The 140,720-nt window shown below is 54.5% G+C and overlaps 1 non-coding gene across 1 annotated transcript; it reads left to right on the top strand.

Moving 5' to 3' along the window:
* Positions 1–30,812: 30,812 nt before the first annotated feature.
* On the top strand, positions 30,813–140,198 carry LOC102949500. The gene is made up of 3 exons (XR_006218483.1): positions 30,813–31,055; positions 127,894–128,068; positions 140,117–140,198. It is a non-coding gene; the product is annotated as an uncharacterized LOC102949500 (transcript).
* The last annotated feature ends 522 nt before the right edge of the window (positions 140,199–140,720 follow it).

The raw sequence follows: 140,720 nt of genomic DNA, 5'->3' as shown, positions 1-140,720 counted from the left end.
AGGTGATGGGAGGGGGCGGGGAGGACACAGAAAATGGCCACTGACTCCACTCATGGCTAAGGCTCCTTTTGTTTTGCTCTTGTGGTCATGTCCAAGAGGGACATCCAGGGGCCCGGCTGCCGAGTCAACATGAAGTGATGTCTGGTTGTCATGAGTTCTCATTAGTGGATTATTCATTCTGTCTGGGAATTTGAACACAGCCTCATCCCCTCACTCCTCCCCTGCAGCTTCTCTGGGACTAGGGTGGGGGTAGGGCCAGGACTTCAAGGGCTTCAGATTCCCTTCTGTCACTATCACAGGGTCTGGCCTGGACTATGATCTCTCTGAGATACCCATCTGAGATACCCATCTGGGCCACAGAGGAGAACTGGCTTCTCAATGTGGCTCTGCTATGGGGAACTCACCTTCGGACTCAGGGCAGGTCTTTGTCCCTCTTTGGACTTCAGTGTCTTCATCTGTAAAATGGGACGATAGGACTGGCTGTTCTCTGAGGCTTTCCCAGCCCTTTCATGCAGTAAATACCACAGAGAATCCCTCTCCCTGCTTTACCTGTCTATTAGAGAATATGTAGAAGGTGGGGACAGAGGACCTGAGGTAGAATAGGATTTGAGGAATGAAGCAGAGGGAGGAGTCTCAGTGGTTCCTAGAACTCCCGGCTTGAGCAATTGGTTGATTGGGGTGTTGTTTATTGAGAGAAGGGAGAAAAAGAGGCAAGAGTGGCTATGGGGAGGGATGATGAATTCATTTTTGGATCCATTGGACTTGAGATATTTAAGGGATGGGCCTAAGCTAAGCCAACATGGAGGCGAGATTGGATTTGAACCAGGGTTATCTGTATCAAGGCCCATGTTCTCTCTAGCACACCACCCCAGGCAGAGTGTGTGGTGCTCACTTGAGCTACTGAGGGCCAAGAAAGGGTCAGAGAGGGCTCATGTTCAGGGCAGGGCCAGCAGCTGGGAATATTAGTGGTAGGGGAAAGCAGAAGGCTTAATCAGGGAGAGCCTCCTGGAGGAAGAAATTGAATATTATGTCCTATAGATATCATGAGGGTGAGGTCCGAAGGGGAACAGGACGGAAGCAGAGTCAGAAGGGTCCTTGAAGGCCACGTCCAAGAAGATGATGTGACTTGCTTGAAGTCACACAGATAGTCGCAGAGCCAAGATTCCAACCAGGTGTGCCTTACTCCATGGTCTCTGTTCTTAATCCACCCCATAGGATAATGCTGTCAGGGCATGAGGCCTGGTCAGGGAAGAGGGGGAGCCAGCAGCTAGACAATGCAATGGACTTAGTCTCTCTCAATTCAGACCTATTTTCCCCAACCCATGTGTGGTCAAATTCCAGATGAATGAAAAGACAACAGAGTTCTGACCCTTGAAGTCAAAGAACACAAGAGCTGGGAATGTCCTAGTTTTAACACAGATCTGACTCTAGGTACGGATTGCTCTTGAATGTAGGTGGCATGTATAACTACTTAGCACCTTTGAGCTCAGGGGCATACAGAATCTCCCTTGGCCCCCAAACTGGTCTGTCACTATGCCCAAAAGTCCATCAGTGCACCCTGACTTTGGAATAGACCTTGCCCAACCGGGCCCCGACCAAATAGGGAGCTCATCTTTGGCACAGAGGGCACTTACCAGACACTTTCCTCCTGGGCAGAAGGGATGGAAGTCCCTGGAGGGGACCGTTCCCCGTGGGTCTGGAGAAGACCAGTCTGCCATTCAAAGGGGCTGGCTTGCCTGACAGAAGGGCAGGGAGCCGCTGGGCACAGCAAGCTGCAGCGGTGGCAGCAATGCTAAGTGCCAGCAACTCGCAGTGAATATGCAGTGTCAAATGGGGTGCATTACTCTCCGTGCAAATTAAAAATTAAAATTAATCAAACACTCAAATTGATTTCCTTCCCGTCTGTTTGCTCTGCTGTGCCAGTCAGATGCCTGCCTGCCTGCCTGGTCCAGTTGAGCCCAACTCCAGGCCAGGCCTGGGCAGCTCAGGCTGTTGCAGAGGTCTCTGGGATGGGCTTAGGAGCTATAGGCACCTCATTCCCACCTTGGGAAATCCGGTGGGGGTCAACCCAACTATGTCCCCAAGCCTGAGACCTGGCGCTGGGCTTGCAATGGGGGGAAGGCAGGAAAAGAACATCACTCTAGTCTAGAGGAAACACTCACATTGGGCTGGGAGGCAGGACCCTAGGGAATATTCATGGGGCCATCATTGACTGATTTCAGTTTCCGCATCTGTGGAATGGGGAGAGAGAGACAGATGGAATAGGTGCCCCCTGGCTTATGGTCTGGACTGGCCTTCCCTAGGGATGGACTCATCTCCAATCCCCAACCAGCCAGGGTCCCTGACCTCTCCACCCAGGCCTTGATCTACCTACCACTTATCATTGGGCAACCATGGGCAAGTCACTTAACATCTCTGAGCCTCCATTTTCTTCTGGGTAAAATGGGAATGATAATACCAGTGTGTGAAAGGAGAGGAGCATGCAAGTTTATTGGGATCAACACCCACGGCGGGGAGGGAGTGAGGAAACAGAGTGGGCAGAGGGAGAAGTTGGACTGTGACACCTTCACAGTGCAGATCCATGGGCATCTCTGGGCCTGAGCTGTCTGAGGGGTTGACCTGAGTTGGGGTGAGAGTGTCGGGCCTTTATCCCCAGCTTTGACCAGATGTTGGATACAGCTGCCTGTGGAAGGGCAAGCCCTGGGTGAGGGGCCTCTCGCTTCAGCCGAGGGGAAGCTACTCATCTGTGGCCTGCCAACCTTGACAGCCTTCCAGCAGCAGGGAGGAGTGTTTCAGCCAGAAAGGGGTCTGGGTAGGGCATTGGGGTGCCTCCCCAACACTGCAGTCGGGGGAGGTTGGGGTGAGGGTCCCCTGGAACAAGGTTGTGAACCCAGCAGGAGTCAGTGTACAATAAGCCGCAGTCATTCTGTTGAAAAGGCTTTGGGAACTCCCTCCTTTCCTTTTGCCTTCACATCCTGACACTCAACCAAGCCCTATCTTGGAGGGCTTGGTGAATGTCAGGATGTGAAGGCGAGGAAACCTTCAAAGTTCCATCATTCTTCCATGACATTCAAGGACCTTGGTGACCAGACCTGATCCCCTGTCCTGGCGCCTCCCAGCATTACACCCCCTTGACAGTGTGGGTGCTTTCTTATTTTTCTGCAGTTCTCCCTCCCTCCCTGCATTCAAACACCATCCGTGTGGCCAGCACATACTCCCTGAACCCCTGCAGTGGCCAGGCCTGGGCTGGTGGGTATGGTGGGTGCCGAGGAATCAGAGGTGACCCAGACCCGGTTGTACCCTTCCACCCCACCCCCACATTTCTCCTTCCCTAGCCCCCACCCCTCTGTGAATTCCTATGCTCCTTTAAGGGCAGCCATTCCATGGCCATCTGGGGAGAGTCAGATCAGGCTGATGCCAGCCCCGGTGAATGCAGTGGGGTCCCCCTCACCTCTGAGGCTCAAGGCCAGACTCCAGGGGCTCCTGACTCTTGGTTCTATGACCCTGCCAGCCTTTAACCCCCCACCCTAACCAGAACTTGGAACCTTGGCCTTCTTCTGTGGATGTGGCTGTTCACGTGCTGGTCTGCCCACAGCCTGCGCACTTCCTGAGGACAGGGCCCCATGGGCCTGTCACAGAGTACACCTTCCGTGAATGGGAGCTGAATGGCAGGTCTGACATCCCCTCCTCCCCGACGCCATAGCTGCGTACACTCCCAGGTCCCTAAACTCTCCCCACTCCACTGGCCTCCCAAACTGCAACTCTAATCCCATCTCTCAGTAACAGGCGGGGTCGCCTGTCTGCCCACCACTCTTGCCGCTTGTGTCTATGTCTCCCAGGGGTGTTGATCTCAGGGTCCCAAGAGGATGCTTGGTAGAGGATCAGTGCCCCTGGTAGACTAGTTGGACCCTCCAGCTTCCTTTGTCCTCTCTCCTACATAGGGAGACATGAGGAATAAAGAATTCTACGCTTTTACAGATGGGAAAACCAAAGGCCCAAGGATCCAGTTCAGCCTGGGGCCTGCTGCTGGCCTAGTGCCCTCTCATCCCTCCTCCATCCCCGAGCCTACCTTCCCCAGACATTCCCAGATGGACATTCCAAGGGGCTTTCCTCTTCCCCCAACTCCCACCTGGGCCCTCACCCACTTCCCCCCATCAGATGTCTGGGAGTCCCTGTTGGCCATAAGAGCTGAATTGGATCCTTGGGCCTGGGGGCTCTAGGACCTAGAATCTGGCTCTGGTGGGGTCATTTTCATTGTTTTATTTTTTCTATTCCCTAGTTACAGGCTGTGGCCAGAATCAACCAGAGATGGCAGAAAGGACCAGTCCTGTCATTGCTTTACAGTTATGGGGGACAGGGAGGGGCAGGCATTGCCCTGAGTTATTTACCTAGAGTCTAAGTGGAGCCTGAGCCAAGGTCTTCTGTTTCCCTCACCATGCCACCAGGTCACTGTCAAGTCTGCGTCCCCAACATGCCCTACCCAGTGCTAGGGTCTGGGCATTAGAAAAAAGGGTTGGAAGGGCATCCGGGTGACTCAGTCGGTTAAGTGTCCAACTTTGGTTCAGGTCATGATCTCACAGTTCATGAGTTCGAGCCCCACGTCGGGCTCTGTGCTGACAGCTCAGAGCCTGAAGCCTGCTTCAGATTCTGTCTCCCTCTCTCTCTCTGCCCCTCCCCTGCTCACACACACACACACACACACACACACTCTCTCTCTCTCTCTCTCAAAAATGAATAAACTTCAAAAAATATTTAAAATAAAGAGAAAAGGGTTAGGAAAGGTCCTTGGGTGTGGGGTGCTGAGTGGCAGGTTGGGAAGCAGCTGGGGGAGCTATAGGATGCTGTCCTCTGCTTCACATCTCCAGGGACAGTCCAGAGCCACCAGGCTAAACTCCCAGCTCCTTACAAGACCTCTAGAACCTGTTGTCCTGACCCCATGCCACCTGCCGCCCCATCTTCAATCCTCTCTCCTTGTGCTCTGACTGCATGGGCTTTCTCTCCTTTCCCTCACTGCAGGGCCTTTGCATGTGCTATTCCTTCTCTCTGGAGCCCCTACTCCTAAAAATTAATGTCTATCCAGCCTTCTGGTTGTAGGTCAAATGTCACATCCTACGGGAAGCCTTCCTGACTCCTAAGACCAGCCTGGGCCTCCACCTACCAGCCCCATGATCCTTCCTAGCACTTGTCCGAGGGGTAATTCCACATTTCTTTGCATGATGGTTTGAATTGTTTCTTCCTCCAGATTCTAAGTTCTCTGATATGTATTTCCCACACCTGGCACAGCACCTGGCGTGGAGGAGGCCCTCAATCAATGTTTGTGGAAAGGATGAAGAACAATGGCTCTCAGTTAAAATCCCGGAAGCTCATGCTAAACCTTGGCTTTATCTTCTCTGAAATAGGAATGGGAACACCAGGATCAGTGTGAGGATCAGCCAGTGAATAAAGACTCCTGACACACAGTTGCTTAATAGTAAAGAGGAGGAAGGAGGTTAGAGTGGGCTTGGGGTAGTTGAGGAAGGCTGTTTAGGGGTGGAAAGACCTGAGAGGTGGATGGGTTGTGTAAGCCAAGTGTGAAGGACCGGTGGGAAGAGAGACAGCAAAGAGACAGCCTGGCTGGGTGGGGCAGTTCTCTGAATCTTTGGTGACCCTATTTATGTTTCGGCCTAACCCAGGAAGCCAGGGGATGGCTGAGAAGGCAGGCAGGAAATGCCTCCTGCCTCCTGGGACTCTGTGTGGGCCGCTCAGCTTCAGGCCGGACCTGGCATGGTGATGGGGTCTGGGATGCTGCCAAGGTCTCCCCCACTGGCCTACGGAGAGAGCTGAAAATAGCAGAGGGGCCCTGGGCAGGCATCTGCAGGGGCACTGACCCAGCCCTTGTGGCAGGAAGCAGCCAGCTCCCAGTTTCTGGTGAAGGAGCTCCTTCCTGGAGCTGCTTGCACTGGCCTGGCCCCCAGCCTCTGGCCCCCAGCCCCCAGCCCCCAGATGCTGCTGCTCTGGCAGTGAAGAGCGATTCCTCTAAGTGGGCTTGTTTATTATTCATGTTTGCCTCTCTGTAAAGTCTGCTGGGAAGCAGAGGTGGCAATAGCTCCTGGCCACTAGCACAAGGGCAGGACACAAGGGGGTCCCAAAGAGATCTCTGTACCTTCCTGCCTCTGTGCAGAACCCTCGGATAAGAGGGCCAAGGCCTGGAGCTGCTGAGGGAAAATAAATGACTTAGAGTTACGTTTTTTTGCAGCCGTAGGGCACACCTGCTTGCCCCCATACTTAGGGAGGAAGCTGAGGCTCAGAGAGGGTGTGCTACTTATCTGAAGTTGCACAGCAAAGCTGGGGGCATAAATTCCCACCCATAGACATAAAGGCTGTGTGGCTCTTAGAACAGGAAAGTGGGAGAAATGAAGGGGGATTAGACTGGAATTGCTGCTCCGCGTGGATGTCAGGCACTCCTGGGAAAGGCTGTTTGTCTCTGTTTGGCTTCCCTGGGGTCTACCTGGAAGCCCTGGGAAGACTCCTCAGGAGGTGTGTTGAGCCAGAGCAGGCAACAGCCGTGAGCTCATCTCCCCTGAGGCCCCCAGGAAGTCTGCTACGGAGGCAGAAGAGAAATGGCTGGGAAGGGAGGCAAAAGGAAGACATGAAGGGCCTTTGGGATAGGCCAGAAAGCCAAGCTCAGGTGTGGGGAAGGAAAAGGACATTTGCTGAAGGCCTACTCTGTGCTGGGTCATTCCTGTGCATTCTTCTCTATGAATCTTCACCAACCTCCTTGGTGGCCAAGTATTTTATTCCCATTGTACAGAGGAGCACTGAGGCTGGCAGTGGCACTGGCTTGACACCAAACCGTGGGGTCTTTGCAGGGCACCTTGATGGGTGAAGGCCAAAGTCAGGCCTTCCCTGGACTCACAGCCACAGCGAAGCCTGGGCTTCTCCTACTTCCAGCTCCTGTCAGCAGGGGGAGGCTGTGCTGCATCTGGTTGCAGGAACTGGGAGCAGAGGTTGGGATTGGGATTACTAGGACAGGAGAGGAGGTCTCTTTCAACAGCTCCTGGTTTGGGAGCCCTTGCCCATGCCTCTGTGATGGCTGAAAGACGGGTAGGGCTTCTGACTGGATTTGCTAAGTGTCAGCCGTGCTGCTGCCCCAGAACCAAGATGAAACTCTCAATTCAAGGCTCTCATAGCTTCTCTTCCCTCAAATACACCCCTCCTTCCTATTTTCCACTGCCATGTTTTGACAAATGCTCTTCTCTTGGCATGGGATGCCCTTTCTGTTCCTTTCAGCCTGGCCAACTCCTACTCATCCTTCAACACCTGGCTTCAATGTCACCTCTTCCAGCTTGCCTGAATTTCCTCCATCCCCCAAAGTTCCCATCATGAATTCTTTCATTTTTTTTAAGGGCAGGATTGTGTCTGAATCATCTGTGTGTCCCCAGTACCTAGCGCAGGATGGGGTTCAGAATAGATGCTTAGTGAACAAGTGGGCAAAACGCATCCCTCTGTGGAGATCAGAGAGCAAGGGTCTAACTGGGGTGGAAGTAGGTGTGGGACACACAGAAGAGGAAATGCTCATGCATCAGGCCTGTTCAGGATCAGCCTGATAGGAAGCCTAGGAGTGAAAGTAAGCTTTATTTCCCAGGGGTATCATGAGGGTCCAAGGAGATCTTGGATGTGAAAGAGTTCTGTAAACTGTAGTGTGCTGTCTCTGTTAGGTCCTTGTACCTCTCAACTTTGCCTTGTTCCCCAGATGAGGCTGGAGAGAAAGGCCACGGAATGAGGGAGGGAGCAGACCAGGCCCCACCTGGGGGTGGGGTCGATGGAAAGGAGTGCAGCCTCAGCCACTTGCCCCAGCTCTCAGAGGCAAGGAGTGGGTGGGATTCTGGGTGGAGAAGGCCTGCCTTGGGACTCCCTCTCTTATGGGATCTAACATCATATCCGAGTTCCGCATGGCCCCAGAGATGATGTAAGCCAGTGTCCTTCCAAAGAGGGGTAAGCTGAAGCCCAGAGAGAGGCAGGCATTTGCCCAAGGTCACACAGCAGGGGTAGGAGGCCATCCTATGAGCCCCATCCTCCCAGCATGACAGGTGTCCTCATCCTGGGCTCAGATCCGGACAGCTGTTTCCCTGATCCCTCCTCTTGGCCCCGCAGTCCCCGGCGCCCAGTCCGCACTACCCCACACCCAGCCTGCCCTTAGGCATAGGCGCTAACAAGCACTGAGCGCTCCGTGGATGGCATGGTCCGGACAGCTCCCGACCGTCCTTCTCCTTGACTCACCTCCAGCCCGGGAGGGCCAGGATCAACGGCGGCGGCCAGGGCGCCGCCCGCACCGCGGGGCTGCGCCACCGCCCCGGACTCTTCCGGCGCGGCGAGGTCGCCCTCCTTGGCGCCCCCGGGTGGGGCAGGTCGAGCCCGGTGCGCTATCCCTTTAAACCCGGGCGAGATGGGAGCTGTCAGCGACAGCCGAGGCTAGCGCGGGACGTCGCCGCCCGCCAGGCCAGAGCAAGGAGCCGCGGAGCGAGCAGAGAGCGGAGGTGGTGGCGGGGCCGGGGCGCGGCAGGTCCCCTCGCCGCCCACTGAGCTCTCGAACCCGGGGCCGGCGAGGCGGGCGGAGCCCAGTGTAATGCGGAGAATGTGAGAGGCAGCGCAGAGCGGTGGGGAGGAGGGCGCGCGCAAGAGGGCGGCGGCAAGATAGACGGAGAGACAGCGGGAGCGACAGAGGACAGGGAACAGGGAGCAGGTGGGAGAAAGGAGAGGAGAAAAAAGGAGTGGCAGGGACAGGAAAGGGGGACAGAAAGGAGCGAGAGAACACTAGGCGCGGGCGGCGGCGCAGGCGAGGAGGAGGAGGCCGGCGCCTCTGGGTGGGAGCGCCGGAAGCCAGAGTTGGGCTCCCCGGCCGGGGTTCGGGTTGCGAGCGCTGCCGCGGCCGGGCCGGGCATGGTGGGGGAGAGGGGACGCCCGAGGGGCCCCCTCTGGGAACGGCGGGGGACCTGAGGCAGGGTCAGCCGGGACAGGGGCGCAGGGCCACACCACAGGCCCCGCGGGCCGTGCTCCGGAGGCTCCAGCTGGCCGGGGCAAGGGGGCCTTTGTGAGCGCCCCAAGAGTGCGCAGCCGGGCGTGCGGCCGCGGGGATGTGTGCGCGCCCGGGGGGTGCGCGGGTGTGCGCGAGTGTGAGCGCCCCGGCGGGTGGGAGCGCGCGTTAGGGATTCTGTTGGCATCGCAGCGTGGAGAACAGGAGGCAGGAGTGGGGCGCGCAGGGGAGCGCGGGGCCCTCCCGCGCACACGCACACGCCGCGCGCGCGCGCACACACACACACACACACACACACACACACACGCACACGCCCTCTCTGCCTCGCTCGCTGCCGCTGCCACCATCTCGGAGCCGAGCCTTGCGGAGCGGGAACCCGAGCCGGAGCGGGAACCGGAGCCGAGCGGAGCCGAATCGGGGAATGCGGTCCCGGAACGAAGCGGCGCGCGAAGTGCGCGCCCGGGACGGTGAGTGTGGCCTGAGTGTGGCCAAGCCGGGAGGCTGCGGCGGGGCTGGGGCCGCGGGGGCGCAGGCCGGGGAGCTGGGGTGTCTGCCCGCCGGCAGCGCCGCGTGCGCGGCCTCTGATTGGGCGGGAGCCTCGGGGGCAGCGGGTGGGGGTGGGGTGTTGGGTGCGCGCCCGTGGGGGGCGTGCACGCGCGGAGATGGATGGGGCGCGCTCGGCACCCCGGTCCGTGACCGCGCTCCCGCCCGCTGCGCGGCCCCGCCTAACCCTCGTCTGGCGCCGGAACCCGGGCGACTTGGAGCAACTTTGTGTGTGGGGGGAGAGGAGATGGAGGCGTTTTAATGGTGGAATTCCGGCCTTGTCTTCCAGAGGAGAGAATGCGAGGGAGGAATGGGATGGGGGTGCGGGCTGTGCCGCCCGGCGGGCAGAGGGGTACATATCCACCACCCCATCGGCGCAGCCGCCGGCTCTCTGGGACACCAGTCAGGCCCCGCGGCGCCGCGCTGGAGCCGCTCCCGGCGCTGGACTCCTGTGCCTCCGGCAGGGTCCGGCGGGACCGCGCGGCGACAGCTACCAGGCCTGGGGGCCGCAAGGTCGTCTTTGCAGCCAGGCTGAGGACAACAGGGCTTGAGGTGGGAGTGGGGAGACGTGCCTAGTGTGTACGTGTGTGTGGTCCCGCACCTTCTGCCTCGTGGGACAGGCCTCTGGAAGAAGGGAACTGCTGGAAAGATTATCACATTAGACCTGGCTCCCTGGAGCTCCAGAAAGGCCAGGGATTGGAAGGGGAACCTCTAAGTCCCTGGCCTGGTGCCCGCCCCACTGCGCGCATGCCTTCTTTGTTTGGAGCCATGCTCCTGTGTGCCTTGCTATGTGTCAAGGTTGTGCCTTGCTGTGTCCCCCACTCCCCTTCTTGAGTCTCCTTCTACACCTCTGTGCTGGTTGCCACAGGGAACTTCCTAGGCCCCCTCCCCAAATGGCAGCCCTGCCCCTTCAGAAGATATGAGGATGACATGTGGTCCCTTGAGAGGGAGGAACCATGTGCTCCGCACCCTCCCCTTCCCCTGCCCCAGCACCCAATGACAGGCCCAAGGAAAGGTCAGAGGTCAGGACCTTCCCCTTTACAAATCCTCCTTGCTTCCAGGGCAGGTTCTTCCTCCTCTAGGAAGTCTTCTCTGATTGCTCCTCAGTCTGTCCTTCCAGCTTGGGTTTCTGGATTGGAGCGGCTGGGTTCCCCAGCAGCCCTCGTTCCTGTGGTCTCTCCAGGCACTCAATGCGTGAGCCTGTAGGGGTCAGAAGTCTTGTTCTCAGCCTACACGTTAGCTGGAGGGGTGTGATGCTGAATAGTATCTGCCTGCCTCTGGGGGATGGTAATATTTTGTTTGACCAGCTTTTGGGCTTAAACCTTAACTTGCACTTTGTTATCCCTCTGGAATCTCTCAGCCACCTTGTGAGAGGCCCATGGACATGCTTCCACTCCATTTCACGGAGGAGGATTTTGAGGCGGAGATGGAGCTAGGAGAAGTCCAGTGTCAGGGCAGCAACTTTCCACTGTGAAAGTATCCTTTAACCCTGGTCTTTGGTGAGGTGTGGAGGGGCAGGGAGGGCACTCAGGACCCCTTCGTTGACTTAGCAGCAGAGCTCTGGTGCCCTGCTGCTAGAGGGTCTCCCAGGACAGCTGTTCTGCTGCCTGTGACCAGCACCCTCCCCAGATGGGCAGGAAGGGGGGCACCTCAGCCTGGCTCTCCATGGCTTGGCTTCTGGTACCTCTTGACCCTGGCTTCATTAACCTTTGCTTCCTAGATTCGGGGCCAGAGTCTACCTGGGCTCTGCTTGATGGTTTGCAAACCTGGTTCCTGTAATCTTCAGCACTGGAATGTCAGTATTATTCTGGGATTCAGAGGGGTTTCTCCACCCCCAGCCTGGACCTGTAGGGTAGACCCTGGCATTGTCTTCCTCCTTGGGCCCTGGAATCCTTCCCAGTCTCCTGAGGTCTCCATCCTGGAGCCCCATGTGTGCCGGGGAGCTCACCCTCAGGGAAATGGGTTCCCCATAAAGGTCCAAATGTGCACTGGGGGGAATGGAGTCTGGTTACTTTTCGCACCACTTCTTCCCCAGGTGGCCCACCTAAGGCAGAGAAGCTAGAACAGCTTTCAGCCCCAGTCATTCTTTTGTGAACCCCCGCCCCCTCCTCCCCTCCACTTGCCCACCTGGTAGCAGCCTGGACTCTTCCCCAGTACTACTTTGGTCCTTAGAGGCCTCCAGGGTGGGGAGAGCTGTTGCCCAGGAGTGACCAAACTCCCCCTGGGGCTGGGGGTGCTACTGGGCCCGGCGATAGCTCCTTCAGCCTTTTTGTTGGCTTCATGCTCAGGTAGTCTCTCCCTGTCTCTCCTAATCCCTTTCTGTCCTGCTCTCACTCAGTGGCCTTTCTTAGCCATTGTTCTCTTGCTGTCTCTCCCTCCCCTTCTCCATCCCCCTATGGTTCCCTGAGCTCTGGACTTTTGCCTTCCTGTGCATTGACACCCAGGTGGGTGGAGCATGGCCAGGTGCCCGCTTGGCCCCACCCCTGCTATCCAGGTCCACTTGAATCCCTGCCCTGGTTCTTCTGGCCCCCTCCCCACCCAAGTACTCCAGCAGGCTGAGCCCTCCATTTGGGGTTGCAAGCCATGGGGAAGGAGAGAGCAGGGCACTTCTTTGACCCCTGGTCTGTGCTATCAGGGGTGCGAATCCCAGTGAGGTGCACCTGGCCCCCACTTGCTGCTCCCTTTAGGAAGACAGCCACTCTCCCTCAAACCTCCTGACTGAGAAGGGGTAGTGCCCAGCGGGCCCCCCTCCCTTTCCCTCTCCAACCAGGCCCTGACCTTGCCATGGGTGTGTTTTAAATTGTAAAGATACTATATTTTAACAAATTCAGTGATAAGTTTTGGGTGGGCTGGGCCTTTGGGTGACTTGAGGGGAAAAAGTTACCCCTGACCACTCAAGCCTCTTTTGGGGGAACTTGGGGCCACTCTGGCCAACCAGAGTCTTTTCCATAGGCTTCTGGGGCCCAGACATGCCTTGGCCTTGCTCCTCATTGCCTAGAAACCTACAATTGGGGCCCAGTCCACATTTGGGTTCATCTCCTGGTTTGAGGCCTGGGCTGAGTACTGGGGATTCTGATGACAAGCCTGAGCCCCTCCCTGGGTGGGCTCTGAAAGGGGACACGGATATCCACCCACACCCCTGGGTGTGAGGCAGAATGGGCTGGGCAGTTGCAGAGGTATGTGAGTCGGGGATTGGCAAGGGGTCATTTCAGGCTTTCAGACTGAAAGCCTGGTGCATTTTGATCTGCTCAAATGTTTCTGGCACTTGGTAGATGATCAGTAAATATGGTGAATAAATGAGTGAATGGAGCATGTGAACAAGCGAGGGCTTTCCAGGCAGATGGCACAGTGTTAGCAAAGGCATGGCAGTGGGAAGCACCGGGCATGGGTGGAACACGTTTGCAACGGAGTAGTTCATGCAGGGGCACAGCAGGCGCAGAGCAGGTTGGCACAAGACAGAGGAGGATCTTGAGTGCCTGACTGAGGAGTGTGGGCTGATTCCGTATTCAGGGGTTGCAGGGTTGAAGTTCTGGAGGGACGCGAGCAGATTTCCAATTTAAACTGCTCCCTCTGGTGGTTTTGGGAGGGTTTGGCCTGGAGAGCCAGAGGCCAGGAGGCGATCCTGAGGCTGCTATGGGAATCCAGGCCGGTGGTGAGGGCAACAGCAGAGACAGGCCTCTTATCTTCTGAGGATGGCCAAGGCAACCTGCCTGGTTTCCCACCCCATGGAGGATGGAGAGATTCGGCCTGGGGGAAGAGCTGGATGGGGCAATGTAGCTAACCAGAGTGGGGCGGGACCTCCGGTATATCACCATTCCCATCACCTGGGCATACCGAAGTGACAGGTGTCCTAGACTCATAAGATGCAGCCTTTAATACTGGCCCTCCTACTGCGTGCACTTGAGCAAATCCCTGAGATCCCTCAGACCTCTGTTTCTATGTCTGTAAAATGGGTAAGTTTGTCTCCTTGGAGACCTGGGGTGAGTTTGGGTGGAAGTTTGTGACCTTAGAGGTGGGATACAAAGAGAAGGGGTAGAGGGCTGGTCACACTGCTGTTTGACAGAGGAAGAGTTTGAAGCCCAGAGAGGGGTGGTGACTTGAATAATGAGGTCATAGAACAACTTGGGGGCAGGGCATTCCAGCTTGGGGTTTTTCTGGCTGCGCCTGTGGCCTGCTGGGCAGGGGTGGGTGGCATGGCCAGGGCCTTGAGGCCTCTGCAGAGGACGTCCTCAGGCAGTTGCTTCGGCAGTCCAGCTGTCAGGGAGCATATGGGGCCATATGGCCACATCAGGGGAGGTGCCAGCCACTGAAGGAGGGTTAGCGGCTGCCATCTTGGCCTTCTGGATCTATATGGGCACTGCCAGCCATCAGGGTCAGGGTGGGAGGAGGCCAGGATGGAACCTCAGTGTCCAGGTTGGTTTGGATGTGGAGGTTGGATCTTGGCAGATGGCCCAGTTCTAGCACCCATCTGCCAGGGCAGCCGGACAGGCGGCTTCGTGCCCAGGACTGATCCAATTAGCTCAAGACCAGCTGTGCCAGGCACCCCCCATGCCCCACCCAACTCTGATGGCCCTGCGGTCCACAGGCCACCGGGTGGTACAGCACATCTGATGTTGGGGTTTCCGGCCACAGCACAGTATATGTGTGTGACACGCAGCCTCACCCTGAGCACTGATTCTATAGCTCTAAGATTTGGGGGTATAGAAATGGGTCCTTTGAATCAGCCTGGTGTGATCAAAAGGACCTGGGCTTGGATGCCATCTGGAGCTGGGTGTGAATCCCGGCTCAACTGCTTCTGAGCTGGGTGAGCTCAGGTGAGTCCCTTCACTTTTCTTTCTTTCTTTAAAAAAATTTTTTTTAATGCTTATTTATTTTTGAGACAGAGAGAGACAGAGCATGAGTGGAGGAGGGTAGAGAGAGAGAGGGAGACACAGAATCTGAAGCAGGCTCCAGGCTCTGAGCTGTCAGCACAGAGCCCCACGCAGGGCTCAAACTCACGAGCCGTGAGATCATGACCTGAGCTGAAGTTGGACACCCAACCGACTGAGCCACCCAGGCGCCCCAAGTCCCTTCACTTTTCTGAGCCTTGGTTTCCTCATCTGTACCACGGGAGACTGATGCCTACCTTGTAGAGGTGTCATTGGCATGCTTTGAAATAATACATGTAAAGCATTCACTAGCCTGATACAGCACATCTCAGAATCTCAGAAAGTATTTGTTCATTTTTGTTCTCTGCTGGGAGAGGGAAGTGAGTCCTGTCAGAGTATCAATATCTAGACTGAAGTAGAGAGAAACCTCATTGTTTTAACTTTCCAGAACAAAATTTGCTTTATAATTCTTCATAAGTTTTTATACTCCTTCCCTCATGGCAGTTCTATAAGGTAGGCAGAGAGCACTGCCTCATTTCACAGATGAGGAAGCTTGCCTCCAGAGTTGCACCGTAAGTTGAGCTTGCCCTGTTTCTGGACTCCTGGTCTAGGACACTTGCTCCATGGGTGTTCTTCCCAAACCTTGGGGGTAGAGGCTGGGGAGAAGTGGATCTGTCTTCAACAAGGCCTGTCTAGACCAAGCTTGGGAGTTCTAGAGATTCCCCACCCAGCCCTGTCTTCATTACAGGTACAGGGACAGGCAGTCATGGGGATAAGCAGTCAGTCCCAGCTGGGGTTGGTACACGTGACCCCAGCATTTATTGCATTTCTCTGTCTGCCCTGCTGGCGGGCTGGGGCAGGGGCTGGGAGTAGGGAGAAGTGGCCCTTCACCTCCTGGGAAGCCCTGGACCACCCCAAGGTCAACAGGGCTCAGGCTTCTGGGGACAGTGAGGAGAGCACTGGACCTCAGGTCACTGTTTGTCTCTCTTTGAGCCTCAGTTTCCCTCTTTATACACTGGAGATAATTATCTCCCTGCCCGCCTCACAAGGCTGTTTTTGGGGCTCAACTATCAATACATGTTTTTATACAAACATGGTATCGCACAGCTGTGGGTCCAGGAGTCCCCAGTCCTGCAGCTGATGATCCTATAATGATTCAGTGATTCACTTGTTGGGCGTGTCTTCTGGGCCTGGCTGTGCTAGCTGCTGTGGGGGCTGAGATGAATAAAACCTGCCCCTGCCCTCTTGGGGTATGCAGCCTGCCAGTAGCTGTGCGCGCTGTAGTTTTTAATGGTCCTCCCAAGCTCATGCTGGCCGTCACACTCCTACTCAGCACCCTTCGAGGGCTCCCTGTTGCCTTCAGGCTGGCATCCGGACCCCTCAGTGCCTTGCACAGTCTGACCCTCTGTTCTAGCCAATCCTCTCGGGTCTCCTCTGTGCACTCAGGCTCCAGCCAGACGCCACTCACTGTCCCCTTCACACATGCTGTGGCTTTCCTTCCTCCATGCTTTGGCCGTGCTGTCCCTTCTGCCTGGTGCCTTCCTCCACCTCTGCCCTTGTGGATCCCACCCGCTTTTCAACCTTCAGCCCATGTGCTGTACTTGAAACCCCCTCCTGATCACCCTAGCTAAAAGTATTTGCTTCTCCGCCAGAACTGTGCACCTACTGTGTGCAAGGTCTACTGTATTGGAGGCCTGTAACATATGGTGGTTTCTCTCTTCATGGCCTGGGAATGCCTTGGTGGCAGGGACCAGATTTATCCATCCTAGGTACCTGGCATGTGCAGGCACCTGGGCCCAGATAGGCTCAGAGGAACGTGGTGCATCCCTCGGGGCCTCTGTGGCTAGTGCCACTTCCTCCTGCCTCTCGGGCCTGGGGATGCGGGCTAGGCCCAGAACATCTACTTGAAAAGCTCCCGAGTTATGGGCGGCTTTTCTGCTGAGGTGCTCACCACAGACATGGCCTTCCCTGCCCCTGGAGGCTCCACCAGGCTGGGGCGGGGGCGCCCAGTCACTGGCCACACATAACTCTCCCCAATGAATTGCACGGCATTCAGCAATTAGTGATTGATTATTTGGGGTACTGGTAGCTCTTCCATTATCGATCGGTGGAGGCGGGCCTAACCAGCATTGGTGTGGGTCATCTGGGCCTGGCTGGGAGATTGTGATCATGGCCATTTATTCCTGACCAGGAAGCTCCATAAACAAGAGTCAGAGAAAAGGAAGTGCAGGCCACCCTCTCTTTGATTTGCTCTCCCAGGGTTGGGATGTAAATTTGGGGAGGAGGGGGGATTGGGGTGAGTGGGGAGCTTTTCCTCACTCCCCCCTCCCTCTGTCCCCACCTTCTGTGTTCTGCTTCCAGTCTCTACTGGCCCTGGGTCTCAGCTTGCCCGTCTGTTAAATGGGGATCTCAGTCTTTTTGTGGGATAACACTGTGCCTTTGAGTGAGATGGTCAGGCCATCACTGACTTGTCCTCACTTGTGCTAATGGGTGGGGGCATGTGAGGCTTGGAGAGGGTGGTGTCCTCCTGAGGATAGAGGTAGCATCACAGTGCCCAGCCCCAGGGCTGCTCTGCAGAAGGGACAGTGAGATGGTGGGTGGGAGCAGGGGGTGGGGTTGGTCGGAAGGCAACACTTGCCCCACTAAAGTGCTATGTCTGGCTTCTGAATGTGCTAAGGCTTCTAAATGTGGAGTTAGGACTCAGTGGAATTCGTGTGAAAGCAATTTCTAGGGAAACCACATAAAGGAGCTGGCAGGGGGGATGTTTAACCTACTTGAGAGACCTAGCTGCCTTTCAGGCTGGCCAGGAGCATGGGGTATTGTTTGTGGGGCTCCTGGCTCACATCACCAAGGTTTTTTTTTTTTTTAAACATTTTCTTAGGAACATTTCCAAATATACAGAAAGGTAGAGGGGAGAGTGTAGGAAACCTCATATACCCTCACCTAGACTTAACAGTTGTTGACATTTTGCCACATTTTGCCTTATCTTTTTCCCCCAGAGTATTTTAGAGTAAATTATAGACATCATGCCATTTCACCCCTAAATATTTCAGTATCCCTCCCCCCCAAATCAGAGAAAATTTCAATCTAACCTTAAGTGGTCATATATTTCTTTTCATTTTATTTTGAGAGATGAAGATGCTGACAGATGAGGAGACTGAGCCCTGAGAGGTGGCCTGGTCTGTCCAAGGTCACAGAGCGGAGAGGGGAGGGGAGGAGAGGTGGGACCTGGGAGGTGGCTACAGGTGTCAGCCCAGGACTGGCAGAGACAAGAGGGGAAAGGAGAGAGCATTGGTGGTCTGGAGTTAGGCAGGTGGCTGGAGCAGGATCCCCCTCTTTCGGGGCGGGGGGATTCCTCTGGCTCAGGCTGGGGGTTCTGCTTGGAAACAGGAAGTGACTGTCTTTTAGGTTAATCTGCTCTCTTCCTTTTGTTTGCTGCGGGGATTAATCAGGAACTGCAGTGTCAGGAAAATCTAAAACAACTTCTTGTTTATTGTTTAATTTAGGAGAATGTTATCAGGCTCTGGCCATGCAGGCAAGGGGAGCTTTTGCTGGCACAAGAAGCAGGGCCACCTTGGTGAGGGGAGGGCTGGCCTGGCAGGAGGGTTTAGGGTCCCAGTCTGGACTCTCAGGGGGATCTGAGGGAACTGGGGTGTGTATGTCAGGGGTTTGGGGCTGAGCCTGAGATCTGGGCTGGGCTGAAGACCTTGTAGCTTCAGAACAGATGGGAAGTGAGGCACGAGAGGGATGAGCTCCTGGGGTGTGTGCTGAAAAGGGGGAGAGTCCTGGCTGCCTGTAGGGGGAGGCCCTGGCTGCCTCTAGCCATACTGAGGAGCTGTCCTTCGCTCTCCTCTCTCCTGCCTGGGCCCAGTCTCTTCCCTGGGGAGGTTTGTACATGACGGGTGTCTTCTGCCAGCCTAGGGCAGGTGCAGGTCTCCTCGGGGTCAGGTGATACTGCCCCCAGCACCCGCACATGCTTGGAACTCCTTATTCTGCTGTTGGTGACTTAGTATTTCTTGATTCTGTGAGGGTCACAGAGGTCTCGGCTGTGGAATTGGAGAAAGTTGGAACTAGAAGGCAGCCTCAGAGGTGATCTCATTTTTGTTATAGGTTTCAGGAGGGGAAACTGAGGCACAGGGAGCGGTTATCCCTGTCTCAGGGCTTACAGTGAAAAGCACTGTAGAGCCCTGGCAGCAAGTCAGGTGTCTGACTGCTCAGTTTCAGGATTCCCTGCTTCTGGGCCCCCTGGGCTTGTGGTTCAGACAGACCAGTACTCCCCAGTGTGCAAAGGGGAGGAGGCGGGCCCAGCTGGGAAAGGGCTGTCCGTCATCCCTAGGATGGGCCCAGCTTCCCCTATTAGGATCTGCTTCCTTGTGTGTGGGCACTCTCATGAGCACAGGCACACGCACACCTAGTTACTTACCAGTGGGGAGAATGGATGTGCAGGCCAGGAAGAAGGCTTTAATGGGGGTGTCCTGAGGCTCAGCCATCCAGGGCTGGGACTGGCCTCCTCTTCTCTTTTCTTTGCCCCCACAATGAGGAGAGCCCTGATTTAGTGCCAGGCTTACTGTTGCTCTTGTTTCTTGAGGACAGGAAGTGGGGCAGAAGAGGCCCCTGGGAGAGAGGTGACCAGGGGGAAAGCGAGAGACAGAGACATCAAAACACTTTCTCATCCCTGGTCTATGGTCCTGTGGAGCTACCAGACCTTCCATCAAGCCTGTGTATTCTCTGCAGTTGGGGAAGGAGAGGAAAACAACTCAACCTTGAACAAGTGGCTGGACCGGTGCTATGTAACCTGGATCATGTCACCACCCCTCATGATACAATGAGGCAGGTAATAGGCCCCCTCTGCTCCAAGAGTGAGGCAGGGAGGACAGGGGATGGGCTGTTAGCCTGTCTGTGGCTGGACCTTCTGCCCCTGCCAGTGGAAAGTGGGCTGGGAAGGGCCATAGGAAGGAGGGCAGGTCCTTGCCACTCCCAACCCCCAGGTCTTTCCTCTGCTCTCTCAGTGCTGTAGGGGTCAGTTGAACACTGTGCTTGGAGTCCAGGGGGTAGGTGTGACAGAACCCACTATATGTTCTCACAGTAACTATATGCTGGAACCTAGGCAGGGCACAGAAGAATGTTACCTTTTGTAGTGCACAGAACTGCCCTGCAAGTTCTGCATATTATGGACTCCATTTTACAGATGAGGAAACTGAGGCTCAGAGGGTCACCTGATTGGTCAGTGATGGGACCAATGGGATGGGATTTGAGGCCAGAACTACCTGGCTTTTTGGACTCAGGTCCCAAAGACACCTGGTTTCTGCTCTTGGCTCTATCACCAAATGGTGTTCCCTGGGCCTTGGTGTTTGCCTTTGTCCAGTGGGGCTGGGAGGATGGTTGAGGGCTGTGCCGCAGCCATAGGCTGGAGGGGAGGCTGAGTCTTCTGTCAACTCAGGGTCTGGTAGGTGCTAAGGGTTCTGGTTGAGGCTTGCCACTGTTCTTGGGGGGGAATCCTTCCTAAGCCAAGCGAAGTGAGAGGCTCCTTGGTGCCGTGGTGAGGGATTGGGCTTCTGGGTATAGGCGAAGCCCTTCAGAGCCTCCCACACCCTTTGCTCTTAGCTAGTGTGTGCCTTCTGTTTATCTATCAGGTGACTGCAAGGTGGCAGGGGAGCCCATGGGCACATATGTGGGCCGTCCTGAGGCCTGGAGAGCCACGTTTGAGGATTGAGCATGAAGTAGGTCAGGTGTGAGTTCATTGAATACCTTCTGTTAGTCAGAGTGCTGGGTGCTTTACATACATTACCTCACTTAAGCCTAAAAATAGCCCCATGAGATATGTACTATTACTATTCCCATTTAACAGATAAGGGAGCTGAGGCTCAGAGAGGTTTAGAGACTTGCAAAGATCACACAGCAATAGAGTGGAGGAGCTGGCATTTGAACCTGGAATGAACCAAGTCTGTATTGCTGCTAGGTGGAGGGTAGTTAGATTTCAGGAAGGGCCTCTGGTGGCTGTTCTATTTGGAGAGAGGAGGCCAAGGGTCAGGTGAAAGGTCCAGGTGAGGAAGGGGTGGTTCAGAGTTGAGGCCCGGTGGGGGAGTCCAGCATCCTGCCTAGAGTTGTATGTCTTTGGCTCCTCAAACCTGCCTTAACTCCCCCTCAGGGGAGTGGTGCCCATTCCTTATGGTTCCTGATCAGGCAAAGGCCTGGAGGTGGGACTGTGCAAGGCTCCTCAGAAACAGGGCAGCGTGCCATGCCTGGAGCATCTGGAGACGAGGCTGGAGCGGGGCCCAGGCTATGCAGGCCTCCAGTGTCGGCCTGGAACAGAGGATGTTCTCTAGAATTTGAGCGGGGCCAGGTCTGAGGCTTGGAGGGATGGCTCTCTGGTGGCTGGGGCTGGTTAGAGGCCATGGGCGGGGAAGGGGTGAGAGAGCAGAGGGCATCTGGAGGCTTCTCCCCTCCTTGCTCAGAGCCCCTGTCAATGTAGGCCCAGGGGGTGGTTCTTCTTTCCCTGTCTCCGTTCTTTGCTTTCCGTTTCTCTGCTTCCCAGAGCGGGGAGTGAGAGTGGGGAGCCGGGGGTCCCTCGCCCCTCCCAGGCCCCTCCCTTGGAGGCTGTAAATATTTTATCTCCACCATCTCTGCTGCGGAAATTGCTGCTTTTAACACCTTTTTTTCCTTTTGCTTGATACAAACGAATGCTGGAAAAATTCTGTGCTGGGCGCTCACTCTGTCGCTTCTGCTTGTGCCCAGAGTCCCCTCCAAAAACTCTAATTGCTTTTAAGCTGCGATAGTTGGCAAAAGCAATTTTCTTTACATTATGGAGAAAGGGGGAAAATCCACCACATTTTCTTCTTCCTTTTTTTTCTAACCTTTCGTTTTGAGTTCCTCCTCACGGCTGCTGAGGTTCTGGGAGAGAAATGGAGCAGAGAGAGATGTGGGCGGGGAAGCAGAAGCACCCTTGGAGAGGGCCTTTGGCCATGCTGGTCCTCAGTTTCCCCATCTAGAAGGTGGCTGTATGTCCATTCATTCGTTCAACAGACACTCCCTGAGTACGTCCCCTGGAAGCGGCTTGAGAGCAGGGGCTACCTCTGTTTTTGCTGCCGCATCCCCCCACCCGGCACAGAGCCTGACACATAGTAGGTGCTCAGTTAAGATCAGTTGACTGGATCCGTGGCTCTACTTTGAGCCAGGCACTTTGCCGAGCCCTGGGAGTGCACGGGGTGAATCAGATGCAGCCCCTGGCCACAAGAGCTCACTGATAGGACAGAATCCCCCAGACGAGCATGTTTACGGTGTTACTGAGTCCTAACACACGTGGGTACTGGGTTCTTAGGAGCACAGCATAGGGCTGGCCAGGGGAGTCTGGAAAAGCTGCCCAGAGGAGGCCCTAGGCTGCATCTTGAAGAGGGGAAAGGTGTTTGATGGGTGAACTGAGGCCAACGAGGATGGGATTCCAGACAGGAAATAGCATGTGCCAAGATGAGGGGTGGTGAGCCTAGAGCTGAGTGTGGGGTCAGGCCAGGGAGACGAGGCTGCCCAGTGGGCCTGAAATGCCTGGAAGAGCTTTCCATGGAGGTGGGGAGTTTGGACATGATCTCAAGGGCACAGGGGAGCCCTGGAAGGGTTCTGAGCAGAGGATATGTGAGGATGATCTCTTTGGCTCCACAGGAGGCGTGGGAGAGGAGGGAGTGCTGGCTGGGAGCCTGGTCCTGGCGAGCCGGTGGGGAAAGGGAGGGTGGCAGTGTGATTTTGAGACAGACAAGACAGAGGACCCAAATCCTAGTGCTGATCTCCTCTGCTTGCGAGAGGCACCCCAGGCCTGGAGCCCGGGGTGAGGGTCCCCCCGTACAGGCGTCCAGTTCATAGTCCTCTGCCACCATAATCTGTCAGGTTGGCTTTGCTCTTGGTTCCTCAAGGCATACAGCCCTTTACAGTGTAGAAAGCCCACTCACCTCTGACCCCTCAGGAGATCTCAGAAACCATTCCCTGAGGTGGCAGGACGGTGGCCATTTCCCACTGCCAGCTATAGGACAGGTTTGCCCCAGCGTCCTGGGGACAGGTGGAGATGGGCTGGGGGTTTGAACTCAGGTCGTGGGGCCCCTGGATGGCTGCCCCACCACCTCTGTGGAGCTCTCCTCTGCCCCCAGCCCTCCACCCCTCCCCTTCTAAGCCCCGTGCTCTTTCCCTGTTTGCAGAGCATGTGGGGCTTTTCAAAAGCATTAATGATAGAAAATAAATTGGAATCGGAGAGGAATCATCGCCGGGCATTCTCGGAGGGCCGCCTCTGCCCTCGCGTCTCTCAGCCATATTGAAGCCGGCAGCCAGACTGGAATATGAATGAGTCCGGGGCCAGCATTGCTCTTAATCTGTCGGGGAGCCCTCCCTGGCCAGACGGCACTCACCAGCAGCAAAGCTGTTTGCAATGAGGCCCCAGCGGCTGTGGGGCATCACCAACCAGGACTGATTTCTCTGGGATGGAGTCACAGTCCATTGCTGCAGCGGAGGGGCAGAGGGGGCCTCTGTTAGAGACGCAGCACTGAGGCCATGCCTGGGGTGGGGTCAGATATCCATGCCTGGGCTGGGGAAGGGGGGTCATATGAAACTGCCAGTAGCTCTTCAGGGTCTGGATGCCTCATCTGGGTATTCAAGGCCCTGTGTGAACTTGACTGGCTTTGTCCTGTCTCCTCCAGGAAGCCTTCCTTAATCACTGCCCAGCCCACCCTGGGTTTTCTATTTTTGAGCCTCTTGTGGCCCCTGGAGCAGTCACAAACCTAGTGCCTAAAGGGGACAGGACAGTAGTGAGGGGAGCATGCTGACTGTGAGACAGTAAGGAGGGGTAGAGACTGGCAGTGTGAAGGCACAGGAGCCACCGGTTTGGGAGCGCCGCAATGGGTGCTTTCCTCCTCGAAGCAGCAGGGAGGGTGAGCCCTGGTCTCCTTACTGACACAGGTGTGGGCTGGGCACCTAGGCAGGCTTCCTGTACAGCATCGGGGGCTCGGGGACCTGGGAAGTAACTCAGGGCAGGCTTCTCACTTAGGGATGGGGAAACTGAGGTCTAGAGATGGGTGGTTAGGAAGGGCCCCCTGTTCTGCTCTAAGCACACTGTACATCCATGCTGTCATAACCCTCACAGCAGGACAAGGAGGGCAGGGTTTTGTACCTTAAGAGGAGGAATCCAAGGCTCAGAGTGGCTGGATCCAGGGGGGACACTTTAGGCCTGTGTTTGAATCAGCTTGTTGGAGCCCCAGTGCCAGCTGCCTCTTTCTGGCAGCGTTATGGGGTGCTGAGGTGTGCACTGAGTTGCCTGAGGGGGCCAAGGCACATTTGTGCCCAGAGTGAGCCTAGCTAGGGGCAGGAAGTCTGGGTTCCTGGCCCAGGTCTGCCACCAGCTTCCTGTGTGACCTAGGTAGAGGGCTTTCTCTGTGCCTCAGTTTCTCCCTGGAGGGGTCAGAGTGGGTTTGGAGGAGGGCAGAGCTAGTGGCCTTGGCCTGGCTGCCAGCTCTTCTCAGTGCTTCCATCCAGCCCCTGGGCTCCTTTGGCCCCAGGCCAGGCTCATGATGAAACCTCTCACTTCTGTCCTTTTTGGGGTCACTGTCATGCAGGAGATGGTGACTGTGGCATACCAAGAAGGGCTTGGGCTCTGCAGGCCCTGTTAGCAGTATGAGGTAGTCAGGGCAGCCTGTTCCCTACCAAAGGTGGGAAGAGAGACTCAGGCCACCACCAGGTGGGAAGACTGCCCCAATTCAGGACTCTACACTCAGCTCTGTAGTCTGGAGCCTCACCCCTGCATGACCTTGGCACTTCCTTTCACATGCTCAGAGGGGACTCACAGGGACATCTTGTATAGTCCTGGGGTGTAAGATAGGATAAGCCAAGGCCCAGAGAGTCTGAGAATGAGACTCAGGGTTGCCATTCACTCACTCTGATGTCTCTGGCTCCAGCCTGTGCTCTTACTCCTCCATAGTGGGGAGCTCACCCCCTTCCAAGGCAGCCCTGCCCTGTACATGAGTGAGGTTTGTTCCCCTCCCCTACCATGTGCATAAATTCACATCTAATTGTATGCAGCTTCAAGGCTCACAGACTCCTAAATCCCCACTCCCTGGGGACCCCAGTTAGAAACTCCTGCTTTAATCACTCCCCATGTGACTTAATGTCATCTGTCATGCTGACCTAGGACAGGAAGCTAGGCCATATTCTTTCTGCTCTACCCTGTGAAGGTGCCACTCTGTGCCTGGGGTTGAGCGCTGTGATAACCCATTCATTCTTTCCGCAAACATTGGTCCTGATGCCTTGTCTGTGGCAAGCCTGGGCTGGGCTCTGGGTGCAGAAAGGAGCAAGACCTACCCCCTGCCCCTGGGAAGTCACAAGTGTCAGCACTCACAGCTTGGGGGGTCAGGGCAGGACAGAGGTGCTCCCACCCCAGCCTGTCGGGGAAGGCTTCTTGGAGGACACTGGGAACTGGTCAGGGAGGGAAGGCATCCCTGCAAAGGAAGCAAGTGCAAAGCCTTGGAGTTCTGTCTCTGTCAGGGTGGCAGACGGCCCAGTCGGCTGAGGGTATGGGAGCATTGGGAGGCACTGGGGCAGGCGTGAGGCTAAGGGCCATCTGGGGATGGGTCTCTGGTTTTTGCCAACTGCTCCTGGCCTGTCTGCAGGCCTGCTGGCTGCCTACGTGCCCTAACACACACGCACGCATGCACGCGCGCACGCACACACACACACACAAGCTCACTGACTCTAAATGCAGACATGACTACACACACGCCCTCCACAGTTCACCTCCATCAGCCACACGAACCTCCCTCTCTCTGAGCACTACACACCTGCACACACCAGGCCCCTCTACGTGTACCTGTGGGCTCATCCATCCTTTCTGTTTGTACAGAACCCTGTAAGAGCCCAGAGCTGAGCCTCAAAGTCCCCTCCCCTGGAGTTTTTTTTGCAAAGGTCTCTTCCATGTTGCCCTCACCCTCTGGGCTCCCCTGAGCCTCAGCCTAGGGTTTCCCAAGACTGTGGTGTCCCCGGGTTTTCTGGTCACCAAGGGAAACCTCCCATGCTAGCTCAGGAGGGCCAGAGCCCTGCTGAGGAGCCAGAGGTGCTGGCTTTAGCCCTGCACCGTCTGGATTGTCTGTGTGGCCTTGGGAAACCTTATCTGTCGGCCTTGGTTTGGGGGAGTGGGGATATGGGCTCCAAGCTCTCCAGCCTAGGTTCTCAAACTGGTCCTGGAGCCTGGTGTCCAGGAAGGTGCCTGGGGGCTTTGGGGGCAGGGGTGGGGCTGGATAGGTCCCTTTGTTTTCAACCACAGCAGGGCTGCTTAGATCTGCATTTTATATTAGGGTCCAGGCAGGATTTAAAGGAAAAACCCATTAACTCTTTATTGATTTTGTTTTTCTGATTACAAAAGAAAATCCAGCAACACGTTTGTGGATAAAAGCCCATGAAAGCCCCTTCATCCCTCTTCTAGGAGATGTTCACTGTAACATCTGGATATTGTCCTCCAGCCTTCTGGGGGCATATACCAACAAATTGCTGTTTATAAAAATGGGCTCATTCTGAAATAGCATTGTACAGCTTGAATTTTTTCATATTGTTATACATAGACATGCCTCTTTCTGTCAAATGGCTGCAGAGTATTCCGTAGTATAGATGTGCTATATTTTATGTGAACATTCCCTTATTGATAAGCATTTAGGTCATTTCCAATTTCTTTTTTACTCTTACCAGCAATACTGCTATGAGCATCCTTGGATATTTATACATAACTGTCTGTGCTATAGTTTCTGTAGGAGAAGCTCCTAGAAGTGGGATTACTAGTTTGTAGGGTGTGTGGGTTTAAAATGTTACTCAATATTGCCAAATTACCCTTCCAAAGGTTGAGCCAATTTCCCCTCCTTCCAGTGGTCTATGAGTGTTCATTTTCCTACATCCTTGCCAGCACTGGTTGTTATCAATCATTTTAATTTTTCCCAATCTGATGGGCAAAAAATGGTATCATGTCATTTTCATTTGCATTTCCCTGATTGCTAGCGAGATAGAACATCTTTTCATACATTTATTGGCCAATTTACTTTTTCCTCTGTGGATTTCTAATTCACTGCCAATTTTCTCTTTTTCTGTCTTTTTTCTTATTGATTTGTAGGGGCTCTTTGTATATTAGTGATATTTTCTTCCAGTGTCTCACTTGCCTCTTAACTTGTTTATAGCGTCTTTTGCTGTACAGATGTTTTACGTGTTTATGTACTTGGGTTTATCAAATTTTCACTTTATGGCTTCTGGATTTAATGTCTGGCATAGAAAGGCTTCCCCCACTGCATAAGATTTCATTTCAAATAAGAATTTTATTGCTGAAAAATCTTTGCAGAGCTCCAGTTTGTAGGCTTCTCCTGGCAGCTGCAGCGCTGGCTCTGGGGGAGGGAGGGACAGCCTGTCTGTCCTTTCTTTTTCATTACTGCTGTTCCTTCTGTCTGTCTGGCTTCGGGGTCACGGTCACTCTGTGTCTCTTTGGACCTCTGTCTCTTATGTGGTCTTCTCCCTGGCCAGTACTTTTTGTGTCTCTACTGCTTTTCTATCCCCAGCTGTTTCCCAATGGACAACGGTAATTAGGGACGTGGGATAGCGGCTGTGGCAGTCCTCAGCGGTTTGGAAGGCAGTCAGGGAATGTACCCTGCCCCTCCCCCCAGCCTAGCCCCAAGTCTGTTGGGCTGGTGGAGCAGACCCTGGCCCAATTCTCTCTTTCAGACACACTCATTTCCTGCTGGGAGCCTTAGGGCAATCTCTGAGCCAATCTAAATCCCTCCTCCACCAGGAAGCCTTCCTGGATGCCTCCTTCTTCTGCTTCCACAGTCCTAGACCTGGCCTCTCTTTGTCCTCACTGGTCTTTCCCCATTCTGCCTTCTAAGCCCTGAGCTACGTGGGGCCACCTCCCAGGATCTCGGTTTCCACTTGGGTAAAATAGGTCCTGGGAGTCTGTACCAGCTGCTGAGAGGCATGGCCCATGTGGGATACAGCCAAGCTCTGGGAAGGTGTCCCCTCTTGCCCTTTCAGTACTAGCCCTCCACCAAAAAACAAAGAAACAAAAAAAACAACCAGACACCACAGGGGAGAATTTTCATGTTGCTGACAGAGAGATGGGGACTTAGTTCCACAAGGGTGATGACTGATGGCTAGGGCTCCCTATTTTCTGCCCAGCGCAGGGCCCTAAGCCCAGTGCGAGGCCTGGCTTGGGGAGGTACCCAGGAAAGCAAGAACAGTGCAGGAAGATGCTGAGCCTGGGGGAGGAGGAGGGCAAGCAGAGCATGGCATTCTGGGAGCTCCTTCTGTGTAGCGAGGCGTTTTCCTCGTGATTCCTTATACTAGGGACTGGAGGTGCTCATGGGAACACCCCCATTACCTCCTGGTGACGAGGGCCCCAGGTGGGCTCAATATTGCCTCACCCTGGAGACCTCTGTATAGGGCTGTAGGGAGGGTCTGGGCGGAGATAGCAGCTGGGAGACAAGTCAGGAAAACCTGGAGTCTCCTTGAAACATGGCTCAGAAGCGTGTCACTGAAATCCGTGAGGTAACCTTCTCTGGGCTCCTGCAGCCTTCTTGACTTCTGTCCCAGCACCTTCCTCAAGCCCATGATGGCCCGCCCTAGAGGGTGGGAGTGGTGTACTTTACGTCTCTTTATCCCAAATCACCAAGCAGAAAATAGGCACTTACCAAAAGTAGAATGAATGAATGAATGAATGAATGAATGAATGAATGAAAAGCTGGGTGTGTTGGGTAGAGGGTTCAAGTCTGGGGAAGAGGAGACCTGGGTTCTGGGCTTGACTTTTCGGCTGACTTGCTGGATGACCCCCCCATCCTCATTGGGCCCCATGTCCTTATCTGTTCAGGGAGTGTGGGTCTCTCAAGCTCTGTGGTCCTGTGGCTGTGTCGGCCAGAGCAGGCACATGCCTCCATGTCTCTCTCTCTCTCTGTCTCTCCCTGGCCAGTGCTGCCCTCTTCGGTGGCAGTTTGCTCAGCACCTGCTGGGTGCTGCCCCGTAGCATGGAGCCCACTGTGGCAGCACCTTGGGATAGTGGTTTCCGTGGAAGTCTCGCGTCCCCAGGGTGTGTGGTAATTCTGTTGAACACACAGACCTCTGGTTCCCATGGCTCCCTGGGCTCCACTGAATGGGCAGGAAGCCAGGAGGGCCGGTGGGAAGCCCCCACCTCTGTGGTGGTCTCCTTTGCTCCCCCTGTTGTGAGGCCTGCAGCCAGGATTTCATGTCCTTTCTGGAAGTTGACGCACAGGCAGGCCCCGGGGCCTGGAGAGCTCGTGGCTCCCACCGCATCTCCCTGCCCCAAATCATTGTCATGCTCTGCCTGTGGTCCCATTTCCATAGCAACTCCTCGTGATGGCACTGAGGAGAGGGGGAGCTTCAGGAAGGTGTGGGGAGAAGGAGCAGGAGGCCTGTTCATCATCGTGGAACATGGCAGCTGGGGCTTGGGGTGGTGCTGTGGGGATGGCTTGCCCCACCAGCTCAGGTGGAACTGGGCTCAGGGCCGCCAGCCAGGTGGTCTGGAGGCCTGCCAGGACCAGGGCTGCCCGAGTTGGCTTGTGCCAGTCTACCTGGAGCCAGCTTGGGCAGCCACCGAGGGCACCCCTGCCTGGCTGGACCCGGCTCAGAGGACCCAGGCCTGGGGAAATGCCTTGGTTCTGGTTACCCGTCTGTCCCAGGCTGACACCACTGAGTCCTGCCTTGTCCTCCAGGAACAGCAGCCTTTGGAAGGCACCGCTGGGGCTTGCTGGCAGCAGGGGGCATGGTTTGGGGCTGCTGAATGTGGGGCTAGGCAGGTCCCCTGTTACCGGCTCTACCTGCCTGTAGCTGTGTTGTCAGGTCAGGAAAGCCAAAGTGGGCCCAGAAGCCAGCTCAGTGCCCATTTCTCCGCCTCATTCTGGAGGAGAAGTTTGCAGCCCATGAAACAAGAAGACTCTTGGCTGCAAAGAGTCCTCCCATCTTCACATGGAGGTGAGAAATTCCACCACTCACATCCTAGACTTGATGGAATGTTGATTTTGGGAGGGACCCAGGGGCCTTTGCCGACTCCTGCCCACATGATGGCAGCCACCTCCCCCCCTCCCCCCACTCCCATCCATCCGGAAGGACTTGTGAGTCCTCCTGGGGACTGAGGCCTATGGTGGACAGCGCCATATGGGAACCAAGAGGGAAAGGAGGAGCCAGCCTGGGAAGAACGGAGCTGCCGCTCCTAGTGAGGGCTTCTGGGAGCCAGGCCACGTTAGATGCCAGCTTTCTGTATTTCCCTTCCACCATCGCGGGGCTGTAGCCACTGCTGGGCACCACTTGCACTTGTGTTTTCCTAATTCTTGTCTTTGTGTTGACTCATGTTTGAAGGTGTGTTTCCCAGTGCTCCCCAAGCCACATATCCATGAAGTCACAGCTGTGATGTGCTGTTATTATTATTATTATTATTATTATTAATACATGGAAGAATAAACAGATAGCTGTGAAAATAAAAACATTTGTCTGTGTACCACCTAGAATCCCTTTGCTCTTGCACTCACGGTGGCAGATGTCCCACACTTTGAGAAGCACCGATCAGATGGAAACCTCTTGGTAGCAGCTCAGAAAGGGATTCGGGGATTCACCTGAGGGGTTGAGGAAACTTGACGCTGGGGCGGAAACTCAGCCAGGGAGAGCTGCCTCCGTGGACTCCCAGCCTGAGTCCTGTGTCTGGGGGCCTTGCCAAGGAGACAGAACCCCCTAGTGCCCTCCCTGACTCGTGGAAGTGGCCCTTGGAGAATGGTGAGGGAATAAAGCAGGAGAGGCTGGGGAAGGAAAGGATGGTGGGAGCTGCAGAGGGTCCTTGGGAACCAGGAGGCTGAGGCTTAGGCTCCAGGAGATGCCCCCTGGTGCTCTACCTGCACCCGTCTGTGGGGCCAGCCTCTAGGCCGGCCTCCTGGGCCAGGCTGGGAAGGCAGGCAGGCTCTGGCACTGGCTGGGCACCACGGTGTGCCAGGCCGTGTGCCCCCATCTCTGTTTGTCTTCCCAGTGGACCAGGTGGGAGGACTGGTGTCCCCATTTTACAGATGAGGGAAGTGAGGCTCAGAGACCTGACTGTCTCAAGGTCCTAGAGCCAGTGGGTGGGAAAGCATATTCAGAGCCCCTCCCCCCACTTGGAGCCAGAAACCCCATCGTTCCCAGAGCCCCACCTGCCCCAGCTGGTGGTATATGAGTGTGTGTGTGTGTGTGTGTGTGTGAGAGAGAGAGAGAGAGAGAGAGAGCACTGTGTAAATTCCAGTGTGTGAGTGATGTATAAATGTGTCGGTAAGTGTATGTATGTATACATGTGAGAGCATGTATGTGTGTAAGCATGAGTACAAATGTGTCAGCGAGTGAGAGCACATGCGCACGCGCACGTGTGTGCGATGGATGTTTATTGCCCAGCCAGGTGTAATCAGACCCATTTGTGTGCATGGCCCCCTACTGCTCCCTAGAATTGTCCCCTGCTGCCTGGCCGTGGCTGACAGCTCATCTCTTTCTCCCACAGCCTCCTGTGCCCACAGGCCCTGAGGCTCCGGTGCCCACAGGCAAAGAGGGCGACTGAGTCAAACCCAGGCTGACCCCAGCCCATTTGCATTCCCCAAACGCCTGCCTGACCTGAGGTAAGAAGCCACTGTGGGCCGCAGGGCAGAGTGGGGGTGGCATGGGCCATGGGGGCAGGTATGGGGTCCCCAAGGGAGAGGCCGTAGGGAGGCTGTGGAAAAGTAGTCTTTCTTGGGGTGTCCCCATCTCTCTGGCCCCACATGAAGTCAGGTCCGGGAGGTTTGATCAGGTAGTGCCACCTTCTGTTAGCCCTTGCTATGGCAGGGCTCTGTCCGCTAGCTCAGAAGCCTGGAATGTTCTTCTGAGTGACGTGGTTTCATGGACGCACTGGCTAATGGGTTCCCGTGTTGTGTGGGAGGTCACTAATGGTGAGCAGAAGGGATTGTCCTTGGTTCTGTCACATTGTTGACCAAATGCATGCATGACTTCAGGTCAGGAGGGAGCAGGAGCGTGTGGATTGAGACCGGGTCCGAGAAACTGTCAAGAGGAGCTGGTACTGGCTCCCACATGTGGACTTTAAACGGACCTCCAAGCCAGAGTCTGCGCACAGATCCAGACACCTTCGGGGCAGGCTGAGGCTCAGTGCCAGTCGTGTGCATGTGACAAGTACTGGCAGCCAGGTGACCTTGGCTTTGTGTGAGCAGTGCGGGTGGCCACTTGGATTGTATCATGAAGAGTAGGACATTCAGAATGTGGGAGGTGATAGGCCCTCCCACTGTGTCCCAGGTGGGGTAATATGGAGAAACTACAGCAAGTGCTGAGGGGGAAGGAAGGAGCTGGGCTGCTGCTTGACCTGACTCCTGGCTTGCTTGTGACCTTGGGCGAGTGACTTCTCCCCTTTATCTGGGCCGGTCTGCTGCTGTTCTTGACAGGCTTCTGGGACCCGTGAGAAAGCTGCTGAGGGACTTCGCTAAACAGAAGGAATGCTAGGGGAAGGCTGGGGGCAGCAGGCTGGACTGGACCGTTATCATTATTTTCAGAGGAAGGAGACCCAGAGGCTCTGTAGGGCAGTGGGCCTCGAACCCCATCTCCTGAAGGATTAGGTGAAAGCCATGGTGTGGCTGAGGCTCAGCCAACACTGTCCTCCCACCCAGGAAGCTGGTGAGGTGTGGCAGGAAGTAGACAGCTGGATTTCCTTCCAGAAACTAGGCCTTGCTTTGAAGTCCAGTTGTCTCTGTCAAGAGATTCTTGCTAATCAGTCAGTTCTGAGTGGAATGAGCAGCTAATTAGCCCCTCTGGTTTAACCTGTAATTGCTGCTGGGAGATGGGGAGAAGGATGTGGTCAGGGTTCTCCGCAGGGCTACCAAGGGCGATGGGAGGGGTGTGGGCAGGGGCGGAAGAGAGGCCGGGCTTTGCCCCTAGCCTCGTCAGGGGCCACAGTATCCTTCTTGCTGCCCAGGGGGACGGCACCGGGCACCAGGAAGCTCAGCGGGCAGAGATACACTAAGAAATGAATGCAGGGAGCTTGGAGGAGGGAAGAGCTGGGCTGAGCCTTGTAGGCTAACGGGTTCTTTTAAAATGTTCTAGTTTCCTGATTATTAAAAACAAAACAAAACAAAACAAAACAACACAACAGCACGTTCTCTATAGAAAATGTGAGTATTTGGGTGTTTTGCCTGTCAGTCTTTTACCAAATATGTATTTGTGACATAATTGGGATCAGACTGTACTTACTGTTTTCTAACCTGCCTTTTGTACTTAATACTATACCAAGCTCATTTTCCCATCATGAAATACTCTCTGTAATGTGATTTTTAATGGCAGCGTAATGTTCCAGCCTGTGTGTGGTATCTCTTGTGTAACAGTTCTGTTACATATTTTGATTGTTTCCAATGTGTGTCATTATAAATAGTGCCTGCATGAACAGGATGATGTATGTAGAGTTATGATGGGCAGACAGGGTTTAGGGGAGGGGGGGCCCAGGTGAAGCAAAGGTATAGAGGAAGGGGGCTTTGGAGTGTCTGGGGAGTGACGTGCCTAGGAGGGAGCCTCTGAGGTGTGCTGAGGGGCTGAGACCTGGCCCAGCCAAGCTCTGGAGGAAGCCAGGGCTGCCTTGCTGACTCTTGCCTCCCATGCCCGCTCCCCTGCCAACTCCTTTGGTACTCCCGTGGTAAGAGGGGAGGAGCAGGATGGCAGGGTGGGGGAAGGCCAGGCAAAGCTGAGGGTCCCAGATGCCGCAGCCCTTGACTTCTTGCTCACTGGCAGGATCAAGGGCATTTAAACCAAGCCCTTCTGTCTCTGGCGAGCCCTGCTCAGGTCTCCACCTTGCAGGAAGGGTGTACACACTGGCTCTGAACATTTATTGACTCCTGAATCAGAGAGACCCTCCTTCATCCCCGTGGTGGGCAGTGGGAGGTGACCCCTGACCCTGAAGAGCCAGGGAGGGAGGCTTGGCATGGGGTGTCACTCTTAGGAGGCTTCTCTGCCCTCTGAGTGCCCCATCCCCAGCTGGTGGCCCTATCCCCAGGACTCCCCTCCCTTGTGCACACATGTCCACCCAGCATGTGAATGAACCATGCTCAGTGGAATCACTTGTGGGCATGGCTCTGTTTCTCCCCAAAGACTGTGGGTCTCTTGGGGCCAACGTAGCCTGATTTTCCCCTTTGATCCCTTGTGATGAATACCAGGTACTGCACAAGTGCTTGCGGAAGTTGTTCGTTCTTTCAATGACTCGTTCATTGTTCATTCGACACATACTTATTGAACAGCTGCTGTGTGTCAGGCACCATTCTACATGTCCAGCATTCATGGGTGAATAAGTTAGACCAGGTCATTGTCCTCATGGCGCTTAAATTCTAACAGAGTAGACAGGAAAAAACCAGATTAAGTAAATTCATCACATAAGGTTAGGAAGTAGTAAGTGCCATGGAGAGAAATAAGGCAGGACAAGAGAGCGGGCGAGCAGTGGAAGCCATTCTCTGCAGGGTGTCAGGAAAAGGCATCTCAGGTCAGGTGCCCTTGGAGCAGGGACCCGAGGAGAGGGGACAGGCCTCAGAGCTCGGACAGGCTCTGAGCTGGGTAAGAGGGGCTGAGAAAGAGGGCTTGCAGGGCCTTGAGTTAGTATGGATGGAGGTGATTTATGGCTCAGAGGCTCCTTCTCACTGTCCCATGGGGAAAAATCCAGGGTGGGGCAAGAGTAGAGGCTGGCAGGTGGCTAGGAAGTCCCAGCATCAGTCCAGAGAGAGATGGCTGGCAGGACCTGGGTGGGGGGCAGGTAGGTGTGGCTGATCATGGCAGGGTGAGGATGGGCTGCGGGCTAGGAGAGATCTAGGAGAGATCAGAGCCTGACAACAGGGTGGGTGGTGCAGTCTTTGACGGAGCAAGGGAGGGCCGGGGGACGGGTTTGGAGGGCAATGAAGAGTCCTGTTTGGAAGTGGTGTGTTTTGAGATGCCAATATCCACACAGCTGCACAGACCACGGGTATGTGAGGCTGCAGCTGAGGCAGACGCTGGGGTTGGGTGTGTGAAGGAGGGAATTGTCAGCATCTGGTGAGGGGTGTTTTAAAGCTTCTGAGTCTGGACAAGGTCATGAGTCTGGGCCTCACTGCTTAGGGTGAATCCAGCCCCTGGAGGCTCCCTGCCCATGGGGGTGCCTTGCAGCTGGCTTTACCAGCCCAGAGAAACTGCATCCAGCCACCCTCCCAGCTGCTCCTCCCAATGGCCTAATGGTCGGCTCTGTCATTTTGTAACATTCTTCAGGGCTGCTGTGGGCAGGAAATGGGATGCGGGCCCAGGCCTCTCCCCCTTTCCCTGCAGAGGAGCGTCATCCGGTGACTCTGGAGCAGCCCAGGCCCCTGGGAGCCCTACTGGTGGTCATTGCTGCAGGCCTGCCTTCATGCCATGCGCAGGGGCTCCTTGCTGTCTGCGGTGGAGCTCCAGACTCCTCCTCCTGGGTATTCAGGGCCGTTCATGATTTGGTTCCTGTCTTCCTTCTTTCCAACAAGTGACCCTTGTCCTCCGTCCCTGCACACACGAGGTTGGGTCTTCCCTTCCCTTCCCTCCATCTAGAAAACTTTTCTCATCACTAGCCAAACCCCGCCCTTTCCAGGATGCCTCCCCCGCTCTCATACCCACTTTGGCCCCTTTGAATGGCTGTCGTTACCTTTCATCTAGTGAGCTACCCTGTCATTTTACTGTCGTCATCCCTACTTTGTCTTAACCTTTGCTCTCCTCACCATCTCCTGCCTGTCTCCTGCCTGAGTGCTGCCCCTGCCCTCCACTGTCGAAGCTCTTCCCAAACGGAATCCGGCTCAAGCCCTGGAGCTCTCCGGGCTGGGGTCCCAAGCCTGGCTCTGCATCAGGACTACCCAGGGATGTTATTAAAGGGGGATCCTCAGGGGCCCGCAAGGACCTTCTGACCCAGAGTCACTGGGGGAACCCAGGAATCTGGATGGCTTACAAGCACCACAGTCACTCCTGATGGTTAGCCGGGTTGGGATGCCCCAACCCAGACTCAGACTGGGCGAGTGCAGGTGTCCCTGAGAGTCTGGCCTCTGACCTTTATGTACACTCCGGCAGGGATGGGGACCTCACTCTCTCCAGGCCAGCCCAGGCCTTGGAGCAGCTCTGATGTGGACGGAGCTCTTCCCTGTGCTGACTGAACTCAACCTGCCCCCCACCTCCCCCACCGAAGCCTCTCTGGAGGGGTCTGGGCTCCACATGGGGCAGGGGCCGCGTTTGGCACTCAGAAGCTCTCCTTTCCTACTCGCAGGGCGCTGGGGGGACTACCATGAGGTGGGGACTCGGGTGATGTCTGTGGCTTGATAGGGGAGTCACCTTCTACCACGTCTGCCTGCCTGGAGCAGCTCCCCCAGTGTTGAGGCCCCGGTTGCAGTCACACCTCCAGCCCTCTGTGCCTCTCCGCTGACATCCCCCAGGTCTCTGTGCCTCTCTGCTGACCTAGTGGCCACCATGGGTGTTTCGAGAGCGTGTCCCATTCCTCATCTTATATCATCTTTATCACAGCCGTGTGGAAGGTGGATGCTGGTATGCCATCTGTCCTAATGAGTACTCATTTAGTGCCTATGCTGTGCCGAGCGGTGTGCTGGGGATGATGGCAACAAGCCAGGATTTAGAGAAGGGTGGGGGCTCATCTGGTGCCACCCAGCTGCTGAGGGCCCGAGTTAGCACAAAAGCCCAGGGGTGTGGGTGTCGCAGTGTGCTAGGTCTGGTGGACAAAGGATGGGGGTGCTTAAACGGACACTCGTCTCACAGCTCTAGAGGCTGGAAGTCGGAAATCACCGTGTCGGCAGGGCTCTGAGGGCAGGGGCTCTCTGTGACTTGTAGATGGCTGCCTTTCCCGTGTCTTGCCCTATCGTCTTCCTTCCGTGTGGGTCAGTGTCCAGATTTCCCTTTCTTTTAAGGACACAAAGCCATATGAGATTAAGGGCCCACCCTACTCTGCTATGAGCTCATGCTAATTAATTAATTACATCTGCAATGACCCAGTTTCCAGATAAGCTCATTTTGAGGCATTGGGGTTTAGAAGTTCAACATGTCAATTTGGGGGGACGCAACTCAACTCATAACAGTGTGCGAGTAGCCTAGGATTTCCACAGCAATGACCTGTCCCACAGTGGACCAGGCAGCCTGCGTGGTGGTGAGTATCTCATGCTGTGAGGGGTGCGAGGGGAGTGTCAAGGCTGCCCTGAGCCATCAGGGATACAGAGAGGAGATTCCGACATCAGGACCAGGACCTGGGCTTCTCGGAGGTTTGTTTCAGCTTAGCATATTAATGGGGGCCTAGGAACATGGCTCCTGGCGTGGGCCCCCCACAAGCCAGTCCCTGTGCACTCTGGGTGGAAGTCGGGGCTGGGACTCCCTGGCTGCTGCACCCCCTGGCTGGGTGAGCTCAGGCAGTTGTTTTCCCTGCTGGGCCTCAGTCTACCTGACTGAATTGTCACAGGCTTGTTTTTGTCATAGGCCTCTAGTGAGGCTTGAAGGAGAGAGTGAATAGGAAGCTGCTTTGCTTTTGTTCATTTTCTTTTTCTTTTTTTTTTTTTTAATTTTTTAATGTTTATTTTACTTTTGAGAGAGAGAGAGCGAGAGAGAGAAAGAGAGAGACAGAGTGTGAGTGGGGAAGGGTCAAAGAGAGAGGGAGACACGGGGATCTGAAGCAGGCTCCAGGCTCCAAGATGTCAGCACAGAGCCTGACACGGGGCTTGAACCCATGGACCGTGAGATCATGACCTGAGCTGAAATTGGTGCTTAACTGACTGAGCCACCCAGGCGACCCTCTTCTGTTCATTTTTATTTGTTGACTCTGTAGGTGTTATATTAAGTGCGGCTGTTTGCTAGGCCCTGTGCTGTCCCGGGGACACAGAGATGAGATGGTCATAGTCCCGGCCCTCAAGGAGCACACAAGACATGGTGGGGGGCAGGCGGGTGAAAATTAAGCCCCCTGTGGAGTCAGACTGCCTGGGGTCCCAGTCCCAGGTCTGCCTCTCGGCGCTGAAGTTATGAATTCAGTCTGTTTACTTAAGTAAACAGGGCCTCAGTCTTTTCATTGGTAAATTGGGAACAATAGTAACACCCGCCTTGTGTGGATTAGTAGGTTGGTGCACATAAGGGCTTAGAGCAGTGTCTGGCACATAGTAAATGCTCAATAAACATAATTCTAAGTCATCAGTACAGGACAGTGTGATAGAGGGTGGTAGAGGGGCTTATGGGGAGCTATGCATTGTTAGGCTCTGGGAACCCAACAGATGTGGCCCCTTGCTTGTGTGGGTGCCCTATCATCCTGTTAACCCTTTAGCCCTTTGCCACCTTTTGCTCTGAGTGTGGGATGGTGAGAGGGATGTGGGGCAGGTGGGCCCAAAGGGAGAGGTTCGAGGCCTTCTTACAGTCACAGATGGGGGTCTGGAGGGCCTGTGCGGCAGCTGCTGCCACTCCTGCCTCTGCCTCTGGGGTGCTCTGCAGTCATGGAAGGGGTCCTGGGGTGCTTGGCTTTTGTTAGCCTTTGTGTTTAGTCCATGGGTTTCGTTTCGGGGAGAGAAGATGGTGGGGAAGCCAAATTAAAATTCCGCTTCAAGAAGTGAACAACTTCCCAATTAAAGGATTCTTATTTTGAGATGCCTTGGAGGCCTTTTCAATCAAGAGGCTCTTCTGAGTAAGAAAAGGGCTTGAGCTGGGGTTGGAGAGGCGGGGCGGAGCCTGAGCTGCAGCCAGTGGGGTGGGGGATGCGGAAGATGCCCAGCCTTGGGAACCATGGCTCTGTGTGATGGGTGAGGTAAAGCTGTAGCTCTTTTTTGCTCGCCAGCGGGGGGTGGGGGCTGGCATCGAGAGGGTAGAGAAGGGGGAACAGTCCCCACTCGAACCCCCTCAGCCCTTAAGCCCTCTCTGGCCCCAGCCTGCATGCACCAGTGCCCTCCACCAGGACCCTTCTCTCTTTCTCAGCTGGCCCTGTGCTCTTGCACTCAGGCCAGATGGAGCTGGGAGGAGGCTTGGGCGGGGTGTGTGTGTGTGTACGACAGTCTGTAATGGTGGAGGTGGCCTGGACCTTGTGCTTAGGGGCAGCCAGAAGGGGGGCAGCATCCTCTTGGCCTCTGAGATTGGTTCCCTGGTGCCTATGTCATGCCTGTTACCCTGATGCAGGCCCTCCTGTTGACATCTGGTTGTAGCTCTGGTGCTGTCTGGTGGGTGTGGCCACTTGCCTTTTGGCCTGGCACCCCACCCCTCACTAGCCAGCTGGTCTCCTGGGAGGCTGGATCTGCCCTGGTTTAGGCTGAGTATCTGCTGGGTGTCCCAGGAGGGACACATCCTCAGATTCTGCGAGAGTAAGCCAGCCTGGCTCAGCTATTGCCTGAACCCTATTTACAGATGAGGAGCAGAGGCTCAGTGAAGTGCGGTGACCCCTCAACACAGAGAGGGCTTCTTGCTGAAAGGGGCTTCTCTTCCTCTGTCCCCTGAGGCCTTCCAGGTCACTAAACAGAAAGGAGCTGGAGGGGACATTGGCCAAAGCCCTCCCCTCGGTGGACAGGCCGGGCCTTTAGCCCAAGCCCCACAGGGTCTGCCCCCAGGAGTTGCCAAGGTCATTTGAGGAGACCTGCCATGGATGGCTCCGCCATCCAGGTGATGTGGAGGGTGGTGGGAGTATTTTCAGCCCACACCTGCCATCCCCCTCCCCTAGCATGTCCTACTTTCTGGGAGCCACTGCAGCGAGGCTGTCTGTGTAAATACCCAGAACTGGGAGAGCTGGGCCCCTCTGAAAGGTCAACAGACCATGTAGTTGCTCCCCAGAGCCAGTAATTGGGAGAGCATGATGCACTGGTTGGGGACAGGGAGGGGGCCATCCAGTAGCCAGGGAGAGGGTGGGCCATCGGGGAGGATGGGGTGGATGCTCCAGACCTCAGGGGAGTTGTCCTGCTCAGGCACTCTGACCAGGCTGGGAGCTGGCTAAGTTCCAGCCCTGCCACTTACTGTGTGTTCTTTTTTTTTTTTTTTTTAAAGTATTTATTTATTTTGGGGAGAGCACAAGCAAGGAAGGGGCAGAGAGAGGGGAACAGAAGATCTAAAGTGGGTTCTGCTGACAGGCTGACGGCAGTGAACCCGATGCAGGGCTCAAACTCACAAACCGCGAGATCATGACCCAAGCAGAAGTCAGATGTCAAACCGACCGAGCCACTCAGGTGCCCCCAGCCTGTGTGTTCTTGAGCAAGTGACTTGCCTCTCTGGACCTCAGTTTCCTCCTGGGTGGCACAGATAACAGTGGAGCTGAGGTGGTAAGGGTCACAGAGGATAGTGTGTGTGATGTGGAGGGCTGGCGGGCCGTGTGTGTGGAATGTGGGTTTGTGGACTGTGTCTTAACACCATTTGGTGGGACTGGTCCCTGTTCCAGCCCTGCCTCTTGGGAGGGGCTTCACTTCTCTTAACCTCACTTTCTCCATCTGCATAATAGGCATATGATACCTTTCTCGCAGGGGTCTGTACTCCATCATTGGGTGTCCTCTTTGACCTTCCCCCGACTCATTTAATGAGCCCATTCTTCCTGAGTACCTGGTGGGGTTTGCCTGGGCTTGGTCGCCACAAAATGAGTAGGTGACATGGTCCCAGCTTTTAGTTAGCAATGTGAAGTTAGAGAGCCAGAGGAGATATGCTGTGAGGCCCCAGGAAAGGGAGATAGGAGCTGGAGATGTCAGGGAGGGCTTCCTGGAAGAGGCCAGACCTTAGTGTTCAGGAGGAATTGGGAAACAGGTGGGGCAGGGAGGAGTATACAGAGGGCAGGAGAGCAAGCGCAGGGCAGCTTGTGAGCTCCTGAGAGCAGGCAGTGGGAGGGGGTATAGGTCAAAGCCCAGAGAGGTCCCAGCCCTGGAGCCCTGATGGGGGTAGGGGAGTTGGGAGGGGGACAGCTGTGTCCAGACATAGGACAGGGGGACAACAAACATGTGGCCTCTATCCCAGCACGGAGCTTGGCACGGGGCCTGTGGGGAGGGTGGGATTCAGTGTAGGGTCCGTGCACAGACAGGAGTCCCCAGGCTGCAGGGGCTTAGGTGGGAGGTTTGAAAGCCTTGTGTGAGGCCTAGGAAGGGGCTGGTGGCAGCTTCCCAGAATGTCAGGGTAGGCCTGTGGGGAAGCTCTACCTGGAGCTGGGGGTCAGCGTGAGAGCAGTATCTAGCCACGATTCAGGAACCAGGAGGTCTGGATTCTTGAGGCCAAGAGACCAAGGAATGGAGAAATAGGAGGGTCTCTGGCAGGCTGCGAGGGCTGGAAAACTCACCTTTATTGAGCACCCACTGTGTGCCAGGTTGAGTCAGACTTGCTCTGAACTTGGGCTTGCACAACAGCCCATAGAGGGGGCTGGCACTTAGCCTCATCCTAAGGTGTTGGAAACTAGGCTGATTGGCTAGTGACTCACCTGCCCGGGTCATATTTCAAATCTGAACTCCAAACTTCTTGCCTTTTCAATGGCCCCACAGTACTCCCCAGGGCTGTGGTTTTTAGAGGCGATGACTTCAGACTTCCCTGGGTAAGCTCAGTAAAGGGACATCCAAATATGCGGTCTCCTTGGTTTTATCTCTCTTGGCGGGGCTCAGAGGTTGAGGGTGTGCCAAATGTCACGCAGCACTGGGGGCTGCAGTGCCTGGCTCCCTGGAGAGGAGATGTGTGCCCCTCACCTCTGTGGAGTGTGGTGGCCCCTGCCAGGCCCCACCAGGTCTATGGACAGAGGAGTCTTTCCATCCACGAGCCAACTCAGGTCTCTTAGTCACTGAGGGAGGCTTTAAAATCTCAGCCCCAAATTAAAACCTATGAGTGCTTCAAAACAATGAAAAATTTCCCTAATAAAAGAGGAGGCACACTCAGGCATGTCCTAAATGAATGGAGTGACTTCCGGGATTAATCCAGGATGTATGGGAGGGCGCCCAGCCGGGAAAAGCGTGCGATGGAGATTGTAACAAATTGTTTGCTCTCAAGAGGAATAATTCTTAATGTGCACTGGCCGCAAGCGGAAGGCACCTTGGCCGCTGGCAGCCACAGTCCCTCATTAGCTGGCCCTGAGCAGGGTCTCCGCTAGGGCGGCCTTACCTCTAGGCCTCTGGGCCTTCAGTGATGACCTTCCAACCCCATAAGCCAGTTGAGTGGGAGTGAGTGGGCCCCAAATCTGTCCTTAGAGCACCTGCCCCAGGGCCTTTAGAATCCTGCTTTCTCTCTGGGCTCTGTGCCCTTGGCTAGGTGGGAGGGGCGGTGCTTGCTGAACAGTATTTCCTCCTCCCCTGCTGTGTGCAGGCTCTTCCTCTAGGACCTCCTGAGACTCAGGCCTGCCCATTCCTCCACCTCGGATCACTCTGGGCATCTCTGCACAGACGTGTCTCAGTTTACCTGTCTGAGCTTGGGCAAGTGCTTCCTCCCCAGCTCCCTGGTCTCAGGCACAGGAGGAGGTGGGGGCAGCACAGTTCTCCCCAGCCAGCCCTCCAGCCTCTTCCTTAGTCTTAGTGCTGAACCTGGGGAAAAGAGGCTAAGCCAGTTCTCACTGTGGAACACCACCTCTAAGGTGTGAATGCTGGAGAAAGGCCTCCTGTGGCTCACTTCCCACCCCCAGCTGGGGTGTGGCCCGCACAGAGACAAGAGCACCAGTTTCTGAGTGAGACAACCTGAAATTTGGGCCCTAGCTCTCCACTCTCCAACTGTGGCACCCAGGCACCCACGGTCTTTCCCAGCTTCCTCGTCTTTAAGATGGGAATCTTTTTACCCTCACCATCGGCTCACAGTTCTGAGAGCACGATCTCATTCAGCCACACAACAGTCCTAGGGAGTGGGTCCTGTTATCATCCCCACTATGCATTTGAGGAAACTGAGGCTCAGAGAGGTCAAGTGAGTTGCACGGAGTAAGGTTGGACCACGACTCAGACCTGGGTCTCTGAGTCCCTGTCACTGCTTCATAAAGTTGTTTAGAGAAAGGGGCCCAGATCGTGGGTGCTGCTCTGTAGACCTCATCTCCACCTGCTCCCTTTCCTCTGCTGAAGAGGTGCTGAGGCCCTTCAGAGGTTGAGGCAGGAGACACTGGGCACAGGGAGCCCCGGCCCCCTTCTGGCCAACCCCCTCTGGCGTACAACTGACCTGTCCTTTTATGCATCCATTCACTTATCAAGCGTTTACGAAACACCTACTAAATGCCAGGTGCTGTTCCAGGTCCTGGGGAAATAGCACGTAGAACGTTACACACACTGATTCTGCTCTCAGGTGGTTTCTATTCTTGTGAGAGTGAGTGAGCCAGACCACGAATAATTCGGGTAACGTCAGATGGCGATGAGATTGGGAGGGAAGGAAACAGGACGATGAAATAGGGAATGGCTGGGGTAGGCTGGGTGGCTTTGGAGCAGGAGGCATCCAGGCAAAGCCTTTCTGAAGAGGTAGTACCGAAGCCAAGACCTCATGTCTGAGAAGAAATGGCATTCCAGGCGGGCTGAACTAGGCAGAGGCCTGGTGGTGGGAAGGAGCTGGGTGTGTTTGAAAACCAGGAGGAAGATAGCATGGCTGGCAGTGGGGAATGAGGGAGAGAGGGAGGAGGAGGGGGGGAAATGGGAGGGGGTGCTCAGAGGCCCTACTGAGGAGCAGGTTTTATTCAGAGTACAGTGGGAAGCTCTGGAGAGTGCTAAGCAGGAGAGTGACAGGATCTGATTTGTGCTTTTCAAATCTGGCCACCGTGGGGAGAGAATGGATTAGAGTCGGTGGCAGGGAAAGCAGGGAGCCTGGGGGAGGCAGGTGCAGGGTCTGGAGGAGAGCCGTGGGGTCATAGCTGGGGGTGGCTGCTGGACCGTCCCAGTATTGGGACCTACTGCACGTCTGTAGATGCTCTCAGAACGGCTTCTCACGGCTCATCACACTTCTTCCAAGGTCAAAGGCTTTGCTCTATACACTGGGTCATCTCATTGCCAAGTCTGTTTTTCAGATGAGGAAATTGAGAGGCTCACCTCAGTCCCACACACGGCCTTCCTGCAGACGCCCAGCATTGACAGGAGGGTGGCAGGGAAACTTGGGGATCCCGGCACCATCTCCCGCTGATGCCTGGCGTGTGTGTGTGCGTGCACGCACGTGCGCGCCCACGAGCATGCGCGAGCGTCAGGCCCATTAACAAACAGAGAAATAAATTAACAAGTATTCAACCCACCAAATGTTCCTTCTGTTCTGTATAATAGAGCATGGGAACATAATTTTCCCCTGGAGCAAATTGCTACAGCTGAACCTGCTCCTCATTTTCCTCCAAAAACTGCTTAAAATTCTGGAATGCTTGTTGATTTTCGGGTCCTCTCCCTTTCTGCCTCCTGTCTGCACCCCCCAGGCTGCTTCCCTCTGCCTTCCCCATGCAGGGCCTCAGAGGAGCCAGATTGCCACAGAATAAGAGGCCCCACCCTACTGACAGGAGGAACCCGGGGAGCAGCAGCTCAGGCCAGGGGCACAGAGGGTGAGGGACGTTGGGTGTGCTGAACTTGAATGAAATGCCCAGGGCTGGCAGAAGGACCAGTTGCTTCCTATTGTGCCCTGCCGTAGACATGCTGTGCAACCTTGGGCGCGTCACTGTCCTTTCTGAGCTTTATTTTCCAAAACACACCTGCTGTTCCAAATGAGCACACCTTGTGGTATACTGAGCGCTCTGAAAATTGAACCACCTCCTTCTGAGGACGCCATGTTCAGGGAGTGGGATGCTCCCCTTACCTATTCCCGGGCCCTCCAGTGGAGCCTTTGGAATCAGAGACTCTTGCCCTGCTTCTGAAACCCTCTAGGGCGTTTTTAATTTTCTTAAAGCAAATTAATTTTAATCCACTTTAATTAAACGTGTCTTATAAAAGTGTGTATTTATTTACAGACCTTCTCTTTCTCTGCATAGCCTAACCATTTCTGTCACTCAGAGCCCACTCCAGGTCTCCATTTGCAGGCAGCCCCCTTAGGGGTGAGAACCTGGGATCGGGGGAGGCCCCTGCATGTTGAATCCTGGCTGGCTTGGGTCAGGCTGAGTTACCTTTCATGGTGGCAGAAAGGGAAGTGGGGATCCTGTGCCCGGGAGCCACAAAATTCCAACCTCCTACCCCTAGCTCGAAGAGTCTGGCTATACTTTGTGGAAGATGCAAAGATCCATCAATCCCACATCTGTCTCTGTGACCCTCAGCAGAGGAGTTAAACTCCAAAGAAACTGCCGAGGCTTCTCGGGTCTGGTGAAGGATGAGCCTTGTCTGGAGTCCACAGCTCTAGCTGGCCAGACTCTGGCCTGTCTCTGAGCCATAGGACAGCCCCAGACTGTGTCTCCTCCAGGAAGCTCCCCTTGACTTCACCATTGTCTTAGCCTGCTTGGTTGCTATAACAAAGTACCATAGACTGGGTGGCTTGAAATTAATTTTGTCACAGCTCTGGAGGCTGGAGGCCTGAGATCAGGGTGCCAGCATGGTTAGGTTCTGGTGAGCGCTCTCCCTGGCTTGCGGATGGCCGCCTTGTTGTGTGCTCAGACAATAGAGAGAGACAAAGAGATATTTCTGCTGTCTCTCTTTTTTTCATGTTTATTTATTTTTGAGAGAGAGAGAGAGTACGAGCAGGGGAGAGGCAGAGAGAGAGAGAGGGAGACACAGAGCATGAAGCAGGCTCTGAGCGGTTAGCACAGAGCTTTATGTGGAACTTGAACCCACGAACCATGAGATCGTGACCTGAGCCGAAGTTGGGCATTTAACCAACTGAGCCACCCAGGCGCCCCGTGCCATCTCCCTTTATAAGGGTGCTAATCCTATGAAATTAGGGCTTCACTCTTACGACCTCATATAAGTTTGATTATTTCCTTACTGCAAATATAGTCACGTTGGGGGGTTAGGGATTCAGCATATGAAATTTTGGGGGAAAAATTCAGTCCCTGAGGCCATCCCTGCACTCCTATCTCCTGGCTACCGTGGAGCTGCACAGTCTAGCATTTGTTGTAAATTGTTGGCTTTAATTTTCTCCAAGGTCTCCTCCCAGTACAGTCTCCCAGTACAGTCCTGGGAATACTGGAGGGGTCCAAAATGGCACTGTGGCTTGAGCTGCTTCCTGGCTGAGGCTATGATGAGTGGTGAGTGGTACTCTACCCCACCCTCTCCCCATGTTGGTTGTCTGAGGTAGGGGAGCCTCCAGACAGCCTCACCTGCCATGTCCTTTGTTTCAGTGGCCCACCATTGTTCTCAGTGAAAGTTTAATCCCCCCTGGCATGCTTTCCAAGGCCCTTTGACCCTAGCCCCTGCTTCACCCCTTTAGTCTGTTTCCTGTCCTCTCCCTTGTCCCCAAACATGTCTTATTCATTTGTTTCCTGTTTTTGTAGCTGCTGTTCCTCTTGCTAAGTGTGAAGTATCTCCTCATCCGGTCAGTAAACTCCTAGTTATCCTGCAAAGCCCTCCCAAGCACAGCCTGCCCTGATCCCCTAGGCCGAGTTGGTCTCTCCCTCCTCTGAACACCCATGACACTCTGGGCTAACCTGCCACACTGTGCTTAACACCCTGGATGGTCCTTGTCAGGGGTGGTGTCTGGTTAACCGCTGGGTCCCAGTACCTCCTCGGTGCCTGGCTCCATAATTGTCTGTGGAGTGAATGAATGAATATTTATTGAGCACCTACTAGTCGTGGGAGGCTGGACCTCAGAGGCTGTCATCATGGAGCTTACACTCAACAAGATGCATAAGCAACATATGTGTGGAGTTAGTGATAATGTCAAGTAGAAAAAGATAAATCAGGGAAGGAGGGAGAGGAAATGTGAGGGGTGGGGGTGCCCCCGTTGAGAAGGTGACTTTTAGGTAAAGACCTGAAGGAGGTAAGGGAGCCACGTGGATACCTGGGGAGAGTGTTCAAGGCCAAGGGAACAAGTACCCCCAGGTGGGAGCATGCCTGACTTGTGTGCAGAGCAGGGGGGAGGCCGTAGTGGCAGGGGAAAGGGGAAGGGGAGAGGGGGGTGGGAATTGTTACCAGAAAGCAAACGGGGCTGGAACTTGCAGACTGTTGTAAGAACTTAGGCTTTAGCTCTGAGTGAGACAGGGGTCACTGTCTCACTTTTGATAGAGTGACATCTGTGACTTGGGTTTTCAGAGTCCCTCTGGCTGCTGTGTTGACACCGTGGGAGGTGGGTGTCCAAGGAGGAGGCTATCGCAGTAATCCAGGAGGGAGGGATGGTGGCTTGGACCAGGACTGTGGCTGTGGGGATGGTGAGAAGTGCTCCGATTCCGGAGAGACTTTGAAGGTAAAGCCAACAAGACTTGCTGGTGGTGGGTCACCTGTGGGGGTGAGGGAAAGAGGGAACTCAGGGCTGACCCCACGGTTTTGGGGCTGGCTAGCTGGGGGATTCTACTCCCTGGATCAGAATCAGGCTTAGGGTGAAATGAGGCACTCAGCTGTGATCAGGGAAGTTTGATGCACCTGTAAGCCATCTAGGAGGGGTGTTGAGTAGGTAGTTGGTGACTGTGGCAGGCTAAATAATTCCTCCAAACAAGTCAGTGTCCGAATCGTCGAAATCGGTGCAAATTCCCTTATATGGAAAAAGTCTCTGCAGATGTGACTAAGTTAAGGCTCTGGCGATGGGAAGATTATTCTGGATTGTCACAACCATTCGTGTCCTTATAAGGGGAGGCAGAAGGAGACTGACTACAGAGAGGAGAAGGCCGTGTGACCACAGGGGCAGAGGTTGGTGTGATGTGGCCACAAGCCAAGGAGTCCTGACAGTCACCAGAAACTGGAGGAAGCAAGGACTGGATTCTCCTCTAGGGCTTCTGAAGGGTACAGTCTCTGGCTGACAGCTTGATTTGGGCCCACTGGAACCAATTTTGGAGTGGTGGCCTCCAGACCCGTGAGAGAATACGCTCCCGTGTTTTAAGTCACCCAGCCTATGGCAGTTTGTTCTGGCCGCCCTAGAAACTGGTACAGGTGTAACCGGCCTGGAGAGAGGGTGAGTGATGTGCCCTCAGTGTCCCGGCCCAGGAAGAGAGGGGTGCGTGCCCTCCTGCGGGCTGTGGGGTCAGAATGCCCACACCAGTGGCATCACACCTCCACCAGGAGGGTGGCAACGCTGGTGGTAACCGTGCCTCTGCGTCCTGCCCGCCCCGTGCCGGTGGTGCACTCGGTGCTGACTCAATCCTGGGGGGCGGGCAGGGTGGTTGGGAGGCTGCAGCCAACACCTGCCGTGGATCAGGGCCAGCGCCTGGGCTTCTTGCCTCTACTGTTATCTCAGTGGTGAGGGACATCTCTGCAGGGTGGGCTCTGAGGAAGGGGCTGAGTCTCCCTGGGGAGTTGTGGGGTGGGGGCGGGGGGTGGGCCAGCCTCACCCGGCCAGGCTAGAAGGCAGCTCTGAGCAGAGCCCTTAAAAACTGGGCTCTGAGACCAGCCTGCTTGGCTTTGAATCCTGGATCCTCTACCCACGAGCTGGGTGGCCTTGGCTGTGCCTCAGTGTCCCGTCTGGACATTGGGTGTATTAGTAGTGCTGACCTCTTAAGTTATTACATGTAAACGTATAAAATGCTTAGAACATGTCAGGTTTTAATCCTTAGGCCTGGGGGTGGGGGCAGGGCTGTGGTAGAGGAGCTTTACGGTTCATGGTTTTGGGTTTGAATCCCAGCTCCCTCATGGACCAGTTGTGCGACCTTAGAGGCTCTGTTTTCTCTTAATGCTGGCTGCCTGCAGGGCCATTGGGAGAAGGACTTGGTGGCTGATATGTAATGGGCCTGTTATGTTGGGTTCCCAAGTTGGGGGCTCAGCCAGGGTTGGCTCCCATCCCTCCTTCTCAGCTAATTCCTGGGCAGGTGAACCATCCCCCAGCCCACCTGCACTGTGAGCAGATTCTCTCTTAGGGCAGCAAGGGGTGCACGGTCGAGGGTGGGGGGGGGCGCCAGGGACTCTGCAGTGGCCCTGGGTGTGGCAGGAGCATGGCCAGGGCAGCCAGAGTAAAGCCTTAATGCATCCATTAACTTGCTGTGACTGTGTGTTTGTGATTCAGCGGCCTCAGCAGCAGCAATGTATTCAGGCCCTGTTAGAATCTGCAGGGAAGACATGTGGTGATATTTACAGCCCAAATCTCTGTCCTCATAAAGGGAGGCGGTGGTAGGGGTTGGGAGGGGGAGGGAGGGGCTGGACTTTCTGATAATGTCATAAATGGAGTCTGTCTCCCTGGAAACGGCAGTGGCGGTGGCGGCCACAGGCTGACAGATGTGCACGCCGTAATATGGGCCCATGGTGGTAGTGGCGGGGACGTTGGGAGGGATGGATGGGCTGTAACTCACCAAGCCTGGGGCTTGGGGACAGCCGGCTACAATGAGAGCATGGTGGGGATGCCGATAGAGGGATGGGGGCTTGGAAGTGGGTATCTGGGGGACCCTGGGGTGCCTGCTGCTGGCCAGGGTCTGGGGGAGACCCTCCTGCCTCTGGCCTCTGGCCCAAGGCCAACCTCAGAGATAAGCCAAGCTGTTAGGGAGACATTGTCAGAGTTACAGGCCTTCCCCAACTCTCTAGTGATGGGCACACGGGACCCACCTGTACAGTGTTGTTCTAGGCCTAGAGAGGCACGGACATAGGGTGGAGTGCCGGAGAACCTTGGTTCAGGCTATGGGAGGCTGTATCACAAGGAGCAGCAAATCTTGTGTGAGAGAGTTGATGACTAGAAGGCCCAGACATGCCTGGAATGCTCAGCCCTGTCCATGGCTGAGTGTGTTGGGTCCACACGGCCAGAGCCCCTGGGACCAGGGCTTTACCCAAGTTGTCTCGTTTCAGAGAGAGTGGGGAGCTAGCCTTTAGTCATCCAGCCAGTCAGTGCTCTAGTCTGGACCCTACTTTGGCCCAAAGGGACACTGGGAGGAAGTGGGAGGCAAGGAGGGACTGGGACCCGTGAGCTGGAAAATGGCAGGCTTGGGGCAGCTCCTGCTATCTAGCAATCTCTGAGGGGCAGAACCCTTCCCCCAAATCCTGGCCTGCGATGGGGACCAGCTGCCCAAGGGCAGAGCCCAGTCCAGGGAGGGACATTCCCATTAGAATTCCAGAGGGCCAGGCTGCTTTGGGTGGTGGTGAGCGTGCTGTCAGCAGAAGTATGAAGAAAACAGGGGCTTGATAGGCATGGCTGAGGAGACTGGGAAGGGAATTCCTGATGGAGACAGGGGCAGCTCTCTGGGGGACTGCCATCCTGAGTTCTAGGAGATACGCCAGCCCACGACATGAGCTGGGCCTGTGGCTCTGCTCTGCTCACAACATGCGTTGCATCTGAGCCCCAGGTCCACGTTGCGGGAGACCTATGTTCTAGTGCCGGCGTGGCCCTGCCTTGCTGTGTGACTTTAGGTGGAGCCCTTGGCCTCTCTGGGGCAGAAACAAGGAGCCCTGGGGCTGTGAGCTGGGAGCTGCTGTGGAAGGACCTTAGGGCCTGACCACAGGGCACTGACTCCAGACCCTCTTGGACACTTTTCCTGCATAGATGGTTGGACCTGGGGAAAGGGCGAGGCCAGACATCCAGGAGCACAGATGGATGATCTCTGTGACCTGGCTCAGGGCTCAGCGTGGGGTCAGCAAGCCGCTTTCCATCTGCTGCTGCTGAGGAGCTATTGGCGCCGCGACCTGTGGGCCTACTGCTCTCATTACTGATCTGTGCAGCCGGGGCGGGTGGGCCGCCGGACTGTGTGTGGTGGGTACTCACGCTCAGCTCGGGGGTGGGCACCGGGGTTGTGTCTGTGGGTGCAGTGTGCGTGGGTGTGTGTGCGGGCGCACTGGGTGCTGGGGGTGGGAGCAGGCCCCTGCGGGATGCCGCGTAACCAGAGGTGTGTGCATTGACTCTAAACTGGAAGGTGCTCATCACGCAGTGTTGTTTTAGTTTCAGGGGTACCGTAACTGATTCAACAGTTCCGTACGTTACTCAGTGCTCCTCATGATAAGTGCACCCGTAATCCCCTTCACCTAGTTCCCTCATCCCCCTACCCAGCTCCCCTCTGGTAATTAATTAAAAGAAAAAACTCAAAAAAACCCCACAAAACCCTGGAAGGTACTCGAGGGGCAGTGGGCCCTGCCCGGGGTGAGGTCGGCAAGGGGCTGGGGGGCTTGGCTGGGGATGGAGTAGGCCTCGGGCAGTAAGTAAGGCCTGCCAGGCACAGTCAGGTGCAGCCGGTGCGAGCCCAATGTTTCATGTGAGCGAAGGCCCACACTCTCCTGCTCACCTGAGGAGCCAAGAAAACTTTCTGGGAAATCTAGGGACACTCCCTGCGCCCTCTCACCTCCCCACAACTGTCCCACCGTGGCCTCTGGCTCGCCTTGCCTGTTCTCCCCAGAGAGGGCACGGGCTGGCCTGCAGCCCCGTGGAGTGTGGGCTTCCCGCCTGGGGAGCAGCTGAGGAGGGCAGCAGGCTGGGGTGGGCTCCCCATTTGGGATTGTGTGTACCTGTTGCTGTGCCGGTCAGAGCTCATGAGGGGTTATGAGCCCACCCAGCAGTCATGACTCAGTGACCCCTTTGGGGCCATGGGTTTGTGGGCCTGAGGAGGGATATTGCTTATGAGGGCTGGAGGCAGCCTGAGCAGTGCTCTCAAGATTTAAGGGAGGGGCAGGTGGGGCTTGGGGACCCCTGAGTAAATGGTAGGGGGGTGCCTCTGAGCACAGGGAGAGCAGCTGCTCCTCGGGCAGGTTCCCAGGGTGAGGGCACTGGAGAGCTGGGCTCTGGGTAGGGCCTCTGGAGGGAGGCTGGTTGGCCCCCAGTGAGTTTCCAGGGCTGTGAAGTGGGATCAAGAGCCCTATTCTTGGGGTGCTGGGGTGGCTCAGTCAGGTAAGCGTCCGACTTTGGCTCAGGTCCTGATCTTGCAAGTCTGTGAGCTCGAGCCCTGCATCGGCCTCTGTGCTGACAGCTCGGAGCCTGGAGCCTGTTTCGGATTCTGTGTCTCCCTCTTCCTCTGCATCAACCCCACTCAAGCACTGTCTCTCAAAAATAAATAAATGTTAAAAAAAATGAAAAAAAACGCCCTATTCAAAGCTTCTCATTCTTTCAGGCTGTGTGACCCCCAGCAAGTTTATCCCTGTGTGACACTGTGTAATGATAGTTCCTGTCTCATAGGGCCCCTTGTGCTGGAAGGTGCTGAGAGCTGAAGAATCATGCGTGCGGCTGGGGCTGGAGTCAGGCTGGGGTGCGTGGGCTTCCATGATGGGAAGTCTGGCTGCCCCTGTGCAGATTTCACCTATCAGCTACCACTCACTTGGCTGAGATTCACCTCATCTGTTAAGGACCTTGAGAGGGTGAACCTCTTGGGGCTCTTATACCATTTAGTCAAGCCCTGCGCACAGTAGGTCATCATCTTTATAGTATAAGGATTTAAATGTTGTTCATCATCTTTATAGTATAAGGATTGAATGTACTTGGAGCTCAAGGCGCCTCCCTGCCCCCACCAGGCTGCTTCCTCTGTGCTCTTTCTGTCTGTGCCAAGGCCTCCTAGGAACAGAGTATCCAGGGCTCCTTAGGTCCCAGCAGTCACATAGGCCAGCCTCCATAGCTCAGATGTGGAGACGGAGGCCTCAAGGGAGAGGGCCACTGCGGGGGACCTGGGCCCTGTGCTCGAGAACCAGGTGAGGCTGAGTTGTAGAAGTTTGGGGGATGGTAGGAGGGGAAGGAGAGACTGAAGCCCGCTCCCAGGGCCCCCCCAGCTCCCATAGCCGAGCTGGTTCCTGCTAATTAGCGCCTTAACGAACCATGCTAAGGCACTCTCCCCAAGCCTGCTCCCAGACAGATAATTACAATGATTTTTTGGCTTCTGGGGGAGGGGCAGGTGGAGGTGGTGGGGGAGAGGGCTTTTCTGGCTTTTTTACTGCCCACAGGGATTTTCAAACCTACCCACTCTTGCCTCATTTGGAACAGGAAAAAAAGTGTTAATGGACCTTTTTCTGCAGCTGAGAGGGACAATTTATGATAGAGGTGACAAACTTCATTTTAATGAGAGGCAAATTCTACTTTACTTTAAACTACAGATTTCCCCCAGTTGTCTGTGGATGTGGGGCATTGAAAGTGGAAGCTGAGGTGTTGGGTTGGAGGGCCTGGGAGTGGGCTGACTACACAGGGAAGAGGTCCCCGCCCAGGCCTCATGCTTAGTGTGTTCACACACAGGTTCCCTCTTTTTCAGGGAGTGCTTATGGCCTCCATTTATGGAAGAAGAAACTGAGGTTGAGAGACGTGCAAAGACTTGCCCCAAACCGCTTTGGAATTTTGAATCAGGCTGACATCACGTTCTGTACTGTCACTCCTCTGTCTTCCTGCCTGACCCAGGGGGTGTGGGAGTCCAGCCAGGTCACTCCCAGGGGCGGGGACAGGGAGTGCAGGTTAGAGAAGGCTGGCCAGCTCTGGCCCTGGAACACCCGTGGTCGCACTGACCAGGAGCAGGGCCGCACAGAGGATTGTAACATCAGACCCCGAAACCTGGCTGGAGGGGGACGATCCCATCCACCAAACAGAGAGAAACTCAAGGTCAAAGAGGACAGGTGGCCCTCCCAGTCCCCCACAGCTTCTCAGGGCCAGAGCTGGGATAGGAGCAGGTACCTTATACCCAGGATGTGGAGCTAAGCCCACTTCCTTACTGAGTTACCACATCTGTGGAATGGGCCCGATCACACCCTGTTCACATGTAGTCAGTGGGTTGGCAGTGGCTTCTGGGGTCCCTGCCAGTCCCCTGTACTTCTTGGGCCCCACCCCAGCCTCTTGGCCCAGTTTTTAGGGCCCAGAGGCCAACCCTCACTTGCTCCACCTCAGGGGTCCCCATGGGTAACTGGGAGCTCTTGTTTGTGGAGCTTGGAGAGGGTCTTGGAAAGCAGGACCAGGGGTGGGGGCTTTTTTCCTATCCCATGAGAACTTTCTGTGGAGAATCCTAGGACTGAGAGAAATAATGGCTGTCAGACCCTGGGTTTTCTAGATCAGAGGAATCTATTGCAGAACCCTGCTCCTCCTTTCCCTCCCCAACCTGGGACCCTGTGAAGCATGAGGACATGTGGGCTGTGGGCTCAGTGCACAGTGGCTGTGGTTAGTGCACCAGAATCAGACCCCAGCTTGCATGGGGGACTTGGGGCAGATCTCTGTTCTCTGGGAGAAAAGTGGGTTAAAACCTGCCTCTTGCTGGGGTGGTGGAGGGCAGAAATAGGATGCTGTGTGATGTTGGTAGCAGATATAAAATTCCCAGAAGCATGAGATTTTTAGCATCCCAGACCTTTAGAAGTCCAGGGTCCTCAAACATCAAGGAGTTTGGAAGGAGCCCTCTGAGTCCCTGGCTCAGTCCTGACTCTGGAGGGGGCTTGCTCCTCCCCTCAGGGCTGTGATGCTGGCCTTCCACTTCTGCTTGGCCTCTGTCCTTTCTCTGACCCTGTCTTACCCACCCAGGTACCTGTGTTGTGTCAGGGTGGGGTAGGATTTTCCGTTCTGACAGCAGGGAAGGGTTGCAGGGGCCTGAATATGGGGACTAGCCCACTCTTTTGGGGCCCATCCCTCTGTCTGGGCAGGGATGGTGCATGGTGGGTGTCTAGGTGCTCCCTCAGGTCCTGGGAGGTGGCCTGCCAGGCCAGGCTGGGAGTACCAATCTCCTGTGTCCTGGCCTTGAATAGCTAAGCCCTGCCCTGGCCTGTCCAGGGACCAGGAAGGGCTTGCTGACTCCTGCCGAGTCGAGGAGGATGCATCATTCCTGGGGAAGGCCCCTCGGTGTGGAGTCAGGCTTGGGTCTGAATTCACCTTTCCTAGTGTATTACCCGCCTGAGTCCCTTAGCCCCTCAGAGCCTCAGTTTCCCCATCTATAAGTGCAGCAATGATCCGATCCTCTGGATAGTCCTGAAGATTCACCCAGCACCCAGCACTTAGTAGGTTCTTTCCCAGGAAGAAGGCATTGGTTTTGGGGCCTGCCTCTCTGGAGGTGAGCCTGGGAAGAGGTGCCATGGAGTACTCCACTCCAGCTGAGAGGACCCGGGGTTATTATGCTTCCTGGGACTTGGGCCCCAAGTTGTATGTCCCCCCACTTCCTGAGGACCAAGCTTTCCAGGCTGGCATTTTTGAGCCCAGATCCCAACCCCACCTCTTACCACAGTGTGACTATGAGCAGTTCTCTATATGCGTCTGGGCCTCAGTTTCTCCACCTGGAAAATGGGGCAGATCAGGGTCTCAGAATGAAATGAGTACCTGTGTGTTGCCCATCTAGCACACAGCAAGCACATGTGGAAGGGCAGGTCTTACATGGGTGTTAAGAGGCATGTAGGACGTGCTCGGTGGTGGTGGCTATTTCAGGCCCTCCCTGGCTCTTCTTCCCAGTACCGTCTGTGATCATGGGGTGGGGTGGGGGTGGGGCATAAGGCGAGTGGATAATAGCTGTCCAGCACCGTCAGGTATGGGTACTGTCCACCAGGGGTAGGTGGGGTGCTGAGGGGCTGGCTCTCTTCCCTCATCCTGTCACCATGGCAGTCCCCCTGCCTCCATCCTTGTCTCTAATTGGGATTGAAATTGCTCAACCCACCATCGGAGTATGGCTGGGTGGAGTACTGGAAGGAGGTGCCCTCCTTGCCCTTTTCTGACCCTGGCCACTCTGTTGGCCAAAGATATCCCCGAGTACCCACTGTGTGCTGGGGGAAGAAAGAAAGAGGCCCATGCATAGTCATGGGGAAAACTTTGAGAGGTCATGGAAGGCTGGTTGCAAGAGCGACCTCAGGAGGACTTGAGGTAGGTTAACTGGGCAGGAGAAGGGAGGACCCTTTAGGCAGGTGGCCCAGTAAGAGCACAGGCCTAGAGGTGGGGTTTCCTTCCTCACTGTGAGCTCTTGGCAGATTTCCACTCATCCAAAGGCCAGGCTTCAGCATGGTCCCTCTGGAGACTTTTGCTGACTTTGTGGCAGCTGGTAGAGGCTTCCTGCCCTGGCCCCCACCCTGCCATGGACAGCCTCCTCTGTTTCAGTCAGGATGCTGCTAAGTGGTCATTAGCCCTGATTCAGCTCTGTGGCCATAAACCTGACCAGGGCTATATGCCAGGATCCATAAATTGTTCCTCAGAGCAGTGGGAGCCATGGAAGGATCTTGAGCAGGAGAGGCCTGAGTGAAAGCCGAGCTTAGGAAGAAGGACAGGGCAGGAAGGTGCATTTGGTAATGGCTGCTGCAAGCAGAGAGAACTTCCTGAGAGAGGAAACCTGTGCCCACACCCTGCTGCCCCACTCTCCCCTCATGGCAGCAATGCCTCATGTGACTTGAGTGAGGAATGAAGTGAGGGTGTAGATCACCTTGGTGAGGTGGGCATCAATTTCCATTAAAAGGTTGGGCCATGACTTCTCTCTCCTGCTCTCCCCTGACGAGCCTGGCCCTGGGCTTGGCTGGGGTGATGGGTGGGGAGCAAAAGACAGAGCTGGGGGCCGGGGAGCAGGTTCTCCTGTCCCCCCTCCCTACTACCTGTTCCCTTCCTTCCTTCTCCAGGCCTGGACATGGTATCCCTGTCCCTGTTCCAGCCTGCCCCTCAGTGTCACTATCTCTGAAGAAATCAGAGTTCTCCTTCTACAGACCTGGTGTGGAAGGTCTTCCACATGGCTCTTCCTTCATGGCTCTTCCCTCAATTTGTGTTTATTGCTTTATTTGCTTAATGCGCACCTGCCTTGTCCACAGCTTTGTCCCCGGTGCCTGGGATGGAGGAGGTGCTCAGTAACTATTTGTTAAATGGAAGACAGAAAAACTCAGTAGGCTACTGGCGTGGGCAGACCCTTGCCCTCAGGAAGCAGCCCCCAAATCAGGAAGTAGCAGAGGAGGAAGAGGAAGTTGAGGGCTTCCCTGTCTGACCCTGGGGTCCTGCTTCTTCTGGCTCTTTAAGGAAAGGGAGGGGGCCCAGGTGTTGAAACCCAGCAGGGGTGGAGGCAGGGGCTGACCAGGAGGGTGGGGTGCTGGTGGATGGGGGTGCTCTGGACCATGAACACTTACAGGTGAGGGCAGGGGAGGGGGATATTTAGGGCCCGGGAAGGCCCCACTGAGATGGGAGGAGGCCAAGTGCATTGCTTTGTGACAAACCTTACTAAACCCTTCCCTGAGCCATCTGCCACTTCTCTGGAGCAAACTTTTTCAGTTCTTTTTGTGGATTGTGTGTTTACTTCCCTCATTCTAAATAACTGGCTTGTATGGCTGCTCCTTGATTTTCCAGTTTCAGGCATTACTGAGTGACTTTTACTATAGAAGCTGAGGTGGGTGCCTGGGTGGCTCAGTCTGTTGAGCCTCCGACTTCGGCTCAGGTCATGATCTCACGGCTCGTGAGTTTCAGTCCCACATCGGGCTCTGTGCTGACAGCTCAGAGCCTGGAGCCTGCTTCGGATTCTATGTCTCCCTCTCTCTCTCTACCCCTCCCCACCCATGCTGTGTCTCTCTCTGTCTCAAAAATAAACAAACATTAAAAAAATTAAAAAAAAAAAAAGAAGCTGAGGGTTTAGCTCCATTTGACCACTCACCACCCCCCCCCCCCACTACATTTTTGGTTGGCTGAGCTTCCCAGCTGAGCCATGTAGAATACTCTGATTACTTTTCCTTTCTTGATTAGCTGTTTTCCCTGGTGTTAATAATTGTCCTTTTCTTTGGGTGGGGAAGAGGGCTTAGTTTTTGCTTTTTGTGCTTATCGCTAAAGCAATTCCCCACTCTTCTCCAGTTGGGTAAATCTCCTTTCAACATAAGTAAACATATAAAGTACTCTGTCAGTTTTATCTTGGAGAAATCTCTTCCTGAGCCTTCTGACCTGCTCCAGTTTGGTTTATTTGGACACTGGTTGTGCTATGGGCATAGGGGATGGCTCACCTCCATTGCTCAGGGGTCCATTACTCAGCTCTCTGGGCTTGGGCCTCTTGCTTCCTGGATCCCACATCTTCCCCTTCTTATTTTACATTCTTGCTTCGGCAGAATCCACCCTCCATCACCTTCTGGAAAAGGTTTGTGGGAGAGGTGTTGTGAGACTGTCTGTCTGAAGACTCTTTGTCACTTTGAGTGGTAGTCTGGCTGGGTATAGAACTCCAGATAGAGATCTCTTCCCCAGAACTTTACAGGGGGCCCTCCCTTGAAAGCCGTTGCTTTGCTGTTGCTAACAGAGTTGGTGTGGGGGGCTCCACCACTGCTGGGGCATTGATTTTGTGTGTGCCACCTGGGATTTGTCTTTCTGGAAGCCTGGAGGTGATAGATAATTCAGTATGCTGTGTCTTGCTGAGGGCCTGCCTTTTCAAATCGGAAGTTCATGTTCTTCAGCCCTGGAAAAGTTTTTGATTTACTCCTTTATGATTTCCTGACCTCCATCTTCTCTGTTCTCTCCTTCTGGATCCCTAATCAACCAGATGTTGTGCTTCGCAGAGGGACCCCTAACTTCATCATCTTTCCCCTCCTTTGTCTCAACTTCTGTATCTTCCTGTCCCTGTTTCTAGGAGGTTTCCTCTATGTTACCATTCTGCCTTTCTACTGGAGTGTTTGATTTATAAGCTTTAAATTTCAAAGATTCCTTTTAATTTGCTGAATGTTCTCTTTAAAATACATTGTACCCAGTTCTTGTTTCATGGATACTCTAGGTTATTTCTGTGATGATGATGATAGCTGTCTCTCTTCTGTCTGTACTGCCTGTCTCCTTGTTTGCTTGCTTGTTTGGACACCGTCTTTTCTATTAGAGGTTTCCTCAGGTAATTCACTCTGCAGAAATTTATGGAGTGCCTTCTCTGTGCCAGCCCCCTTCTACAACCTTGAACAAAATGGTCAAAAGTCCCTGAGCTGGTGGAACTGACATTCAAATGTCTGGCAGTGCTCAGTCGGTAGCTCCTATATAGGAGGGGGCATCTAAGGCTGGTTGGCATCCTTGGTGTGTGGGCAGGCTGGACAACTGTGCTTCCCTGTGGCTGGCCTGCCTGGGCTGGGGACCTTGATGGCAGAGACTGTTGGAGCTTTGCGGGAAAGGGAGACTGGGTCTGGGCCCTGAAATCCAGCACATAAACTCTCACCTTTCTCCTTCAGTTTCCTGTGTGGTCCCCCACCTTCCACCTCTCCTGGTGTTTCCCAGTCTTCTCTGGGTGGAGCTGATAATGGGAGTTCTTGGGGTCTATCTGCTTCTTACATAGCCTTCCAGCCAGTCCTTCATTCCTGTGTCCACAGTGCTACGTGGTGCCCCTGGTTACTGAGGCTCTGGTGGGTTCTGCCAGGTAATAGGACCAGGACTTGGGATGCTGCTGTCTCAGCTCTGCCAAGTCAATTACCATTCACTCATTTGCTTTCCAACTTCCAAAATTATGTTGCTGTTTCCTCTTCCATTCTTTGTCCTCGTGGATTTATGTACAGAAAAGATCCTTTATTGCTGTAATGGAGTTTTGGAAAGGAGTAAGGGAAAGTGCATGTGTTCAGTCTGCCGTTGTGAATCTGTATGTCCCTCCGATTGATCTGTTCTTCTGCCGGGGAACATTTAGAGCATCTTCCCTTTTCACTCTTATAAACAAGGCTGCGGTGAGCATTGTGCATCCTCCTTGCGCATGTGTGGGAGTTTCTCTTGGACTGGAATTGCTTGGTGGTAGGGTATACGCATCTTCCGCTCTACAAGATAAGGCCGAATTGTTTCTCCAAATGCTTGTAGCAACTTCCACTGCCCCCAGCAATGCATGAGAGGTCCCGCGGCTCCACAGCCCCAGCAAACACTCAGCACCGTGCCTTTTTAAATTCCCGCCAATTTAATGGTACAGATTTTACCTGGTAGTTTTACTTAGCGTTTTCTGGCCCTCTGCTGAGCTGAGGCAAGTCTCATCATGTTTGTTGGCCCTTCGGGTCTCCTCATCTACCAAGTGCCTATTCCTGTTCTTTGCCTTTTACAAAAAGTGGGTGATTTGTCTTTTTTTTTTTTTTTTTTTTTTTATTGATTTGCCGAGTTCTTTATATAGCCTGGAAACAAATTTTTTTTGTTGGCTGTATGTACTGCAGGTATATTCTTCTGGTCTGTCTATGGCTTTTCGTTTCCCTTTGTGATGTCTTTTGTTACACAGATGGTTTAAGTTGTAACAGCCAAATTTCTCGCCTTTATGGCTTATGCTTTTTATAGCTTGTTGGGAATGAGCATTTTTTAGGCTCTTGATATATATTGCTACATCATCACTGAGGAAAGTTTTCCTAATTTGCCCTTGGAATGAGCAGAGAGTTGATGGGCACCCCAAGTGCACAAGCGGTGGGCAGGACTGCAGTGGGGGTGGGGTCAAGGAGGAAGATAATTAAGGAGCAACTAAAATGCATAAGGCGCTCAAGGCTTCAAAGTCTGTGGACGGAAATGCTTTACTTGATTCTTGACACCATCCTAAAAGGCCCCTTTCTTTTTCTCCTTTGGAGAAATGAGGCCTCCTCAGTGGCCCTGGTGACTCTCTGATTCCAGCAGTGGCGGCTGTCTGGGAGTTGAGGGGGCCCTGGGGAGGGTGGTTAATTAGCGTTCAGGGGAGGTGAGAAGGAGTAGCCGGCCTTTTTCCGTGGCCGGGGCCACGTGTATTGTTGCTGCTGCAGAGGAGTGTTTGTGTCCCCCAAATGTTGCTGTCTGGGCACGCGGGAGGGGCTTTGGGGTCGCAGAGCCTGGGGTTCTGCCCTTACCAGCTCTATGAGCGTGGGCAGGGTCTGGGCCTCTCTGACCTCCCCCCCCCCCCCCCCCCCCCCCATGGAATGGGAATGACACTAACACAGCCCTCAGGGAGCAGGGAGGGCTGAGCAAGATGAAGCAGGTAAAAGTACCAGAAGCTGAGGGGCACGTGGATGGTTCAGTCAGTGAAGCATCTGACTTCAGCTCAGGTCATGATCTCATGGTTTGTGTGTTCAAGCCCTGCACCGGGCTCTGTGCTGACAGCTCAGAGCCTGGAGCCTGCTTTGGATTGTGTCTCCCGCTCTCTGCCCCTCCCCTACTTGTGCAAGCGCTCTTAGTCTCTTTTCCCAGCAGAGCAGGGTGGGCAGCCAGCAGCCTGGAGGAGGAGTGATCTGCACAAGGAGATGCTCAGGGGTTGGTCAGTTGTTCAGTGCGGGCAGGCACAGCCTGGACTGGTGGAGTGGGTGGGATCAGCCACCTTCCTTCAAAAGGGCCTTTTTGAGAAACTCTGATCTTGGCCCAGTGAATGGGCAGAGGCTCCAGGGGAGGAGTGAACCATCCATTCAGGCAGCCAGGGGCTGGGGAGGTGGGGCCTGGAAAGTGCTATCGGGAGGGTGGTCCAGTCCCCCCCACCTCTGCTGACTGGTGTCACCACCCCACCCCTCCGCCTACCCGGCCCTCCTGCCTCCCTGCCCTCCAGGACCTGAGGGGTTAATTTTGCCGCCTGAGCAAGCTTGGTGTGGCGGTATGCAAATCCATACACTTTCATAAACTGCTTAATTAGGCGAATGTTAATGAGACGTTAATTACTGTTGTGCCCGCGGATCCCACGGAAACGGAGATTATGTTTCTCTTCAAACATCCCGTCTTAATTATAACTTGTGCTTAATTCTGCAGCTTTTGCCAACCCAGTGAGGGTGGGGTGGGGCGGGGCACCTCCCTTTCTGGGCGGTTCTTCCAGGCTTCCTCACCTTTGGTCTTCCATTCCTCCCTTAGACATCTGCTAAGCACCTGCTCTGTGCCGGGCACAGTCCGGGAGCTGGTACTGGGGTGACGGAGAGCAGTCAGGCCCAGTGCCTCCCTCAGGGTGCTCCCAGCCCTCTGAGGCAGCTTTGTAAGAGAGGTAGCTCTGAAGACCCCTGAGACCAAGGTAGAAGTCTACAGGGCTGCTGGGCCAGACGGTGGTCCAGTGGAGGAAGTGGTATGTCTCTTGGGGTGATGGGTCACGGAAACCTTTGTGGAGGAGGGGCCCCATGCTAGAAGTAGAAAGGTGTTTGCCGGGTAGATAAGAGACCTGGGTTTGGGTGGGGGTTCCTGCTTGGGCAAAGACCTCGTGGTTGGTGTCTTGACCACTGTGTACCTTCCCCCGAAGTGCTTTCCTGCTCCGGTTTTGCTTTCTGAACCTCCAGTTGAGATGTCTTGGCCTGAAGCATAGGACGCTTTGAGGCTCCATATCTTGGGAAGGTATTTGGCAGGTATCTGTTCCTCTGTTGGCCTTGCTTCCTCCGTCTTATGTCTCCATCTTACTTACCCTGAGGGCTTGTGGAGAGTGGGGTCCCCACTCAGAGAGGAAGGTGGTCAGGGTAGGCATCCTGGAGGAGGCTTGCCCAAGGCCTGTTCCTCTAGAGCTTTGAGACTGTGTCTTGCCCTTGCACCTGAGTCTTTGAGCAGAAGCTGTGCTTGGTGTGTGCCATAGTCCCACGTCCCATCTGGGCTTGACCATCACCACAAGGGTCCTAAGACACTGGCCTGCACTCCCTATCCTCATGTTACTGCTCTCTACCTACCCCTCAGCCCACTCTGCCTGCCTTCACCTAGCAAGGCCACCCAGTGCCTCCTCAGCCCTCTCTTTGTTCTCTTCTGCCCCCAGGTACCAGGAAGCCTCAGGCTGTCGTGGCCACTGCCAAGTATGCCCAGGTGATTTCAGGGCTGGAGCAGCAAGTTCTAGGGCTCAAAAGACCCAAGAGGGTGTAAAGCCTCATTTTACAGCTGGAGGGCACGAAGCCAGAGAGGGTCAGGGCCTGGCCTGGGGTCACACAGCATAGCCTAGAACAGGGTCTCAGGGGGGCCTGTGGGCTTTTTCTTGGGGGGATGAGGGAAACGGAAGCAGAGGCCTGCTCCCTCATCACTGCTGCACGGGCAGGCCTCACTCTGTCAATCATGTTCACTTTGCAGATGGGAAAACCTAGGCTCAAAGAGGCCATGTGCCAGGGATGGAAACTCTAGGGGTCGGGCATGTGGCAGGGCCTCAGCGAGCTCCTTCTGCTCATTTCCTCTGATACCACTGTCCTTGGGGGAGTTCTTGGGCAAAGGGCCTGTAGACAGCTAGTAAGGGGACTTGGCTCCATGCCCTGAGGCCGGGTAACTGCCTGGGCTCCCCAGCCCTTGGTGCCCTTCCTTCTGAGAACTCCTGTTGGAATCTCTCTTTCTAGCACTTAATTACAATGGAAGATTATTTGCCTCCAGTGTCTTGTACCTGACCTGGACCAGATTAATGGTATTTCTGGAGTGTAGATATCTGACCTGGAAAGAGCACAATCATAGCAGAAAAAAGCTTTTAGCTCATTACGTATATTTGCACAATTACAATTTCAGCCCTTTAAACTGGTTATTACATCCCCAAATACGAAAGCAGAGAATGTCCATCCTAGTTCCTGCACCGTCAGCAAGACAGCTAGGACCAACTTTGATTGCGCGCAGTCCTGTGTCTGGACTGGGCTGCTGTGGCCTCGTCTCTCACACTTGAGTGGTGGGTCCCAGCACTCTCCCACCCTGTACATGGGAGCAAATGTTTGGTTTAATAGAATGGCATGGATTAAACATGGATACTTGTTAACGACCACAAAATAAAACCTTTTACAATGAATTCTGTGGTTTGTATGTTCCTGGATTGTATTCCCACTTTGGGTCCAGCTGTGAGCCCCGTCACCCCCTCATCCCCCTCCTGGGATGTGATCACTTGCTCTTTCTCCCGTGCCTCATTTTCCCCAGCCCCAGGCTGAGCACAGGAGGCCTGATATAGATTTAGAGATTTGGAACCCCAGAACTAGATGCCTGGGGGCCTCAAACTCCCAGAGGCCAGGCTGGCAATGGAAGCGAGAGAAGCAGGCCGGGTAGGGACTGTGGGCAACCAGAGTCTCCGTTCCTGGCTGGTTTTTGACACGTGGAAATGTAGGCCCTGTGTGGCCAGATCAGATTTTTCCAAGAGAAACCAGAAATCCAGATTTCTGTGTGATTTGTAAAAATTGGCAACTGATTCACATCTTTTTAAAACTGCTGAGCAGGCCAAATAAGCCATTTTGTTGCCGGGTTTGCAGCCCCTGTGTGTGCTCCAGCCTCTGCTCTTACTGATAGGCTCCGCGAGTGGGGTTGCTGGGCGGGGGTTGGGGGACGGGCTTGGGACATCTTCGGTGGCTGGGCTCACACCACCCCCTTGGCCCTCTCCATATCCAGCCTGGGTGGTTAAATGTCCCCCTCCTCAACCCCGGTGGGTGCCCTCCACCCACCACAGGGTGAAGGAGTCCTAAGATGCGTGCCTGAGCGACAGCACAGAACAGGCTGCTTCAGGGACACAGGCGTGAGTCACTGCCAAGCTCCCTTTTGAGGAGAAAAATAAACTGCCTCAGAATTGTCACCCAGGCTCGAGGAAAGAAGGGACTTCCAAGACCTGGCAGTCACTTTCTGGGGTGTAGCCTCTCCCTGGGCCCCTTCAGGGATTGGCGCTGGCTGGCACCTGGTGAGCAGTGGTGTCCTGGTGATAGGCTGTGGCTCAGATGCCAGGGTCCCCGAGGGTGTGGCCAGGGAAGAGGGTTCAGCATGTTTGTTCAATTATGACTTTTATAATTTTTTTATGTTTATTTATTTTGAGAGAGAGCGAGAGAGAGAGAGAGAGAGAGCACGAGCAGGAGAGGGGCAGAGAGAGCAGGAGAGAGAGAATCCCAAGCAGGCTCTGTGCTGTCAGCGCAGAGCCCGACATGGGGTTTGATCTCACAACTGTGAGATCGTGACCTGAGCCAAAACCAAGAGTCAGATGCTTAACCGACTGAGCTACCCAGGACCCCCTATGACATTTATAAATAACACAGGAACTCTTTTATAAAAATGCCTGTGTTACCAAAATCAACGTGTTTTAATAGGACACTCAATTAGAGCAAGATTTCCAAGAAGCTGACGCCCCCACATAAGCTGGCATCCTTCTCCCCAGTCGCTGGCTCCCATCCGTCACTGTCTGATGGGGTCTCCTGTTCCAGCGGGGCATGAGATGAAAGCTGCTTTCAGCCTTCCCTGCACTTGTGAAATTAGGGGAGGGCATTGGTGGGAAGGGGATGCTTGGTGAGTACCTACTGTGTGCCAGGCACTGGGGCCTTGTGAAGTTGGTGTAGTTGGCTCCATTTTTTTTCAGGAGGGGAACTTGAGGCTCTGAGGGTGACTTGGCCTGGGGCCCGGGGCCCCAGGCCCACTTGGGCCAAGTTGGTTCTGGCAGTATGGGGTTAACAGGCCTCCCTCCTTGCTGCCCTCCAGCCTTTGATCTAAGTAGGGCCCTTCCAGTCTGTACCTCTTCTCCATACCTGCCCACTTGGGGGCCTGAGGGTCCTGGGGCAGCCAGGGGCTTTTAAACTCAGGCCAGAGGCCAGCCATGGGAAATGTGGTGTGTGCCAGTGTGTGTATGTGGGTGTGCACACGAGGGTAGTTTATTTCCATAGGCTGAGTGTCCTGCCCTGCCCCCTGCCCTTGTCTGCTACTTGCTCACCTGCCCTGCCGTTATGTGCTTTCCAAGACTTCAGAGAAGGCCCTGATTTTACATCTTACTCATGGAAGGTGGAGTGGTTTGGTCTCAGCCGGTAGCAAAGAGAAATCTTGCTGCCTCCATCAGGGGCTTGGCGGGCTCCTATGAGCTGAGCGGAGCAGATCCCACCCTGGGACACCTTGGACAGGCCTGGGCCTGAGCTGAAGTAGGGATAAGCAGTGGGGAGACTCAGGTCAGACTGACTTCACATGTTTCCCTCCACTCCTCCTCGTCCATTCCCGATGACGGTGATGCTGTCATTCCTGCGTTCCTTCTCTGGGTCAAGTGTGATGCCAGTGGCTTTTCGTGAATGGTGGCCCCGTCTGATCCTCTCAAGGACCTTGTGGGGTAGGCACTCTCATCGTCATTTTTCAGATGAGGAAACTGAGGCACAGAGAGGGTAAGCAATCAGCCAAGTCCACAGAGTAGATGGGAAAACAGGGATGTGAGTCCAGGCCCTAGAGGTTGTGCTCTTGAAGAGCACAGAGGCTGGCTGTTCCCTGACTGCCCCAGCCTGCTCTGAACTCCCTCCAGTTCAGCAGTCTCTCCCTTGAAGACTGGCTGTCTTGGCCGTACCTGGGGACTATCTGTGGCAGAGCCCAGCTGGGCTTCTCCGTCTCCCCAGAGGCTACAGATGGACCACAGGGGTGAGGAGATGCCCAGGAGAGGACAGAAGAACCCAACTGCAGCAGCCAGAGAGGACCTGGGTATTGTCTAGTTTGCTTAGCCCTCTGCTCTACGGACAAGGGAATGGAGGCCGGGGAGGGGGCTGGCTTGTCAGGGGTGCATGGTCAGATAGTGGCCAGGAGGGACTTCTGCACCCCCACCCCCACCCCACCCAGTGCTGCTTTCATTGTAGATTCAGGGCCAGGATGGAAGGTGGGGGCGAAGCCAGAAGGAAAGCCAGCCAAGATCCCTTTTCCTCTCAATTGCCTCTACCCCTCAAACTATGCGGGCTTGTGCATTTTCAACTTTCCTCCCCCATCCTTTACCTTCCCACCATTAAAATAAAATTGGGAGGCGAGGGGAGGGGCAAGGCTTTGACATAAATGTTTAAATTAGCCTCACTTTGCTGAAAGCTGGGTGTCAGGATAAATCCATTCCTGCAGCGCCATATATCTTTTCCTGAGTGGGAAGTTGGTGAATAAATGAATGTTATTCATATATTATTATGGCCTGACACAGCCAAGGCAGGGAGAGGCAGCCCATGGTGATTAACGGGCAGGTCTTGGCTAACAAGCTGGAGGGGCTCCTGTGCCCCGGAGTCTGTGCCAGGATGGGGGGCTGAGCCCCAGGTTCTGGGTGGTTCTAACCGGCCCCTGCTTATAGGAGGCCTGTGGCTGTCATTCTTCTCTCTATCCTTCTCTCTGTCTCTAGGGAAGCTCCTCACCCCTTGCTCCTCCTCTTTACCCTGTCTCCATACCCTCTGTCCTTTCCTCTGGGGACTTGATGTGACATCTCTGCCGCTCAGAGTCCACCGAGGACCCTTGTTGTGGGGGAAATAGAAGATTTCCCTGAGGACACCGTGCCGGAAAACATCACAAGACCCTAATACCTGTAGGGCGGTTTTAGATCAAAAAGCACCTTGACTCGGTCTGCACAATATCCTCATTGAATGCTGAGGAAACTGAGGCACAAAGATGGAAAGGGCTCCCAGAGGGGGCCCAGCTGCTGCCTAAGGGGCACTTCCTCCCCTACCTCAGTTTTATCTGGTTCAGTGGACACTCCTTTCCTGTGATGCTTCATGCCTGAGCCGACTCCCAAGTATGGTCAGTGCCTGCTGAGCCCAGCCTGGCCACTCTTGTTCTGGGGGCTCAGACCAGAGTCAGGACCCAGAGACAGACTGCCGAAGAAAATCATCTTGAAGACATAGTGTCAAACATCGAACCAAGATGATTCCTGGGAGCCAGAGAGGCCTCCTGGAGAAGGTGACCCTGAGACAGGTATACTGGTGGGAGGGGGAAAGGGTGGGTGGCTTGACCAAGGAGAGAGGCAGCAGGGCCCTGAGCATCTAACCTTGCCCAGGCTTGGGTTCCCGCCCCACTCCCCCAGACTGTAGCAGCTGTAGGTATAGATGGCAAGACCTGCATAACAGGGGTGGGGACCGTTTCCCGGGGCTGGGCCCCTAGGTCTCCCTGAGAACTGCGTGCCTGATCACAGATGAGTGTGTATGAGAGGTAGTCCATGTGAATGTGTGTGGGCAGTGAGCGCTGGGCGTGCGTGCACATGCTTGGGGGCATCCATGCCCTATGGGGAGGATGTCAGTGGGAATGAGGGGTGCAGGGTCATGCCCTGTGCACAGTCCCCTAAAGTGGCACCTTTGCAGTCGCCTTTCAAGTTTCAATACTTAAGAATACCTAAGTATTCTTAAGACTTAAAAATGTACAGAGGTAGGTGAAAGCCAGACAGATGCACAGATGGATGGAAATGGGCATGTGTTCACCGCCTCATCAACCAGGGGTGCTATCATCCCGGGTTGGCCTTCCCTTGATGGTGTGTGTATGTGTTTACAGGTGTGTGATTGTTATTGTGTGTCAGTGTGTGTTTCATGTGAATATGTGTGTAAGAATGTGTGCATGACTGTTGTCGTGTATTAGTGCCATGTATGTGACCGTTTGTGAGTGAGGGTGTCTGAGCTCCTTGGGGCCTGTGTTCCTCAGGGACCCCCGTCAGACTGTGTGCTCCATAACTGTAAAGTGCTATCCACCTGCACACAAGGGGGTCATCTGCTATCACCACACGAGGAGATCTCCACGCAGAGATCAGGACCCTTCAGGAAAGAAGGTGGACCCGGCTGGGCAGGGTGTAGTCTGGGGCCTGCTCTGGCCCTGGAGGAGTCCTTGGTCCCACCCAAGACACGGGAGGAGGAACTTGGGAGCAGTTAAATGTTAAACCACACTGGGACAATCCGAGAGGGCTCCCTGGAGAGGACAGGGCTGGAGTAGGCCATGGCAGATTGAAAAGGGATTTTGCTGTGCAGAGGGGAGGCAGGAGGGCCATCTAGATGGAAGAAACAGCAAGAGTAAATGCTTGGCTTCGGGAAGGAGGCCAGAGTGTGGAGGAGATAGGGAGGAAGCCAGCCAGCTGGGGACGGGGTACTTACAAAAGAGAAGAGTGAGAGAGGTGGGCAGCAGAATGCCTGGCACATAGTAGAACCTCAGTAAATATTTGTGCCATGAAACTGAGGGTCTAATTATGGAGTTTTCAATGTGACCTTAGGGAAGGTGTTAAGTAGAAAGTGTAACTATAGCATAATTAATGATAGCAGCTCTGTTCGTTGAGCACCTACAGTGTAGGCAGCACTGTTAGCCAGGGGTAGCACTATTTCGTTTTCCAGATCAGGAAGTGGAGGCTCAGGGAGGCAATGATTTGCTCAAGGTGACAGCACAAATAAATGGTGGTACTAGGATTGATTCGGACCCTGAGTTCCCTTCCGCCCGTGCCTCAGTTTGCCCATCTGCACCATCAGGGCTGGGAGGAGATGACCTTGGATTTGGCTGCTCTGTGGGAGTGCCTTGCTTTGGGGCTAGAGCCTGCAGGCCCCAGTGTTCCCTCTTGGCCCTGATTCTGAGCCTGGCCTGCAGGGATACCTCCTCTGTCCTGGTCAGATTCCTAGGGCATCTGGCACTGAGGCCAGTGTGGGCCTTAGGGTGGGCATTAGGGGCAGGACTGAGAGTTGTTTGGAAGGAGGGGCATCTCCATGCTCCTGGAGGGGACTGAGGAGGGTCCTGGCCCCGAAGGGAGAGTTTGTACATTTGTCTGTGGCCTTCTGGGCTTCTTTCCCACAGGCCTGGCTGGCAGGGGGGAAGGTACACCCTTCTCGTGCACAGCCTTGCTCGGGTCTAAATCCTTCCTACCCGCACTACCTGCCTCCAGCTTCACACTCATCTTGGGAGCTGGGCCCCACAACCTTTTTAGAGGTGAAGATACTATTTCTTGGAAGCTTGTGAGTTTCCCCAGGTCTCCATTGACTGAGGGCAAAGCTGAGGGTAGGCTGTCTGTGTGCACATGACTGCCTGCAACCTGGCCCTTTAACAGGCCGGGATAGGGAGGCTACACCTTGGGGCACAGAGGGGGCGGCTCTGACCTCTGAGGGGGCAGCCAGAGGCAGAGTCCAGTGCCAGGGGGGCGCTCTTGCTCCTCAGAGCTCCTCACCCCAGGACACCCAACATGCAGCCATGCTGGGACTGCCACCCACTGAGTACTCTGGAGCCAGCTGCGCTCTGGGTGGAGTGTCATGTCGCCCTGTCCCAGGGAGGCGGGTGTGTCTAATGAATTAATTAATGTTGGCAAAGCACTTGGAGATCTCGGGCTGAAAGGTGCTCAATACATGCAAATCAGAGTGATTGTTATTACCCATAATTACGGAGTTTCTGCTGGAGAAATTATTCAGAAGAGGACGGTGGCTGGGCCAGCACAGGGCCCTGCCAAGATCTGCTCCTCAATAGCAGTGGAACCTGTCTTCCTCTCTCCCCTTCCTCCCTCCTTCCCTCTCCTGTCCCTTCCACTTCCCTACCTCCCCCACTCCCTCCTTCCCTCTCCAGTCCCTCCCTCCCCCTTCCCTCCCCCTCCCCCTCCCTTCCCTTCCTCCCATCCTTGTTTCCTCCCTTTCTTGCCTCTTTCCCTTCCTCCTTCCCTTCCCCCATCCCTCCCCACTCCCATTTTTTCTCCTAGCTCTGGGCGTGTTGCCTGCTCTTCCACAGCAAATGCCTTCTTTGTCTCATCTCTCATGAAGACAAGCACCTGGCACAGTTTGGGGAAGAAGGGGATTGGGCAATAGCTTCTCACACTCTGGAAGTGAGAAGGATCCAGGAACCAAGTCTCACTTTCCTCCTCTTTTAAAGGGGTTCCCTGTTCCTCCTTGGGTGTGGGGCAAATCAAGTGTGGCAATGCCTGGGAAGGCACTCTGGGTTGGGAAGCTCGATGCCTGTGACGCTTGGTCACTCATCGTTTACATAAATATTGCTATGTGTGTACTTGTGTGTGCACAAGTGGTATGTGTGTGCTTCCAGCCTCCCCCACCATCAGACTGTGTTCTCAGTGTGTCTAAATGACTAGACTACTGGTTCCCCAGCGGCTAAGGCTGAACCTTCTCCACCAGCCTGAGCATGAGGCCCCATGCGGACAGCCCCTGGCAGTGCCCAGAACCAGCAATCCAAATAAATTGTGTCTCTCAGCTGTACATTCCTTCCCTCCCCCTATCCTCCGGTGCTCTGTCTCCATGGCTTTGTTCGCCTTTTGTGCCCACCAGCCCCAGAGAGAGCCACTCCCAAATTCAGGACCACGAATAGCGTCTGGCTCAGCCTGGGGCCCAGCCGTCTTCTCCCAGTTGAACAGAGAGCCTCAGAGGTCACTGTGACTCAAACCCTGCTTTGACAGATGAGGACACTAAGGCTGAGAGAATGTGAGTGACTTATCCAAGAGCACACAGAATCTTAGCCTTAGAGCTGACTACAACCCTGGTCTCCGCACTCCCCAGAGTGTTCTTCACTGCAGCACATGGAGGCTTTAGAAGAATTTCCTAGTAGTCAGCAAACACTTACCAAGCACCTACTGTGTGCCTGTCTCTGTATCATCCTCAATGATAGGGAGGGATAGAGGCCAGACCTCTTTTCCCTGCACAACACGACCTACAAATCAACAACCACAACCACAACAATGAGAGCTGGGCATGGCAGGAACCACAGAACTATGTGCTTGATTTTGTCGGGCCTGTGAGAAGTGCTCCAGAGACATGAGGCAGAACAGGATGGAACAGTCAGGAAGGCCCCTTGAAAGAGGTGGCACCAAGTCTTGAGAGCAGAAAGGAGGGGGAAACAACATGGTCACTGAAGAGGAGGCTGGCATGAGGCCACCTGTTGGGGGGGGGGATGGCGAGAAGCCCGTCCAATAGGCTTAGCGTAGCTGGCAGCGATGAGTGTGGGAAGGTAGGCAGTGCTCCTGCTGAGGGTCTGGTCCCTGTCCTGTGGGCACAGAGGAAGGCTGTCCATCACCATGGACATGCTGGGATTTCTATTTGGCTCTCCAGTGTTGCAGCCTGGCCTGCTACCAGAAGGCCACCCCCCACCTCTCCTGCCCTCCCTCCTTTACCTAGAGATGGCCGATTTCATCTAGAAGTGACAATAGGTGTGAGTTGTCTGTGGGGCCTTTGTGCCTTATTGCTCAGCCCATAATCTTTCCCATCCAACACAGTCTTCTTTCTCTTCCCCAGCATTTGTCAGAAAGATGGGAACAGAGCCCCAGGCCCTGTGGGGAGGCCGGGCCAGAGCAGCCCTCTTGCTGCCCATTGATTTGCGCTGCTTTTGCAAGCTGCCGAAGTGTGTTCGCCGGACACCGTGGGGCTGTGTTTGCCTTTGGATAATGAAATAATGTCTTTGCTGAGGAAAGGATGGAGTCTTTGCTAATTAGCTCAGCTGCCTACTTTGAGGACAGAAAGTCTTCACTGCTGTGTTCGCAGGGCTGGTTGAGTGTGGGGCTCTGTGGGGAGCCACTGGGGTGAGCATCCACCTTGAGGGCAGCAGCAAGAAAACAAGAGCGGCTGGGGAAGCAGGGTGCATAGGTAGAGCTTTCCAGGAATGCTGTCTCCTTGGCCCTGTGTCCCATCGCAGGTCCTTCCGGTTTAGGGGCAGCAAGGGGTAAGGAGAAGCCTTGAATCAGACAGATCTTGGTTCTGTCCCAGCTCTGCCACTTGTAGGTCTTGTGACCTTGGGCAAGTCACAGTTGACCTCTCTGGTTTCACTTCGTCTGAGGATGGGGCCATGATAGTACCCACCGTGTGAAAGGGGGTGGCTTGCCTTGAGTAAGGTAATGGAGCAGAGTGCCTGATGCACAGCAGAGACTTAGAAAATGTTGGTGGCCTTATGGTTCACCTCTTGGGGTCATGCGTTTATCTTGGTGTTGTTTCAGACCTTGTTCATCTTGGGCACGTGTCCTGCCTTTTAGTCGCCTGACCCATTAGAAGGATGGAGTTTTCTTCTTATGCCTGTCCGCGGGCTCAGAAGGCAGTGGAGGCCAGTTGAATGCCTGGATTCAAAGGCTAAAGCTCGTGAAGTGTCCCCCACTCTAGTCTAGGCTCTGGGGCTAGGGTCTTCCCATGGCCTGGGAAGGGGCTGAAGTGCAGGCCAGAGAGCAGAGAGCAGAGAAGAGGGGGCTGGGGTGGAGAGGCCTGAGCTTCTCCAGGAAGCTTTCTGGGGACCAGCTGGTGGTATTCCTTCCCTGTGTCGTAGACTTGCACTGTGTTCCTCCTAGGGCATCTCCTCCCCCATCTCTTACGGATCTTATGATCCTTCCCATTTCTACGAGGGCTTTTCTAAGTTCTCTCCTACCCAGGATTCATTGACTCAATAGGTGAGGTAGATAATAGTAATACTCATAGTCGTAGTCATAATGGTAATCATAAAAGCAGCTCACTCTTCTTGAACTTACTGCGTGCCAGGCACAGTTCAGACCTCTCTCCATGTAATCACTGGTTTACTTTAGGGAGATCGGGTTAGGTTTACTCTCATTTTACAGAAAAGGAACATGAGGCCTGAGGGGGTGAAGGGGCCTCTTGGGGGCATAGCGTGAAAAGTGGCAGAGATGGGGCTCACATCTGGCTCAGGTCAGATTAGGCTGATAGTCGCGGATGATGTGTCTACTCTGTGTCTCTACTGCTCCCCCTGGACACAGAGAGAGGATAGGACACTCTTAGGCCCCCAAGGAGCTCACAGTGGGATGAATCCCCACCCCCCTCCCCCCAGGCTTTCCCTGGCCCTCCTGACCTCCTCCTCCTCCAACTCAGGTGGCATCTTTGTCTTTCCCATCACCTGGCCCTGGTCTCTGGCTCTGGGCTTTCTTTGGGGTGGGTTCCACAAGGGCAGAGGCTCAGATCTTATTGGCTGAAGTATTGGTAGCATTTACCAGGCCCTGGCATGTAGTGGTTTAATGAAGGAATGAGTGCCTGTGTGTGGATTAAATCAGACTGTGCATGTTAAGTACTTGGCGCTCAACAAGTATTTATTGAATGAAAAAATATCTTCGGGTGGAGTGAAGGAGGTGATGGTGTGAAGTGTCTGGCCTGTGGTAGGCTCAGCACATGGGAACAGCAGTCACAGTGGTTTCCAGTCGTTTGGAAAGGGCTGGGTGGATGGACCGGAAGCAGGGCCGGGGTGGAGGGAAAGAGAAGCCAGGGAAAGGAAGGTACCGGAACTCTGAAGAAGAGACGACAGCAGGGAGGAGGCTGGTTAGCAGCTGGGGCCCTGACACCCACTCTGTGTGGAGCTGAGGATGGGAGCGCGCGTGTGTGTGCACACGTGTAGGCGGGTGTGTGTGTGTAAAACAAATAACTGGAAAATGAATTTAATTATAAAGCACTTTTAATAGCTATTTATATTTAATCCTGCTAATTCTGTGTCTTGTGTAGCCAAACTGTAATTCTATTCTTCTTACTCATTTGCTAGTGAGAATGAAGAGAGAGGCAGAGGGAAACAGCCCCAGAGGAAGGCAGCAGGCATCTTCCCACCCTGGGGTCAGCCAGGCCAGCTGTTGACCCTGGGGGCAGCGGGGGAAGGGGTCATTGGCAAGGTTGTCCCAAGGGGAATCTGGGAAATGGCCCCAAGCTTTGTCTCCAGGGCAATTCCTTCATATACTTGTGTTTACTCAGCACCGGGGTTGGGGTGGGAGAAGCCATAGAGAGAGCCCAGCCTCAGAGTCAGGCAGACCCAGGTTCACATCCAAGCTAAGCCATGTGCTTTAACCTCACTTTTCCCCATCTGTAAAGTGGGCATAGTGTAACTCTCCCCAGGGCTGTTGGGAGGATTAAATTAGAGAGAGTGGGCCTGCCCATTGGTGGTGCTTACTAAATGCTTGTTCCTGTACCTCCTTATTCCTATCACCAACCCCCAAGCTGGCTACTTCTCTGGGTTTCCACCTCTCTTGACGTTCCCAGACAGCCCTCCGCTCACTGGCAGAGAGAAAGTGATTGGCTAACTTAATGGCGGGAGTCCTGCCCCCTTTTTCAGATGTCCCCTTGGTGAAGGGGGGTGGATAGAGGGTCTGGAGGCATGAGGTGAGTTGAGGGTGGTCTTTTGGCAGGACCCCATATGCGCTGGAGCAGCCTCACTGGGTGGCAGGGAGGAAGCCTGCACAGTGGCTGTGGGAGGGAAGAAGAGACACTCCTAAGGAGGGACCCCAGACCTGGCTGGCCTAGGTGCAGCAGTGGTTGTAAAGGATAGCTTTGGAGAAACAAGGTCAGGAGTTAGAGGTTCCAGCTCCAGGCCTTGCTCTGCTGCAGCGATTCAGGCCAGCAGCCCCGCTGAGCCTCTGTCTCCTCTTCTGGGCTGTGGCGTACAGTGTGGGAGGCCGGAGGGAGAGGACCAAGGAAGAGCTTCAGGGAGACTTTGGCCCAGAGACGGGGTTGGGGAGCTGTGCTCACTGGGGATGGTGCTTGTGTGCTGGCAGTGCTTCCTGTGGTTGAGGTCAAGGCAGAGGTCTCAGAGGAGCCCTGGAGTGGGCCAGGCAGGTGATTCTCCAGGACCTCCCTCTAAGACCCCCAGAGAAAATTGGGCTGGGGCTGGAGCCGGGGCCATGACCTTGTCCTGGGAGGACAGGGTAGGGACCTAGCCTTTCTTCACCCATTGCTTCTACCTGTGTTCTCCTTGTTCTGCTCACTGTGCCTGAGTCCTCTTCTAGTGGCAGCCACCTTAGGGTTCCAGGACCTCCCAGAGGGCTGGGCTCTTGCAGGAAGTCAAGGTGAGTTGCACCCAGAGGCAGAGTGGGCTCCCTTGAGGGCTGACCTTGAGCCAGGCTGTGTGCTGGGCTCCTTCCAGATCTTCTCTAATGGAATCATTGCACTGAAGTTACAAGGTGGTCGTTGCTCTCTCCATTTCACAGAATGGGAAACTGAGGCCCACAGAAGTTAAGGGACATGATTAGAATTTGGGTCACCTGATTCCAAAGACAGTTCCTTTTCCTGAGTGGTAAACTCTGGTGGCCCCGGGGTGGGGGTGAGGGGTGGCATGTCCAGAGGGGGGCGAGTAATGGGAAAAATGCTGCCTCATTAGGAGAGCTCAGCGTGCGTGTCTGAGGAGGGTTTCATGTTTGCACACACCTGGGGCCCAGTGAATCTCTGCCCTGAGGCCCTGCAGGGCTGACGGTCATGGCCAGCAGCTCATCCTGCAAGAGCAAGGCTCAGGGAGGCAGCCACAGCCCCTGTCCGGATTGCGTGGAAGCAGAGAACTTGGCTCTGGACCTGTCCCCGCCTGGGTTCAAATCCTGGCTCTGCCACTCTCAGGCTGAGTGGCATCTATCCAGGCACTTGACCCCTAAGCCTCAGTGCTGCCACCAGTGCCTGGCACATAGCAGGTGCTGGGTGCTCTCCCCCACCCCCACTTCCTCTGTGACTCGTGGAGATGGGTAATGACTGAGGGTACAATTTCTCTCCAGGATATTTTCACTTTAATAGGAGACGTTAATGCCTCTGAACCCCAGCGGAACGATGTTTCCCTTTAATGGTGACATTTCAGGCGTGATGGCGGCTGTAGGGAGACGCTGGGGTGGGGGCTTGCCTGGCTCCTGTGTCATGTGCAGCTTCGTTCTCTGGCCCTTCTCCCACCCCCTCCCACATGGCTCCCATTGCTCTGTTCACAGGCAGGTCAGCGTCTCGTTAATTTGATTGAGGGATTTGTTCTGAGCTGCTTGCTCATCAGCTCTGAGGAAACCTGGCCTAGGAATTGGTGGGCATTCTGATGCAGGCAGGCCAGGCTGACCTCTGCTCTTCTAGGAAGTGAGCGGTCACCGGGCAGAGGATAATTAACCGATGCACAGGGGGAGTGATTAACCCAGGGGAGGGAACCTGGGCGTGTGGTCCTTGGGAAGAGTCTCCAGGGATGGGTCTTATCTGGTCATTAACACAGACCCCCGAGGGCCTGCTTGTGCACCTGCCCTGACTCGTGTCTCCTCATCCACTCAGTCCCACCAGAAGTGTCCCGCACCCAGGGTGCCCACTGTGATATGGTCGTGTTGTAGGAGTAGTGGAGGGGCACAGAAGGACAGAGTGATCTAGCATTGGTGCTCTGGAGGAGCAGTCCTGGGCCTGGGGATGGGAGTGGTTGGGAACTCTTCTTTGAGGACTCAGCAGAGCTTGAAGGCAGGGTTTGGAGGTGCCCCTGGAGAGTGTGCAGCCTTGATGGAGGGGCCACAGGGTCTGAGATCGGAGGCCTGAGTTCTAGTCCAAGTTTTGAAGTTGGCTCTCTCTGTGACCTTGGATAAGTCTCTGCTCACTCTGGGCCTCAATTTTCCCCATCTCTGAAATGGGAGTTTTGGTCTGGGTGTCTTTTTACCCCATCCCTGATTCTAAAAGAGCTTGGGGCAGGGGCTGCACCTGGGGGTGGAGGTGGGCCCGGAGCATAAGGAGCTGGAGAAGGGTGGGAGGCAGATGTATGTGATGCCGTCTGCTGTGGCCCTCACATCCCTTAGGCATCTCTAACATGGATACACCCCCTCCTCCGACCGAGTTCACCTAGTGCATGAGCCTTAGGATTTGTTTCTTCCTGAATGGTGTCATTCGTCATGTTAGCTTTGCTGTCAGAGGGTGCGGCTGGCTCTTGCTTGAGCTTCCTGTGGGGTGGGGTGCCTTGTTATCCTCCAGGCAGGGCTCCCCTCACGCCCACCATGCTCCTGCACCTGGATGCCCTTTACCAGGTGACATGGGAACAATTCTGTCCTCCAGTCTGCTCCAGCCCCTGGCTGACTGTAGGTTCAGGGTGCGCTAAGGGCTGCTGGGACAGTCAGGGCTGGCTTCTTGGAGGAGGTTGTAATACTGGCTCTAGACCTTTAAAACTAGCTGGGCAGGAGTTGGACAGGTGGAGAGAAGAGTAGGTGCTTTCAACATGGGGCTGGGAGAGGCCTGGGGGACCATGGGACAAAGTGGAGGAGGTCCCTCACTCATCCCTGTTCCTATGGAGGCCACCCAGGCAGGGCTTGTTGACCAAATGACTGATCCTGTCCCCAGTTCATATAATCTTCCGTGCTTTCAGGCTCGGGTGCTCTCCGTCCTTCCCAGGAAACATTAGGGGACTCCTACATTGGCCTCTGTCCACACAGTACTCCCACGTCCATCACTGCTAGAGGCATGTGGCCTATGGCAAGTTCTGCCCCTAACCAGCTATGTGACCTTAGACAAGCCACTTCATCTTTTTTAACCTTAATCCTCCTCAATCCTGAGAGGAATCATCAGGTTTCATAGCAGAGAGAGCATTTGAGGTGGGCTCCAGAGAGAGAATAGAGGTTCTGTGGGCAAAGACAGGTTGGACTGGCAATGACTCTAGATTGTATTTTTTTTTTTTTTTGAGAGACAGAGCGTTGGTGGAAGAGGGGCAGAGAGAGAGGGGTACAGAGGATCCGAAGTGGGCTCTGCGCTGACAGCAGAGCCCCATGTGGGGCTTGAACGCACAAACCGTGAGATCATGAGCCAAGGTTGGGCGCTCAACCGGCTGAGCCACCCAGGCTTAGAATACCTGTTCTTAACCAGGGTGTAGTGATTAAGGGTGCAGGCCCTGCAGCCAGGCTGTTGATCCGTGGATACTGCCTGGCTGCACCACTCACTAGCTGTGTGACCTTGGGCAAGGCACCAGCCCTCTCAGTGTCTTGGTTTCCTCCAAGAAAAGGGGGCTACTGATAGTCCATATCTAATGGTGTTGCATTGAATAAATGAGTATACATGTAAAATTCTAGAATAATGCTGGTACATAGTAACCATTTAATAAAAGTTTGCTATTGTTATTCTTACGGAGACTCGGAGAGACTAAGGGACTTGCCCATGGACACATAGCTTGTGCTAAAGGTTCACAGCGGGCTAGAGCCCATTTAATTCCAAGCCTCTTCTCTTTCCTCTACTCCTGGCACTCCTGGTGTCTGTCAGAAGTGCCCAGTGCGCAACCAGTGTGCAGGCCTCCCCTGAGGATATGCCTGTAGTGTGTCCTCCAAGGCCCTTTGAGGGCAGGACCTCTTCTGCCTCACTCACTGAGGAACCCCAGCGCGTGGCCTATGTAGTAGGTACTCAACAATTACTTGCTAACAGGCTGGCCGTTTAAGTCCAGGCAGGGTGGACCACCCCGTACTCACTTCACCAGCTCCTCAGACCTCCGTGTTTGGCCCCTGATGGGAAGAGCCCCCCTCTGGCCCCAGCAGCACCCCCTTGGCCCTTGCTATACCCTCTGACTGCCTGCCTTGCTGCTCTTCTCCCTCGGAGCCTGAAGACTTTGGGTTCCACTCTGCTCCTGCGCCCCCACTTCGCCCCGGCCCTGCACATCTTCAGCTTCTCTCTTGCCTTATTCGATCCTCCCCACTTGCTCGTTAAGATGAGAATAACTCCTGAACTTGATGTCTTTGCCTCTGCTTTTATACTGAACTATAATATGTGTAAAGGTACTTAGAGGAGGGAGAAAAGAAGATCACCCTCCACTCTGTGCCCAGAGGAGATTCTATCTGCAGAGGGGATGGGGCAAACCCCGCCAACCCTCTTCAGACTGGGGCTCCTTAGCCAGAACACAGGGCGCAGACCTGAGGCCAGGGAGCCTCCACTCTGCCCCTGCCTGCAGGAATCTATACCTGCTCAACCTCTCAACTCCACCTTGGGGGATCAGGTCATGCTCCTCCTTATATAGAGGAAGGGGAGGGCTCTCATGCTCCTGTCCCCTCCCTCTGCCCCAGGGCTCCTCACAGCCCCCTGGCACTGTGGGTGGAGGTGTGTTAGGGATGGACAGGACTGATGGAAGGGAGGAGGGAAGGGGCCCAGGGAGGAGAAGGAGGTTGCCCAAATTCTTTTTGGAGACCCTTCCTGACAGGGAGTTTGGGGGGGCCAGCGGAAGGGAGAGGGGCTAGTCAAGAGAGCCAAGGCAGCAGTGAGGCCAGAAGACCTCTATTCCCCCATCGTCCCTGCCTTTCCTGTCGAGCCCCGCAATCCCAACTTCCCCACCAGAGAGGTCAGCGGTGGTCTGGGTGTCCTGCCTGTGCACCACTGAAGGCTCTTTCTCCATTTTCTCACTGTGTCCCACGCTTTCTCGAGAGCATCTGGAGAGCCCACATTCCACTCCTAAGGCTTCTTACACCTGCATCACTCTCTCTTCCAGCACCCTCTCCTGCAGTCTCTGTCAAAGGCGAGACCATGTGTGGTTGTCACCCTGTGCAGTGTGGTTCCCGATTGCCTTGTGACCTCAACTCTGATGGGCTGAATGAAAGTTAGGATTTTGCACGTTCTCTTTGTTATGCTGGAAGCGATGTTCTCTGTGGCTTCTCTCCAGCCTCAGTTTCCCCTTCTGCAAGGGGACATGCTGATGTCTCCCTCAGAGAACTGGGAGGGTAGGTGAGCTGCCATGCCAGCTACCTGGAGGTGGCTCTGCGAGGCTCTCTCTGCCATGACTGCCGTGCAGAGGCTTCGGGGACAGGGTGCAGGGACAGGCTGGGGTGGCCCTGGCTCGCCTGGTGGGGAAGCTGGGTGGGGTTGCTGCCTTCTTCCTGCTCAGAGGCTTAGGAAAGAATGTTCAGCTCAACACATGCACAGGGCAGCTTCTCTGGCTGGGCCTGAGCTGGAGCAGCTCCTCTGTCCAGCCTCCTGTTTTGCCAGTAACTTCCTGAAAGTTCTACGTCTTTGTTCAGATCAGCCTGTGGAGCTCTGGACACAGAGGGTGGTGCCCAGCATTTCCATCTGCCTGACATTCGGGGTCTGCCCACTGGGTATGGCCCAAGTCCCTCTCTGCCCCTCTCCCCTACCAGACTCTCTCCCCCTCCATCTGAACCCCGATTTCCTCTAAGACCCCCTCTTCTCTGGGCACAGCTGAGGTCTTGTGAAGCCTCATGTTGGGATGTTCTGGGCAAGGCTTCCCTGGTCTGCATGCGGACCCTCAGTGCAGGGCGGGATTGGTTACACTGAGCTTCCTGTATCTCCAACCGTCCCTGGTGCCCGCAGAGCCTGAAGCCCCAGTGGGCTGCCTTGGGGAAGGCCAAGGTGGGAAGCCACTTGCTTATAAAACCACAAGATCAGGCTGCATCTTTCCATTTCTCGCCGGCAGTGGTAGGCCTTGGGGAGAGTGGCTGGCCATAGTGTGGTCTGTTTCCGGGGCCTGTTTCCCGGGCTTCCCTGGGGGCTGCTGGGGGCTGCTGGGGCCTAAGGGAAGGGTTAGTCAGGGGCCTTCCTAGGCAAGGGACCTTAGCCTCTGCTGTGTCCTCCACCCAAGGGGGATGGGAGGGGGTGGCTCCTCAGGGCCGAAAAGTGGATGATGGAAAACCCGAGACTGGCCAGGGCAGGTTCTGGGAGTTTCCCAGAACAGCCTCTCGGGACAACATAGTGGATGGAGAGGACGTTGTTTCCCTCAGGGCTCAGGCTTGGGTGGGTAGACCCATGTTCCCAGGAGCCCAGCCAGGCGAGAATCCCCGAGGGGCAAGGAAGCAAATCTTCAGGAGGCTTTCTAGGGCTTTGCCCAGGACGTCCACGTGCAATGCGAGTCTAGCAAACATCTTCTTCTTGGAGAGCCATTTCGGGTGTCTCTTGCTTTCCTAGCCCCGTTCGGGCTCCTCCTCCAGGCTCTTGTCCCCCTTGCATTAGCCACATGGTGTCATACCTGCCCAACTTCTGGTCCATGAGCTCTTCTGGGGAGTTGCGGGGAGGGGCTGGTGGGCAAGACTGTGGTCACCTGTGGACAGAATCCACCTGTCACTGTCTCCAGGCTGCACAGCTTGGTGCGGGCAGCTGCTCTCTCTGAGCCTGTTTCTGCCCTCTCCTTTGTGACTCCTTGGGGGCTGCAGGCTGGAGATCAGCCTAAGCAGGCCTCAGCCTTTGGAGACCCACGCCCCTCAGGCCTTACCCGAGCCTCTGTCTCTGCTGCTCTGACTCCATTGTCCAAATTGTTATTTTTTCGAGCCCTGACCTGCCTCTTCAGGAAGCGCTCCATGATGCCTCCAGTCCTCACTGATCTGAGTCTGAATGTCCTGATGGTGTCCCCAGCTGCTTTCTTCTCCTTGGCATGCACTCCTGGCTCTGTGTGGGGCTCTGACAACACAGAGACTGCTCAGCATGGCCTATGTGGGTAAGGAGGCCTATAATATCCAGCAGTAGGCCTGTATGGTTGTTCTAGTGTGGGACCCCAGAGTGAGTAACAACTCCTGCACTGGGGCCCATGAGGCAATATTTGAGCTGCACCTTGAAGACAGAGCCTAGGACTGAGGGGTTCTTGGGAACAGAGGTCAGGCTAGGAAGGGCCTTGAATGCCAGGTAAGGAATCTGGGATTTGACCTCCCTCTTCCGGCAGAGAGCACTGGAGAGAGGCTGTAGACTGGGTGGCATGTTCCTTAGAGTAGACCCTTCCCATGATGCCTGGAGCCCTTTACCCACGCCCCCTGCCTGGTGGTCTCTTACTTGTCCTACAGATCTTTGCTCCAAGGATCCTTCCTCAGTGAAGTCCTCCCTGACCATTGTCCATGCTCAGAGTCCCCTGGCCTTTCCTTTAAAGCCTTCATTCCAGTGTGCACCCCCCAATCCAGTGTGTTCGTTGATTGCCCACCAGGCTTTATTTAAGACTACTGAAGGCAGGAATCAGAAGGATTTGGTTGTCCCTTGGGTTCCCAGCTCCCAGCTCAATGCCTGGCACAGAGTACGTGCTCAATAAATGCTGACTGGATATGTGAACGCCTGAAGGGGCACAGAGCCCATGAGCTCCAGACTAGAGGGGCTGCTGGGCTGGGGGACAGTGGGGCTGAGGGGGTGTAGGCATAGGCCTCCAGGGAGGTGGGGGCAATGCCTGGGTCCCAGCAGGAACCATGCTCCATTTGTGTGTCATTAGGTGGCTCTTTAAAGAGCTGTTTGCTGGAACAAAAGCCATCGCTGGCAGCACCTCGGTAGGCAGCCTTGCTTGCTCCCTTTGGAAATGCTTTGAGAACAGGTGGACTGAGCCAACTTGTCACCCCCAGGCTGGCTGGTGACTCTGGGGAGTGGGGGCAGCCATTGGGGCGGGGACTTTGGGAGGCAGCGCGATTGGTGGATCCAGCCCTGACCTCAACAAAATTATTTTTACAACCTGCAAGAGAAAGGGGATATTTTTAACCTTTGTTCCATCAAGACATCCCAAGGGAAAAAGAAGGGGGAAGGGGGCAGGTGGAGAGTTTGAAGAGGGGCAGGAGCAGGGGCAGGGGCTTCCATGGGAGAGAGAGCCCTGAGGACAAGCTTTTTTGTCCCCAGCACTTTTAAATTTTTTAAAAGCTCCAAACAGCAAGAGGGACGGTGGAGTTCATTATATCGAGTTATCTCCTCCGTTTCAGGCGAAGATCAATCTTCCCAGTCTTGCAGCTTCAAGGGAGGGGGAAAGGGAAGAGAAAGAAAACGGGAGGCAGAGGAAAAAAACTCCCTGGACCAATTTCCGCTGGCTAACACGATTACTTGGCTGCCCAGCAGCAGTGCCAGCTGTTGGCAGGCATCCTGGCCCCCCGCCAGTCGCACTCAGTTGCCGGCTGGCCCCCCAAGGCTCTCTCCTGAGTGGGACAGGTTGGCAGGTGTGAGGGCCCCAGGCCCCTGTGGGGCTGGGGCTGCTGAGTCTGGCATCCCAGGGAGACCTGCAGGCCCCCCTGCTGTCCGCTGTGCAGCCGCTGGGCCAGCTGGCCTTGGCTCAGCCTGGTGCCCACCATGCTGCCTTTATTCACAGGGTCCTGCCCAGATGGGTGTGCCCCCCGGCTCCTCCCCATTACTTCATATGAGAGGCAGTTTGTGTAGGGAAATAAGGGCCTTTAAAGCCTATTGGAGCCAGATAGAGCTAGCTCTGCCTAGCCATTCATTCATCCAACAAATATTTTTCTGAGCATCTACTATGTGCCAAGCACTGCACATAGTACAGAGGTGGCTGTAGAGCCAGACAAGATGGACACGGTTTCTCTCCTGCCTTCTAGAGTTTAGGTCATGATGAGGAGGCACCTAAGAAGAGAGAAGACAAATAAGATAATGTCAGGTGGGCATAGATACAGTGAAAAATGGGGAAGATTGGGGTGCATGGGAACATTTGTCCTGGGGTAACCAAGGAAGATAAAAGAGGTCCCATTCAAACCAGAATGAAAGGAAAGACTGGGGGAAGAGCATTCCAGACAGAAGGAGCAGCGAGGACAGACCCTGAGCCTGGCCGGCATGGGGGGGGGGGGCGGGTGGTGGGGGCGTGGGAATGTTAGAAGGTGAGTTTCGAGCGTTGGACAGGCCATGGAGTCTCGATTCTCTCTGCCATGGAAGCCCCTTGCCTATGGCAGGTAGTGACAGGATCTAGTTTGTACCATTATCTGGCTGCTGTGATAGTTTGGTGCCAGGGCGGGAGCAGGGAGCCCATCGAGGCAGGACTGCCGCAGCAATAATCCAAGCAAGGGCTGGAGAGGGCAGGAGAAGATGAGCTGGGGCAGCGGGCAGGTTCTGGATGTGTTGGGGGGTCGCACTGACAGGGTTTGCTGCTGTCTTGGGTGTGGGGTGAGAGAGAAAGAGCAGTCAAGGCTGAGGGAGATGTAATTTGGAGGGTAAGAATGAAGAATTCTGTTTGGACAGGTCTGTCAGATGAGCGAGTGGAGAGGACATGCAGGTCTCTGGACGTGGCAGCTGGCGTTTGGAGAGAGCCGGGGCTGGAGGGAGATCTGGGCCATGGCTGGGATGGAAAACCACACGGCCTGGGGAGACCAGCCAAGGGATGTATAGACAGAGAGAGAATGGAGCCCTGGTGAGCCCCGGGGCCTCAGGTGTTTGGAGGGGAAGAAGGCGTGGGAGGACAACCAGGAAAGGCTGAGTCCTGGGAGCCCAGAGATAAAGTGTTTCCCAAAGGAGAAAGCAGTCAGCTGTGTCGGAGAATGACCATTGGGTCTGGCAAAACTGAGGTTTCTGGGAACCTTGATAAGAGCAGTTTTGTGGAGTGGTGGGGATGGAAGCCCAGCTGGCAAGGTAGTGAGGGAAACGGGAGGGGAGGTGCGGAGGCTGGGACGCTCAGCACAGACAGCTCTTGCGTTTTGCTACAAAGCAGAGCGGAAAAATGACGGGTATGTGGGATCAAGGAATCTCCCTCTCTCCTTCCCTCGTCCCTCCCTTCCTTCTCCCGCACCTCCTTCTCTCCCTTCACGATATTGAGGTGCATTGATGTGCTCTTTACTAGCTTTGTGACCTTGGCCAAGTGGCCTCAACTCTCTGAGCCTCGGTTCTACATCCGCAAAAACTGGATCTGATGCATAGTAGGTGCTCGGTAAATGCAGCTTGTTCTTAAGTTTAGTGTTTGCCAGGCATTGGTGTAGACATTTTCGGAGGACTGTTTGGCAGTGAGTACAAAAATTTTAAATGTGTTTAGCCCTTGACCTACCCTTAAGAAATACTTGCACGTGTGCACCAAGAGGCAGGATGACTTTTTCTAGCGGTGTTTGAAATAAAAGTTGGAACCCCCTAAGCACTCATCATCCGGGGTCTGGTTAAACAGGTGAAGCTATGCTCCCACGTGGAGTTCCTTAATGTAGCACAGCAGAGAATTCAGCAGGTGCTCTGTTGGGAGTGCAGACGCTGGTGGTTCCCTGGCTCGGCCACTCCCAGCTGAGTGTTCTTGGACAAGTTACCAACCCCTGCTCTGCACTTTGCGCTTTGATCTGCTCGTCTACAACGCTAAGCTAATGGTAGCACCCATCTTAAGGGGTTGTTACGAAAGTTAGGCAGATTAATACCTAAAGTGTTCAATGCAGTATCTGGCACATAGTAGGTACTCAGTGAATACAAACAGTGACTCTTCTTTCTTTTTTTTTTTCTTTTTTTCTTTTTAATGTTTATTTATTTTTGAGACAGAGCATGAACGGGGGAGGGTCAGAGAGAGAGGGAGACACAGAATCCGAAGCAGGCTCCAGGCTCGGAGCTGTCAGCACAGAGCCCGACGTGGGGCTCGAACTCACGGACCGTGAGATATGACCTGAGCTGAAGTCGGATGCTTAACCGACTGAGCCACCCAGGCGCCCCCCCCCTTTTTTTTTTTTTAACAAAGAAGAATAGGAAGTGTCAATTCTTTTTTTATTTTATTTTTTAATGTTTATTTTTGAGAGAGAGCGAGAGCGAGAGAGAGAGAGCATGAGTAGGGGAGGGGCAGAGAGAGAGGGAGACACAGAATCTTAAGCAGACTCCAGGCTCTGAGCCATCACCACAGAGCCCGATGTGGGGCTCGAACTCACAAGCCATGAAATCATGACCTGAACTGAAGTTTGTTGCTCAACCCACTGAGCCACCCAGGTGTCCCCAAACAGTGACTATTCTTATCTTTATTCACGGACAGGGAAAATCTCCAGAATCCATTGTTAAATGAGGAACATAGTTATACACCAGCACATAGGCTCTGCTCCCTGGTGTCCCCCACCCCCGTGGTATCCCTCTCTACCTGTATGTCCATGGTATACCTCTCTGCATGTGTGAGCAAGTGTGTAGTGAAAGATGTACACCAAAGGGGATTGGCAGTCAGGACCTCTGGAGAGGCTACGGGGAGTGAGTGTGTTTACTGATGTCTGTAGTTGAAGCCCTTACCAAGAGAAAGCTTCATGTGTTGCTTGTATAATAAGAAGACTGCAGGATGTAAAAGTGGTCAATTAGGTCTTTACCTCCTGCAGGAAGTCTTCCATGACTACGCCAGCTTGTAGCTCACTCCTTATCAGATCTCTTTAGTGGGTAGAAGCCACATTTCCTGGTGTGGCTGCTTTGAGTCAGTGTGTGTGCATGTGTGTGCCTGTGCGTGTGGTCTCCTCAGTGAGCCTACAAACTCTTGAGGGTGTGTGCTATGCACTTTGCAGTCTGGACATATCTAGACCAGTAATTCTCAAAGTGTGACCCCGAATGGCAGCATCAGCATCACCTGGAAGCTTGTTGGAAATGTGGATTCCCAGGCCCCACCCCAGACCCGCTGAAGCAGAAATTCGGGGGGTTGGGAGCCCAGCACCCAGCACTTGTGCTTTCATAAGCCCTCCAGGTGATGCTGATGTACCTGCTGGTACTGTTGGGGGAAATCAGAGCACAGTGAGAGGAAAGGGCTGGCCCAGGGTGAAGGGTCACGACCACCGAGGTCAGAGTCTCAGTCAGGAGTGAAGGTGAGGGCCTGGAGGCACCCTTCTGGCCAGGAGGGAGGAGTTGAGGCTCAGCGTTGAGGCTCAGCGCTGTGTGTCCAGGGGCCGGAGCACCGTCGCCCCTTCCGTGGGCATGTGTGGGTAGCTGAGGGCAGGTGCTCTGTGTGGTGTGCGGGTCTCCTCCGGCTCCGTCTGCTCCAGGGCTTTGGGCAGAGGCTGGGGTGGCGTTGATGGCAGGATGGGCCCTGGGGGCAGGGAGTCTGCAGCCCCCCTGTCCAAATGTCTCGCTCCTTCCCCACTGCCCCTCTGCAGACGTCCCGCTCGTCCCTGAGCCTGCTCGTGCCTGTGAGGTAAGCAGCCCCTGTCTGGGTTGGTGGATGAGGTGGCAGTTGAGGGTATGCGTGCAGGACAGGTTCCAGGGCTGCCTTCTCGTCCCTCTTTCTGTCAAGCCCTCTCCTCTTCCGTCTTCTGGAGCTGCCTTTTCCCTCCTCCAGCCATGTTCCTGGGGCCGTTGAGTTGCAGGGTGAAGAAGTGGGTGAGGAGGTTTGGGGATGAGCTCTCAGGAGGAAAGGAAGAGGGTTGCTCCTCCGTCTGGTGGGCTTAGGGTTACCGGTGCTGGGGAGCCCCTGGGGGCAGCTGTTAGGATCCTGGGGGTGCTTGGCCCAGGCATCAGCCAGGAATGAGGCTTGGGGACCCTGGAGGCCCCTCAAGTGAGGCGGGCCAGCCTGTGCCGGGGGGCGGGGGGGGGGGAGAGCAGGCCAGGGCATCAGTTGAGGCTGTGGGTGTTCTGGGTGGTCGGGCTCCGGCCGTGGAGGCCTGGTTGGGCTCTGTGATGAGTAAGCATTCTGGGGGATATGCCTCCCGTGCCTGGAGAATGTGGTTTGATGAGGGGCTGTAAGGGCAGGCCCCAGCAGTCTCGGGGAGCAGACAGGGCATCCTCTGCCCCCCACCTCCCACCGACTTCCTGTGTCTCCTTGGACTTCAGTTCCAAGGAGGCTTTGCTGAGTGGATGATTTCTGGGAGGGCTCCTAGCTTTAATTTGGTGTCAGGGGGCCTAAGTGCGTCTGCTGAGTCAGCCTCGCCTCCACAGAGGGAGCAGAGGGGTGTAAAGTGGGGGAGCTGGCACCGTTCCCCTCAAGCCTCCAGCGGCAGCCGCCGCCAGTGGGAAGCAGTGGAGGCTTAACGGTAGGGCTGCCTGGTCCTTCACCTCGTCTGGCCTGGCCCCGCCGCACGGCACAGGGCAGAGGTTGACTGAGATAAAATGGGTTGAAGTTCTGGCTTTGCCCCTGTCTCGGTGACCCAGTCCCCTGCATTGTTTCATCTATTAAAAGGGGCCCCTCCGGGTGCATCCTTCTGGGTTGTTGTGTATAGCGAAGGCCAAGTAGAGAGTCTGGCACTGTTGTGCTCAATAAATGTTAAAACACCCATCAGTTATTTTGCGGCACAGACTGAGTTCTGCGTGTGCAGAGCTTTGCGCTGGGCATCGGGTGGGTCTGGTTATGGGGACGAGTCTGCAGGACTCTGGGGGACGGGGAAGTCCGGCCCTTGACCACTCAGAGGCTGCAAGAAGGCCAGCACAGACTTGTTGCCATTTCGAGAGGAGAAACTGGAGTGGGGGTGGGAGCTAGAGGCTGCATCTGGTCAGTGGGGACACCTGTCGGGACCAGGAAGCCACAGTCAGCAGGGCTGTGAGATGAAGCCTCTGGCCCGGTCTCTCAGGCTCCCTCTCTGGGGCACATCCATCCTTCCTAGATGTGTCCCATCCCCCCTCCTCCATGCCTGCACACTGATTGGCCCTCTGCTCAGAGTTTGTCCCCTTCTAGAAGCTCTCCCACCCCTTCAGCAGAAAGCCTTCTGGGACACCGGGCCGTGGGGTGGCTCTCCACCACTTCGTACCGGATTGGCATCTGGGGGCAGCTTTTGCACTGGAGCCTGGTGCCTTGGCCTGGCCTGTTCTCCCTCACATGGCTCCTGTGATTCTGTCCAGCCCCGCAACCAGCCATCCTGTCGGGAAGGAGGGGTGCTCAGGCATAATACAAATAATTAGTAGCTAAGACATTATATGCCAGGCATGGGTAAGTGATAATTCTTCTGTTATCCTCATTCTTCTCCTGAAGAAATTGAGGTCAGAGGGGTGTAGTGACTTGCCCAAGGTCCCACAGGTAGGCAGTTATGGGGCACGATTCTGACCCATGTGGTGGGGAGGGCCTGGGGGGGGCCAGCTCTGGTTTTGCTAAGTGGGCAATCCCAAGAGAGCCCCCCAATGCCCCAAAGGGCCAGGATGTGGGCCAGGCAGGTTCTTATGGTCACTGTGTTACAGATATGGAAGCCGAGGCTCAGAAGGGCTCAGGCCACTCTGCTATCAAAATGTGGCCTTTGTCCTTCTGTCCTGCTTCCCTAGAGTGTCTGGCGGTCCCTTTGCCTGTTTGTCCCCTCACTGCTACCTGTGGAGTAAATGCATCCTATCCCTTCCCCTAAGCCTGATGCCTACTTATGTAATTGGAGGGAAAGGGGGAGCCTGGGCCAGTCTAGGCATAAAAGGACAGAGGGGCAGGGTAGGCCGCTGCTGCACAGGTAGGTGTGGGGCAGTAACTGAGCTCTTATTTCAGGCTGGGATGTCATGTTGAGCACCACCCCCTTTAGTCAGAAGTCCTTCCAATGGCCTGAGGCAGTATGAGTCCTTGTTAGGAACCTACACGGCAGCCTCAGCTGGTGTGAATCCCAGCTGTGTGACCTTCAGCATGTTACTTAAGCTCTCTGTGCCTCAGTTTTCTCATTTGGAAAAGGGAGAATGATAGTAGAACCCACCTCCCAGGGGGTGGGTTAGAGGATTAGCTGGAGTGCTCCCTGCATTAGCCGGAATGCCTCCTACATCACATGCACTCGATAAATTCCAGTCATAGTTGTCACTGTTGTTATTAACAGGGCCTGCACAATGTTCTAGGATGAGAGCAGGGCCCTCTCACTCAGGTCCCGTGTGCAACTAGAGGCCAGAGCCAGGAGGGACAGGCTGAAGCCTGCCTCAACCACCCCCTAGCCCCATTTCCCCTCTCCAGTTCTCTGGCGATCAGTTCCCTATTACCTGGGGAGCAGCTCTGTGTGTGTAGTGGGGGGGGGGGGGGGAAGGTGCCATTTTACATAGTAAACCATGTATATATTTATACCTGCCTTATTCCATCAAGTATTTGTGAGGGCTTTTAAGCACACGCGTGATACTAAGATAGATGTAATCCAGGGCTGGGAACATAGGACAGAACATTAGGACGTGGATGCACAGGGCCTGGCATTGGGCTGCATATTTAACCCTGTGCTTCCTGGTGATCAGAGTGAAAAGGGAAATGCCAGCTGTGAGAGTCACGCTGTCCAGTCCTGTCCAAAGCAAAGCAGCATGGGGTCCCTGAGAGGGAGTGGGTTTCCAGGGGGAGAGGTTTGAGGGAATGGGAACTGTCAGGCTTCTCCACACTTGTCAGGCTGGGTCAGAGTAGCCACCGCCCTCCTGACCACAGGAGTCCTGAGACTTGAAGTTCACGTGGAAGCTTGAAGGTGGGACAGAGACCCTGGGGGTGCTCAGTGGGAGCCAGGGGGGAACCCTCCAGGTGGGTGCAGTGTCCTCGTGTCATTTGCACTTGGCACCTGCGCCGAGGGAGGCGGAATTTGGTGAGTAGTGAAGCAGGCCTGATCTTGTTACGAGCCCCCACCCCCAACGGCAGTGCTGAGCCAGACCCAGAGATGTAGTCTGGTGCAAAAGGGCTCTCACAGATCATCTCTTTCAACGTTCATTTTACGGATGTGGAAACTGAGGCCTGGATGGGAGTTTTGAGTACTTTGCTGTGTGCCAGGTGTTCTGACTCCAGCACTTTCTTCTTAACTGTGTCCTGTGGGTGTGCCTGGAGAAGCCAGGGCTCACTAAGACTGAACAGCTTGCCCAGGGGCACATAGCTGGGAGGAGTCAGCTTTGAACCCAGGCCTGTCTGGCCACACGAGACAGGAGACGTATAGTGCTCTTTCTTCAAGGTCTTGGCTGGCAAGGTGGGGACTGCCTCTCTGCAGGCATCCCTGCATCCCACAGAAGCCCAGGATTTAGGGAGTGGGCGTCAGATGCTGGATCTGGGTCAGGGGGGCTGGCCAGCTCCAGGCAGGAAGACCACCCCCCCCTCCCTGCGCAAGGGTGATGCTGGGGCATAGGGCAAGGACCGCGTGGGGTCGGCACTGGGCCATAGCCCCTGATGCTTGTGCCCCAGCCAGGTCCTCAGCCCCCAGTCCCCTCAGAGTCTCCTGTCCAGCTGCACCTGTACACCTGCAGGGCAGGGCCTGAGGCCAGCTCTGCTGCTCTGTTCCTCTCCTCAAGAACCCTCAGCGTCTCTCCATTGCCTGGACCACAGCTCCCTGTGCCTGGCCTCCCAACTCTCAGCCCTGAGCCCAGCTCAGCCCTTGGGGCTTTTCTACACAGCCTCCTGTGGTCCAGTCTGCAGGTGTTCATTGGTCTGGGTGCTTGCTGGAGGTGCCAACCTCCCCTCTTCTCCCCACTGTCCCCTGAGCTACTCAAAGACAGGATGGAGTCTCTCCTGCTCCCTCCAGTGCTGCCTGGATTCCCAGAGGAGTGGGGGCTCCATAAAGCCTTGCAGGGAAGGAGGGTTAAAAAGAATGTACTTTCAGGAACCACAGGGGATGGGTTCTTCAGCGTGCAGAATCTGTGCGTATATTTGGCCAAGTCCAGACCTCAGAACAGCCCCATGAAATAGGACACCAACGACATACCAAGAGCAAGCCCAGTTAATGCTTTCATCGTGCCGGCTGCATGCCAGGTGCTGTTCCAGGCATTTTACAAATCTTTATTTATTGAATCCTCACCACAACCCCTGAGTCTATTTCTACAGAAGAAACCGAAACAGAGTGGCTAAGTAACTTGCCCAAGGTAACACAGCCCTTAAGTGACGTAGCGGAGATTTGAACCCAGACAGTCAGATTCAAAAGAAAGGGAAGGGGCCCACCTTTTATTATGCTTCCATTACATTCCAAGCATTTGACACATGTTATCTCCTCGGCTTCTTCCAGGACTGGCGAGGGAGAAATGTGACACTCTTATTACAGATGAAGGACTAGGGGCTCAGGGAGGATGAGGCCTGCTCGAGGTCGCACAGCTGGGAGGGAGAAGGTGAGGTGGGGTCCCATCTGATCTTGAAGCTGGAGCTTCCCGTCGAGGCCCCTCCCTGGAGGCTGAAGGAACAGACAGGAAAGATGTGGTTGGGGCTGCAGAAAGCCTTCTTCCAGGGGGGCCATCACTTGGGCCTCAGCCCTCAGCGAGGCTTTGGTCTCAGTCTGGCTGGGAACTGGGCAGGCTGTGGGGGCCGAGACTTGGACCTTGGTGCCGCCCGCCTGCTCCGGGCTGGTGGGCATGTGGTGCGTCCGTGAGGAATGGGTTCCTGGAAGGCTGACTGTTAACCACATTGCAGGGCAGGGGGAGAGGAGACACCAGAAATATCTGCACTGGGCAGAATCTGCCACCCCCAGGCCTGGCTGGATGGGAGGGACTAGCCAGCCACCATCTCTGTTAGTTGGTCAGGGAGGGGGCCCAGGGAGAAGACACAGCCCTGACCCAGGGGTTCTTTCTGAAGTGATGTAGTTTGAGGGGCCTCCTCCTTTCCCCCCATTCGTATGTCTTCTTTGGAGAAATGTGTACTCAAGTCCTTTGCCCATTTTTGATCAGATTATTCAGTTTTTGGTGTTGAGTCCCGGGAATTCTTTGTATATTCTGGATATTAACCCTTATTCAGTGTGGGGTTTGCAAATACTTTCTCTCCTTCCGCAGGTAGTCTTTTCACTCTGTTGACTGTTTCCTTTGATGTGTGGGATTTTTTTTTTTAATTAACAAGCTTTTAAAGTTTATTTATTTATTTTGAGAGAGAGAGTGAGCGAGAGAGAGAGAGAGAGAGAGAGCGAGTGGGGGAGAAGCAGAGAGAGGGAGAAAGAGAATCCAAAGCAGGCTGCCTGCTGTCAGTGTGGAACCCACTGCGGGGCTCGAACCCATGAACTGTGAGTTCATGACCTGAACTGAAACCAAGAGCCGGACACTCAACTGACTGAGCCACCCAGCGCCCCAACGTGTGGAAGTTTTTAAGTATGACAATAGTTCCATTTGCCTAATTTTGATTTTGATGCATGTGCTTTTGGTGTTCTATCCAAGAAAGCATTGCCAAATCCAACGTCATGAAGCTTTCCCCCTGTGTTTCTTCTATGAGTTGTATAGTTTTAGATCTTATGTTTAGATCTTTAATCCATTTTGAGTCAGTGTTTGTGTATGCTGTAAGAGAAGGGTCCAGCTTCATTTTTTGCATTAGTTATCAGAAACCGAACATAGGTCAGAGCAACTGCAAGTTCGCTTTGTCTCGGGATGTCCGTGTATCTGAGTCTACCGAGATCAGGGTCCACGTACTTTCCTCCTGGGGGATGGCTGTTGCCCTGAACCCGAGCTCTTCCTCCTCCCTTCTTTGGGCACTGCTGCACCCGGGCCAGGTCTGGGCAGGGGCCTGCAGCCCCACTGGAATGGTGTCAGCCACCACGGGGATGCCGGCCTCTGTGCCATCCATCTCCACGGCTGCCGGGGCCTCAGGGTGGGATCAGGAGTCCTGTGATGGGGCAGACGTGGATACCCGATGGCTGTCCACTCAGAAGGACTCCATGCCCAAAGAGTCAACAGCAACACTGGGAGGTGGGAAGAAGGCCACGCTCAGGGTACCTTAGGGCCCTGGCCCATCATGTCCCAATCTTCTCATGGCTTAGATGAGGGCACAGAGTCCCACTTTGGGCAGCAAGAGGCGGTTCTCGCCTTGGGTGCTCAGCTGATGGAAGCTCTGGGCTACCACCCACTACACCAAATGCAAGTTTAGAGCTAGAAATAGGAAGTTCTGCACTTGGACACAAAAACTCAATGGCCAGGGAACGGGCACAGGAGTGGGGACCGGGTGGCCGCTCCCACACACGCTCAGCGACAGAGCTGTCCTGTGGCCGGCTCGCACACCTCTCTCACCGGCCCACTGTCACTTGTTCAGGGATGTTATGAGCCGCTTGTTCAACACAGGCCTCCCAGATGTTCTGGCTTTCCCAGGCCTGGCAGGTGAAGGCTGCCCCTCTGACGGGGGCTGCATGTAGAGCCCGAGGGCTGACAGGCTCTGCTGCTAGCTTTCTGTGCGACCTGGACAGGCCTTTATCCCTTCCTGGGCCTCAGTTTCTTCATCTGTAAAATGACTGTTGTTTCCTTCTCATAGGGAAATTTTGAAGGTTAAAAAAGATGATGGGTGTACATCCTTCTGTGGGGAGTCAGTCACGCTCAGAGTCCTGGATTGGGTGCCTGAAAGGTCCCAGAGAACATTGCATCCTATAGGGTGAAACTGAATGGCTGATCTGGGACTCAGACTCCAGGCGCTGCAATTTCCCATCCAGCACTCTTGGTCCTACTTATGTCCTGGGGTAGAAAACCAGCAAATCTCATTTAAACTTTTTTTTTTTTTAATGTTTATTTATTTTTGAGAGACAGAGACAGAGTGTGAGCGGGGGAGGAGCAGCGAGAGAGGGAGACACAGAATCTGAAGCAGGCTCCAGGCTCCGAGCTGTTGGCAAAGAGCCTGCTGCAGGAGCCACAAGATCGTGGAACCCACGAGCCACAAGATCGTGACCTGAGCCAAAGTTGGACGCTTAACCAACTGAGCCACCCAGGTGCCCCCAGCAAATCTTATTTAGACCTGCCTCCAGACTGGGCATATCCAAACCAGCTTCAAACGCCCAGGAGGAAGCCCCACCATGTCTGGAGAGGGTGGAGTATGGGGTTAAATACTCCTGCCACACCTTGTGTGACGAGTGGAGGGTAGGACGGAGGCCAGGCCTTATTTATTCTCAGGCTCTCCAGGGTGCGTGGTAACAGGGTCCACCTGCCACCTGGGGAGGAACCACTTGCCATGGACTGGGTGTGAGCTTCGTGGAGACATGCCAGGGTGGGATGTTGGGGGAAATGGACGAGCCCCTGGCCATGAGAGCTCTGGCCAAGGGAGCTGGTAGGAGACTCCGGGGGTGCTTCCTGTCCTGGGAGCTCGTGGATCTCTTCCTTGTTATGGAATGAGGACTTCACGTGCTTCATGTTACCTCATCCTCACAATCACCCATGAAGTAGGTGCAGACCTTCTCCCTACTTTACAGATGAGGAAACTGAGCTCAGAGAGGTGGAACTTTGTCTGAGCAGGACTTGTCGGTTGCTCTGGGCCTTCTCCATCACCCCCTGAGACTTGGGTCCATGTAGGCCACCATCGGTGATGCGTGTCTGGCTGTACATGTGTGCACACACATGTGCAGGGGTGAGGGGGGTGCCTGGAGGAGGCCGGTGGAGCTGAGCTGACCCTGTAGCAATTGGGTAAGAGGAAGGCCCCCATCCCACTCCCCCCATTCCCTCTCAGCTCCTGCTCCAGGGGGCAGGGAGTGGGAGAAGCCCTGGGTAACAGGGTTTGTGCCCACTATATATAGCTGCTCAGACACGCACACCCAGCTATTTCTGTGTTCTTCCTCCTACTGAGGCAGGGGGAGGGGAGAGAAAGTAGTCCATCTATAAATATAACCCGGGGAAAATATCACAGCGCCTGAGCCCGAGCCTGAGAGATCTGTCTCGTTCTCTCGCCTCCCGCCCCCGCGCCCCAACTTACCTCACAGCCGCCTCGGCTCCATTTGGAACCTTCGGGATGTTGCCTCCTCCGCTACCCGTGCCACCTTTGTCTGGTGCACACCGGGTGGGGCTAGGGGCTTGCTGCCCCCATTTCACAGGTGAAGAAACTGAGGCCTGGAGAGGGCTTGCTTCAGCAGGATTCTCAGGCACAGCCCAGCATCTCCACACCCTGCTGGGCCTTGGGCGGGAGGCGGGGGTTGCTGAGTTCAGGACTTGGCTCTGCATTCACTTGCTGCAGCATCTTCTCCCTGAGCCTCAGTTTCCTCAACTATGCAGGGGACAGCAATGCCACTTACCCAGTAGGCGGTGGTGAGGACTGAAGAGAGGTACAGGTAAAGCCTGTGACACATTCCAGGCATGGCAAAAGCAACTCAGTAAGTCAGCCCCCGTAGCCTCGTCATTGTCATTATTATTAGCCTCACCTTCATCTAGGCCATGAGTCCCTCTTTTCCCAAGGCCCCAAGTTTTCTCAGCCCCATTTCCTGTGGCTTTACTGGGTACAGAGTAGTTTAATAAAGGCCTTTTCCCTGGGATGTTCCCGAGGACAGGGATGAGTCTTATCAGGTCTGCATCCCAGTGTCCAGCACAGAGATCTGCCTGCCCATCACAGTGTTAGTGGATGACTAAGGTTGTATTTAAATTTGCCGAGGAAGGGGGGGTGAGTCTAAGGGTGATTAAGCACCTGCCTCAGGCCAGGCTCCCACTGTATGAGCCATGTGGGGGGGGCAGAGGAGGGGGGTGTTGCCATTCCCATTTTGACAGGAACGTGGAGCTCAGAGAAGGAAAGCTGTGGTCCAAGGGTCACACAGCTGAAGCCGTGGTTCTGAAACAGAGGCTGCCTGACTCCTCTGGGCTCCCAAGTGTCCAGGTTATAAGGGGCCCCCACCTGCCTGGCCCCCTTCTGTGGACTGTGGGAGCCTTTGGGGGGCTTCTGTGAAGGCTCAGCCCCCTAATATTTCTTACTAGTGCTTTTCAGTGTCTTGCTGAGGCCTGTCTCCGAATCTTACCACCAGAGGCTTCTGTGGCTAGGAGAGTGCACCTCTGGGTTTAATGAATACCCACTGGGGTCTGTGTGGTGGGTCAGTGTGAAAATGTCAACCTACACTAAAGTGGAGACAGGTCTATTGAACCCCCTATTCCCATCAATAAGCATAAACTCATGACCAGACCTGTTTCCTCTATGCCTACCTGCTCCCCACCACCCCTGGGTTATTTTGACATTGTAAAATTTTATCCATCAGTGTTTTAGTGTTGTACAGCTCTAAAAGGAAAGGACCCTTTAAAAAAACGTAACCATAATGCCATTACCACACTTTAAAAATCAAGTGTTACCTAGTACTTGGTACTTGTTACCTGATTCACTCTTCAAAATAGCCCTGAGGTAGGTAGCATTGCCATTTTATAGATAAGGAAACTTGAGGCACAGGGAGGTTTAGTCACTAGCCCGAGGTCACACAGCTGATGGTTAAGAAGGGATTTGAACTTGGGACACCTGACTACCAAGAAAAGCCAACGCTCATTCTTTTTTCCCTTGCCATCGCCAAAGCATGGCCAAGCCTTGCCCCATGTGGGGCTCTGGGCATATTTTTTGTTAGGGAATGTCTAGTTCCCGGGCCTTCTGGCAATGGAGTCCAGCCAGAGGCTCAGCCTGAGTTTGTGCTCTGAGTGCAGGCTGCAAGGGTGTCCAGGCCGCATGGGGCCAGGAGTGAGCTGTCTCCTCTGGCCAGCACTGAGCTTTACGGGGGCATTAACAAGCCATTTAAAAAGCGCTGACAACACACTTTGTGGCTCCTATTTAAGATGTACTAAAAAATAAGCACCTTTTCAGGGAGGAAACTGCAGCATGTCGGGTTAAAATATGTCCATGGTGTCACCTACGCACATGTCACCCTGCAGGTGCTGGTGGGGGGAGCAGCCAGCACTCAGCTTCACCTCCCTGGGTGGGCTTGGAGGGTGGCAGTTACTTGATGAGCAGGTTCATTTGTCAGCATCTCCAGCTCTGCAGGGGAGGAGGAGGGAGGTCTGCAGTTTGGGGGGTGTTAGATGTCAGGGCGGGGTACAGTAGGGGGTGTGGGAGGAGGGCAGAGAAAGTTACCTGTTCCAGGCAGCCCACTTTGCAGATGGAAAAGCTGAGGTCTGAGGTGGGGGATGCAAGGTCCAAGGTCACATATCCTGAGAGCTGCCCCCAGCAGCTCTTGGCACCCCCAAACCCAAGGGGGACACTGAACCCACAAAGGGTTCTCCTCCCTTCTCATCCCGCTGCAAAACAGACATTCTCAAGACCTGGGGCAGGCCCAGACTCTGCATAAGTTCACTGTAACCTTAGGCACATCCTGCCTCTCTCAGGGGCCATATCTGTAAAATGGGTAGCCAAATGATGCCCTGGTGGGATGAGGGGAGTGGAGAGTTTCCCACTTTGGTGGGACATCCTCACTTCCTCCAGCCCTTAGCAGACACGGGGCCAGGACACTCACTCCTATGGGAATGTCCTGGGCTCCCTCCTCACGCTCTTCCTTCTTTCTTTCCATGACTGTTTCTTAAGTGTTTACCACGAACCAAGCACTGTGATGGGCACTGGGGATACAGCAGTGAACAAAAAGTGCAATCAAACGATCAAACACACAAACAAAAATAAGATCTCCGGCTGCTTCGTGGAGCTAGTAATTGAGCGCAGGAAGCTAAAGCTAAATAAAGAACCACGGCAATGTCATAAGGCTGCTGTGTCTACACTACCAAGGGCTGGGTATGTGGTGCCGGAAGAGGATTTAAGAGGAGATCAACTATGTCAGGGAGGTCGAGGAGGGTTTCTCTGAGGAGGTAACCCCTAAGCTGAGTGCTGTGGGGTGAATGGACTGGCCAAGAGAGCAGGAGGCATCAGGCAGAGGGAATAGCATGTACAAAGGTCCTGCGGTAGAAGCTCAAGGGGATGAGGAAAGGCAATGTGGCTGGTGTGGAGCAAGCTCTGGGAGGTGTGGCTGAATGGGGCTGGGCCAGGCCTCTGTGAGGCCTATGAAGGGTTTTAAGCTGGGATGGAGATGGGAATGATGATACACTTAGATTTATGGTATGCACAGATATCTGCCTGAAGGTGAGTCAAGAGTGGACTGGGGAGGTAGATGGGGGTAAAAACATGTGCATCCTGGTAGGAGGGACTGGTGGTTTGGACCAGTTCTGTTCTGGCTGCCTGTTCTCCCCCATATTCCCCCTAGGCCTGCTGACCCAGGAAAGTCCCCGCAAGTGTTCCAGACAGGGGGGAGGGGTGGGGCATGAGGTGGGTGCTGTTCTGAGAGGGGTTCCCTTCCTTCTCTAGGAGGTTGGGGAGGCCCTGCTGAGGCCGGGCGTGGGAGGGGGTGGTAGCGTGGGGCCCTCCGGCCTGGGCGGAGCTCCCTCTTAGAAATGCAGCTCTAGAGCATTTCTCTAGAAGCAGCTGGGGTGTGAGAGCATGAGCTGGTTCAGGGTATAACATCTGCCTCGTCTCTGTTCTGAGGTCTAACCCAGGGAAGAGCAGGCGCCCGAGAGGGGAAGGGAGCAAGAAAAAAAAAAAAATAGCTCGCTTTCCTTAATTATGACTGATTGTGACAGCTTGCATCTTTAGTCTGAAAAGTATCTATGGGGTAAGGACTGCTTTTCTCAATCGGGATAATTATGTTAATTAAAATGCTTTCTTTATAGCAGTTCTGATTAATAAAAACAGTTCCACTGCTCTCTTTAAACACTCTAACCTTCTGTTGCACCGGGAAGGAGGTCCTTTCTCAGCAATTTATGGCTCTTCACGCAGATTCCAAGAGGCGACCTGCTGCCGGGGTGGCCTGGTGGCAGGCACTTGGCTCACACACATGTGGGGATGGATGCAGGGAGAGGGGGCAGGCGGCTGGACTGGCCGTAGCGGGCGGGGATGGGATGGGGCATCGTGCTGCTGAGTCTGCTGGAGAATAAAAATACCACTTATTTCTCTAATTGCTGTTTATTTGCTCTGGAAAACATGGGGATAATTAATGAGCTCCCAATTAAGAAAAATTACATGGGGTAAAGAGGGTGCCCCGGCCGGAAGTGGTTCTAGAGCTGGAGGGACGTTCCCCCCCACCTACTGCCCTGGGCTTGGTGGTTGGAGGGTGGGGACAGGGGGAAGGAGGAGGGGCCGCTGGGGTAAGCAGGAGGGGAGTCCTTAATAAAGTGGGGGTGGCTGTGGATGTGCAGGGCAGGGACATGCAGCAAAGGAGGGGCCGAGGGAGGGAGGGCAGTTAGGAACAGGGAGGATGGGGTGACACCTGTCTCCTACTCCGGAGGGAGCTGAGCTATGGGATGAGAGCCGGGGCCTTGATGGCAGAAATTTGAGTTCTGGGCCTGGTTTGTCCACTGACTCTGAGCCTCCCTGCCTCTCAGCCTTGATTCCTCGTCTCTGCCTAGGTCAGAGGTCCCAAATGGTGGCTCAGAGGCAGAACCTGCCCCACAGGCGTATGTGAGTATGTGTATGTGTGGGGGCGTGTGTGTGTGCGCGCAGGTGTGAGCACGTGTGTGTATAAGTACATATACGTGACTGTGTTTGTGCAAGTGTACATGTATGAGGGTTTATGTGTCTGTGTGTAAGTGTGAGGATATGGGAGTATTTGTGTGTTTAGGTGTTTAAGTGTGTATGTATATATGAGAATATGAGTGTGTGTATGTACAAGTGTGAGTGGATACATGTACGTGTGTGCGAAAGTGTATATTCCAGCTACAGAGTGTGGCGAAATGCGCAGTCCACAGATTTTTGGAACGATTGGGCAGTTTCCCATGAAAATGAGGCTTTTGGTGTCTCTTGAAAAGTCGGAAGCCCAGACCCTACGACCCATGAGGAGCTCTGGGTGGCACAGAGCAGTGGCTGCTCCCATGGATCTTACCTGTCCGCCCCCTCCCCATTTTCACTGCAGCCTCACCTGGGGGTGTCTGAGTGTTTAAACTCTAGTCTCAGAGAGGTGCCCTGTGACTCTGTGGTCTGCCAGGCCCATGAGAATTGGTGGGATGGTCTTGTATGGAGAAGGGCGTTTAGGCCCCAGAGAAGTGGGGGACATCTCAGCTGACCACCATCCCCTTCTCCCGAAAGGACTGAGTGCAGATGGGGTCACAGAGGCCCCAAGTGGGAGCGGCCTAAGTGCTGGAAGGAGACTGTGGGCTTCTCCACTACTTCACATCCAACCATCCCGGTTCTGGTTGCTGCTCAGTCTGGAGTCACAGCCCTGAGGGGCTCAGACAAAGCTGGGGGCTGACTCTCTCAAGGAGGCAGTGAGGAGGGGTTATATAGGGACAGCCTGTCCCCGCACCCTGGGGCCCCAGCTCTCTGCCGGATTCCTCTCCCCAGGTCTTTGTCGCTGCCACCCTCTTGGCCATGCTCCTCATTGAGAAGCCTCCTGTTCTCCTGTTCTTGCCCTTCCTGTTCTATTCATGCCAACCCAGGCCCCGTCCCAAACAGGCTGGGGCCTTGTCCATCTCCCTTCTCCCCTCCACACCCAGCTCAGTCCTAGCCTCTCTTGCTGCTAGAAATGAGGAGATAAGCCAAGGGGCTTCTTGAATCTGTGGCCTTGTTGCAGTCAGGTAGGCCCTGTAGCCCACAGAGTATGTGGGCCAGGAGGGGTGGAGGCTTGTCCAAGGTCACACAGCCTGGGGCAAGGGACTGGGGAAGGCCCAGAACCCTCACCTCAGGGGATTATAAAGGTGGCCAAGGCCAAGGGACTGAGGCTGAGGTGTCCCCACTGCCAGAGGAGGTGATGCTGGTGGCTCCCTAGACACCTGGCCCTTTCTCATGAGAACTCTGCCGACTGGCTCCTGGCTAGCATCTTTGAGACCTGGTATTGGGGTCCAGAGGCTTGCTTGTGCATGTGGGTGTGGGCACTCACACAGGTGTGCACACATGTATGCATGCGTGTGAGTGTTGACAGATGCCTGTGCACGCACACGGGCACACGTGGTTGCGTGTGGACACGCACCCAGGCTCATGAGTGTGTGTCCATGCGGCTATTTAACGCGTGTGTGTCTGGGATGCAGCACCCTTGCAGTTCTGCCCCAACATCTTTACGTGTGTGTGTCTTCCATGTAGGTCTGTATGTGTAGCTGAGGGAGGTAGCCAGCCCCGCCCCCTCCTTAGGCCCTGGAAGAGGGTGGCTCCCTAGGCAGGTGGTGACAAGTTGGAGGTGTGAGCTCTGGTTCGTGCTGGGAGCCAGCCCACTTAGGAAAGATGGTACCATCTCTCTGGGTGCCAGTAAGCGTCCCCTTGAGTGCTGGCTTCTGGGTCCCACTCCCAGTTTGCTGGGCCCTAAACCCTTGTATGGAGAGAGCATGAGCTGTATGACTTGTTCCATGACTCTACCGACCGGATGTGCTGAGGACAGAGCAGGGACCCTCCTTGTCCACCCCGCTCTGGGCCGTGGCCGGTGGCTGGGGGGCAGGCACTTGCCCACACGGCTGAACCAAACCCAGGTGTGCAGTGGGGACTGAGTAGTTTTGAGAAGGACCTGGGGCCCCCTCCCCTGCAGAGCAGCCTGGGCCCTGGCACAGAAGGGGCTGCCCCCACCCCAGTCTTCCAGGGCTGCCCCGCCCCCTTCCCGCCAACACACGGGCAAGGTCGAAGTCGGCTCAGCTCTCTGGCCCCCCTGCCTCCCTTCCCCACCTCTCTGCCCCCATTATCTGACCCGCTCGGGGGGCTGAGCTCCTAACCCTCTACCAGGAGGGAAGTGTTTTCAAAGACAGAGCAATTCTGACCCCTAAGATGTGGTGTGCTAATGGGGGAGTTTCAGGAACTGCGCACGATGCTTCTGGGCCGGGAACACCCCCTTGCCTCAGTAGACACAGTTGGTTCCTGCATGCCAGCGGAGGCCCCACAGGCTGGCTGGGATCTGGGCCTGCCACTCCCACCTCAGCCTGCCTAGGGGGCTCCCCCCTCTCACCTCCATCGTATTTACGTGTCTGTTTTATGATTTCAATTTTTAATGCCTCTGCTCTTTGAAGACGCTTAATGCTTTCGAGTGGAACATTTCCTTCCAGGACCTGAGCGTAGATTGAGGACAGAGCAATAAATCAACTAATAACTGGAACCTCATTTTCTGCTCCACGGCAGAGAGTTAACCCCCGCCTTGCTGCACTCCTCTTGAGGCAGCTTCCTTGGCAGCAAGGGGGGTCAGCGGGGGGGGAGGGGGCTGGTGAGCAGGAAGCGGGGGTGCTCAGTGCCACTGCACACCCCAGCTGCTTCCCCCTTTGTCACTTCTCCTGGGTCCCTTTCCTCCTCGGCCTTCTCTCCCCTCTTTCTCTTCATCTCTGTTTATTTCCGTCCTGCTCAAAGCAAGTCGGAATAGAGGAGATGTCTGGAGTTGGGGATTATGGGGGGGGGACGTGAGGAGGCATCTGTTGGGAACTTCCCAGGCCTGGACTTGCTACGTGACCCCCAAGGAGTGTCCAGCCATTCCTGAGCCACCAGGTCACCACCTATGCAAAGAGATCCCACCACATGGGCACACCAGCAGTGGTGAGCCACACTTGAGGTGCCTTTTACTCCCCTGCCCGTGGTGGCCTGGGGAGAGGAGAGGTGACGGACTCTCAGGCAGCGGGACCGAGAGAGACGGCTTTTCGCTCCTCTTGTGTGCGCGAGTCTGCCTATGTTCGCTAATGCCTGCCTGAGCATGTGTGTGTATGTCTTCATGTGTTTTAATCTCCAGGGTCATGGGGCCACCACTGCTGTTCGCCTAGGGTGACTCCTGGCCCCCTGCGGGACTTGCTAAGGGGCATGCAGTGGAGAGCCGTGTCTGAAATGACAGGCTGAGCGCTACAGGTCCAGGTTAGGAGCACTGACTCTGGAACCACACTGCCTGGGTGCAAATCTGGCTTTGCCACTTATTGCCATGTGTCCTTGGAGAAGTCACTTAACCTATCTGGGCCTCAGTTCCTCTACCTATAAAACAGAGATAAGAATAGTGCCTCCCTCATAACTTTTTTGGTGTGGAATAAATGAGTTAGTTGCCTGTAAGGTGCTTGGTACAGAGTAAGTGCAATGTGTTTGCTGTCGTTATTGTAACACACACACACACACACACACACACACACACACACTCACACTCACACAGCATGCTCCCCTTCCCAAACCTACTGACCATAAGACACCAGAGGTACAGCAGTCACACATACCTGGACCCAACAGCCTCTAGCACCTGGTGTGTACACAGTCTGCAAGTGAGGAGGCGGCCAGTGTCTGTCAGAGCAGCCAGGGGGGCTTCCTGGAGGAGGTGACACCGGCATTAGGCCTCAGATGGAGAGGAGAGTAGACCTGGGCACCTGTTGGGGAAGGGCAGGAAGGATATTTAAAGAGTGCCAAGGCCCCAATGGAGGTATTTACATTGAGTCAGAGGGAAGCAGGGAGGGGACAGACTAACATTCAGTAGGCACCTACTGTATGCAGACACTTTGTCTATGTTAACTCCGTGGAGATGAAGAAACTGTATCTAAGCACTACTATGTGACTTGCTCAGGGTCACCCAAGGTGTCAGTGGCAGAGATGAGGTTTGAACTCGTGTCTGTGTGGCCCTGAAGCTGTACTCAACTGGTCACCCAAGTCCCAGCCCTGTGAGCCTGGAGAAGGGCAGTCCAAACCCCCTACAATGTCCTGTTCCTGCTGGACTCCTCTGGTGATGGGAGCTTACTTCCAGGGCGGTTCATGCCATCTTCGTATGATTCCACTCCTCCTGACAGTGATATTCAGGCTAAGCCAAAATCTGGTTGCCAAAACATAGCCTTCTTCCGCCCCCACGCCCCTCCTCCACTCCCTGCCTGGTCCTGATGCTGCCTGACGGGCCCACGCGGAGTAGGCTGCACCAGTTCCTCCCAGTGCCCCACGGATGTGCGACAGGAATGGAAGATGCCCCATATCGAGCGCCTGCAGCGTGCTGGACACGATGCGTGGCATTGCCGCATCCCACCCGTGACACGGTCACCCTGCAGAGTGGGCTGAGCCAAGCTCCAGTGCCCAGCCCTGGGACTTCGGTGTCTCAGACAGCCAGGCCCACCGGTGGCATCCAGGGCAATCCAGAAAAGAGCTCAGCGCCGAGTATTTGATTTCCAGAGTATTGAAGCAGATGACTCCACTAGGTTATAATTTTAGCACATTACGGCTGATGTCTTCTTGGGTCCATAAAACAGCAAACTTTTATCACTGGAAGCAGCTCCCAGCGAGACGTGGGAAACCATCATGTCGTCGAGTCATCTGGGTATCAGTTACTGTTTGGGGGAGAGTGGAGTGTGTGGGTATTTATAGACATGCACACCCTCCCCCGTGCACAGGCGAGCCAGCCTCGGCGGTGGGGAGAGAGGATGCTGCTGGGGGAGGGGAGGAGACCAGGGAGATCCTGTCCATCCACTCAGCAAGCATTATTGAACACCTACTGTGTGCCGGGCACTGACTGCGCAGGCTCCCTCAGGCTGGTGGGGCAAGGCAGACACCCAAGAAATTAAAGGCAAACAGGGAATTCGAAGTTGCTAATGGTGCAGTGATGGGATGAATGGGATGCCTGTGAGATGAGGCCCAGCCCTCTGTCAGGTGAGGGAGCACCTGGGCCAGGATGCTAAGTGGGGAAGAGGAGGTTGTATGGCCGGGGAGGGGCCCCCAATGAGGGCATTTGCGTGGGACTCTGGGGCCATGGGGGAGGAGCAGTGATGTTTCCCAAGGGCCAGTGACCAATGACTGATGGGTTCAGCAGATGGTCAGGCAGGGTGACTGATCTGATTTATGCTCTTAAAAGCTCTCTCTTGGGTGTCTGGCTGGCTCAGTGGCTTAGACATCTGACTCTGGATCTCAGCCAAGGTCTTGATCTCACAGTGCATGGGATCAAGCCCCGCTTTGGGGACTGTGCTGACAGTGTGGAACCTGCTTGGGATCCTCTCTCTCCCTCTCTCTCTGCCCCTCCCCTGCTTGTGCTTTTTTTTCCCCCTCTCTCAATATAAATAAATAAACATTAAAAAAAATAAAAGCTCCCATCGCTTCTCGGCCTTTTGGCTAAGATCAAGTGTAAAAAAAATAAATAAATAAAACCTCCCTCTGGCTGCTGGAGGGGCCAAGAGGGGAAATGGGGTAAGGTAGAAGTGATGGAGGCTGGGGCCTATATGGTAGCCATGGTGACAGAGGCAGAGGATTCTAGACCCATGATGGAGGCAGAACTGGGGGTAAGGGTAGAGTTGGGAGGGAGGTAGGGAGGCCCCCTTGGTTCCTTACTTAAGCCACTATGGCCATTTTCTGCGAAGGGGAGGACCATTGGACGTTTGGGACTGGGAGTCAGACAGGAGTTTATTTGTGACAACCTCCTGAAGCAGAGATGTCCACTGGCGGTTGGGTTCATAAGCCTGGAGCTCAGGGAGAGGGCTGGGGGGACGGAGATGTGGCGGTGTATATAGACGTAGTGCAGATTGCTTAGGAAGAGGTGCGGATGGTGGCCGGAGAGGGCCAAGGCCTGACCCTGGGCTTGCCAGCGTGGAGAGCCCAGAGGGGAAGGAGGCAGCACAAGAGGCTGACAGGGCGTGCCCAGGGAGAGCAAGGACAACCAGGGTGGTGTGGCATCTCTGAAGCCAAAAGGGGTTCCAAAAGGAAAGAGGAAGTCAGCTGTGCTCAATGATGCGGCGAGGCTGAGCAACATGAAGACACCGATGCTGCCACTGCGGCTGATGACATGGAAGCATCTTGTGAATCATGGGGCCAACCTTTCTGCATATAAGGAAGTTGAGGCTCAGAGAGAGGAATTGACTTGTTCAAGCCCCAGTGGTCCCAGCCTCCCTGCCAGGGCCTGTCCCCCTGCCCCAGGGGCACCCCCACCCACCACACTGCCATGCCTCCCCCAGAACACGAGTTTCTGTGCAGCGTCATCCTGGATGCTCCAGCAGCCTCATGGAAGAAGCAGGATGAGGGCCTCATTCCCACTTGGCAGATGGGGAAACCGAGGGCAGGATGGCATCTTCTCACCCCGTGTCTCCCGGAGTGCCGAGGGAGGGTAGCATCTTTATTATCAGCCAGTCTTCACCGTGGGGAACACAGAAAGGACACAGATGCCGTTCCTGTCCCTGTGCCACAGTCTTACAGGGGAGACAGGACAAAATAATGAGCAAAGGTAGGAACATTAAACAAATGGAATACAGGTCAAGAAACAATTGCTCAAGGAGACAAATTTGAGGGCTGGAGGATCTCAGAGAAGGAAAGAAAAGTCTGGTGACTGTAGTGGTGAAGGAGCTGGGTTTCGAAGAAGGGTGTGAAGCTTAGCAAAGTGGAGGCGAGAGAGGTCACTGGGGGTGGGTGGGGGAGGGGAGCCATGTGAGCAAAGGCCCAGAGAGGGGCTTGGGGGGCCAGGGTGTCCCGCTAGAGCAGAAGAGGCAGGAAGACAAGGCTGTGCGTGCTGGCTCCTGAGACATCTCAATCTTCTCCAAAGTCGGGTGAACCAGATGCCCCGGAGGCTCGTGAACAGATGCCAACAGTGGGAAAGTGGCCAGTGGATCCTCCATGGCCCAGCACGGCTGCAGCCGCCAAGAGGTGCGACAGAGGGCCTGCAGGCAGAGGGGCATGGGCCCCAGGGTGCAATTGGCCAGCTGCCGTGTGACCTCGAGCCAGCAAGCTCTGCACTGGGGCTATCGGCACCCCTCGCTCCGCTCCCCGCCCCCCCACCCCCCGCGGGGGGACTGGTGGGGTGTCACAGCCCAGCCCAGTCTTCTTCAGTGTAACAAAAGCTGGGGCTGGGAGCGATGGAATGGAGGTGAAGGCTTTCAGCTCCCTGGCAGGGACGACCAGTAGAAACCCAAGGTGCGTCAGAAAGCAGAGTTTCAGGAGAACCTTTGATTTAGGGAACAAGGTTTTGGCATCAAACTGCGATGAGAGAACAGAGGCAGCCCGCCATGCAGTGAAACTGAGCGCTGTCAGCCTCATTAATCTGATGCCTCCGTGTTCAAAGCAGCACCTAATTAGAAGGAGCCCTGACTCTCCACCGGCTGGGTGGCCCATTGTTCCCACTGGACAAGTCACACCGGGTGACTTCAAAGCCCGCTTCTCTGCGTCCCTCTGCCGCCTAGCACCAATTAACCAGCATTTAGAGCCGGGCTGCCCTGGCTGGCGAGCTTGGCTGCGTTCATGCTCATTTGGTGCCAGAGCTGGGGGCCTCCACTCAGTTCTCTAGCTCCCGGGGCAGACAGGAGTGCCAGGCACAGGTGGGGGTGAGGGACAGCCCTGCCTCACGGGGCCCAGAGGCCTGGAAGGAGCCAGACAAGGCAGAGGAACCATTGTTCTCTCTTGGCCACACTCTCTCCTCCCTTCCTTCTCTTTCCAGGTTGGGTTCATCCTGAGAAAGCCCTAGGAGGGGGCCTCAGATGCCCAGCCAGAGGTCACACTTGGGCTTGGGATACCCTGTGGGTCTCGCTGGTTGTGCTGATCTGCATGGACCCTGGGTCCCCAAGGAGATACAGGGCCCTGCCTTGCCCTGGTTTTTATCCCCATCCACTAGCCCTGTGCCCAGGGCTTTGCCCACAGCAGGTGCTAAGAAAGGTCTGTCAGCCAGTGTAGCATCTGCCTCATCTGGTGACTGCACCCCAACACACACATCAGAGGCAGTGGGCCAACAGTCCCTTGGAAGCGTCCAGTTGGAGTTAGGCAAAGCTTTTAGCATTGATGGCGCTTTCAGTCTGGAACAGCTGGGGACAGGGAGACTGGATTTTTCTCTGCCTTCCAGGAGAGTGAACTAACTACAGTTGAGGCTAGAGACGACGGTGCAGAAGGCTCAGGGCAGTGAGCCTGAAAGAGCCCTGGACTGGCAGTCGAGATTCCAGGATTCCTGGCCTGCTGTTACCATTGACTGGCCACCTTGTGCAGGTTTTCTGTCTTCTGTGGGCCTCAGTTTCCAAATTGACAGTTTTGTCTTGTCCAGTTTCTTGGATTTCATACAGTGAGGTCAAATGGGGGACTAAGTGTGAACCTGCCCCGGCAGCTGTTCAGAGCATACTGGGGGGACTGCAGACACTTCTGGCTGTGCTTGCACACCCCTGGAGGTGGGGTGATCACCACTTTTGAAGGCCGCCTGTTCCATTGCTGGATAGTCGCACTTGCTGGAATGGTCGTTGTATTAAGTTCCTGGGGCCTGCTGTAACACATTATTGCAAACTTGCTGCCTTAAAACAACAGGAATATACTCTCATGGTTCTGGAGGCTGAACATCTGAAATCAAGGCTTTGGCAGGGTCATGATCCCTCTGAAGGCTCTAGAAGATGAAACTTCTTGTTTCCAGCTTCTGATGGCTGCTGGCAATCTTTGGTGTTCCTTGGCTCATAAATGCATCATGCCAATCTCTGCCTTCACCTTCACGTGACATTCTTCTGTGTGTCGAAATTTACCTCTTTGTATAAAGACACCAGGTGTTGGATTAGAATCCACCCTAGTCCAGGGGCGCCTGGGTGGCTCAGTAAGTTAAGCGTCTGACGTCGGCTCAGATCATGATCTCACCATTTGTGAGTTTGAGCCCTGCATGGGGCTCTGTTCAGACAGTTCGCAGCCTGGAGCCTGCTTCAGATTCTGTGTCTCCTTGTTTCTCTTCCTGTCCCCACCTCATGCTCTGTCTCTGTCTCTCTCTCTCTCTGAAAAATAAATAAACATTAAAAAAAAAAAAAAAGAATCCACCCTAAACCAGTATGACCTCATCTTAACTAATCACCTGTGCAATAGTTACTAATTACCTGGTTTTAAACAAAGTCACATTCTGAAGTCCCAGGTGGACATGAATGTGGGGGGACATCGTTCAACCCAGTATGTTCATTTGCCTTCTCCTGAGCCCAGACTTCCATCCTGTGGCTTCCTCCCCACACCCCCCCCCCCATCACGGGTTGTCCCCTGCCTCTGCCCAGCCCCAGCTCTTCTCAGCCTCCCATGCCCCAGCAGGGTTCCAGTCTTCCCCATGCCCTCATTTGCCTTCCAGGGCACACCGGCTTGCTGGTGTCGCAGATGCTTATCTGGCAGAGGGTCTGTCTTACCTCCCAGGGTTTGGAGTCTCTCCTGTTCGTCTCACCTTTTAGACGCAGAACTCCCACGGCGGCATTCCAGGACTCAGCCCCAGTCCCGCCAATTACCGGCTGCCTTGATGTGTAACACTATAAACCCCTTCACCTCATTATGGGAAATTTCTTTTGAATGGCCTTTAAAAACCATCTCATTACACAAGAAGAACTGTAATTACCTTGCTCAAGATGGAGGTTCTGGACGAGCTGGTGCCTGGTGCTGTGAAAACTGCAGGACAGGGTTCGTTACTGGCTGCTTTGGCCACTAGACTGATCTCCTCCTCTCCCCCATTTAATCCTCTCTGGCCCCTTTTCTCCCGGGATCCAGGCACTCTCATCTCTGTTGGTGGCCCCAGGAAGTCAGAGCCTCCCACAGAGAGAGCAGAGCTGCAGAGGGCCCGGGCTGGGGGTGGCAGTCTTGGATTGGTGCTCGTGTTGTGATGGTCAGAGCCTCCCCCCGCTATTGTTAGGGACTGTCCAGCCTCTTCCCAAGCCCACTCTCCTGGAGCCTGGTGGAGCTTGCCTGGTGGTCCCAGAAATCTGCAGCCGGGTGAGACCCCACAGGTCAATAGGTCCAGCCCCTGCCCTCAGCCACCTGCCCAGTCCTCCTCCCCAGTGGCCCCCTGAGAAGGGACCCCAGCCCATCTTCCTGGGATCATCTTCCCGGAATCAAGGTTTCTGTCCAACCTATTTCGGGGATTTCCTTTGGTTCTGGCTAAAACTCCTGCTGCCCCGTTGCTGACCTCATTTTAGGCCCTTCTCTTCCTGACTGTGTGACTTTGGGCAAGTCCCATGATGTTTCTGAGCTTGTTTCACAATGATCAGGATTGTTTCTGCTTCAAGGGTCATGGTGAATTGGGGCTGTGGCCGTGAGTGTGGAATGCCTGGTGTTGGGCACATAGTGTGAAGTGAATCCATGCTGCTTTCCTTTCCCCGGGAGAGGCTAAGAATGGCTCAGTGGCCCTCAGGGGCCCTGGGTAGGTGTGGCTCTCTTTCCCTGTACCCCGCGCCCCTCCCCTGCCTAGGGTGTTATGTGTGTCTGTTTTGGGGGATGACTACAAGGATGGTTGCTCCCCTTTTTCTTGATCCCCATCCCAGCTGTGCCCAGGCCAGAGCTGTGGGTACAGCTGGGGCCACCTCTCAAGCCTCACCCTCCCCTGAGGTTGCCAGCACGTATCAGGGGAGCTGTTGAGGGAGAAGGGAGGGCCTCAGGTTGCCCGTCACTCGAGACACCCTCCTATGGGGCTTTTTTGCTGTCCTGACCTTTTCAGTTTTTGGCATTCTGATAGGCTGCCGGGACCACTTTGGTCCCCACTGACTAGTTAGGTGGGCCACGGCGAGGGGATGGCGGCATGTGGAAATGTCAGTGACGTCTGCGGAGCCTGGCAAAGTGGCTCCCTTGGGGTGGGGGTGGGGGGCTGCTGTGCATGTGACAGGACAGCTCTGGAGAGAGACCTAGTTCCCCATACCACAGGCCTGGTGGTCGGGAGTTGGGGGGAGGGGCTGTGTGAGAAGGCCCCTGGGAGGGATGACGGGGCACTTGGGGTTTAGTACCAGTCTGTCCCAGACCCTCCCTCTCACTACACCCCTCCCCACCCTCTGTCAGCGCACTGCATGTCAGTGTAGACACCTTCCTGGGGAGACATCTGTCTCCAGGATCCCTGCACCCCCTCCCAGTCTGGACTAGGTGCCCCTGCTTGTGCCTCCTCCTCCCTGGACTGCCACCAGAGTGTACATCCCCTCTCCTAGTCGCCATTCAGGAGCCTGGAGGCCCTGCGTGGGTGGGCTGGAAGGAGTTACATTTGTGTGGTCGTCTTTCCCAGTAGTTACTCAGGGGACCCTGCCAGGCTTATTCACTCTGGTGTCCCCAGTGCCCAAGTGGTGCCTGGTGCCTAGTGCCTGGTATAGACTGATTCAGTGATTGCATGATAGGAGGATTGGACCTCATGGATAAGTCTCCTTGACCACACCAGTGAAGTCTAGGGGCAGGTCCCTGCCTTGCCTCTGAGACTGAGGCTCATCTGCGGGCAGAAGGTGTCCCCTCCCCCTCCCCCTGAAGTCTGTCCCTCAGGCCTGCCCAGGATGGAGCGGGAGGTGCTGGGCTCTCACAACACACACCTTCCGTGATTTGCTGTAAGTCCCGCTCTGCTCAGTCCCTGGCTGCACCATCTCCTGCAGGGAATCTGCATGGCATCCTGGCACAGCCACAGCCATGGGCACCAGCCAAGGAGGTAAAGCCATGCCTATTTGATGTCTGTGTCTGCCAACATCCTCTTCTGGGACTCCAGATATGGCTTCTGGGACTGGCTGGGGAAACAGGGAGGGCAGGCTCTCTGGTCTGCTCCTGAGTGATGAACCTCAGGGGGGATTCCTGTTCACTGAGCACCTACTGTGTTCCAGGCACTGGGAGCAAGGTAGCCATGGCCCCTCTCTCACAAAGTTCACAGATTTTGTTGGGGTGGAGGTGGGGACAGATAATAAACAAATAAAAAAACCCAGATGTGTAGTTGCAAATTGTGACAAGTGGTGCAAGGGAATGATAGAGAATGCAGAGGTGGGGTGGCCTGCTGAAACAGCACACTCTAGGAGGGCTTCTCAGGGGCAGTGTCTCATCCCATAATCAGATGGATGAGGAGGAGGAAGTGGTGTGCAAGGAGGGGGGAAGAACACTCAACACCTGGAGGAACCTTGGTGTGTTGGAGAGCTGGAAGAAAATTCATGCAGTGGGAGGAAAAGAGCCAGAGGACGTGGTAGCAGGGCAGGTGGCAGGGCTGGGTCAGGCACAATCTGTGGACTGTGGTTAGGAGGGTGGGTGCATTTTGTTCTAAGAGGAGCTTGATGGAGGGTTTTAAGCAGGGAAGGGACCTCGTCTGATTGAGGGCTCAGTGATACTGGGCTGCCATGTGGGGAACAGAGTGGAGAGGCATAGGACAAAGGGTGTATCCAGAGGGTGGGGATGGGGCTGCAAAGAGAACGTTGGGTTGGAGGGAGGGAGTTGGGAAGGAGTCCCACGGGGTCCCAGGTTTCTGGCGTGCACAGCTGGGCCAATGGTGGAGACATTTATGGAGATAGGAACGCTGGTGGCGGTGGGGGGGGATGTGAAGAGGGATGAGGTGTTTGTGGGGTATCCTGGGGGAGATGACAAGGATGTCAGGATCTTCGTGGTGACAACCAGATGACTGACATACTCTTATCACCATTTTACGGATGATGGCTCTGAAGCTCAGAAGGGCCACACAGCTGGTGTTGCTGAGCCAGGATATGAACCCAGAGCCATCACCTTTCGAGGTGACACCCATCCTTGTGTAGCCTTATGTTTGAGATGAGCAGTGGTTTAGCCAGAAGGATGAGCTGGGAGTGTCGGGATTTCAGCAGTGGGTGAAATCTCCAGTGTTGCCACCTTGGTCTTCACCCAGGGCCATATCTGGGTTCAGTTTCAGGCTCTCCCTCTAGTATCACACTATGGTGCCCTTGGTCAGGAGGCCTCAGCTGCCCTGCAGAGGGTGGCGGCAGCTCAGCTCTGTGGCCCCATTATGCCAGGGAGGATCCAGAAAAGTCTTTCAGTTGTTCAGCCTGAGAAGAGGTCTAAAATTAGCCCTGAGATGGGACAGAGGATCCCAGGACAGGATGGCTCCCTGGGGCTCTATCTGCCCACTCCCTTCCTGGACGTGGGAGGGGGCTTAGGGATTGTCAGACCCTCATCTGCTGGGCCCCCCTCACCCACTGGCTGGGTGGGGCGGTCAGAGGGCTAGGCAGAAAAAGCATTCGACCAGGATGAGAGTCCTGGGGCTGCCATTCACCCCCAGTGACCTCAGTTTCCCCACCCAACAGTGAGCCCAGTGAATGAGTTGAGGCCTAAGGCTTTTTCCCCCAGGCATTCCAGGATCTCCACCTTCTGAGGTCAGAGAGGAAAAACACATCAAAGTCTTGGACTTTGGAGTTGTGGTCAGGGGACCGAACTGGTCAGGGGACTTAGAAAACATGGCCAGGGTGATGGAAGTGAAGTGGGGTGGAGGTGGGGCACCTTCAAGGCAGAAGCCACTGGTGTGGGGGAGGAATGGAGAGGGTGTGGACGGGAGGGACAAGGGACTGGGGGCACACGGGAATGAACCAGTTCATGTGATGGCAGATTAACACAGCAGGTTTTCTGCAAGAAGATGGGAGCCCAGCCGCCCTCCTTAGGGCCAACTATGACATTGACTTCTGGTATGGACTGGCCATAGTAGCTGGTGCCTGGGTCAGGGCTCAGTGTGTGACCAGGGTCAGGGCTCATGTGAGAGCAGGATCAAGAGTCAGTATGTGTGTGTAGAGTCAGGGCTCAGCCTGGCTCTCTATGTGCAGTACCACTGGGGCAGGTCCAGTGCCCTCCTCATCCACACTCCTTCTGAATTCTCGGCGCTCATCCCCCCCATGGGGCTTATTATTTAAGTGCCCAAGGCCAACATCACTTACTCTGGGCCTTGATGTGAAAAAGCCATCAGCTATTTCCTGGCCAAGAATCTGGTCACAATGTCTGTAGCTCTTCCAGAACTTGCCATGTACCAGACACTATGTGTGTGTGTTTTATTCTCCCCATTGTATAGATTAGGAAACTGGAACTCAAAGAGGTGAAGTGACTTTCTGAGGTCAGCCAGCTAGTTATGTGCTGGAGCTGGGATAAAGCTCTCTGTCCCTTTCCCCCTTTGCAGGCTCCCTTAGCATCCCTCCCTAGGGCAGAGAGGGGCTCTCAGCAGAGCTGCTCCTGCCCAGGCCCCCCTCCCCTATGGAATCTTACTCCTTTTTCTGTGTATGCTGGGGGCTGTCAGTTCAGCCTTCCTCAGGCTGAGGCTCCCAGGGTAGACCAACTGGGCCTAAGGATGGACTAGGAGACCCTCCTCCAAGGTCCAAGGCATGCCGGCAGGTTCTGTCCTCACAGGAGCTGGGAATGGGTGGGGCTTGTCCGTAGGCCCATAAATCCTAGGAGTTTGGCTCTGCCCTTAGAGGGTAAGGGAAGGTGGCAGTGGAGGCATTTGTCTATCATGGTCCTGGATTTGAGAGCTTTGGAGGCCCTTACCAGCACCCCTGACATCACCCCCTACAGGCATTTCCCTCTTTTGCTTCCAGGAAGTAGTGTGAAGAGGGCCATCTTGCTTCCTGTAGGCCTGGGCACCTCTTACTACAGAGGGGGTGACTGAGGGCGAGAGAGAAGATACTTGTGCCAAGACACACAGTATGTTAGTAGAGAAGAGGGACCAGAACCCCAGGGCCCTCTCCTTTGCTGCCAGTATTCTTAGATATTCCCTTTCTCAGGCCCAAAACCATTGTGGAGGGGCGCCTGAGTGGTTCAGTTGGTTAAGCATCCAACTTCAGCTCAGGTCATGATCTTCCAGTGCATGGGTTCGAGCCCTGCATCGGGCTCTGTGCTGACAGCATAGAGCCTGGAGCCTGCTTGGATTCTGTCTCCCTCTCTCTCTGCCCCTCCCCCCACTCACGCTCTGTCTCTGTCTCTCTCTCTCAAAAATAAACAAACATTAAAAAAAGACCATTGTGGAAACTGAACACTCATGAGCACACAAAGGAACCATATTCTAATAGTGGGATTCTGAGCACTGTACCCGCTGTTCTCTTGGGGCTTTGTGACCCTTCTGTTAGCCTCAGACGTTTCTCAGTGGTAAGAGTGACCATTTGTAAGTCATTTGGAAAACTTCATGGGGGGAAGTGGTCCAGAATTTGAGTGAAGTACCAGGAGGGAGGGGGGTACAGTGAAGGTCCACAGCAGCCCCTTGTATGGCTTATCTGCACTCTGTCCTATAAACCCAAGCAGGTCTGTGAGATGGACAGGACTATCTTGTTTCCCAGCTGGGGAATCTGAAGCTCAGTAAGGTAGTGATGGGCCTAGAGTTTTCCAGCCCAGTTCTTACCCACATCCGCATGATCCAAAGCCAGTGGGTTTGCACCAGTGCCCTTTGTGTACCCAGACGGTGGCATAGAAAGGAGAGAGGGAGACAGTTTCCTGGCCTCAAGAAGCTGCAGAGAGAGGAGCAAGAGCTACATTAGTGGTGTGTGCCCAGATCACAGCCTGTGCAGGAGCACAGGAGAGATCAGTGTAGCTGGAGCAGTCAGAAAGGCTGGGTGAACTTTAGAAGGAAGAGGGATCCAGAAAGCAGAATCCCTAAGGCTGTGTGTGTGCTTGTGGTGGTGCGGGGGGGGGGGGGGGGGGGGGGTCCTGTCAGGAAGGCAGCACCCAGGAGCTATCTGTGGTGCTGAACAAAACAGTCCATAGGGCTTGTCTGCTGGTCGCTTTGGAGTGTCCCTTCTCGTGCCTGAGCCTCAGTTTGCTCTCCCAGCAAATTGGGTGCTGATGTCTGCATCCTAGCCTTGTTGAGAGGATAAGGAAAGATCACGGAGGATCATGCCGAGCTCGCAGCCTGTTGTCGATATAGGCATAGGGAAGCGTGGCTTGTTTGGGGGCCTTGCCACACCCCTTAGGTGTCCATCAGCCTTTAGGCCTAAACACCTCATGTTGCAGATGGGGTAGCTGGGGACCAGAGAGAGGAAGACACTTGTGCCAAGAAACAGTGTGTTAGTAGAGGAAGGGGCCGTACTCAGGGTCCTATCTCTTAACACCAGTGTTCCTAGATGGCGCCTCTCCCGGGCTTAGAAGCCTTGTGGAAACTGAACACCCTTGAGGACTCACAGGAATAATGCTCTAACAGTGGGAGTCCAGGCACTGTGATATCTGTTCTCTTGGGCCTTCCCGATCCCCTCCCTTCAAGTAGCCTCAGCCCACAAGTGACCATGTCATAGCTCTGGGTTGAGCTTTCATCTCCCTTTAACCACATCCTTACCCACCCCCTTGCCCAGGGCCAAGCAAAGGTTCTTCCCAAGCCCTGTTGGCAGCATAAGGCCTCCTGCCTGGCCCATCTCACCAGGGAGATGGGATGCTTTCGGGCAGAGGTGAGTGGGGCAGAGAGCCACTGAAAGTGAAAGGAGAGACCTCTCTCACCCCTCCTGCCTCATCTTCTCAAACTGCTCCACAGCCCTGGGTGTGGGACACCTTGCTGTCACCAGGAGGGGTTTCAGGACGAGTATGTCCCTGAAGACCCCTCCTGCGCCTACTGATTATGCTTGACATGTCCTCCACCTTCAGCCCCATGAGCCCTTTGGGCCTTTGGTGTCTCCTGGTCCATTAGAAACATACAGTCCTAGGTGTGAGTTCCAGCTCAGCCATTCCCATCTGTGACCTTAGGCAAGGGTCATTACCCCCGGAGCCTGTTTCCTCATTCGTTGGGAACAATATACCTACCACCCAGTGTCGTTGTGCGCTTCCAGCACGGACACACAGCGACCACCACTGCTGCTGTTCTCTTTCTCTTCCCTCTTCCTCCGCCCCTGCCTGCTTAAAGCCTGAGAACTTCTGGAACCTCGTATGTGGGTGAGGTTGGTCCTGGGAAGATAGGAAGGGGGAAGCTGCAGGTATAGACTACACTCAGCACCAACATTTTAAACGCTGTGAGGGCCAAACTGAGCTGCCACCACAGACACTAGTTAGTCTCTGACCTTGCTGCCTCTGACCTGGCTCTGGAAGTTTCCCTCCTGCGGCCCCCACCCCCATTTCATTTGCCCAGGCTCAGGAGGGCCACATAGAGTGATGCTGAAAACACTAGGCAACTCGCAGACCTCGGCCACCAGCGACACCCACCTTGTCTGCCACCCAATTCCAAGACCACAGTCAACCCTCCACAAGCCAGTCCAGCCAAAGGGAGTCGGGGGTGGGGGGTGGGGTGGGGAGGCTCAGCCTCATCTCTACCTCAATCTCTCTGGGAACCAAGTGCTCACACAGAGCCCAGCACAGAATTAGTGCCCCAAATGCTTTACCTATTATTATTGTTAGTAGTAAGAGGAGGAGGAGGATAGCAGTCCCATTTCACAGAAGAGCAAGGTGAGGCCCAGAACAGTTGAAAAGCCACCACCTCTGTGAAGCCTTCCAGGCTCTGCCCTTCTCCCAGAAGTGGCTCCTCCTTCTTTTTGACTTATTTCAGTTGCTTTCCACTGCTCTAGCTTGGGCAGGGCCAGGCACACAGTGGGTGGATTCTGAGGTGCGGAAGGGGTAGGTTGGAGGAGCAGCTCACAAGGCTGTGGGTGCTGTCAGGGGGCCTGCAGCCAGGAGGCCCATCTGCCCAGGGACGTGCACCCCACCCCCAGCTCTAATTCCCCTCCGATGGCTTCCCTGCCCGCTTGCCTAATTGTTGAGGAGTCCTACTGTGTGTGGTGAGACCAGGGCCTCTGCTGCATCTGCATGCTGGCTCCCTAGGGCATCTGCCGGGTCCTCCTACAATGTCTGTCTTGCTCTCAGCCCCTTCCCCTGTGGGCAGAATTCTGATCACCTCACATCACTACCAGCTGGTTAGCGGTTAAACTCAGTAAAAGTTAATTGAGCAAAAGTATGTGCAAGGCACTGGGGATGCTGTGAGGACTGGACTCCAAGGGGCCCTGCCACCAGGGAGGGGTGGGGGACAATCGTCTGTGTGCACCTACCGGGCACTGGGCAGTGCTTTCCCTACCTGACCACCTGAGAGGTGGGGGCTGCCCGGGCTCACTGATGAGGAGAGTAGGGCCCCAGGGAAGTGAGGAACCTACTGGCAAATGCTTGGCTTTGAGGCCTGCAGTAGGACTGGGAACCAGGGGGAAGGAGCCACTCCTATGCTGACCCAGGTGGCTCCCAGGCAGTTAGGTTGCTTCTGGCTTTTCCAGACACATGGCTGGGCCCTTGGGAGCCCACACTCTGAGGAGATCTCAGGGCAGCCTGAGGCCACTGCATGGGGCACCTGCTAGGGCAGTCATGGGGCCTGCTCTTCCCTGCTGGGGCTCCCTGCCCTCTTGAAGCTCAACCCTGCCCCTCCCTTCTCCTTGAGGCCACCTCAGAGGGCCCAACCTAGCTCTTGGTCCTCCTGATGTGCCCACCCTGACCCTTCTTACCCTCTGGCCCTGCCTGTGTGCCCCTTCCTCCTTCAGGTGGGCCTGAGGGCCCTGCCATTCCCTATTTGTGCCCCTCCTGCCCTTTCTAGCCTCCTGCCCACAGAGAAGATCAGTCCCCTCCACCATAAACTTGCCTCTCTTCACTTAATACTTTCTCTCTGGCTTCCCACCACGTCTTGGAAGAAGAGATGCTTCCATTCCAGACCAAGGCTCATTCCTGCCCCAGCCCGCAACCAGCCTTTCCTCTCCATAGCTCCTATCTGGCTCTGCCCCCGTGTATTCCCGAATTCTGGTGGATATCTGGGTTCCCCAAGCCAGTGGCTATTCCCAGTCGGCCCCGCCGTCTCTTGGGCTGTAGCAGAAGCCCTACACCACCTCTCATTCCTGGAGACTAGCAGCAGCCCTGGACTTGCACCCACCCCATGTGGCCGTGGAACTTCCTGGGCAGCACTAGTGGGTCTCAGGTTCCCATTCTCTTGAGTAGGTCAGAGCAATGCCTGGAACATAGTGGGCGCTGAACAATTCTTGTTGAATTAGTGAACTAAGTAACTAATCCCTGGCTCATCCGACTCACCTGAATGTTGTGTGATCAGAGCAACTACCGGATTTAAAAGGGCTTTGCAAAGTTTGACAGTGTTGTTTGGGCATGAGCATCCGTCATGCTTTGTGGGGTATTGCTGCTGTCTTACCAGTGGTATAACCACTGCCTTCACTCTGCAGATTCGGCCTGCCTAATACCTCTTGCATCCTCCCCCTCCTCTCCATTCCTTTGCCTGCCTCAGGACCCACCTTCTCTCCCTTGGTCACTGTCTCAGTTCTAACTTTTCACTGCTTCCTCTCTTCCCCGGTGTAATCCATCCTCTACCCAGGTGGAAGCTGGAGTGATGTTTCTGAAGCACAGATTGGGCCCTGTCACTCCCCACGTAAGACCCTTCAAGCTGCCCATGACTCTTGGGATAAGAGCTAAACCCCTGTGTTGTGCATACAAAGCCCTCCCCGGGGGAGAGGAGCTGTCTCCCTCTCCACTCATCATTCATGCCCCTGGCCATTGGCACAGGCTGCTCCTCTGCCTGCAAGACCCTTCCCCGCTGCTTCCAAACCCAGTTCCTTTTCCCTCAAGGCCCTTCTCAAAGACCCTTCCCCTGGAAGCCTTCCTTCCTTGAACCCCAGCTCTGGATTGGAGGCTCCCCTAGCCTGTTCCCCAGCAACTCGGGCTCTTAGTCTCACACAGTCCCTGAGTCACTGTCTCTTATCTCCCTGTGGGCTCCCTCTACCCACTTGTCCCATTAGACTGTGAACTCCCTGATACAGGATGTTGAGAATTTTTGTACTTGAGTTCACAGAAAGTATTAGCATTTGCTGAATGAATGAATCAATGAATGAATCAGTGAATCAATCAGTCAATGAATAAGTTGCTCCCCCCCTTTGCTGTGGAGACTCTCGGCTGGACCTTTGCGTCTGCGGTGGGAAGTGGGCAGTACAGCAGCCTCTACCTGCCCTAAGGGTGGCCTTCCTTTCTGATGTCTCACTGGGCTGTAGTCTCTTGTCCTGGAATCGCCCTCAAGATGGCCTTCCTGGCCCAGCCATGTGCCTCACAACAGCAGTAGCTGTATCTGCAGTGAGGGGTCCTGAACTGTCCCAGGAGTTTACTATAGACTGATTGGCATTGGGATCCTGAAGAGCTAGGGTCTGCAAGATCTCCCCACCTGGCTCTCAGCCCTATTCCCTGGTCCCCACCCAGCTAGAGCAGTTTGACCCTTGTCTCCCCTCCCTGCCCCTCCCCCATCAGCCCTGCCCCTCTTGACCCCGAAGACTCTTCCTGGCCTGAGCCTCCAGCACGTGAGCACTCTACAGGGAACCCAGCACTGAGTCCTACTTCTGTGCTGCTCTGAGCTGGTCCCAGCCCTGACAGTCCCGCAGATGGTCTGGCCACCACTTTGCTCTCACAGACTCATGTCCTGGGATTTCTGGTTTGCTGGCTTAGCTTCCCTGGTGCTGACTGCCTTCCCATGAGTGTCACCTTGCTATGGATCCAGCCCTGGCTGCCCAGACTGCAAATCGAGCCAGAGTCCTAGGTGCCCTGTCCTAGAAGGGGGCTTGGGGAAGATGGGAAGGAGGAAATGTTGTCCTGTTTGGAGGGAACCCCTAAGACTGCTGTGTGCATGTGGATACAACCACCAGAAACTGGGAGGGCCCAGAAGGTGGGTTTCTGGCTCTAGGAGATACTCGTGAGTGGGGTTCCTGGAGGGAGTGTTTCCTGGAGGAGGTGCTGGTGCCCAGTGGGGGCCAGTGAGGATGTGGAGGAGGTGACTTGGAGGGGGAGGTCCTCACCAGTGGGTAGAACAGCGTGAGTGAAATTGTCCTGGGTGCCTACTCTGCTGGGCTCTGTGCCAGCTTTGTACCCTGCCCTGTACAGCCTTCGGGTGACTATTATTAGCTCCATCTACAAGATGGGGAAATAGAAGTTCAGAGAGGCTCAGGGACTCCCCCAGGGTGACCTGCTGTCACCAAGGCATTGTCAGGCCTCTACCCCAGGTCTGGCATCTTTTCAGGCTCCTAAGTGGAGGGAGTGAGGGAGAGTCTGAGGAAGAGGGGGAGGGAGGCTGGCGCCCGCCAGAAGCGTCAAACAGCTGCTGACTGTGACTTTCCGGGGAGGGGGTGTGGATGGGGGGTGGCTTTCTGAGTTGGTCCTGTTCCTCCCTCCCTCCCCCTCCCGTGGGAGAACCCTCACGATGAGAGAGGTTCCCGCCGCGCCCCCTCCCTGGAGAGGCCGGCAGTTTGCCTTTTCAGAGGATAATTCCCCATTATACAGAGATATTTAGCCTAATAGAAGCCGACAGATCATTCAGGGCAGTAATGTACTCCGGCTTCAAGCGTTTAGTTTCCTCGGCCTGAACTCTCAGATTAAAGGCTCCTTGCTCGTGCCCGCCCCACAACGATGCCTGTGACCTTGACTGCAGTGATGGGGTAGGTTTCTCCCTCCCTCTTTCCCTCCTCCTCCTTTGCTGGCTTCCTCCTCCCTCCCTCTCTCTCTCTTTCTTGGGGAAAAAAAAAGGTATTTTCCTTCTTAAATATTCAGTCGAGAGGCTGTTGCTTAAACCCTGCATGCTCTGGGGACAGGCAGATTGTGCTTGACTGCCAGCGGGGCACGGGAACACCTGGCTGGCCCAGAACACTCGCTCAGCCACATGGGGCCAGCGGGTGTGCTGAGCCTGGTGGGCAGTCTGGATACTGGTCCCTGTAGCTGGGCGTGGGCCCATGGAAGCCGGGCAGATGGTCTTCCCCGGGCTGTGACTTCTCCTCTTCCCCCTCTGCCCACCCCCTGCCCTTGTCCCGGGGCTGGCTCCCAAGGGCCTGGCCCAGTACCCTCAGTGAATGGGAGATTCCTAGGGCAGGAGGTTTCATCTGATCCTCGGGCCTGGACATCCGGGGAAGGATCTAGGGAACACTAGTGGCTGGGTTTGAGGGGCAGATGGCAGCAGAAGTGGCGCCTGACAGCCGTTCATTGATCAAGAGGGTGGCTTCCGGAGCTGTCTCGTTCTGGCCCCCGCAGGATCCACTCGTCAATTCATCCATCCAGGCTGCCCTCTGTCTTTCCTTTGTCTTACCTTCTCACCCCTCTCTCTGCTGCCCCTGCCCCCCTGTCATCTGCTCACCAGGCTGCCTTTTTGAGCTGCCTTGTGCTTCTGTACAGGCAGCAGGGGGCATGTGAAAGCACCAGGTATCTGGATTCAAGCTGGTCCCGGGTTCAAACCCGGACTCCAGGACTTACGAGCTGTTTCTGTTCTATTTAATATTTTGAATTTGGACAAGTCCCTTAATCTCTCTGAAGCTTCATTCTCTCACCTGTAAAGTAAGAGCATCCTGAGGGCTCAGGGCATGATGTGGCGAGGAGTGGCACTAGGTCTGGCAGCCCTCCCGGGCCCCTCCCCCAGATGCTTCGGCCTCTCCTACCCAGATGCCCTCTGTCCCTCTCTCTGTCCCTCTTGGCTAGAAAAAGGGAAGGTGGTCAGGAGGGGTGCCTGGCAAGGCGGCCTCTGGTTCTCCCACTCACAAGCTGCCTGTGTAAGTATGAAGGGAAGAATGAGGCCGAGTTGGAGGGACCTTTCATGAGTTCATTTTCTGGGCAAAGCCTAGTGTATGGGCACAGGTCTGATTTGAAGGAATCAACTTAAGGGGCTGTGGCTGGACTGCCAGGGGAAGACAGGGGAGGATGTAGGAGCAGGGGCCTGTGTAGCCTGGGAGGAGAAGCCATCTGGGCTGGGACTCCCTTCCCAGGTTGCCCAGGGATGGGCAGAAAGAACCTGTAGCCATCAGGGATGAGGAGTGTTGGCAGCTGGATGAAACCCCAGGTGGAGGAGAAATTTCTGCACTTTCTGGAGCAGGGGTGGTGGGATGACCACTGGGGGTGAAGGAGGGGAAGTCCCTCTTAGGTGTTTGACCACAGAGGGAATCTGGGGCTGATGTGCTATGGGAACTTGGGCTGGTCCCGTTTCTTCTCTGGGCCTCAGTTTCCTCCTCCTATAAATGAGGTTGATCATCCTGTCCTGTGTGCCTCATGGGATGGGCAGAAGATCCAGGTAGAGAATACATGGGCATGTTCAGTGATCTATAATGTAGTACTAATGATAACTATCATTCTGGTCATTACCTTGCTTTCTTTCCACTCTGTGTGACACCCACTTTGATCCACGCAATCTAGCCCCAATTCATATGCTGATAGAATTAAACATGGCTGAAAGCAACCTCTCCATTTAGTGCAAAATCTCCACCCAACATACATGGTCCCCAGACCTCCACTTGCATGCCCCCAGGGACAGGGAGCTCACTGCTCCTCATGATGGGCAAAAGACTGTCTCCCTAGAATCTTTTTTTCACTGGGCTCAGTTCTGCTCTCTGGGCCACATAAATGCTAAGTGTCTTTGTCAGAGGCTTAGAGTCCTGACCAGGCCCTTGAGGCTTCCCCAGGGAACCTGGGTTCCAGGCCCACCTCTTCCTGTCAAGGCCCCAGTGAGCAGATTTCACATTATCAAAGACCTTCTATATGGGTACATAGATGCCTGGGCATAGCGTTCTGGAAGTAACTGCACTGTGCACTGTCTCCAGAGCTGAAGCAATGGGCTTGCCCAGCCTCTATGTCTCCTGGCCACCAGGCTCCATGGAGTCCACGACTAGAGTCCTTGGCCACTCTCTATAGTAGTGGTTCTTGGAGCTACTCACAGAGTTTACCCCAGGTTCTGGTAACTCTCTCTTGTATACTGTTGTCTATTCCTAGGGCACATGGAAGGCTTTGAATAAGAGACACTGCCTCCCTAATTGACCCCTCTTATGCTGGACCTACCTTCAAGGCTCCATTCTAGTCTCTGCCAGAAAAGTTGTTCCAGGCAGGGCCAAGGACCAGCCCTGCTAGTGCCAGTGAGAAGCCTCCCCAGGAGCCAGTGTGACCTACTTTCCCACACTCCTGGATGTGGTTATTTAGCTAACCACTGAGTGACCCAGCCCATGGCTTTCTGCCTCCTCCACAAGGATGTCATGAGGGCCTTGCTCATGGCTGGCTGGAATGCATTTCATCCTTTCAAACAGCTAAGAGAGGACATGCAGTTATCCTGTGAGATTCTGTGGATAACTGAAGTCAGACTTGCCATTGTCTTTCCTGTGTTCTGTGTAGCACTTCTAGAATTTCTGTTAGAATGGATGTGAAGCCTACTGGTCTGAGCCCAAATTGGCTCTTTTAGCCACCCCCTCTTTTTTTTTTTTATTTTTTTAAGTTTATTTATTTATTTTGAGAGAGGGGGGGAGAGAGAGAGAGAGAGAGAGAGAGGCAGAGAGAGGGAGAGACAAAATCTGAAGCAGGCTCTGTGTTGTCAGCGCAGAGCCTGACATGAGGCTCGAACTCACAAACTGTGAGATCATGACCTGAGCCCAGATCAAGAGTTGGATGCTTAACCGACTGAGCCACCCAGGTGCCCCCAGCTCCCCTTTTAAAACAAAAGGGGAAGGATGCTAATATTTATAAATGCCAGTTCTTGACATATATCATTTCACTGACTCTTCATCACAGCCTTGTGTGGGAGGATTGTGGTTGCCTCTCAGAAGAGGAGGGAGCTGAGCCTTGGGAAGAGGCAGAACTTACTCAGGGTCCTGCAGCTAGCACGAGGCAGAGCTAGGGCTGCAAAGTCTGATTTTCCCCAGCCTCTGTGCTCACAGGCCCAGCCAGCTGAGGGTCTGCTCTGGGCCAGCCACCTGCCTCTCTTGTCCTGCCCGAACCTGTCTTCTTTCTTGGACAGTCTTGTCAGCCTGGGGGTGGGACCCAATCTCTGCTCCTCCCACATACCACACACAGGACCAGGGAACAGAGCAGGGGCTCTGGCAGAAAGATGCAGAAAGATGTGAGGCTCAGTATGGGCAGGGGGGAGGGCAGTTTTCATGGCCCTTGCTCATCTGCTGTGTCAGTTTCTAATGGTTTAAGTTTTACTGGGGGGGTGGTTGTAAAAGCAGGACGTGTGTGTGGTAGAAGATAGGAGTCATCCTTGATTCCTTTCCTTGCCCACTCCCTCACATCCAGCCATCTGTGGAGGGGCTCTGCTACAGCACGCACTCCGAATCTGTTGAGTCCGCCCTCAGCTGGCCCAGGCGCCACGTGACCGGCAGCTGTGACAGCCAGCCCACTGGGTCCTTGCTCTCCTGCCCGCGCCTTTAAACCCAGTCTCCACTCAGCAGCCCCAGGGAACTTTTCACAATGAAGGAAAAGTCGCAGCCTTTTCATCACACTGGAGGGGAAGCTGAAAGCCCTTACCTCCGTCCCGAGGGCCCAGCCTCCCTCTGCTTCATTCCTCACAGTTGCCCACACTCTGTCCACCTCATGCCAGGCCCCTGGCCTGCCTGCTGCTCCTCAGAAACACCGGGCTCCTGCCCACCTCTGCTCCCCTCCTCCTCCTGTCCAAGGAGAGACGGATTTCTTATCCTGTAGGATATGAATATATGAATTCAGGTCTGACGTCTGCAGAAAGACCTTCCCCTGACCCACCAGCTGGAGTAACCCCTAGTCCCACCCCAGGACCTCTGTCACACTACTTGGTTTGATGATTTTATTTGGACTTGTTGCTCTTTGCAATGAACTTGCTCATTTATTTGCTTATCATCTGTACCCCCATCCCCTTGAGAGTATCAGACTTGTCTGTTTTGTACCCCCACTCAATCCTCAGGACCAGCACTCACCCCCCCTCCTGTCCTGCCTATCGTACACCTAGAATATAGTAAGTGCTCAGTAAGTATTTGGAGAAAAAAAAGAAAAATAACAGAAACATGGCAAGGAGAAATAGATTACACAATTGTGGATATAGGAGCAGTTAATAATGTCATGTGGGTGTGTGTGAGTGAGTGTGTGTGTGTGTGTGTGTGTGTGGCTTGGAATCATCTGCTCTTTTAATGAGAGGGCTGGGCCTGAGCCTGAAGCACTACATGCATGTGCATACTGGTCACACACACACAGACACACACACACACACGCATGTGCACACGTATGTGTTTCCCTGTTGGGTAGCAGCATAATCTCTGGTGAGGTGTTTCACCTTTTAGGCCTCAGTTTCTCCACCTGTGGAATGGGGCTGCTGGGGCTGGAGGTGGAGGCCTGGATGCCATGGCCTCTGGATGTCAGCCCTTGCCTGTGGAGGGACACCGTGGGCAGTGTGCCCGCTGGCCTGCCGGGCTGTACTGAGCAGGCTGGGAGGTGTTTAGATAAGTCCGCTTGTCACAGGGCTGCTTCCCGCTGACCTCTGAGGTGAGGATCTCGCCCAGGCAGGAGAGAGTGGGGGGGTGGGGGCGGCAGGAAGTGGGCACAGAGGCCTGAAGACGTGAGCTTTGCTGCTAGAAGGTGGATTGCGTTCACAGTTGAGGTCTCTTGGACGCACCAGTAGCTTGACCTTGATGTGTTTTCATTTTTGTGTGCGTGCTTGCGTTTTAAAAAATATTTCAATACATTAATTTTATTTCTTGAAACTTTTTCTTGCAATTGCCACAGAAAGAATTTTTATGAAATTTAAAAGGGAAAACACACACACACACACCTGTATTTTCACCAACCCAAGACAACAACTATCCCCTGCCTGCCTCCTTGCCCTTTTCCTGTGAAGACAATACTGGAACGTTGCAGAACATGTTGGGGGGGTGGTGGATAGAAGGGGCTCTTGACCTTAGACAAGTTACTTCATCTCTCTATATAGGCCTTAGTTTCCTCATCCAAAAAAAGGTAATGCATCATAATTGTGCCCTCTTACAGTTCTTATGCAGATTACATGAGTCAACGTTTATAAAGCACTTAGAAAGGTGCCTGGCGCTTAGTATGTGTTTGTTAAATAAAAGGAGTAAATAAATAGAAAGGAAGGGACACCCATAATGCTGCCATCATGGCACGAAGAGGCAGCTGTGGAAGTTTGTCCTTAGGGTCAGAAATCAAGAGCTCAAGCCCTGACTCTGCCCTTAGTCCCCCATGTAACCAGGAGCACATATGGCTTCTTTAAGACTCAGCTCCTCCGTCTGTAAAATGGGTATGTCATCTGCACCCCATGAAGCTGCTACACAGGGTGAGGTGTAACAGATGCACGTGGGCTCAGTGAGTACAGGGCCCCTGCACACCACTGCAACCCAGCCCCCACCTTCATCCGTCTTCTCAGTTTTCTTGCTCAATATTGTTATAGCTCCGTGTTGCTACCAGCCTCCGTGTTTATCATTTTTAATGGCTGTGTGATATTCCATTGAGCAGAGGTGTCACAACGCACTTTGTCATCTCTATTGTGGGATGTTTAGGCAGCTTCCAGCATCTTGCTGCTATAAATAACCTTTCCGTGAACATCTCTGTGCCTGGAGCACTTCCCCTCTGATGGATGATTTCCCCAGGCAACTTCAGTGACATTCATTGAGGCTGCTTTATCGGGAGGACTGAGGGGCGGGCAGTGGGACTAGGAGCTGGGGGAACAAGGTTCTGGTTTTTCCTTTGTCTGTCTGGCACTCTCTCACACACTCTCTCTGTATGACCTTGAGCAAATCCCTTCCTTTCCCTGGACCTCAGTTTTCTTCAAGTGTTGTGGCCAGGGACTGAGAGAGGCTTGGTCCAGAGCTGTGCTGTCCCCTATGGCAGCCACTAGCCATCTGTGGCTGTTTTTATTTAAATATTAATTGAGGGGCACCTGGGTGGCTCAGTCAGTTAGGCGTCCAGCTCTTGATTTTGGCTCAGGTCATGATCTCACAGTTCATGAGTTCGGGCCCCATGACAGGCTCCATGCTGTCAGCACAGAGCCTGCTGGGAATTCTCTCTCTCTCCCTCTGTTCCTCCCTGGCTCGCGCGTGCTCGTGCTCTCTCCCCCTTTCTCTCTCTCTCTCAAAATAAATAAAAAATAAACTTTAAATAAATAAATAAATAAATAAATATTAAATAAACTTTAAAAACCAGTTTCTTAGTTAGCCACACTGTGCATGTTTCAGAATCCAGTTGTGGCTGCCGGTGGCTACCACATTGGGCAGCACAGGTATAGAACATTCCCATCATTGCGGAAAGCTCTGCAGGACTGTGCCAGTCATCATGCCTTCTTCTGGAACTAAGAAGAGGGCAAACAGCCCTTAGCTCAGAGGACTCATTAAGGACCTAACAAGACTTAGTGGCTTTCCACAGGCCAGGGCCTCTGGTAGTGTCCAGAGTCTGAAATATCCATGTCCTGTGTTTTTCTCCAAGAGAGAAGCTGGGCAAGAATATGGGCCCAAGAGAGGTGGCCCCAGCAGGGGACAGTGCCCAAGGGAGGCCGGCATGAAGACAGAGTAGGTGGTCTCCTGATTTCTCAGCCGGGAGGGCAGCTGGAGGACAGGTGCCGCAGCTCTCTGTCCCTGCCTGAACACCCTTGGTTCCCTTGGGTTAAGCGCTGTCCTCTCTGGATTCTTTTAGAAGTCTGGCCTAGAGAGCAAAGATTGCTGCCTCACTCATCTTGCCCTGTGCTGGCTGCCTGGGGCCCTAAGCCCGGTTCTGGGCACTCGCTGGGAGAGGAGCTGTGAGAAGCGAGCCCACGGCACCAGGAAGAAGCTGCTTCCCCCCCCACCACCACTTGACATACCCGCTCTGGCCACACCTGCCCCCTCCTCTCCCCTTCCACCTTCTGCAGTTGCTTTTCTGCAGCCTGGAGGTAGCACGGGGGCGGGGGAGAGGTACCCAGGGCAGGGGAATAGAGGAAGTAAGCGAAGAGAAACTTGGCTGGCTTTGGTCTCGCCTTTGCCGAAGCGTGGCTGCCTTCTGCCCTGCCCCCGTGCCCGATGCTCCTCTGTCCCCATATGAACCCTACTGCTCACTCTGGTTTCTCCTATTTTCCAGAGATCCCATGGCCATGTCCTGGCTGCCTTGAGTCTGTGAGGCCACACAGCCTCCCACCTGCATCTCCGGGGCTCTGTCCCTGTCCAGCCCCTGGACCAGCTTCCGAGTCTACTCCTCACCCCAGCCCGGGGACGCCTCAAGCTTCAGGACTCAGTGGGGCACAGTAGCAGTCACGGTAGGTAGCGACCCCAATCTGCTCTCTCTTGGCTCCTGGGAATACTTAGCTGAGCCTTCTTGGTCTCTGGAATAGGAAGGATACCTTTCTGAACACCATATCTGTCACCGTATCCCTTTGGTTGCACATAGCAAAAAAACTTATTTCAATAAAATACAAGTATCAGCTCATGTAACTGAAGTATCCAGAGGTAGATGGGGCTTCTGGCAGGGCTTAATCCAGCGGTTCAAACAGTGTGACCAGGACCTGTTTTCTGTCTGCATTTCTCTGCTCCCTCTTCCTTGGTGGTGGCTCCACCTCTGTGAGGATTTCACATGACATGGTCACAGGATGTCTGCCAACGGTTTCTGGGGCAGTATGCTTCCAGGTTTAAATCTGGGGTCAGGGGTGGAGACAAAATCTGCTTTCTTGATAGAACAAATAAAAGCCCTGGGGTTGATCTCTTGGGCCCTATTGGCAGGATTTGGATCATCCTGACCCCTTTAGCTGGGTCCCCAGGTCTTGGAAACTTAAAGGGACTGGGGGTCAGGGTCGGTCCTTCCCCAACCATGTGACCAGGAATGAGGACAGGGTGTTTCCCCAAAGGAAGCTTGGGGTCCTGCTGGTAGAAGGAGTTGCCCCCAACTGAGGGAGGCAAATAACAAATGATCGGTGGAGTCTCCCCAGCTTGGACAGCTTAAAGTCAGTCCCAGATAGATACAGATATGCTGTGGGTCCTTGGGCAGATCCCTGTGCCTCTCTGAGCCTCAGTTTCCTTATCTGACGATGAACCTCACCTGGCAGGGGTGCTATGAGAACTACCTGAAACGATGTGTGGGTGTGGGAAGCACTGGTGTCTACAGCAGGTGCTCAGTAAATCCTTTCCTGTGCCCCTTCCCTTTCTCTCCTGGGGAGTTTGGAACATCCTGTTTCCTTCAAACTTGGAAGGAACTGCATAGGAAGTATTGTCAGGATCCCTGGAAGCAAAGTCTGAGACAAGGATTTGTGAACATGAGATTCACTGAGGGTGGGCTTTTGGGAAAAAGGAGGAAGAGAAGAAGTTGGGGCAGGTATGAGAGCCCCATGAGTGAGGTCGTGGCCTTGGGCTGGTCCAGGGGGCCCTGGTGTAGAGTTGACACCACAGAATTGTCCCCTAGACAAGGTGGCCAGGCGTTTGTACCCCTGTATCAATCAGTCACTGACTGTGGGCCGTGCCTGCGGTGCCTGTGGGTGGCCCCCATTTGCAGAGGGCAATTCTCTGGAGAAGGGGGTGCAGTGAGCTGAGGAGGGGCTCTGAGAAGGCACCACTTAATACAGGAAGGCAGGATCCGTGTCCCTGGCCTGGCCAGTCCTAGAGGAGCCCTGCTCTGCTGCCTCCTCTGGCTTTTGCTCCTCTGGCCCCAGACAGCAATGCCAGTCCCTTCCACTCACCTTTCAAGAATCTTTTTCCACCCCAGGCCTCCGTGTCCTCCCTGTGCCCCTGCCTCTTCCCTAATCATTCTTCTTTCCTCCCTTCAACTTTAGTCAGTCATGCAGTTCCCCCACCTACTATGCCCTTCCTTGCTCTCTACCCCATCCTCTTTTTCAGGCCTGTGTGGGTCCCTCCCTCTCTGCTCACTGCTCCAGCCAATGTTTATCTCTTTTAGTCCTTCCTCCAGCTCCACCCTTTTTACAGATGGAAAGGCCAAGGCCCAGTGTGTACTTCCTCACGAATACTTTGTGGGTTCCTACAGCAGTGCCAGAGTGTGTTGCTCTCTTTGCCTTGGCCACTAGGAAGCTCATAGCTGGTTTGTGGCCCATTTCTGAGAAGTGCTGAGGATGAGGGCATACATACAGTTGCTCAGTCGTCTTCCCTCTGACTTCTCTCTCATTTTCTCCTTTTTCTGATTTCTTTTCTTATTTTTCAGCTTGTGCTTTCTCGGCAGCCTCAAACTCTTTTAGAAGGTGGTGGGGTATAAAGAACCAAGAGTGGCCTTGGTTAAAACATTCAGCCAAATAATAGGCTTTCCCCTTCCTAAGGGTAGCTGGGGTGGGAGAGTCACCCCCAGGCCTAGGGCTCAGCCTGTCCCCAAGGAGACACCAAAGCCTGACCACGGTAGCCCCGGCATATCACCCATCCTGCCCTCCGTGGGTCGGGAATGACATTGTTCTGCTTCCTACCCTTTTCTCTCCCCCCTTTTCATCTTATCAGAAGCTAATGAAAGAGGCTGGGAAACCCAATCCTCTGGTAATTAAATTTACTTAACGGGTATTCAAGTGGAGTAATGAGAAGTTTAATGCAGTGATTAGATTTTTCTTTAATGAATTAAAATGAGAACCATGTGTCTTGCCAGCAAACCAACTTGACCCTCTGCTTGGAGAGTAGCAGCCAGGGATGGTGGGGGGCTTGGCTGCGTGGCTGGGGGCTGCAGGGTGGATGCAGACCCCTGCCCTGACACCATAGTTCCTGGAAGTGAGCCTAGCTCTGATGTCCACCCAGGGCCGTCTCTGACCCCGCTCCCATTTCTGATCCCTGCGAGTGCCAAGACCAGGTAGGCCCCGAGTCTCCCAGGGCCGAGGGATCCAACAGTCCCCACACTCAGGCAGCTGAAAGTGGACCCAGAATGGAGGTTTCAGAGGGGGGTCGGCAAGCGTGGCTTAAAGCAAAGAGCACAAAGGAGGGATTTGAGGCACTGCGACAGATGGAGGCATTTTGGGATCACATTTCAATGCACGGGCCAGTGGACACCTTCACCTGCGTGTTGTCAGACCTGGGTTTATCTCCGTTGGCTTTATCAGGGCTAATGGAGTGAGGGCAGTGGGGTGGATAATCGAGAAATCTGAGATAACCCACAAAACACTTCTCCTTGACTTGGGAATGCAGTGATGCCAGAAGGCTGACCATCCTTGCTGTGTTTCTGAAGGCCGGTTAGGAATGCAAGGAAGTACTCCCCCCACACCGGCCCCTGAGCTGCCTCTGCGGGGGTCAGGTGGTGGCTCGGGTAATGGGAATATGAGAATCCCGGCATAGCTGTCTGGAATGGAGCACAGAACGGTCCTCGCCAGGGTAGAGGGTGGGCATAATGAGGACTGAGAAGACAGGTTGCAGCTCCCCAGGGGCAGAATATGTTGTTTTCAAGCAGTGGGTAAGGCTAGGGGGAGTCCTGAGCCCTTCATGGTGGAGAGGCAGAGAACTTCCTTTATTGAGCCTTGACCCTACACCCACACTGAACCTTGATCCTGGGCAGACTGAACCTTGATCCCAGTCCTAGACTGAACACTGATCCCAGCCCCACACTTAGCCCAGCATTGTCACGCATATACCAGCTGAGTAACAGGTGCTGGGGTGGGAGGGGTGAGGGGCCCTATTTGTCCATCCTCACTGCCAGCTCTCCTGCCTGTGGGCAGGACTCCTGTGCCAGGCCCCTCACTAGTCCCTGGAATGGCCAAGATGAGTCAGACATGGTCCCTGCCCACAGGGCCGGTGGGGGAGGCGACAAGCAAACAGGCACTGAGTGATCAGAGCTGAGGTGGGGGAGGCCCAGAGGGCTGAGGGCCCAGGATCTGTACTAAGAGCTTCCTCTGAAGGCAGGTGGGAGGGGGAGGTGCTGGAGGCGGGCCAGTGGGGAGGCTGACACTGGTCTGCAAGAGGTGAAGAGGATGGTGCCAGTGGGGGGCAGCAGGGGTGCTAGGGTGAGCGATTCTCCCTCCCCCCCCCCCGCCCCCTAAGAACTGGCTGTGACTCCTCCAGGCCATCCTCAGCTCTGGGGGAACCAAGGGACTCATGTGTGGGGAGGGTTGATGGAGTGCCCGGCACTGGGCTGATAACGTTACCTTACAAGGAAAGCATGTTTATCCATTGCATGAGGAGGAAACGAGGTGTGCAGTGACTGGCCTAATGCTACACGGCTGGCCGGGTGGGGCGGGTTCCCAGTGCTCGCCTGCCTGCGGGCCTGCACACTGCTGTTCTGTGGTCTGCAGGGGAATGAACTTACCCTGGGGGGCAGGAGTCAGCTGACTCCTCCACTCCCACCTGGGCGAATACAGCCCCAGCACTGGTGGGGGCTGGGGGTTCGGTGCTTGAGCCCGGGCCAGTCAGACTGGCGTGTGGGGCTTCCTGATGCGGCTGGAGCAGGAGCAGGGAGTGAGGGAAGAGAGGAGGGTCCTGTCTGGGTAGGGGACTAGCTCCAGGAACGAGGGTCTTCTGCTTTCTTCACCCCCCACTCCTCCCCTCTGCTAATCCCTCCCTCTAGATTCCTCTTCCGGCCCATTTCCCTTCTTCTTCTTTCCTTTCTGAAAAACCAGGCCTAGAGAAACCACCCAGCCAGCTGCCCACTTCTCCCATGTGGGGGAGGGATCTGCTCAAGACCGTGGGGCTCTGCCTCTCTTAGGTCTTTAAGGTAGAGTCTGAAATCACATTATCATGAATGTAAACACAAGGATTGCATTTGCATACTTTTCCTGGCCATGCGCACACACCAGTTCATGCTGCACAGGTAGATGCGCCCAGGAAGCCACCCCTCTGTCCCAGGCACCATGCTGCCCCAGATGTGTTCATCTCTCCTCCCTGGATTCTGGGTGCGGTAAATCACTGCCTCATTTAATTCTCTCAACAGCCTGGCAGGTTATTTATACAGGTGAGGGAACCAGGCAAGGTCAGGAACTAGGCCCCAGTCACACCACCAAGTGCAAAGGTGAAGCTTGCCTGACAAGCTCAGATCCTAGGCCAAGCCACCCCTCCAGACTACCCCCACCTCGCCTCTGGGCAGTTCCCCCTCCCTCTTTCTCTCCCCAAACCTCCCCCCAAACCCCTCTGCATCCACTGCCACTTCGCTCCTTGCTGCATCCTCCAGCCAGATCCAAGGACTCTTTCCCAGGGCTCCCCACACGTTCCCACCTCCAGGCCCTTGTCCAAGCTGTTCCAGGCCCCTGAATTCCCCTCCCCAACTCCATCTGCTCCAGCCCCCTTCGTCTTACTAGGCTGGGCCCAAATGATGCCACTTCTTTCATGGAGACACCCTGTCTGCTCTCACTCCGATCAGAAGTCACCCCCCCCACCCCTGCCCAGCACCATCCTCCAGCTCTTTCCTCCCCCCACCCCCCCCCCCCATCTTAGGCTCTTGGCTTTCCTGTGTCTGACCTTGCATCTGTGTGAAAGGCAGGGCCCTGGCTTCCCAGGCCAGTTACCCCCAGAGCCTGGCTCACAGAAGCTGCACAGGAGGTAGCGGGGTCCTTGTCTTGGGAGGGGCTGCACCTCTACAAACTCATCCCTTTCCTCGGCAGTTCTGGCTCAGACGGCCTCTCACAGCAGTGGCCCCAGCCCCCTGAGGAGACCAGCCCCGTGGCCTGCCAGATGCTCACTGTAGCCCTGGCTGGTGAGGACGGGGGGCAGGCTTCTGGCCCCAGCAGACCTCCCTGTGCCCAAGTCCTGGGGGGCGAGAACAAGGCAAACCCCACCTTTGGGGTTCACAGGAAAGTCTTGGGGCCACCAGGTACAGGTACCAGGGTGGTCCAGTGCTGGTGGACGGCTGCACGGGCACTCTGCCTGGCTCTACTCGCTGGCTCTGCTGATGACTGGCTGTGTGACTTAGAACAAGTCATGTAGTCTTCCCGTGCCTCAGTTTCCTCATCTGTTAAATGAGGTGATGACAAACCTACCTAGGGTTGCTCTAAGGATTAAGCGAGTCAATACAGTGTAAAGCACATAGCACAGCCCTAACACAGACACACTGCGTGTGCGTCCTGGCAGTTGACTGTCACCATCACTATGGGAGGGAGCCTGGAGGCTGCGTAGGGCCCGGCATTCAGGGAGAGTTTCCAGTAGGTGGTGACACATGAGCACCAACTTGAAAGATGAGTCTCAGGGGCAGTGAAGGACATACCCAGACGAGGGAACCACACAGATGAAGACCCAGAGGCAGTTTGGGGGACATACGAGGGATCTGGCTGTGTCTAGACTTAAGGTTGGAATAGACCAGGAGGCGATCCCAGCTGGTGGTACACAAAGGCTGTGTCCTGAGGGACCCTGGGTCCACACTGAGGGGTTTAGTCCTACTGCCTGTGAAGGGCCATGAAAGGGGGTACTTCTTCCCCTTTCTTTCTTTTTTAATATTTGCTCATGCAAAAACATTGAAACAGTACAGAAGTGTGTCCTGTTAAGTATGGAAGTTCCCTCTTTGCCCTTAAATCTTATTCTGCCAAGGTCTGGTGTGCCTCTTTCCAGAACTTTTTCTGTGCCTTACAAACCTATTTATTGTATATTACTTTTTTTTTAAAGATTTTATTTTTAAGTTATCCCTACACCCCTTGTGGGGCTCACACTCAACCCCAAGATCAAAAGTTGCACACTCCACCGACTGAGCCAGCCAGGTGCCTCTGTATATTACTTTTAAAAAAATGGAATAGTATTATGCACATTATTCCATAACTTCCATTTTTCACTTCCCAGTGTGTTGTGGGCATCTGTCAGTGTCCCAGCATACGGGTGTGTGGTATTTTTAATGGTTGCCTAATATTCCCTTGTTTGGACATAGTGTAATTTATGTAACTGTTCCTGGGTTGATGGATCTTTAGGTTGTCTTCAGTTTTTCACTCTTGCAAATAATGCTTCAGTGACCATCCTTGCGTATCTGTCTTGCTGACACGTGTAAGCATTTGTGTGGGATTGATTTCTAGGCATGGAATTGCCCGGGTGAAGGGTATGTTTATTAAATTTTGCTGGGTAGTGCCACAGTGCTCTTCCAAAGGGCCAGGCCAGGTTATGCTCCCGCTCTCAGTATCTGTGGGTGGCCATTTCCCCATGCCGTCCTCTGCACTGAACATTATCAAGCTTTTTAATTTTTGCTAATCCAGGAAATCGTCTTGCTGTGGTTTCAGCACTCACTTGCCTTCTCCCCAGCGAGGCTGAACATCTTTTCATGCGGTTATGGACCATTTGTGTTTCCTCCTCTGTGAATTGACTGTTCATATCCTTTGCTCATTTTTCTTTCTTTTTTTCTTTTTCCTTTTTCTTATTGATATAAAGGAGCTTTTAGATTATTAGGAATTTTAAAACTTCTTGTCTGTTGTGCGTGTTGAAAATATTTTCCCTAGTCTGCTGTTTGTCTTTTTAACTTTGTTTATGGTCTCTTTGGCCGTATAGAAGCTTTAGATCTTTATTTAGTCAAATCTGTCAGACTTCTCCTCAGGGCTCGTGAGTTTCACATCCTGCTTGGCCAGCCTTCCTGGAAGGGTTTTAAGTGGAGGTCAGATGGGTGACTGGGTAAGGTCACTCTGATTGCCACTGTGAGGAGCACGGGTGGAGGGGGGACAGCAAGAGGATAGGAAGCAGCTGAGACCTTTGTGCTGGGGTGGGGGTAGGGGAAAACGGGAAAAAGGTGAGTTTGGGAAATATTCCGGGATCGACTGCCCATGATGATAGGATGCGAGGATGAGAGAGGGAGAGAAAAAGGACTTTGGGGTGATGCCCGGGTGTATGGCTAAATCGGGGACAGGATTAGGGAGGGAAATGCCTGCAGGTGCACATGAGTACTCACCTTGGCAGGAGCACGGCACATATGAATACACATACGCACACGCATGTACGTGCTTCAAGTTCTGGAGATTGGTGTCTAGACTGTGGCTCCATGGAGGGGGTATAGTGTGGGCTCTACTCTGTGGATTATCTGTTCTCTGCCAGGTACTGTAGGCAGCATCACACACGCGCACTCTGTAATCTGAACTACCATATGAAGTATATTTTACAGATGAAGAACCAGACCCAGAGAGGTTAAGTAACTTGCTCAAGGCCACAGAGCTAGTAAGTAACAGAAAGGGGATTTTTCTCAACAACTTAGATCTGACCACCCAGACAGAATACCCACCAACATCATTGAGGAGCCTTTCATTCATTTCTAACCTGACCAACCCAGTTTTATCGGGACTCTTAGGATGAGTGCTGGAACCAGACTGCATGGGTGGGAAATGCAGCCCCATTCCTTACAAGCCAAGTTACTTTGCCTCTCCGTGCCTCGGTTTCCCCATTCTGAAAATGTAGACGATCACAGTACTCACCTTGTGGGGTGTTGTTGGAGATTAAATGTGTTAGCACCTATGAAGTGCTGAGCCCCCTCGGGGCTCATTGGATGCTCTCCACAATGACTCCGATGATGATGATAGCAAGGTGTTCACCTCACCTGCATCTGTCCCTCTTTTCAATCTTCTTCCTCCTCCATTTTCCCTCCACCTGTCACCTCTCTCCTATGCCAGATCTTCCCTGTGGGAACTTCTTTCAACATTTGCCTTTGAACCTCTGTACTCTGTTTTCAGCCCCCAAGCCCTCCAAAGACAGTGAATTAAAGTCCAGTCATTCAGCAAAAACCATTCAGAGGAGAACGATTCATTCTGCACTCAGGGAATCCTCCCCCAAGCAGTTCTAGTCAGGCATTTTCTGCAAGCCCATGCATTCATCCCAACATTATCCGGTCTCTGCGAACCAGACCATAACATCCAGATCTAAAACTCCTTCCTCCCTGAGTATAGACACTCAGGTGTACTTTCGAGGTGGGGGGTCTGAGCTGACCCCAGGCCAGCCAGCTCTCCACTCTAGCCATGAGCCATCACTGGATCCCTGACCCCAGGATGAGTCATTCTCAGAATCGTTGGCCAGAAAACTTGCCCATAGGAAACAAAAAGCAGAGAGCACAGCAAATTCTGAGCACATTTTCTTCCCACGAGCATATCTAAGCACATCCTGTGGCTGTGAGGGGTGGGTGCAAGGTGTTCAAACCAGGGTAAAACCTCAGGTCTGCACCCAATTAAAAATTTATCACTGAAATCACCAAACTCACCATTAAGGATTTCTCATCATTGAAATAAACTCCCAGGTAAAGAAATCCTTGTGGTAAAGAATGGAGCAGTTATTGCCTGTTTCTTGTAGGATTTTGTTTTCATATGCATGTTACCAGTCACATCTGTTTATTTTTGACCCAACGGATGGCAGAACTCACTCCAGTCCTTCCCAGGGGACTGTTATACCTGACTATGGACCTGCCCCCCCACCCCCACCCCAAGGCCCTGACAGAAGATTCTTTATGACTGCTTTGGGGAAGCCTGGTCACCATGTCCCCAGGTTCCACCAAGCCTGGCTTTGTCCCAAGGGCTTCTTCAACACCTTCCCCCACCTCCAACCCAAGCCCCCTTCCCCAGCATACCATAGTACCTTTATAGGGTGCTGTGCCATGCTGTGATTTCCAACTAGCCTGGCCAAAGTTCAAAGCCAGATGAGCCTTTGGAGACACATTGACACCAGCATCGGTGCTCATACTTAAGAACCTTCTCAAGTTTGCCCTTATGATAGAAGGGTCTTTCTAATGGCGTCAAGGAAGCCGTGTTGTACCCTTTTTGTTTTTCAGGAGGGGTGGAGGGGAGGGAGTATATTCTACTACAGCCAGATCTTACTTCTTGGAAAAATTGAGGAAGTCATAGGGGCATTTGTGGACATTAGGGGATTTCCCCTCAGGTCGCTTGACAGAGCCTGTTGTTTTCTTGAGGGACTGTCTCTTCTGCCTATTCCCTGCGTGGTCCCACAGAAGCACACAACATTTAAGGTGATAATTGCCAAAGTAAAGTGCCGATAAGTTCAAAATATAAGTGTATAATTAAGCTTGAATCTTGCTGTCATTCGTGGCTCCAGGGCCACGAGTCAGAGTCCCCCACCCCCAGTTGTCAATCCAGGGCAGACTCATAGGGGGCCCCAGGGCCTTTCTAGAGCTGATCCTAGACCTGAGTCAGGGGCAGAGCTCTGAGGATGCCCCAGCCTTTGTTCTAAAGTGCATTTCAAGCCCTTGAATGTAAGCCAAGGCCCCACTGTCATGGAGATGCTACCGCTTGCCTCTGCTCACACCTCCCTTCTCCAGATGGGAATTGCCCTGCTGGTGGATCCTGCTATAGGCCCTGAAACTTCCCCCTTTTCCTTGTGGATAGAGAGCCCTTCAAACTGGGGATTGACATATTTCTGCCCCCCACTGAAATCCTAGTTATTTAGGGGCTCCCAAATGGAGCTTAGTTCTCTCACTCAGAAAGTCATCAAGCATCCCCTCAAACCAAATACAGGTCATGTGCCCCAAGTGGCCAGGGGTGATATGGTAGGAAAGACAAGATTGTGCTAAACCAACAGGTTTTTTAGGAACTCTTGGTGATTTAGTGCAACAAAGGTTCCCTTATTCTTTCTTCCTTTATTTACAGTATATCCTTTGTTTCCGTTATATATCCAGTGTGGGAAGTGGGGAGGGTGGCAGACTCTGGTCCATACGTCATGCAGGGGCCCAGGCCGATAGAAGCTCCACCATCTTGTAGCTGTCCTACCTGGAACACATGGTCTCTTCCAGTCACTGTGGCAAAGAAGAGAAAGTGGTAGAGTCTTAAATGCTTTGGCCCAGCAATGACACACACCACTTTTGTTCATAGCCCACTGACCAAAACTTCTCATATAGCCTCAACTCACTGCAAGGGGGGGCTGAGAAAGTGTAGGGGACACTATGCTGGGATGGAGGAAATGCACCCAGACGTTAGTGAGCAGTAAAATCCTCTGTACAAGGGGTATTATGGGACCACTAAGAGCAAGGGTTTCAGAAGACCCAAGGCCATGACTTTGGCTCATTCTTTCCACTTGGGGCGGCCGAGGCCAGGGAAACCCAGAGTGTCTGGCAGGGCCTGATAAGAAAAGCTTTGGGATACTGAGCAACCAGAACTCTCATATGTTGCTGGTGAGACTACAATATGGGGCACAGCCACTTCAGAAAACAGTTTGGTAAAAAAAAAAAAAAGAAAGAAAGAAAGAAAGAAAGAAAGAAAGAAAGAAAGAAAGAAAGAAAACGAAAAGAGAAGACAAACCGTTTGGCAGTTTCCTATAAAGTTAAAAATATGTTTACCATATAACCCAGCAATCCTAATGCTAGGGATTTACCCAAGAGAAGTAACAACTTATGTTCACATAAAAACCTGTATGTGAATATTTATAGTGGCTTTATTCATAGTCACCAAAAGCTGGAAACAGCCCAAATGTCCTTCAGCTAGTGAATGGGTAAACAATTGAATACTATTCAGCAATAAAAAAGAATGAAATTTGGAACAACAGAGAAACAACAAAGGTAAATCTCCAATGCATTATATGCTAAATGAATAAAGCCAGGCTCCAAAGGATACGTACAGATAAAGCCATTTGTATGCCATTCTGGAAAAGGCAAAACTATAGAGACAGAAAATAGATCAGTGGTTGTTAGGGGCTGGGGTTGGGGAGGAGTTGACTACAAAAAGCACGTGGAGACTTTTCGGGTGGTAGAATTGTTCTAGACCTTGAATGTGGTAGTGGTAACATGGCTGCATGCAGCTGTCAGAACTCACAGAACTGCACTGGAAAGTGTAGATTTTACTCTAGGTAAATTGTAGCTCAATTAACCTGCCTGGAAAAAAAAATGCTTGCTGTGAGGTTGTTGAGACAGGGAAACTGGAGTGACAGATCAGTCAGAGTAGCGTGACTCGGGTTAGGAGGGCCGCCCTCATACAGAGGTCAGGGAGGGCTTTCTGAGGAGGTGTCTGGAACTGAACCTGGACACTTGGATGAGGAGAAGGAGCCAGGCCTGTGAGGATCAGGAGGAGGTGGGGGCCAGCAGAGAGAGGCTGGTGCTGTGCCAGGGAGGAGGCGAAGGCAGGGGCTTCCATTCTCTCTGGGCATGATGGCACCACTGGGGGACATACATAGAGGGTGACCGAAACTCTGATGTGGGTCAGGCAGCCCAGGGAGCAGGGCAGGGCAAGGGGGGCAGGCAGGAAACAGCAGCTTGTGACCACGTGCAGGAGGAGGACCATGTGGTGGAGGGGTGCCCTGACAAGGAGGAGAGGGGTCAGGGAGCCTCCTGCAGGGAGGAGTGGTCAGCCAGCCAGAGACTTGCAGGCTGGGACAGGGGACTGGCACGGAGGGCCCGGGGGTAGGGGGCCTTTGGGACCTTGCTAAGGGTGCTGTGGGTGCTGGTGAGGCAGAGGCCAGACATCCTGGGTTGACTAGCAGAAGCCCATCTTAGTTGCACTAACCTTCCTGCTCTCCCATTGCAGTGCATGCTGGGACCGAGACCAATAGGCTGCTGCTCCCCGGGCCCCCAGAGGCTGATCTGTTTGCCTCCCGGCGCCGTCTGACCCAGGTAAGGGGAAAGCAAGGGGACTCACGTCGCCTCACGCCTCTGCTTTGGGTGGGAGGGCTCTGGGAGTGAGGAGCAGGAAGGCCCTCTGTGGATGAGCCCCTCCCAGGGGCAGTGGTGTGGGCACAGGTGTAGTTTGAAGGCCCTGGCAGTAGCAGGGCCTCCTGGGGGACTTGGGGACACTGAGAGGCCCCAGGACATCTAATTCTGCCAGCCTCGGTTTTTCTGACATGGTTGCTGTCTGCGGTTTGTTCAGTGTCGTTTCACTGCACACACTTGCTAAATACTTTGGCTGTGGTACTTCTGTCTCTGTGGGGCTCTCTTTGCTGTCACTCTGGCGTTTCTCTGCCAGAGTCACCATGCTAGCCCTGTGTGTGTGCTTCCATGAGTGACAGCTCTTACTCCATGCAGAACCCCTCCAGGGCAGAGGTGTTCCTCCTGGGCACCAGGAACAGCCCAGCTGACTTTTAAGCCACTTGGCATTTCTCTGCTGCTCCTGGGCACCCCAGATGAAGGCTTTC

Source organism: Panthera tigris, chromosome B3 (genome assembly GCF_018350195.1).
Source record: "Panthera tigris isolate Pti1 chromosome B3, P.tigris_Pti1_mat1.1, whole genome shotgun sequence".
In the NCBI taxonomy this organism is placed as follows: Eukaryota; Metazoa; Chordata; class Mammalia; order Carnivora; family Felidae; genus Panthera; species Panthera tigris.
Note: the sequence above shows the minus strand (reverse complement) of the source record. Positions and strands in the feature narration are given on the sequence as shown.